Below are 144,179 nucleotides of genomic sequence, written 5' to 3' on the forward strand. Positions count from 1 at the left end.
GAACGAATGAAAAGTTTTATTAACAAGTCACATGACCTGTTATGCTTACGTTACGCGCTGCGCGCCGCGCCCCGGATCGCTTCCGGGAAGCTGCGCTTCGCGCACCGGAGCACTTCCGGATGCGCTAACGCGGCGCGTCATATGACGCATTACGCGACAACGCAGGTCCAGAATATAGTCAAAATGTCTCCACCAACCAGCGGTCGGAACACAACCCCTTTCAGCAGGCTAAATAGTTCTGTTAAATGACAACAGAAGGGACAGGCAACAAGAACCATCAGTCAAAGAGGGGAGGGCAAGTTCTTCTCTACCGGGTCACGTTGGGGCGCTACCGGAACTGATCGAATTGGTAGTCTACAGTGTTTCTGGATGTTTCAGACTGAAGCTGGCATCAGCATGAGATCACCACCATCTCGTAGCTCCGTCGTGGCCATTCCACGAGCAATCATGGCAGCCGCTCCCCACCAGAAGCCTGCAGAAGTCGGGGGCCCCCAAGACTTTTGTAGAATCTTCAAGGCTGAGGGGACACTTTCGAGAATGGAGCCCAACCCCTAGCAGACAAGCGTCCGAGTTCCAAGGTGTCGCAGGGCCATTTTAGTGGACCACGCCCAAATCTGAAGAGCCGGACGCCATTTTGAGAGTCCTGTGGCAGCCGCCTATCGCTGCATCGCAAGAGCGGGAGCAACTCAACTACATGGTGAGCGAGACGCTGTAGTCTCAAGAGCGGGCGGTAAACAGCTGAATAGCGGAAGAGGCACAGTGTAGCAAAAGCGGGCGGAATGGCAACTGAAACGGTAAAGGGGCGCCCCACTACAGCGTGTCTTTAGGTCAAACGGATTGTGGGACAAGGTCAAGAATGGAAGAGTCACCAAAAGGCAAAAAGTTCCGCTTGACCCCGGGAGCCGGCCACCTATGTCGGGGGCGATCTCAGGCCACACCAGGGCAACACGACTTGTGGAGGGGGCCGGAGCCAAGCGCCCCCTCCGAGTCCGCGCCATCACACCGTCCCTCGTCGGGGGCCTCCGTCAAGCGGTTCAGGGAGGCACCGCATCACATTGTTTTCAAATGCAGTCACGTCCTCAAACAGCCCCCACTTGCATTGAGAATAGTGAAGCTGTAGCAGGTGCAAATAAGCTTCAGACAGTCTAACAAGTACTCCTCAAAACTTTGAACTATCAGAGTGCATGAGTTTCATGCTCGATCGATTGAGCTAGCCGGATCGGGCAACAAAAAGTATAAAACAGTTATGTAAATAGTTATTTAATAAAATGTTTTACCCTGTTACTTTGCTGGTGTGTTGTATATATTTGTAATATTTGCATAGAGTTTATCGTTATTTTGGGCGGGGTGGGTGGCGGAGCCGAGCTGTCTTGCAGCCATCATGGTGTGGAGCTCAGTTCATCTCACTAGTTTCGTATTTCTCATGAGGGGTTGTTCCTAATGTTTCTATTTTAGCGAGGTCAAAAAGAGATCCCATTAGTGGCCTACTGATTTTGCTCGATTCCTTTTGTTTTTTTACACGATTTTTCGCTATCTGCAAAGACTAAACAGAGTATTGCGACTCTGTGCTTGTTTTTAAATAGAGAATGAACCAAAGAGAACCAATTCTAAAACAGTAAATGCTTGGATAACAATCAATCAAATGGAGAGAGAAGCAGGCACGACGGATTACAACGGGGGCAAAGGCCTGCGTTAACTACCCTTCACTATCTGCAAAGAGAGAGTACTCCTAATAGAAATGAGGGGGGGGGCAGCATTCAAAGCAGATCAGTGTGCATAAACACGAAAATGTTTTTACTTACCACGTACTTGACATTCAACAGCTTATGATATTTGCTATTAAAAAACCATTGAAATTCACTGAAAAAACCATAGGTTAGAGACCATATATAGTTAGGAATTAGCATTTACAAAACCTTGAAAATTCACTGAAAAAAACATGGGTTATAGACCATATATAGTTAGGAATTAGCATTTAGAAAACCTTATTTTACTCACACAAAACCATTGAAATTCCATATATAGTTAGTTGCACTAACTATATATGGCGCACCCGCAATCCACTGCTGATGATGTCACATATTACATCATTCATGACATGGTCAGTGACATCACTGATGACATCACTGATGACATCTCAAATGACATCACTGATGACATCACTGATGACATCTCTGACATCACTGATGACATCACTGATGACATCAATGGTCACATTACTGATGATATCATTCATGTGACAATACAATGCATCTCCTCACACTTTAATATAACCTCTGTTACACCCAGTGTTAAATACAGAATATAATTTTTTAAACCATTGACACACCAATACTAGTTACTACATACACACTCACTGATTCCTATGTCTACACACACATTCACTCATTCACCCATACAATCATTCATACATACAATCACTCATCTTTACAACACTATCATATGCACTCATACACCTATACAGACACTCACACTCTGCCACTCATCCATGGAGTTACTCACACACCTAGTCAGTCCTGTAAAGAATCAATCACACTTCCATTTTCTAATCTATACAGTTAAACATAGAGTACCTTACATTTTCAAACATATACTAACACATACTTACTCTCTTATACAATCATTGATACAAGTACACATTGATCTGTACAGAGTCACACATCTCCCAGCCAGCCACACACACACTCAGTCTCCCATACAAATACTTGGACAATCAATCAATAACCCATATAGTTACTCATATAGCTACTGATCAACACGTGCAGCAGTTTACAGAACAACAGACGTAATGATGCACAAATTAAGACAGTTTAGTCACTAACCCATGCACTCAGTGAGACACATTTAATCACTCACTCATACAGTCAGTCACGCACCTACTAAATCCTTCATCCAGACACTTATACATCTACTCATTCTTCAATATGTAAAACATATTTAAACTTTAAAGAAACACACAGTCACTGGATGATGTCATCAGTGATGTCATCAGTGATGTCATTTGAGATGTCATCAGTGATGTCATCAGTGATGTCACTGACCATGTCATGAATGATGTAATATGTGACATCATCAGCAGTGGATTGCGGGTGCGCGATATATAGTTAGTGCAACTAACTATATATGGAATTTCAATGGTTTTGTGTGAGTAAAATAAGGTTTTTTAAATGCTAATTCCTAACTATATATGGTCTATAACCCATGGTTTTTTCAGTGAATATATATATATATATATATATATATATGTATATATATATATATATATATATATATATATATATATATATATATATATATATATATATATATATATATATATATATATATATATATATATATGCAAGCATTTTCTTCTCCTGGAGGGAAAAGAGAGGGGTGAGTCGCACATCCAACACTTTGCTCGTGGCAATGTAAAGTACGCTTGGGCAGCTCTTCATATATATATGATGAATTGTTTACTGTTTTTGCACTTGCACTTTAGGATCGCTTAGGCTTAAGTGATTCAGGGTTTTCCCCCATGCTGCTAGTGTGATAATCTGTTTTTTGAGCAATAATTTTTTGCACAGCACTTCTTGCACTTGTTAGGCACATGGCACTTTGTTTTTATCCAGACTACCAGTGTGAGTATATGGCATCTTAGCTTCTTACATGGTTTTATAGAGCAGGTATTTCTTAAAAATCAATTCGTTTTTAATACAACAAATTTTCATATCTTTTAGCAGGTAGGGTTCAGTGTTGTCTTTAAGACATTTTCCCAGACAATATTGCATTTGCACTTTAGTATGGAATGTTTCTGCTGCTGTCTTCTGAACTGTAGTATACCTGCCTGCTGGTAATTTTGACCCAATTGTGATGATTTAAAACATCTTAGAATATTGCTTACATAATTTATGAATATCTGCTGTCTTGCCCTTTATACACTGTTTTTTTTAAATTTTGATCAAACCAGTTAATGAATGCTGCTGAAGATGCAGTATAGGTGCTTCACTTTCCGGCACTTGCTGAGATTTACCTTTCAGCAGCAATTACGAACTGGTTCGGGTCCTTCTAATTTAGGACTCTAAAGCGATAATAGCTGCACTATGTAGATATCGAGTTTCACTGCTGCTAAATGCACAATGAACTTTATTCTTTCTCAACAGTATATATTTAGTTACTGCATTCCATGTTTCCATGACCATCATAAGTGCCTGAGTCTGTTGTTTATGTTTATTGTAACACGGTTAGCCTATTTTTATAGCTGATTGTGCACTTACTTCACTTTAAATACGTCAGTAAAATGGAGGCCCATCATGTGATCAAGCTCCCAGGAGGAGCAAAACGCGTCATGGAAGACACTGGTCTAAGCTGATCTTTTGCTGAATAAATTGCACTGCTTCACCCACTAATCCTGTGTGGGAGTCCGTGATTTCTTCTTCAGGAGTTGGGAGGTCCGTGCTTGTGTTTTCCGCCTTCGATAATTGGGCGGACAGGACGTCTTCAGTAACATTATAAATATATATATATATATGTATAAAAATAATATATATATGTATATATATATATATATATATATATATATATATATATATATATTCACTGAAAAAACCATAGGTTAGAGACCATATATAGTTAGCTGGACATTTTATTGACATAAAACCAATGAAATTCCATATATAGTTAGTTGCACTAACTATATATCGCGCACCCGCAATCCACTGCTGATGATGTCACATATTACATCATTCATGACATGGTCAGTGACATCACTGATGACATCACTGATGACATCTCAAATGACATCACTGATGACATCACTGATGACATCTCAAATGACATCACTGATGACATCATCTAGTGTCTGTGTGTTTTTGTAAAGTTTAAATATGTTTTACATATTGAAGAATGAGTGGATGTATGGAAGACTGAGTGTGTGTGTGGCTGGCTGGGAGGTGTGTGACTCTGTGCATATCAATGTGTACTTGTATCAGTGATTGTATAAGAGAGTAAGTATGTGTTAGTATATGTGTGAAAAGTATGGTGTTCAGTGTTTAACTGTATAGATGAGGAAATCGAAGTGTGATTGATTCTTCACAGGACTGACTAGGTGTATGAGTGCATATGATAGTGTTGTAATAATGAGTGACTGTATGTATGAGTGATTGTATGGGTGAATGAGTGAATGTGTGTGTAGACGTAGGAATCAGTGAGTGCGTATGTAGTAACTGGTATTGGTGTGTCATGATGTCATCAGTGATGTCATTTGAGATGTCATCAGTGATGTCATTTGAGATGTCATCAGTGATGTCATCAGTGATGTCACTGAAGTATGGTGTTCTGTGTTTAACTGTATAGATGAGGAAATGGAAGTGTGATTGATTCTTTACAGGACTGACTAGGTGTGTGAGTAACTCCATGGATGAGTGGCAGTGTGTGAGTGTCTGCATAGGTGTATGAGTGCATATGATAGTGTTGTAATAATGAGTGACTGTATGTATGAGTGATTGTATGGGTGAATGAGTGAATGTGTGTGTAGACGTAGGAATCAGTGAGTGCGTATGTAGTAACTGGTATTGGTGTGTCATGATGTCATCAGTGATGTCATTTGAGATGTCATTTGAGATGTCATCAGTGATGTCATCAGTGATGTCACTGACCATGTCATGAATGATGTAATATGTGACATCATCAGCAGTGGATTGCGGGTGCGCGATATATAGTTAGTGCAACTAACTATATATGGAATTTCATTGGTTTTATGTCAATAAAATGTCCAGCTAACTATATATGGGCTCTAACCTATGGTTTTTTCAGTGAATTTTCAAGGTTTTGTAAATGCAAATTCCTAACTATATATGGTCTATAACCTATGGTTTTTTCAGTGAATTTCATTGTTTTTTTAAAAGCTAATATCTATAGCTGTAAAATATATTCTTTATTACATGACGTATCACGTAGCCACGTGAGACGCCTCATGACGCGTCGCATAACCGTGACGTATCGGCTCTGTAGCGCAAACAAAACCCGTAACGTAAGCGTGCCGGAGCACGCTTACAGATATATATTTTTTTTTAACCTTAATTAGACAAAATCCACACGTGCACATATCTTGAGGCCTTGCAAAGGCACATCAAACAAACAGTCCCTACAATTTTGCCAAGTTTGCTGGAAATCTATTCCCTTAATTTTTTTTTTACTGTTTCTCTTGGTTTTCCCCTTGTTACGCTTACCGGGACGCTACCCGGTACGCGAACCGGACGCTCCAAAAACACAAGATGGCGGACTCCCGTTACGCTGCCGATTAGCTGCCCGGTTCGCGTACCGGGAAGCGCCTCTACCGCGAAAAATCGCGGGGGACTTTAATATCCCCCTCATCAATCCTAGGGGGTCAGGAGGGGTTTACCTTGCCCCCTTTCCTTCATTTCCCCTTCTTTTTTCACCACATCTTGTTCCTCGAACCTACGCTGCCGGTTAGCTGCCCGGTTAGCTGCCCGGTGAGCTGCCCGGTGAGCTGCCCGGTTCGCGTACCGGGACGCGCCTCTACGGCGTAAAATTGCAAAAAAAAAAAAATTTTATTTTTTGCCCCGCGGGGCACTTTAATATCCCCCTCATCAATCCTAGGGGGTCAGGAGTGGTCTACCTTGCCCCCTTTCCTTCATTTCCCCCTTCGTTTTTCACCACATCTTGTCTCTCGATCGTACCGAGAGACAAGATGGCGGCCGCTCCGGACTGTTTAGAATGTTGACAGACACCGGAGAGCCAATCAGCTTCGCTTCGCGAAGTTCCGTTACGCGTCAGGTACGCGAACCGGGGCGCTAACCGGAGCGCTGTCACAGATATATATATTTTTTTAAACGTTAATTTCTCAAAATCCACTGGAGCACATATATTGAGACATAGCAAAGGCACGTCGGGCAAACCATATCTACAATTTTGCCAAGTTTCATGTAAATCTATTCAGCCGTTCGAGCTAAAAGTGAGTCCAACCGCCCTATGGAAAAATGAATGGGAAAAACGCGTTTTGGGACCCCCCTTTTTTCTCGGCCCCCCCTTGACGAAACCCCCCCACATTTTCAGGGGCTGCTCAGAAACAGAATGTGCCATTTTCCTGAAAATTTCAGCCAATTCCGTCCACAAACGCCAAAGTTATTAGACATAGAATTTTCAGAAATCCCATAGAGAAAAAATCCTAACTATATATACCCACTGGCTATCGCCAGTAGGTAATATACATATATAAACATATATAATCTGCATATCTATATAAATATAAATGCATGCATACATATACATATATGCATACATATGCATGTTATTTACATGAAAGTTTTAAAAACACTAATAAAAGCAAAGCTAAAAAGCCACCTCATTACAAACAGAATGGCTTTAACTTAAACGAGGGCGAGATCTATTGCATTTTCAATGCTTGTTTACTTTGGTTCTATCAAGAAGGCATTCAGATGTGTCACACATTTGCCATAAATTCTGAATGTTAGCACTCTAGTTGCTCATTAGATCACTGTAGTAAAGCTCACCAGGGAAGTCTGCTGCTAATCATGGTTTGCAGCCATTTTCCCGCATTTTTTATCCCGCAGACTTTCAGTCCGCATACCATTATCCCGCAAGGTCATTGACCTCGCATACCATTATCCCGCATTTTTTCAAAACGCATGTGCATTTATCGCGCATGCCTTTACAAAGAATTAAGTTTTAAAGGCATGTATGGTAAATGTATTTGCGTTGTGAAAACCACGATGACGAGAGAGGTAAGTGGGTTTGTGTTAATTTTTTCGTGGGTTAGTGATTGTGTAGTGTAGTGTAGTGTTGTGTAGTGTAGTGTTGTGTTAGTGTAGTGTAGAGTTGTGGTGGTTGTTTAGTGTAGGGTCATGCTGGGGGTAGTGTTTTAGGGTTTAGGGTTGTGTTGTAGTGTTTGCGTAGTGTAGGGTCATGCTGGGGGTAGTGTTTTAGGGTTTAGGGTAGTGTTGTAGTGTTTGCGTAGTGTAGGGTCATGCTGGGGGTAGTGTTTTAGGGTTTAGGGTTGTGTTGTAGTGTTTGCGTAGTGTAGGGTCATGCTGGGGCTAGTGTTTTAGGGTTTAGGATAGTGTTGTAGTGTTTGCGTAGTGTAGGGTCATGCTGGGCGTAGTGTTTTAGGGTTTAGGATAGTGTTGTAGTGTTTGCGTAGTGTAGGGTCATGCTGGGGGTAGTGTTTTAGGGTTTTGGGTAGTGTTGTAGTGTTTGCGTAGTGTAGGGTCATGTGGGGGGTAGTGTTTTAGGGTTTTGGGTAGTGTTGTAGTGTTTGCGTAGTGTAGGGTCATGCTGGGGGTAGTGTTTTAGGGTTTTGGGTAGTGTTGTAGTGTTTGCGTAGTGTAGGGTCATGCTGGGGTGTAGTGTTTTAGGGTTTGGGGTAGTGTTGTAGTGTTTGCGTAGTGTAGGGTCATGCTGGGGTGTAGTGTTTTAGGGTTTTGGGTAGTGTTGTAGTGTTTGCGTAGTGTAGGGTCATGCTGGGGGTAGTGTTTTAGGGTTTTGGGTAGTGTTGTAGTGTTTGCGTAGTGTAGGGTCATGCTGGGGGTAGTGTTTTAGGGTTTAGGGTAGTGTTGTAGTGTTTGCATAGTGTAGGGTCATGCTGGGGGTAGTGTTTTAGGGTTTAGGGTAGTGTTGTAGTGTTTGCGTAGTGTAGGGTCATGCTGGGGGTAGTGTTTTAGGGTTTAGGGTAGTGTTGTAGTGTTTGCGTAGTGTAGGGTCATGCTGGGGGTAGTGGTTTAGGGTAGTGTTGTAGTGTTTGCGTAGTGTAGGGTCATGCTGGGGTGTAGTGTTTTAGGGTTTTGAGTAGTGTTGTAGTGTTTGCGTAGTGTAGGGTGATGCTGGGGGTAGTGTTTTAGGGTTTAGGGTAGTGTTGTAGTGTTTGCGTAGTGTAGGGTCATGCTGGGGTGTAGTGTTTTAGGGTTTTGGGTAGTGTTGTAGTGTTTGCGTAGTGTAGGGTCATGCTGGGGGTAGTGTTTTAGGGTTTAGGGTAGTGTTGTAGTGTTTGCGTAGTGTAGGGTCATGCTGGGGGTAGTGTTTTAGGGTTTAGGGTTGTGTTGTAGTGTTTGTGTAGTGTAGGGTCATGCTGGGGGTAGTGTTTTAGGGTTTAGGGTAGTGTTGTAGTGTTTGCGTAGTGTAGGGTCATGCTGGGGTGTAGTGTTTTAGGGTTTTGGGTAGTGTTGTAGTGTTTGCGTAGTGTAGGGTCATGCTGGGGGTAGTGTTTTAGGGTTTAGGGTAGTGTTGTACTGTTTGTGTAGTGTAGGGTCATGCTGGGGGTAGTGTTTTAGGGTTTAGGGTAGTTTAGTTGTTTAGTGTATGCTAAAGGCATATTAGTTCTAAAAGTTTTCGTTATTTTAATTTGCGGCCTAATAGAACATGCGGGAATATTTTTTTGCGGACTGATGGTATGCGGGATTTCGTCATATATTCGCTAATCATACTTTCTATGGCAAAATGAACCCCCTCATTTTGTTCCTTTTTAAATTAAATGTTTTAAGAGTTACCACTTTATTCCAATCAAGATGGCTTCAGGTGTGCCATACCTTTGTAATAAGTAGGACTGTTAGCACTCTAGTTGTTCTTTAGAACACTCTGGGACATTCTGTCATTGGGCTATAGTTGGGCTACATCTGGCTGATATTTGGGCTACATTTGTTTTTTTTGTCTCTGGTGGCCATCTTTGGGCTACATTGGGCTAACTTGGGCTACATTGGGCTACATTGGGCTACATTTGGGCTCCAACATATATATAGCCCAATGTAGCCCAATATATATTTTTCAAAGTTAATTTTCGTAAAAACCACTGGAGCCTATATCTTGAGACATAGCAAAGGCACATCGGGCTACCAGTCCCTACAATTTTGCCAAGTTTGGTGTAAATCCATTCAGCCGTTCAGGCTAAAAGTGAGGCCAACCGCCCTATGGAAAATTGCATGGGAAAAACATGTTTTGGTACCCCCCTTTTTTCTCGGCCCCCCCTTGACGAAACCCCCCCAAATTTTCAGGGGCTGCTCAGAAACAAAATGTTCCATTTTCCTGAAACTTTCAGCCAATTCTGTCCTCAAACGCCAAAGTTATTCGACATAGAAGTTTCAAAAATCCCATAGGAAAAAAATCCTAACTATATATACCTACTGGCTATCGCCAGTAGGTAATATATATATATATATATATATATAATTATTTGTGTTTCTTACTTAAACAACTTCACACACTATACTATTACAAACCTAGCAGCCAGCCCACACCTAAAATATAACTAAAAGTATAACCAAGTTTATATAATTGCTTATCAATTAACAATTATTTATTAATTATTACTTCATTAATGTCCCACCCCATTCCCATACAAACCTAGCAACTATAACTAAAATAAATCAGTATTACATAAAGGTCAACCAAATAATTAATAATAAATACATAATTGTGGTTAATTATTAATTACTTAACATCCTACTCTAAATACCTACAAACCCAACTACCGATACCTAAGTTATAACTAAAAGATAAAGTTAGTTCACAATTTAATTAATTAATAATCAAATAAATAATTAATACTAAATATATAATACATTTTTTATTTATTGTTCCTCTAAATTACCTCCCATCCTATACCCCTAAAAATCCAGCAGGTCGCACTTAAAATATATCTAATAATTATACTTACTACACAATTAATATTCTATTAAATAATTATTAATACATTAATTGTTTAATTATTACTTAATTAACTTCTTACCCTTTACCCCTACAAACCCAGCAGCCTGCACCTAAAATATAAAAAAGAAAATTATTGCACAACTTTCATCCTTAATAATCAACTCAATTATTAATAATAGATTAATAATATATTGTTAATTAATCATTATTAATGAACTTCCCTCTGTATACCCCTGCAAAGCTGGCACCCCGCTTCAACACTACTAATTACTATTAGCAATTTAATAGATAAAAAAAAGATAACATATGTAATATTACAAACAATATTTGAAAATATTATTAGTGATTATGCAAACAATAATAACACGTAAAACTAATATACAAATTAAAACACATTAAAATAATAAAAAAGACTGATATCCTTACAACTATATTGTTGAAAATGATGTTAACAACAATAATATTCTTAACAATGATATTACGTACCGGAAAATAATTATATTCTTTACCACACTATTTCTGCATCATGATATTTTTGATCACAATATGTTTTTCCTGATATTTCTATTTCCCGCTATTTATAACTCGATATTTTGTCTAAATACCCCCTGGATTCTGCTGGTGGCTTTTGTTGGAGTGAGTCGTGACCCCCAAGTGCTGGTCCTGAGTTTCGGGAACACTGGTCTGGTGTTGGAATGTATCCCTCCTATCCAAACCTCACAGCTGGGACTTTGAAACTTTTTTCCAAAATTTTCCGCCAAAGAATAGGCAGGAGACTGGGACACCATCGTGCTGAAGGTGTCATGGTCAAATTGCCAGTCATCTTCACCTTTCTAGTCTGCCCAGTTGAAAGAGATCTGACCTCCAGAAAAGTTTCTAAATGGGAATGTAGAGGGCTTCACTGAAACTGAAATGAAGCTGAAGCAGATCGACGTCGAGACTTTCCTGGGCATGGACACGGGGGTTCATCCACTTAGAGCTTTCCCAGCTTCATTGACAATCGCACCAGGAACCCGGACTTCAGCTACCCATCATTGTTGAAACCCGGCTCAGCTTGCCCTGCTAAAAACTCATTGACAACCACCTTTTCTACAGGAAAGTTTGTAAGTCTGAAAGTAGCTCTTTGACTGGGACCGACCTGGGCCTCGCATTCAAACTGCGCTCCATCGCAGTTGGCTTTAAACCATAACCTTATCTAGAGGTAGTGTCATATGTTCTCACTCATTGCCCAAATTCATCAGCTTTTTTATGATGGAAATCAGGCTTAGTATTGCAGTAATCAAATGTTATATTAATACATTCTCAAGATCTGTGGTAATAGCAGAGATGTGCAGTAATCCCTGGACCACACACTCACTCCATGACTACATCTACGCACCAAATGAGCAAGTAAATATTTGGAGCTGCAGATATTGGCAACAGTGATAACTTTTGGATAATACATAAAGAGACTTTAGGGATATTCTCTGGAACGTGCGATAATCATCACCAAAATCAGTAAACCCAATGTTTTATATCGCCGTCTATTGCGGGAAAATAACTCTGTGTTAACGTCCTATTTACAATACGGCGGTATGATGCAATAGTTTCCAGATAACACGTCAAATGTCCATGATAAAGTCACCAAGATGGCGTTAAAATCTGAACCCCAACGTGAAAAAAGTTGCAATGGGCCGAACCGAAATAAAGAAATCAGCGATAATCTTCGCCAGGCCTACAATTCACACATGTCAGGCCGGAAGATAAATATAAAAGTAGAAAAAAAACACAAACAAAACCAAAACAACTGAGAAGCACAATGGAGGTAGCAGGAGCAAGTACAGAGGACAACCAGAACACCACAAACTCTACGGAGGACCGGCCTGGGACCTCAGGGTCAAGGAAGGGCAAGGAGAAGAAGAAGAGGAAGACACGTTTCAGTCCACATGAAAACAGGATCCTGATAACGAAGGTGACACTGCCACTATCTAAATGCCATTGGTAAACTTGTCAGCACTAAATGTTGCACTTACACTTGTCAGAGTGATGTGCTAATGCAGAGGAATGGCATGCACACAGGGAATGTATCTTGGAATGAATGTATTTGCACATGCTGTGCCTGTGGTCATTTTGTCCTGTCCCATGATTGCTAAGGACAGTCCCAATGTGACATGCTCATGTGAAGCAACTTTTAATGGTAGTGTCCCTTCTGGCTATTCCTACTGCTCCTGCTGCATTGGGGTGTGGTCCACCTGCCTCAGCCTCATCATCCGGTGCATCTGGCACATGGATCAATGGAGGATTGGTGCGTACACATATGTTGTGCAGCACACAACATGCAATGATCATCTTGCACACTATTTGCGGGCTGTAAAGGAGTCTTCCACCTGTTATGTCCAGGCAGGGGTGTCATCATCCACGGGCAGAGTGCACATCCTTGATCAGCGGTGACAGGGGAGAGAGATGTGTCAATAGGTGGTTCTGCATTCTGTGTTGGCAGGCTTATCAGTATATTGGTGTGTGATGTTTGGGACTTTGTGATTCATGTTTGACATGTCTTGCATGTGGCAAATGAGCGGCATCCATGTATATTACGTTGCCTCCCAGCTGCTCCTCACTCCCGCCGAGCCTATTTACTTGTGAGAGCTGCGCGGTTGCATCAATTGCACTCCTAAGACACACCATTGTCATGACTGTCTGCGCATGTCCACAAGCCTGACAACAGCACTGTGATATTGGCCATTGAAGGTGGTCGGCCACGTGTGTGTAGGCCTATGGTCAGGATATGGTGGACCCAGAGACACATGCAGTAGTTGCTTTGGTGTCCATCCCGGAAGTAAACCACGCCCTGAGCTCCGGCCTATTCATTTCCACTCCTACGCTGGCCCAGCCCACTCGGTTTACGCGTACAGGTCGGACGACATAGCTACATATCCAAGGTACCCCACTGCCTGAGGTAACATGGTTGCCTCCACTGTCTATGACACCACTTACACCAGCAGTATATCTCCACATGGACATGTCTGTGCTCTACATACTTGAGTCTGTCCAGCACATCAACACCTCACTTGGCATTGTGTTCATTCTGATTCATGGGCCACTTGCCTCGTTCGCACATACTTGGTTCCCACCTCTCACCACATCCTGCTATTGTGTGTCAGAGGTGCCGTGATGTGGATGGTTGGCTCCTGTTACCACAGTTCCTTGAGTTGTCGTGTCTGGTAGGTGGGCATGTTGTTTGGCATGTTGTATGGGATGTTGTAACGTGTATTCCCCCCATTGTGAGTTGCATGGTTGTGGAGTTGAGGCGTGTGGTGTGTTCATTTGGTACTTACCAACAAGCAGTGCATTTCCCTAGGTGCCATCCTCGAAGCGCTGGTTGATGATGGACTGATGATGCCTGGGTACTTTAGCGACGACGTTGGTGAAGAGTTCCTGGTGGTCCACTATTGCCTGCACATTGATGGAATTCGTGTGCTTTCTGTTGAGGTAATTGTGTGCAGTGTCGGCAGGGGGCACAAGTAGGACATGTGTGCAGTCAATTGCCCCAACATGTGCAGGAAGCCAGCTATGGCGTAGAAGCCTTGCTTGGTCTCCAGCTGTTCCTGCCCAGTGTGGGGAAAGTGAAGGTGCTGGGGTACCAAGCTGATGATGGCATCCAAGACAGTTGTGATGAACTATGAGAGGCCTGGCTGTGAGACTCCTCCGACTCTGGCGGTTGTTAGTTGTAAGGTACCAGAGGCCAACAGGTGCAGCACAGCCAGCAGCTTTGTCTGCGGTGGGATGTTGGTTGTCAACTGTGTTGGTACCATCAGCCTGTGGGCAATGTGGGTCAGGATGCAGAGGATGGTTGTCCTTTTGAGCCTGTTGTGGGCAATGACTTCCTCTGGTGTGTTTTCGGAAGGACCGCTGTCTTATTTTGTGCTGCCTCGGTGGTAGTCCGGGGGAGGGGTTGCAGGGGGGGCTGAAGGGGGGGCCTGGGTGTGGTGGCGGTGGGTGTTGTGGGCCTCTTGGGTGTCCGAGCTGCATGATCAGTAGCCTCATGGGCTGGGCTCCCTTCCATACTGCAGGTTGTCTTCCTGCTTAACACTAGTAAAAGGCAGGTGTTAAATCCCTGCTGCTAACGCGCCTCATCGCCTGTTTTTGGACTGCTTCGTCGGTCTGGCTGCTCGTTGAGAATATCGCAAAGTGGTGTTTTTGTGTGTTTTGCACGGGGACGCCTAATCTGCATATCATTAGCGTTTGTTTCGCTCTCATCCGTCGCTATGTTTTATGCGGAAACTATTTAGTTATTTTATTTTATTTTTTCAACTTGTAGGGCGCAACAGCTACCCAAAAAGGGTTTCCCGGCGCCTAGACACAGCTAGTAGAAAGACAGGAGAAGGAAAGGTGGCTATTGAGAATTATTGATCAAATAGCCAGGTCTTGACATGCGTTCTAAACCTGGCGTAATTTTCCTCCTTTCGGATAAAGGGAGGGAGTGTGTTCCAGAGGGAAGGTCCCAGGTGTGCAAAAGATCTGCCACCTACTCTTGCCAGTTTGAATCTTGGCACACAAAAGTTGGCTGCTGATTGGGACCGAAGATTACGCTTAGGAGTGTAAGGGTGGGCTAGAGCTAGGAGGTATTTAGGTGCCGTGCCTGCTTTGATTCTGAACATATAGTTCAGTGCTTTAAAGCGTATTCTGTTTTCAACCCTGAGCCAATGGAGTTCCCGGCGATGACTTGAGACTCCGATGTTTTTTGGAATATTGCATAATAGGCGGACTGCTGCGTTCTGGACCAATTGTAGTCGGCCGACTACTGCTTTGTTAGCGCCCAGGTACAGTACGTTGCCGTAGTCAAGCCGAGATGTTATAAGGGCATTGACTACGGTCTTTTGTGTGGCAAGAGGCAGCATCCAGAGGATTTTTCTCAACCATTTGACTATGGTGAGGCATAGACCAGTAACTTTACTGGCCTGTTGATTCATGGACAAGGAGTTGTCCAGAATAAAACCCAGATTTCGAACATGGGTCACCGGGGTAGGAAAGGCGCCCATCTGATCAGGCCAATGTAGAGGATTCCACAGTTCTCGATGCTTTCCCAGGACCAAGATCTCTGTCTTGTCCCCGTTGAGTTTTAACTGGTTTCTCGTCATCCAATTTAGGATGTTTTGGAGTCCTGCTTTGAGTAGAGAGGGGGAGTTAGGACAGGATTCGGATAGGGAAAAGATGATTTGGGAGTCGTCGGCGTAAGTCACAAGGGTGAGACCAGATTTTTCAGCAAGGTCAGCCAGGGGTCTGAGATATAAATTAAAAAATAACGGACTCAGAATAGATCCCTGAAGCACTCCGTGGGGTGCTCGCAGGGTGTCCGAAGAGGCTCTTGAAGAAGTAATTTGGAATGTTCGTTCCGTCAGGAAAGAACGGATCCATTCAAGGGCCTTTCCGCGTACACCATTTTTATGCAATTCCTTGATGAGAATTTCATGAGAAATGGTGTCGAAGGCCGCGCTCAGATCTAACAGCACGAGCGCGACCGTCTGACCTTGATCAAGAAGCTTTCGAATATGTTCAGTAACTCCAAGCAGGGTGGTTTCTGTAGAGAAGCCTGCCCTAAAACCTGACTGAGAGGGGTGTAGAAGTGAACTTTCTTCTGCAAAATTTGATAGAGCTGAATGCACATGTCTCTCCATACATTTGGAGAAGGCAGGAAGCAGGGATATTGGTCTGTAGTTGGCAAGGATATCTGGATTTGCTGTAGGCTTTTTTAAAAGAGGCGTAACCATGGCATGTTTCCATAGGGCTGGGACAGTGGCAAGGACAAAAGAGGAATTCAAAAGATTTACAATGATTTCCAAGGCACTGTCATCAAGTTGCTTAATGATTTTGACTGGAATAGGGTCCCTAGGAGAGCCGGATTTAATGGTCTTAAGAATCAATTTCAGTTGATCTACTGAAAAGGCAGGCCAGGATTCCAACGTATTGGCACAGGAGGGAGTTATTTCTGAGTCAGAGTAAGAGGATGGTTCTTTGTTTTTGGCATTAATATCAAGGATAATTTTATCCATTTTTTGGGTGAAGAAGCATGCTAAAGCCTGGCATTGTTGAGTGTTTAGTGGGGGTGCTTCAGCTGTAGTGTGAGCGCCAGCCAGTTCTTTTACTTTATTAAAAAGGGTTTTTGGCATATTAGTGGCTTCCGTGATGGTTTTTTAAACAAACGTGGCTCGTGCTTTAGCGCAGGCCGTGTGATAAAGGTTCCTAGCTTCATGATAGTTTTTTTTAGCGTCAGGGGCGTAGTTTTTTCGCCATTTGCGTTCAAGCGCTTTGCATTTGGATTTCTCAATTTTTAGGCTATCATTGAACCATGGGGCCGGGTGGCGATGTCTGCTCCCTTTAATGCGGGAAGAGGGCAAGCATTTGTTAGCGGCATCGCTGAGCCATTTTTGAGCAGCAACCGCTAAGCTGTCCATGTTTTGGCTTTTACTCGGAGGGTTGTTTTTAAGGGCTGAGTTTAGCATTGCTAAGTCCACTAATTTCCAATTTTTCCTCGATGTCTTAGGAAGGACGAGATGTACATTGGGGGTGGATGGGAACGTAATGCTGAATTTTATTAAGTGATGGTCCGACCAACATATTGGCGTGGTTGCAATACATTTTAACTCTTTAATGTTGGAGATTAAAGGGTCCAGGAGGTGGCCGGCTGTGTGAGTGGGTTCAGAATTAATCAGGGACAAATTTAGCGCTTTCAAGTCGTCAAGTAAATGTGAACAGGAGGGAATGGAGGGGTCTTCAAGGTGCAAATTTAAGTCGCCCAACAAAGAAAAATTACTTAAAGTAATAAAGTGTGGGGTGATAAAATTAGCTAAATTAGATGCCCAATGAGAAAAATTACCGGGGGGGCGATAAATCAGAAGGCCTGACATAGTGAAATTCGGGTTCAAGAAGATTTTAAAAAGGCCTGCTTCACAGTCTGGGATAGCTACTGGTTCCAGGGTGCATTTTAGATCTCTGTTAAAAATAATTGCGATACCTCCACCAAGCTGTTTGTTCCTGTCTATCCTGGCAATGGCATAGTTGTCAGGGAGGGCGGCAGCAACGTCCGGTCCGGCACTGTCGTGTAGCCATGTTTCGGTTAAAAAGAGGACGCTGGGGTTATTGTCAACTAGAAGGTTAAAAATGTCGTATTTATGTTTCGGCAATGAACAACAATTGGTGCTATAAAACACATATTTTATAGGCTCTTTATTATGCAGTATTTTACATTTCCTGTGTCTCCTGTGAGTGTCAGCGTGGGGTTGGCCTATTGTAATGGTTAGTTTACAGTTGGCGCAAGAGCGTACTCCCGTTTTGTGAAGGTCAAGAGTTGTGCACCTAGGATTCACGGTGGGACGTAGCGCTTTCAATTCCGACGATGACTTTACCAACCTGATTTGTACGGGGGAAACTGGCGCCTCTGCCCTATATCCCGTCCTGGCACGGACGGGCACAGACGGGCTAGTCTTTCGCGTGTCTTCGGCGTGCCGATGGTGTGCCCGCTGCGCTCATCCGCTGCGCTTCCGGGGAGTGGACATTGTAATAAGGAGGAGGAGGGGGCGTGGCTACTTGGGAGGGGCGTGGCCCAGAGTCACGTGGGTGGTGCCGTTTGCCGGGAAAATAGATCTTCCCCAAACAGCGCTCGAATATTACAAAGAATATCACACAGTTCAAGTTCTTAAAATCAACATTTAAACAGTGCAGAGTGCAAGTACAGGTAAAAAGAAGAGGAGCAACACCCTCGGCTTCCGCCTCAAGGGTAGCTAGCTGATCAACACCGGCTGCTGCTCAGCGCGGTGATTTTAAGCCTCCGGGAGGGGGCGTGGCTACTTGGGAGGGGCGTGGCCCAGAGTCACGTGGGTGGTGCCGTTCGCCGGGAAAATAGATCTTCCCCAAACAGCGCTCGAATATTACAAAAAATATCACACAGTTCAAGTTCTTAAAATCAACATTTAAACAGTGCAGAGTGCAAGTACAGGTAAAAAGAAGAGGAGCAACACCCTCGGCTTCCGCCTCAAGGGTATCTAGCTGATCAACACCGGCTGCTGCTCAGCGCGGTGATTTTAAGCCTCCGGGAGGGGGCGTGGCTACTTGGGAGGGGCGTGGCCCAGAGACTATTGCTGGATAACTGGCAATATCGGCAGTTTGCACCAGCTTGAGAATGGGATGATAATTCTCTTGCCACTTTTGCTGCACTGCAATGCGGATAAATCAGCGATAAGTCCTTGAGAATATGCCCCTTTGATGTAGCAAATAAATTGGCGGTAACAAGGTGATTCTGACCAGGCAGTGTTAGTAATTGTGGAACTGTGGATACCAAACACCATAGCACTCAGTAACATCTGTATGTTTGTGCACTAAAACTGGCGATAAGTACCAGTATAAAACATGGCCAAGCACACTATTTGCTTGTATGCCCTTCTTTTTACTGGTGAATGAGTCGAAATAATCTTGTAAGGAGACAGTGTGCATATTATAGGAGCTTGTACTTTGACCAAGTTAAGTACTACAATGGTTCCGAGAAAGTATTCCTCTGATTAAACTCAACAATTGTGAAAAATAGATGAATATATGTATCAGTGAATGATTCAAGATGATTAAGATGCGCATTCCATACCTCTCTTCAATTTGCTGAACATTCTTAAAGCAGTGGTTCCAGTTAAATGACTGTAGGTAATTGTTCTTCCATTTTTTTACATATTGGAGACTGGTTTCTAAAACATCCATTAAAATGATTTCCTTGCAGTGGTCACATTCTGGGTGAAGCAAATGAAGATTAACGACAGCACCATAGACGACCAGAATATTCCCTTTCAGAGACCCTGTTGGAAAAATAAGAAACATTTTCAAGACTTTTATTTAGTGTTCATTGTATAGCTTTACAATCATGTCTCATATCTTTAAAAAAGCACATTAATATCTGGGTGAAGAGAGCTTAAGCCTTTTCTATCATACAAGGCGTAGCTGAGCTCCCATATTTTCCATGTCAATGCATAAGTAACTCCCCTAATCCAGGATATTTCTTTGGATATTTGTACTTGTATTGTTGTAGTCTTGATTTTATGAAGTGGTGAACATGACTACACATGGCAGCAGCATTCAAAGAGAAACCTCTGCTGTAGAGTTATACATACATGAAATGGGAAAATCTGAGAGCTTTTGGCATATATAATACAGATCTCCAGGTGCAGGACAGCGAGAGAATGTCATATAGATTATGAATCATGTAGCAATTTACTAAGCCCCAATTGTGCTGATTTTTCTCATATTTTCAGATACTATCAAATAGATCTGTTATGGTACAAGGTCCAGCTGACTTAATAGTTTGTAATTATTGCTGGGTTTAAGTAAGACCATGGGGCATATTAGCAAGAACCTAGTTAAAATTATTCCAATAGAAGCCCAGGTTAGTTGTCCTGCACATCTAACCTGGGCTTCTACTGAAATTCTATAACGCATATTAGCAATCCCATTATCGCTGTTTTAGCGGCCATTTCCTGCTGCTAAAACAGCGATAACTTTAACGAGGTTCTCGCTAATATACCCCTGTGTTCCTTTCTCCTGTTTACATATTATCCATATACATGCCAAGGTTTAGTTGTTACTAAATGTGATGCCTGTACTCATGTTGCAAGGGCCCCTGCTTCTCCCTTTATTATTGATTTAAGTGGTAAATCTCTCGCCAAAATCTTTGTTCAAAAGGAAAATTGTGCTCGTTTAGACATTGGCGCAATTGGCCCCATACCTTCAGAGTCGGGAAGTGCCTATGTATGTAGCTGTGTGGCAGTTCCTTTGTAAAAGTTAGTTTCCAGTCCTGCTTGGAGGATATTTTTACTTAAACTGCTGTTGCTAGTACAATGTGAGCAAAGTTTGTGTAAAAACACAAATGTCAGACACACCACTGTGTCATGGCAGCCTGACAGTTCCTTCCTTCAAACACATTAGACAATGCACATAGAAGTTAAATAATTTCTATTGAATCAAATGTGGCAATAAACATATTTTTAAAATCTTGAAGCTACCAAAAACATAAGGAAGGAAGGAAAAGGGCAAAGGAGAAAGGAGAAAGGATGCTAGGAGAATACACGTGCCAATATAAACATTAAATATTGATTAAGTAGACTGTTTGTTGGGACATTGTCGTTACACCACAGTTATCAAATGAGTTGGATATACAAGGAGAAGCAATGTAAGACTTGACTTAACTGCCTAATTCTTATTACATTATATGGACCTTGACTATCGTAAATACGTTTTATTTCGATAAGGATAGCATTGGTACCTTAACATAGACGTCATATTATTTGTTCATTATTTGTGTAGTCACTTTGAAAACTTCTGAGCATTGTTGATTTTGTGTTCGTTGTCCCATGTGTTTCCCACTTTTTATGTTTTTGGTTGCTTCAAGATTTAATAAATATCTGTATTACACCATTCAATTTCCGTTGCCATAGAAAATATTTAACTTCTATGTGCATTGTCTAATGTATCTGTAGGAAGGAACCGCTTGTTCCTCTAGAAATAACTGTACACAGGGTCCCTTACACACCTTTGGGTTCCCTTGTCTATGAAAACACATGGCAGTGTAACAGGCCAGTCACATTTATTTTGTTTTAAAACACAATCTGTCAAAGCGAGGTTAGCGTTGGCAAAACATATAAAGCCTTGTAATCAAGGAAGAGAGAGAGGAACTAGTATGGCTAGTTTGTTTCCCCAAGGTATCATGTATAAACAAAGAGAACTAGCTACAGGGGTGATGTTTGCGTTCTATGTGTCTACATGGAAAACCATTTGGTTTTTATGAAGGCCCTCACCCACCAACCTAGTTGGTGGCATGCTTCATCATCAGGCCCCACCCGAGGCACCGAGTGTGCCTCAGGTGTGCTGTGACACCAGATTACTGCGGAGCAGGTTTTGTAACGTGAGTGTGCTGTGCTGACGCCTTGTGTGAGGTTTTAAAATACTGTCCTTGGGGTCCCAAGAAGATTCTTTATTAGTGGGCCCCAGGCAGTAATTAAAACAAAGGCTTTGGACGTGTAGGGGTGGACTTATGGTCTCCCACGTCCAGTGTGGTCGACTAGTTTCAGCCAGGCCTTCTTTCTAAACTGACTTTCATCAGGACCTTTTATATGTGGGGGTGTTACAGGGATAAATATTTGTGTCAATGCCCTGTATGTGTAGCACGCGCTAAGGTGCTTTTATATGTGAGAGGTGTTTCCTCTCCAAGTCCAGAGGACAAACTCCCAGGAGCTTCGCCGGAGGGTCAGGACTAAATGCACTTTGGCAGGGTCTCCAGACCCTTTGGTACACCTGTTGTCCGGCCGCGAGTTCCGATTGAGTTAGTTCTCTTTGTTTATTCAAAACATATAAAGTTTTTTTCTCAGCACTTGGGTAACAGTGGAATAGCTACTAGAGAAAATGGAACTTGAGAAGATGGATTTATCCTATATCAGGCAGTATCTGTAGACTCAAAGGGGAAGGGCCAGCCAAGAAATGCAAACCTGGGGCCTCATTTATGAGGCTTTGAGTCAGTTTTGCGCTTCCGATGCATCACTTTTTGTGACACATCAGCAGCGTAAAACATGCCTCCTGTTGCGCACTATTTACAAAGTGACGCATCCAAGCAGATACGTCACTTTGTAAACGCCTGGGCTACATTATACCTGCATCAGGTATAATGTATGCAGGGGGCGTAACCCCGCAAAAAGCCTCATAGAAGTGACGCAGTGAAATCTATGACATTTCACTGCGTCACTTCTAGGACGCCGTTGCGTCAAAATCTTGTGCTTGCCTCACAGCAGACGTAAGACTGACGTGGGCCCTTTCAGAAGTGCTTGCCCAATGTGAAAGGACGCATTGCTGGAGTTGCGTCACTTTCGTGATACACTCCAGCAATGCGTCACTTTTGCGCTCACAGATACGTCAGAAATACTGACATATCTGTAACTCCTTGCGACATGATGCGTCATACATTAAATATGACGGATCAGGTATGTCGCAAGGAGTGCGCACTGAGAAGTGACGCATCGCTGCTTTCAAGCAGCGATGCAGGATGTATGACGGTACAACGCGTACCGTCACAACGCGTGCTGTTACAACGCGTCCCTTACAACGCAAGTCGTTACCACAACTTGCGTTGGGGGCGCGGATGTCGAATAGTATAATTTACTATTCTAACACCAGTCCCCGTGGACACTAGGGAAGGTGTTGGAATAGTAAATTTACTATTTTTAATCTTCTAGCGCCCTCCAGCGCAAGTCGTGGTAATGACTTGCGTTGTTACGGACGCGTCGTAACAGCACCGCGGGGAAACATCCGCGTTGTAACGGATGTTTCCCGCGATGCGTCATTTCTCATAAATGAGGCCCCTGGTTTGGACAGAGAATGTTATATATGAAGACTTGACAAGAAATAGGTAACGCATTGAATATGAGTTGCTCCCCCATTATGTTGTATACCTCAAGGTATATTGTTCATTATACCGGTAGAACCCAGAGAGTCCGCCGCCCCCCGTTCAGATCCAAGGCCACCGAAGTCATCTGCGGCATACCACAAGGATCATCACTCAGCCCCACCCTCTTCAACGTCTACATGAGCCCCCTCGCAGACATCGCACGCCAACACAACCTCAACATCATCTCCTACGCCGACGACACCCAGCTGATCCTCTCCCTCACCAACGACCAAGCCACCGCCAGAACCAACCTACATGAAGGGATGAAAGACGTAGCCGAGTGGATGATGAACAGCCGCCTGAAACTGAACTCAGACAAGACGGAAGTTCCCATCCTTGGATCATCACCCTCTGCCAGGGACGACTCCTCGTGGCCCCCTGCCCTGGGCAGCGCACCCAAACCAACGGACCATGCACGCAACCTGGGCTTCATTCTGGACTCCTCCCTCTCAATGACCAGACAAGTCAATGCCGTCTCATCATCATGTTTCAACATCCTACGCATGCTCCGAAAGATCTTCCGATGGATCCCCACCGAAACCAGGAAGACGGTCACACAGGCACTCGTCACCAGCCGACTGGACTACGGAAACACCCTCTACACCGGAACCACAGCCAAACTTCAGAAAAGACTCCAATGCATCCAGAACGCCTCCGCACGACTCATCCTGGACATCCCCCGACACTGCCACATCTCCGGACACCTGAGAGACCTGCACTGGCTCCCCGTCAGCAAGAGAATCACGTTTGACTCCTCACCCACGCACACAAGGTCCTCCACGACCTGGGCCCCAGGTACCTCAAAAACCGCCTGACCTTCTACACTCCCACTCGCCAGCTACAATCGACCAGCCACGCACTCGCCGCCGTTCCACGCATTCGAAGAGCCACCATGGGAGGCAGATCCTTCTCCTACCTGGCAGCCAAGACTTGGAACTCCCTCCCCATCCACCTCCCGTCTGACCCAAGACCACCTCTCCTTCAGGAAGCAACTCAAGACCTGGCTGTTCGAGCAGTAGCGGACCCCCCTCCCCCAAGCGCCTTGAGACCCTCCGGTGAGTAGCGCGCTATACAAATATCTTGATTGATTGATTGATTATAGAAAACTGTCTTCCTGCTTAAAAACCCAGAACAGGATTTATCATAGAGCTCACGGCAGGTAGCACAAGTGCAACACAACACTAAAGTCAAACTCACCAAGCATCACAAGATCACCTTGCGTGGCCCTGCAGGGCTTGGTAAATGTGGAGAATCGTAAGATAATGACTTGTGTTATTCTGTGCCAGTGAGGAGTTACATGGGTGGAATGTTGAGTTCCCACGTATCCACTCATGGATTTTCCCCTGCATTCCCAGATTTACTTTAAGTAGTAGACCTGGGAAAGCATTGAAATGCTACATTTTCCTGGATCAGGCTTAACAAGGAAAAATATGTTTATTTCTCCTATTTCTTTCCTCTTGCTACATGTGCTGCATTCCGCAGTACACATAGAAGGAAGAACAAGCTTCAAAGGATTGTTTTTGGGCATGAAGGTGTCCCTTCCTGCACAAAAACAATCCTGCCTACTACGCAGGCACCCTTGCACCATGGCAAAGGGAGCTCGCATTGGCGCAAGGCAGCACATTGTGCCTCAGAGGAAGGAGTGGGCAGGTATGTGCCATATAATGTTAACCATGGCACATTGCTACCCTTTCAAGGAGGCACAGCGAAGCAAGGTGTCCTGCTTAGTTTCTTGAAGCCAGATAAATCTGGACCCTATTTTATTTGTTGTGGATTTGGTAAATCCATTACCTACATTCACAGTTTTAGGATTGATGAACAATCAACTGTTCAATACATTAGTTGTGAAATCAGCAATTCTAGCCATTGTAGTTTGACACACATATTATAAAATAACAATCAATAGAACATTAGAAAATGCCTGCATGTGGGGAATTGGGTTTTTGGTTTACTGAGGTGTGAGCCCTTACATGGTGAATCACAAAAAGTCACTAAATAAGCCTGTGCTAAAAACAGGGCAGGTTGGCACAAAAAACAGTCAGACTTAACTTAGAGGCAACGTGTGAAGTATTTATGCAGCAATCAAACAGTAGTAAAGTTAAAACACAACGCAAGAAAAATACCAACCTAATTTAGGAAAATAGAGTATATTTTAATAAATTATTTGACACCAAAACGACCAACCCAATCAGTAGAACAAGAGTCATGAATTTTTATGAAATCTAGCACCTAAAAGATCAAAGTGCAAACTGGAGACATATATTTGCTCGAGATAAGGTCAAAGTTGAAAATGAAGGCCCACCTTAATGGAGCGCGGTTCGAATACAAAAAGTGGATGGATTGGGCCCGTTCAGCGCTTACCTTCAGACTTGGAATGTTTTTGAAAGAAAAATGTCTGATAAGGTAAAGTTTCAACAGGGTAAGGCTGTAAGAGTGTCCAACAGGGGAGAGTCATCGTCGGATGGCCTTGGAGTGAAGCAGCAGTGAAGATGTTTACATTTGAACTTCTCTGATATGGAAGTTGGAAATCTCCAGCTGGATGAAGCAGAGGGCTGAAGCCATGAGGTTGGATACCCTGTTGGTGAAGGATTGCTGAAACGGATTTGCTGCTGCATTGAAGAACCTAGTGGGAGAAGCTGCAAAAGGTATCCGACCGGTGATGCACCTCAGATGGATAGGTGATCAGGTTTGTCCCAATCTCTTCCTGTTTCTCAGAGAACCTTTTTGCCAAATTTTAAGCATTCAGCTTTGAAAAATTGCCATTTGGGCACCTTTAGCATCCCAACCAAGTTTTAAGGAATGGATAGAGACCTCTTTAGGATGAACAATCACTCAAGCAGGGTCCAGGTGCAGGTTCGTGATTATGGGAGCATGTCCCAGTGGACCTGAACAGGAGGCCTGGGTGCAGGGCTCACAGCAGAGCTGGACTCTGAGGGTTCAAGGCAGGCTCCAGGCAGCAGAACAGTCCTTTCAGGTACCGCAACAGTCTGGCAGAGTGCACAGTAGGACACAGCAGCAGTCAGTTATCTGAAAATCATTCCACAGGTACAGTAGTGAACTGAAGAGTGGTTATGAAAGTCCTATTTTTATACCCTGCTGTACTTCTTCTGGAAGGTGAGAGAACCATTGGAAACTGTCTTTGAAGTGCATAGAACTTCCTGATTCACCGGCCCTGGCTCCAACCTGGCTGCAGTGACAATAAAGGGTCATTAGGCCTATTTTGAGGTGGGAGAACCATTGGAAACTGTCTTTGAAGTGCATAGAACTTCCTGTCTCACCGGCCCTGGCTCCAGCCTGGCTGCAGTGACAATAAAGGGTCATTAGGCCTATTTTGAGGAGACAGGACATAGCTCATTCAGGACCAAGTGGGGCTGTGCTCAACTCTGCCTCCCTCATCTTGCCAGTTAATGGCCCATTGAGGTATTCCTAATCCCTCTATTGTGTGACGTCCTGAGAGAAATCAACTACACCCAGTCATGTTACCCAAGACATGATTCAGGCACAAAAGGGCTAAGGTCAGGATAATGGCAGCTTTCTGAAAATTGGGGGCCTCATTTACAAAAGTGGACGCATCGCTGCGTCAAGGCAGTAATGCTTCAGAAAGCGTGCGCTATGTTATGTCAGTTTAAAACGCCATGGAGGTGCAGTATTTACGATACAGCACACCATGACATAGCCCTTATGGTGCATCAAATAAAATGATGCATCCTTGGGCAGCATATCATAGGGCAAACTGACGCTGGGCAGCAAAATTGATGTAAGGCTGGTTTGCGACATGTAAAGTGACATTAATCACCTACACATCACTTTTGAGTGCGTCAAACGTCAGAAATATTTATTTTTAAATAAAGCATCGAGGGGAAATAAATTGCACACCTCACACTAGGCAGCCATGGAGCAGAGAGCAGCAGCCAGGGCAACAACCCCAACAACCCCAGCACCAGACAGACTCCCTGGGGAAGGGAAGGTGAAATTTCAGTGAGGAGAATTTCATTTTGATCACAAAAGTCACAAAGTATTAACCCCTGTTATTTGTCACCTCCAAATTGCCATTAGGGAAGAAAGATGCCATCTGGAAGTCCATAGTGGCCAAGATCAACAATGTTGGACCAGTGAAGGGGCGTGGCTAGCCAGCAATGATGGCAGACGCACTTTAAAGAGCTCCGCATTGTGGCCCAATGATGGACAAATTTTCCTGTGCAGACTGTAGGCACCGCACCGTTTCGGTTGCACCAGAGATCCCCTACAATGGGTAGAACTCGGCAGGAGCCGCCGGTTGGGGCAGGCCGCCACACTTGCTGAGATATGGCCGCTAGGCCAGTCGGGTCCATGGCATCGCGGTAAGACACAGATGAGACAGGGCCGCTATCTATGGACTGCTGCCTGCGGCCGCCCACCGCAGCTCGGATCGCGCCCCCCTGATCTAGGCAGGGGGATGCACTGATCCTGATCTTCCTCAACCCACCAAGTGGCTGCCGCAGCAGGAGCTGCTCCACGCCAGATATGAGTGGTGGGGCGCCTACCCTTTTGGGGGGCCGGCAGGCCACACCAGAACCTTGGATGCACCGGAGAGTCCTTTCAGCCAGTGGAGCCTGACAGGAACTGCAGGTTGGGGCAGGACGCCTCTCTGGATGAGCCACAGCCACCAGGCCCGCAACATCACGATGAGACACAGCCAGGACTAGGCCGCTCCTTGCCAACTGTCACCTGCGGCTGTGCGTCAAGATCGTGCCCCCTGATTGGACTGGTCGGCGAGGCTCCTACCTTCTCTTGGGGTCAACTTGCCACACCGGAACTTCAGAGGTGAGGTGGAGGTTGTCACTGGGGTGCTCTCTCCCTCGATGGGCGGAGATGACTGCAGAGACCTGCTGGACCCAGACAAGTGAATCCGTGGGAGGATCAGGTGGCACTTGGGGGGCCCTGTGTTCATACAGACCTGATCTCTGGAGAGGCCCCCCTGCTGTAGTGGGTGTGTGCATAACAGCTGATTGCGGCTTCATTTCCCCCCGGACCCATTCTGGTGGAGAGACGGCCTTTTGCCTGGGCTGCAGCAGTGAAAATCCCCCCCCCCCCCTCTGAAACTGAGTCCAACCTGTGGAGCAGGGCGTTAATCTGAGGCTTGATTGGGCTGGCTTGCCGGGCCTACAGTGAGGCCTATAACGATGCTGGTGCCCAAGGAGGAGCGGACCTGAAGGGTGTAGCGCTCCTGGCCCTGGCTTACGAGTCGGGACCCGACGGAGAGCTGTCTGTGTGCATCTGAGCTGGTGGACTGGGGCCTGACAAAACTGGGGTGAGGCGAAGCTGGGCGCTGGAGTGTGAGGATGTGAGCCGACTCCGTTGCGTACAGAAAAGCACCCTGCCGAGAGAGTGCTCCTCGGACCGAACAATGCATGCTCATATGGGGCCCCATTCTGTAGAAGGTTGAACTGTGAATGGTTGTGGGCTATATTTGTGAACTGTGAGCAGAGGGCCTGTGACCTGGTCATCTCTGCGTCATTGGAGGGCTCCCATACACGAGCTGGGTGGCGTACCTAGCAGAGGCCACTATAAATCCCAACACGCATGACGCCCCCCAGAATGGTCTACTAACAAATGTGGGGCTTGCAGTGGAGATTTACTGATGAGTTAGGCCCATCAAAGTGACCGGTGCCTGTCGGGTGATATACTTATAGAAGAGACCGACCACACTGCAAGCATCATACACCCCCAGAGCCTTCAAACCTACGCAGTGTGTGGGGTACATGGAGAGGCCCTGCACGGGCACACACGAGGAAGCCAGCGATTCCTTTGCCATACGGCCACTTGTCACCTGAAGCACAGCGTGGGCAGAAACTGGACAGGCACGGGGGTCACAAACCCTCAGCCAGCACCAGACCTCACGCAGCCAGTCCAGTCTGATGCAGCGAGCGGCCCGCAACAGTCCACACTGGAAACCAAATAGAATCGGTGCCCAAATGGTGGTGAGCATCAGTGAGACCCTCGTACAAACCAGAGTGTCCGTAGAAAGCCGCATTGACAAGGTCACGTCTGAATTTACCCTCCTGCAAGCAGACCACAAGACACTGGCAACAACAGTAGGAGAATTGGCGGCAGAAACTGCTGAGATTGCTTTGACCACGAAGGCGCTGGCCGTTGATGTGCAGGAACTCAATGCGCGTCTGCGTTCATTGGAGCACATAGTGGATGATGCGGAAGGCCACTCCTGCCGCAACAATGTCCTTGTCGGGGGACCGGCATAGGATGCAGAGGGCCGAGATGCGGGTGCTTGTGTGGAATCCTGGATGAAATACTTACTGCCTGCAGAGTTGCTCTCCCCTTTTTTTGCAGTGGAGCGGGCGCACAGAGTTCTATCGGGCCACCCGCCACCTGGGGCAAGGCCTCGCCCATTCCTATTCCTAATGTTGAAATTCAAACACAGAGGCGCAAACCAGGCGCGTGGAATCCATTCAAATGGATAATTCCCAGGTCCTCTTCCTCAGGACTACACCGCAGGTGTGCAGAAGAGGCGCAGTACTTTCCTCCCTATTAAAAGACGGTTGCGCAAACTTGACATAAAATACTCCCTCATATTTCCAGCTCACCTCCGAGTGGTTGAGGGTGGGTCCACTCACTTCTTCAATGACGCTGCAGATGCGTGGGGCTGGTTTGAGTCCATGGGCCATTATACCTCACCCAGTAAGAGAGGGGCAGCAAGAGAGGCGAACGTGAGGAGGCACAGAAACCATCGCAGAAGACGCAGGTCATGGACGGCAGATTCGCCAAGACAACTGACAGCGGCTCCCGATCGACAAAGGTGTTCCAGGAGAGACAAGGTGTCCTCAGAGCAGTGAAGACTCGCAGTTGCTTCATGTGGTGACACTGCGGACAATTTAATGTAAAGAAATGTTGTATGTGTTGCCAAATCAGTATACACCTGCGGCGACTGAGGGCACCCAGTAACGCAGGTCAGACACCTCACAAGACACCCCACTAACAATAGGCGTGGGGCGCGCTGACTACTGGACGCCCGGTGTACCGCATAAGTTTAACACACCATGTGCATTCACTTGAGTCAAACGGGCCCACAGCGAAGAGGTACTCCTTACTACCTATAAGCCAACAAGCCATTTTCCCCAACATGTTTGAACCGGCGTGCGTAACCAACAGTTGCCGTGTGGCATTTTTTTGTGTTTGGGCAGGTACCTGTTGTCTCTCTGCTCTACCCAAGTTCTGTCCTACACAACTCCCTCTCAAGCCAACTCCGCAAAGCATCGTTCATACGTACTTTCATCCTTTATGCTTCTACACACGGTCTCTGCCCACACTAGGCGCAGCTGTCTCTCCCCAGGGATGTTGGGTTGGGCGAGTGCAGTACTACACTCCTCTCTTGCAGTGTGCCACACACCAACGTAACCACCTAGAATGTCTGGGGCTGCATTCACCGTCATGCAGAGACAACATCTACGCGTACCTTAAATGCCACAAAACTCACATAGTGCTCTTAAAGAGACGCACGTATCACAGCCTGAGATCCACAGACTACAGCAGTGATGGAAAGGTCAGATGCTGGCTACAGGCTATTCCTCATACACCAGGGAGCTCTAATCTGGATCAGGCCACGGACACTCTTTACACCAGCAGAGACCGAGATTGATACCTATGGCAGATATGTCTTGACTAGGGGAAAACTGAACAGGAAGTGCATAGTGTTAGGCACCATTTATGCCCCGAACACGAGTGCTTCTGGACCACACTATCTGACATTCTATTGCACTGGTGCTATGTACCATGGCTGCTTGGCAGCAATTTTAATATGGTTCTATACACCACTATTGACAGGTCATTCCCTACATTGATTACCACTAGTACAGCGTGTAAAGCGCGAGCACTGGGCGAGTGGCTGCACCGCTGGGGGCGGTCTGATGTCTGGAGGGCACTTAACCCACAGTCGCGCCTTTACTCCTTCTACTCAAACCCGCATGGTCTGCATGTCCATATTAACTGCTTTGTTGCGTCCAAACAGGTGCTGCCTCAGGGCACAGCAGCAGATTACATGGGTAGAATGCATTCAGATCACAGCCCCCACACGCTACAGTTGCGGGGTGATTAGGAGGGACCCACGACCCGTCTTTGGAGACTGTATCCCCTGGCGCTCGAGCACCCCCCTTTCAGCAGGCAGTAAATGAGGCAATAGGCACATATTTTGACAATAACACTGGCTCCGTCAGATTCACGGATATAGTATTGGATGTGAGTAAGGCTACGATCAGAGGGCGTTGCCTGAGTTTAAGCCGGTCCGTTAGAAAACAGCTTGATGATGATATAAGTTGCATTGAGCACGCCCTCAGTAAACTAGAGGCTGAATTGGCCAGCGGCAGAGATACGCAGCTGGCGCTAGACTCACAAAGACATAGGCATATGGAGGTACTGGAGAGGTTGTGATGCCTGAATTACTTCTCACATGCAGCATGCACACATTCCGCAGCTGATAGGGCAGGCAGGCTGCTCGTGCTTATGATCTGAGAGGAGCGTGCACAGACACCTATAACGCACTTGCTGTCGGCCACAGGTCAAATACTCACCAAATAATTTGATGTGCACAAGGAATTTGTGTCTCATTACACTAAGGTATAAAAATAGGTGCGTCGCGCAACTGCTGAGGAGCTGTATTCCTTTCTCTCCCCACTCCCCCTGCCGCGAATCATCGCCGACCAGCGTAGGGAATTGAATGAACCGATCGCATTGCCGGAGGTGCAGGAAGCAATAAGATCGTTGGCTATGGGTAAGGCTCCCGGGTCAGTTGGCTTCCTGACCAAATATTACAAGGCATATCAGCAAGCGCTGGTGCCGCAGCTTCTCTCCATGTATAGTGGCGCTCTGGAGTCAGGGACCGGGAAATGCTGCGTGAGCCACTGCTGGTGACGCTGCCAAAGCCAAACAGGAATGCGGAGCTGCTAGGCTCATACCACCTGCTTGCACTCCTAAATACGGGCTATAAAATCTTGGCCAAGCTGATGGCGTGTAGGCTGGTTCCGCTAGTTCCAAAATTTGTCCACACAGACCAAAATGGGTTTGTGCCGACTCGAAGCACGTCCTTAAACCTCCGCCGGTTCTGCAGAGTGGCTCACTGTGCTAGGACGGGCTGGGATCGATCCGGGTGCCTGGTGTTAGACCTTAAAAAGGCATTTGATACCCTGAAATGGGGGTACCTGTTTGCCGTGCTCAGCAAATATGATCTAGGAGAATAGTTCCTTAGTCTTGTGCAGCTTCTCTACACCCAGCCAGTAGCCAGTAGCTAGAGTTGAAACTGGCCCATACATATCAGGAAAGATCCCAATTGAGCGGGGATGCCTACTCTCACCAATGCTATTTGTGCTGGCCATTAAGTGGCTGACTGAATCAGTGTGTGGGGGGCCTGACGAGGGGGGGTTCCCCTTAGGCGACAGCATGCATGGAGTCTCATTGTACACAACCTGCTTATTCATCTCAAAGATGTCAGATCATCCTGTACATCGATAGAGCAAATCCTTTTGGAATTTGCTAACATTTCAGGGCTTGGCGTGAACTGGGACAAATCATGCCTCTATCCGTTTTCGGAGACCACACCAAACCCCTATCTGTCCTTCCTTGACAAGCCAATCCATTGGCAGGAGTTGGCCTTCTGATATCTGGGAATACTTATCTATAGAGAGGCTACTGATCTCCTTGAAGGCAATTTGATACGAGCCATCACTGCAATACGTGCACAGAGGACTTTCTGGGGTACTTTCCCCCTGACGGTCATAGGGAGGGTAGCACTGCTCAAGATGGTGCTACTGCCGCGACTGCTGTACTACTTTGTAAATGTGCTTCTAGCTGCCACTGTTCAAAAGCTTAGAGCTGCACATCTAAAGATTCATCTTGGGTGAGTCGTGTAGCAGAGTGGCGCTAGTCAAAATGTACCCTTCATCAGCTAGCGAGAGCCTCTGCTACCTCACATGGAGCAGTATTATATCGCAGCACAGCTCCAGTGGGTGGTGAGATGGCTCGACGAGCGCCATCTGGAGGACTTAACGACTTGCGCACCAGGGATCACTCACACAAAGGTGATAGCGTTGTTCCTCCCAACAGAAGGGGCAGGCCGCCTCCCTAACTCCTAGTGGAGGTGGGCCACTACTGCTTCTGTCGCAGTCTGCGACTCATGCGCCAGGTGACCCCATATGTGACGTCTCTCCCCATTTTTGGCACGCCTAGGAGACACCGACCAGTTACTAGTGCGGAGCTCTCCCAGTGGGAGGAAGTGGGCAGCTCCTGCTGTATTAAACTCTAGCATAGGATACGGGGCTTCCACAAGGTCAGTTTCTGTTGCACGCAGTAGTGGTACACGTGCTGTGTGTGACATGGGGTGAGATTGCTCAGGAACCGGCCACACATCTGACTGTCCAATACGGAGTCCTAACGAATACACACTACAACGCAGCCAAAACTCTTCAAGCCCACTGGAATGCTGACTTGCAGCGCCCCAGCACTGACCGTAAATGGGAGGATATCCTTAAAGACCCTACCTGCATCCCTTGCAATGCCAGATTCCGGCTTATACAATACTACATAGTCCATAGGGCGTACTTGACCCCAGCCAAAATAAATAAATACTTCAATCGCACCGATACCAGTTGTCCTCGCTGTGGTGAGTTAGGGGGGATCTACTCCATGTGTTATGGTCCTGCACACCCATACAGGCATTTTGGGAAGCGGTCACCAGAAATTTGGCACAGTGCACAGTGCGCACGCTTAGCTGGTCGTGGGAGGTGAGTATCCTGGGGTTATCCAGTGTTTAATATTGACTTTAACAATAAAAAGTTATTTCCACCCAAATAAACCTTTTTAGCAGCATCAGGATAACGAAAGACTGGGAAAAAACATAAGTTACTAACTTGTACCATGCAGTTTGCAAGCAGCTCTTTGATGACAGTTTATAGGTCTCTTTGCTAGATTACAATTGTCCCTTATGAACTGCAGAGTAACAAACGAATTTCTGTGACAAAAGCAGTAACCCACTGACCTATGCACATAAAATACGCTTTCTTAAAATGTATGGTAATCGTTCCTTGCAGCAGGCATATTAACCCTCTGTGCTACATTGGATAAGTCAAAGCTGCCACCAGACTAAACTCTCATCTCTCTCCAGCAGATACATTAATCACTGGCATTGTCTTGACGCTTTTATTACTGCTTGAAAACTGCTAATCATACAAGGAACTTTTGCAGTGCTTTTAAAACTGCTGCCTGCGGACCCCCTGTGAATGTGTCACGGATCCCTGGGGGTCCGCAGACCACAGTTTGGGAAACACTACCTTATAGAATTGCTGTGCTCTGCATGACAAATGTGTTCTATCTCCACTGATGTATCATGTGGTTTATGTGACAATGTAGGCAGCAAATAGCTCACACGTCCTGAGTGTGAAGCCGCACATGAATGTATGCACTCTTTAGAAGTGACAGCTTTCATATGTTAGCATGACACAAGGCCTTTTTCTATGGTAATGGCCACTCATTATCTCTAAAGGTATCTGCAACCTACATTGTGTAGATATTATGTTCCAAGCGTTACTGAGTGCCATCTGGTGTACCCTTTATTACTGCACAAAACAGCAAGACTACTAGCTGTGCAGATCAGCACTGTTCAAGTTCAAGTGGAAATTGACATTCAACTTGGACAGGGAAATGTGGCATGCCTGGCCTGTCCCTCTGATGCAATGCAGTTTCACATAGCATTTCTGTATATGTGCAATTGATAGTTGTGAGGCATGCACCCATGTTGTTCAACAGGTCTGATGCCATGATTGTAAACTTTTGAAGCCCACTTCTAGTTGGCAAGATGTGGGTGAGTAGATGTCTACTGGGACTGTGACATGAACACAAAAACAAAGATTGGATTCATATGTTTATTTGCCGGTTGAACATTCATGATATGGTAACTATTGCTCCATCACTGAAATATGATTCAGCTGAAGAACTGATGCACAATGTGTGTGCATGCCAGTCACTGAGTTTTTGATGTCTCCAAAAGCCTCATCCTCCTCCTTTGGGTCCTGCTGTTGCTGGCACCCATACCATGGGACATTCGTCCACACACATATATTACCCAGAATGGCACAGAAAAGTATCATCTTGTACACCACATACAACAGTCTCCCCCTTGACATGTTGAGATATTGGAACCTGGCCTTGAGCAGACCGATGGTTTGCACAACTATATTGAGAGTCTTGCAGAGTGCCTGGTTGTAGTTTCTCTCTAGCTCAGTGTGGGAGTGTGCATATGGGACCATGACCCATGGCTGGAGACCATAATCTTGGTCAGCTGGAATTTAAAAAGATAGGGCAACTGTCAATGCTTTTGCTCTCTGCTACAGATACATTCTGGTCCATATGTGTTATGTGCAATTAAATAGTCATTCACATTTCTAACGGTATTTCACAAAATGTGTTACTCATAGAGTTGGTGAAAGGTGTACACATGTCTTCTACATTACTCTGTGTAATGCCAAATGCTGAGCAATGGCTGAGACATTTTGCACTTCTAAAGCCTGACTTAAATGTTGATCCTGTATCTTTTTGTTGTGGCTATTTGGAGATTGTCCTGCCCACTCTATGTAATGTGTTCCCACTACATGTGTGCAGTGAAATATTAGAAATCAGATAATTGCCTAGAAGGTCCTCCTTAGGTAGGTTGTGACATGACTAACATAGTTAACATGGACACAGGCATATCTCCATGGTAATCCACAGATGTCGTTGGTGGACTACATGACTTTGGCACAGGCCTTTCATGGTACACTGTTTTGCCCATGAGGTTTTTGGTCATACATGTGGTGCAATTCACACATATCATAGATTGTTATACGATTCATTGTCATCCATCCGCTATTGTATTTGACATAACAGTTGTCATTGTGCACTTTGCTTCACAAATATGTATTTCAATGTGGGCCAAGCTCATGTGTGACACACTGATGTTGTTGTGAGGAGCTGTGTGCCACATGAGTAGCCACTGTATATTTTTCATTCACATGTATGTGTAGGACTAGAACTTGTAGGGGTTTGTGTAGTTGCATGCCTTGCACTTATTCTCATAGCTGTTGGAGATCCATGTTGAGATTGGTGTCCTGAGTACACTGTGGTGCCTTGCCCAGGTTGCATATTATTCACAGTTGATGACTTTAGGTGTCTTGGCATGTGTGAGTCAGGGGTTTGATTGACACATGTGGCATGATGCATGGTGCATGTATGGGCCACACCCCTCATACTAATAGCCTGATCTGCTCTGACAAACACAGTGATGGGTATTATGTCATCCATTTCTGACTGTTAGTGGATCTGTTAGGTACTTGAGTTTTGCTTCACTACAAGTAGGACATTACAACATTGGACATTTTGGAAGTGTTCATTTATGATGCCGTGCCTGAAGATGTATGCGTCATGGCACATTCCTAAGGTATTTGGCCAGCACGTTGGTGAACATACGCTGATGGTCCAAGATGGCCTGGATATTGATGGAATATGTGTGCTTTGGGTTCCTGTAGAGATGGGATGTTGCTGCAGGGGGAACCATTTGCACATGGGTGCAGTCAATGGTACCAAACACATGTGGTAAAGCGGCAATGGCACAGGACCCTTGCTTGGTATCCAGCCGCAGTTGTTGTGCATTGGGGAAGAAAAGGTGCTGGGGTGATAGTCAGATGATGGCGTCCAGGACAGAGGATAGGAAAAAGATGGCTGGGAGATTCCAGCCACTCTGGCTGTCATAATTTGGATTGAGCCAGATGCCAGCATGTGGAGGACAGCCATGAACTTGACCGGCAGAGGGATGTTGGTGGACCTGGGAGTTGGTGGCAGGAGCATTGATGATATCTGCTGTAACAGGTGTGCAATGGACTCCCTCCTGAGCCAGTAGCTGGTAATAACCTTAACGCCCTGATAACAATTAGGGTAGTCCACTGCCAGTAAATGTGCTCCCTTCTCCTGCACTGCCTTTGTGGTTGTTAGAGGGTGGAGGGGTGGGGGAAGGTGGTCATCTACTAGCAACTCCCAGTTGCAAAATGAGCACCTCCATGGCATACTTGAGCTTGACACACTGTTCTGTCTGGCTTTTTTTCCACAGTCAATGCGTAATTTCCTACTTCTGGATTACCGACCCACAGGCATTTTGACACTTTTCAGCCTCAACGTGCCCTCTTGCTAATGATGTGTCATTTTCCCAAAAACCCTTAAATATGACAGAGTCAGTTTTATGCTAGTGTTAGCATGGCAATGCCTACCCTGCTTATTTTATTTTGGACATTGCACAGCCGGTTGTGACAAAGCTACATTCCTACGCAGGGCTACTATAAGCGACGAGCACACATGCATCAACCAGTAAACATGAGGTATAGCCTGCATCGCCACCCTGTCATCAATTTTACGCAATGGCCACGCAGCCCGCTTGTAAATGAGGCCCTATATTTTCAAAATTGTAATGAAAAATCTGATTTTACCATTAAAGAGGGTCTATCATTACAAATCTATAGATACCAAACATGGCATATCTACCTCTTGTCAATTGGGAATTACGGCTTATTAAAGGTAATAAAGAATCCCCAATTGTATCATATATCACAACATGAGGTTAGACCTCACAGTAGTGAAAAACTAATTTGAGAGTTTTCACTAACAGGACATGTAAAACTTCAAAGTACATGTCCAGTCTTTTAACTACACAGCACCCTGACGTATGAGCTACCTAGGGCCTACCTTAAGAGTGAATTATATGTAATAAAAGGGGAGTTTAAGGCACTGCATTCAGGCTGTAATGGAAACGCTTGGGACATATTGTGCTACTTAGGGTTGTGGCACAATAATTGTTGCAGGTCCACTGTTAGCATTTAATTTACACCCACTGGGCTTAGGGTATACCACTCTACAAGGGACTAACAAGTTAATTAAATATACCAATTAGTTATATGCCAATTAAACCATGTTTAGGGGAGTGAGCACAAGCACTTTAGCACTAGTTAGCAGTGTTAAAGTGCACAGTCTGAAGACCAACAGAAGCAAAAATCTAGCAAAACGTAGAGGCATTTAGGCAAAACGTTTGGGGGTGACCTTGCAGAGAAAGCCAAGTTCAACACTGCAGAAGGCAAAACTAAGGGGAAAGCACTTTTACAGTGCATTTAATTTTAGGATGTGGGTTTATGGGGGAATTGGGTGGGTAGAGTTCACGTAAAATATATTTAAATGTATCAAATAATTGATTAATGTATTAAATATGCATGTGGGTAATTAATATCTTTTTGATATATGTTTTGATTTATAAAATAGAATATGTTTTGCACTCTGTACTTTCATGTATTTTATGGATAGTTTTGTTTATTGGGGTTGACGGAGTATTGGTACTTTTAAAGTGTATATAACTTATTATTACTTGTTCAATATATTTATAAAAAAATCTTATGGCAATTTTGTGCATGTGGGTTTTTAGGAATGAATGCATAGTGTTTTATTTCGTTTAAAGTTCTTTACTGAGTTTGAGCACAGGAAACTCTTACAAAACAAAATGTAGGTACATCTAGATATGCACAGTCAAAATAAAAGATGAAAAGACAAAAATCCAAACCAGTGACAAGGTGGGCAAACAGCCTCGGTGGATGCAATACAGTAACTGCGGCCAGTAGTATCAGGAAGAATAAATGGATTACCAACGCTAGCAACAAGGCTGAGAGGTTTACAGGCAGTGCAAGTGGGAGTAAGCTTGGCAGGGCCTGTGAATGAAAAGGGCAGCGTTTTGGGGATGAAACGGGAAGGGGTGAATAGGAAGAGAATGTTACTCTGGGAGGTAGAAAGAGAGATACACCCCAGACAGGGATGCCCACAGCAAAAAGACAGCAGTGTGGGATGGAGAGGAGGCAGGAAAGAGGCGGCATGTTGGGGGCCAGGTGGCAGAGCAGGAGCAGGGGGCAGCCAGTAAGAGGGAGAGAGGGAGGGGATGGGAAGAGTGGGACCTATGCAAACCAGCAGGAAGACAAACTGAAGCAAACAGAAGAAACACTAATAAATTAACAACCAACAGGCCAGGGTTAGAGGGGCCGGGACACTGGACCCCTCCCCATAAAGGTATGGGTATGGCCACATATCAGGCATTCATGCAACGTCATATTCGCCACACTATCAAGCCAGTCCTCCTGGGTAGAAAAAGCCAGGGTGGACCACTGACAGAGGATGCATAACTTAGCAACAGTCAGGAAGGAGCCCACCCACCAAACCTTGTGGGAGGAAATGCTGACAGCCACATGTAACGTTTAGAATAACCAAGGTAGCCTGGAGGTGGGGGGCATGACAAAGTGTGTTCTGTAGGCCATGATCAACACCTGCCCAGAAGGGTGCAAGAGCCAGACAGGATTAAAGGAAGAAAGTCACAGTTTGGGGCCCAACATTGCCAGCAATCTGATATAGGTGTCAGCCGCACCCTGTAGACCCCAGCCAGTAACCATTGTCAGTCTTGCAAAATCTGGACATAGCAGAACTTCATCCCAACCTCCCACAACCCACGATTGTAGAACACAAGCACGAAGGACTAAAGTTCCAGAGAATAGTCAAGGAGAAATTGTTCATACCAGCGAATTTGGAGCATGCATTCCAAGGTTGCAGAGAACAGTTTAGACACAGGCTGCCTGTAAAATCCAGAGGCTATTTTTTTGTTCGAGCTCCAGAACACCATGTAGGCATGGAGAAATTAGGGGAGGGCCAGGATCCAGAAGGTAATTGCGACTGAAGGCAATGCTGGAGAAGCATATAGCACCTGAAATGAGAGCGGGGTATGCAGTGTTTGCAACAAGGCTCTCAAAAGACTGAAGGGTATACTCATTCAGAAGATGACAGATCTCCGAGATTCCAGCTCGGTACCACTTGGGCTAACACAACGGTAGGCAATCGATCTTGATGGTGCCATTGTGCCACAGGGGTGTCTCCGGCTGCAGACAGACATCTTTCTTCATGAGGGTATGAGTCAATCTCCAGTCCACCTGAATTACCAACAGATTGGGGTTACGAGGATCATGGGATGCCCATAGCACCATGTAAAGAACCAGAGGCCAGTGTTAGCAGCATGAAGGCTCTTCTCAATTTAGAGCCACAAAGGTACTTCGCAGTGTGGAAGGAAGTGATACGCCACCTGAGACACTGATGGGCCCCATATTAGGGTCAAAATTTGGGAAGCTGGAGTTCCCTGAAAGATGTAGCAGCAGAGAGCTCAGTCAGTGCAAGCTTCCAGGGCAGAGAGCCCCAGACATATTTGCGAACCAGGAAGTCAATCTGCTGGAGAGGGCCAGCCAGTATGTGAAACAGGAGATTGTCAAACAAGTAATTAAACTGTCGGGCCGTCACCATTTTGACTTTCTGTAATCTGCTCCACAAGGATAGGTAGAGGGTTGACCATTTAGCAAAGTCCTGTTTCATCGAGTCCAGTAGAAGAGGAAGATTATCCTGAACAATAGAGAGAAAGTCTCTGTATAAAGAGTCACGCTCATAGCAGAGTCCATGTGGCAGCCATGCTGTCGGCAGTCAGGCCAGCAGTCGCACCACTGCAGGTAAGAGCGGTGGGGGGATTTTGAGAGATGACCAAAAGGGGAAATTAAATAAATAATTAATTTTCCCTCATGGTCGTCTCTCGAAACCCCAGCCGGCCCCAACTCCCCACCGCTCTTACCTGCAGCAGCCTAGACTGCAGGCCAGAAAATATTCTGTGGTGTGGGGGGTCAAGGGCATGGCCTCTAACTTGGCCCAGTTGATCTAATAGCCAGAAAACTATGTAAAGGAGTCTACAAGATCCATATGGGCTGAAATCAATGCTCCCTAGATCAGTCTAAGTCAGGAGGATATCTTCTACATACAGCAGAAGTTTAAGCTCCCCTGCACCCATCTGGAGCCTTGAATCTTGAGCAGAGTACAAACCAGCCATAGGCAGGGGCTTCAGTTCCAGGAGGAAGAGGAGAGGGGACCTGGGTAGCACTGCCTGGTGCCATGGGTATTGACCGGATCCGAGAGAAGGATGTTACAGTTGATCAATGCTACAGGGGATTGGTAGTGGCAGTGGACCTTCTGGATAAACTTATGGCCAATACCAAAGCAAACCATGGCACGAAAAAGAAAGGGCCATTCAAACTGGTCAAAGGCCTTCTCCACGTCAAATGAGAGCAGCAAGTGCTCATCCTGAGCTGACTGGGAGTACCAAATGTCAAGTGTCAGGGTACACAAGTGGTTACGGGAAGAGCGGTGGACACAAAACCCACCTGGGTATCATGTATCAATAATCAGATCACCCGGCCCAGCCCAACAGCCATGACCATGGCCCGCAGTTTCAAAACACAGTTCAGTAGCAAAATGGGGCAGCAATAAGCACAGGGAAGATGGTAATTCCCCAGCTTGGGAATGATAGAGATGTGCGCCCTAATAAATTCCAGACGGAGGGAGCCCGTAGACATAGCCTCCTAGAACATGGCAGTAAGAATTAGGATGGTAAGGACACTCGTGGCTCTGCAGAATTCCAGGAGAAATCTGTCCTACCTGGGGGCCTTAGCTGTAGCCAGAAACTTGACAGCATGGACAACCTTCTCCTCCAATATGAAGGAGTTCAGAACCTCTCTGTCACTCTTAGGAAGGGTTGGGAGGCAGAGAGCCCACACGAATGCCTTCACTCAAATACTATCAGCCATAGTGTAAAGTGCAGTGCATAAGGTGGAGAACTCCTGCACAATATCAAGCAGCTGGGTCAGAAGAGATCCAGCGTCCAACTGGAGTACTGGAATCACCAAGTGAGCTTTCTGTTGTCTCAGTTGCATCACCAGGAGGTGTCCTACCTTCTCACCATACTCATACATGTTCTGCTATATGCAGGAAAGTGCCTTATTTGTGGCTAATGTGTATAAGCTGTTGAGTTCAAGCTTCTTCGTCCCCTGGGCTAAGGGGTAGGGCAGGCTTGGTATGCCTCAGGAAGAGTATGGATGTCTTTTTCCAGTATAGTCCTTTTAGCAACAGCTTTGGACCGTCCAGTGTCAGCCTCCCTCATCAACAGCAATTAAAGAGCTGGTGCGAGCGCGAAGCGAATGCGCGCAGTGGGCAAGCCGAAGGCGTGCCTATTGCAAGCCTGTCTACGCCCGTCCGCGCTTCTTCCTCACTTAGCGCCAGAACCCCTCCCACTTTTACATCAGGTCTCCCTTTTCTCCGTACATATTCACGATCAGAGCTGTTGGATCTGAATACGGTGGCAACGGGTTCAAATTGTTTGTCTCCCGTTATGCTCAAGACCCACCGCATCGGTAATAACCTGTTCCAACTGCAAAGTGACCCTACCTAAGGTACTATATCAGGCAGTAAGGAATAAGAGGAACTCTAGGGCGGGGGACATGATGTCCATGTATTCAAGGTCATTCTGTTAAATGCCAGATCACTGGTAAAACACAGCACTAGGTTAATGGAGGAAAAAGATATAAAAATGGCATTTATTACAGAAACCTGGACTGACGAAGCGTCAAGTCCTGACCTGGTGAAGGCAATTCCACCCGGTTTTGCCTGCTACACCTTAAAAAGCCCACATAAGAAAGGAGGAGAACTAGCAGTTATCTATCCTAGTGCTATAAAGGCAACTTTTTGCTCTAGCTCTAGTTTAGATTGTGAATTTTTGTCTTTCAATTTGAGCCTACCCCATCAGCACACGTTTAAAGGCATTTTGTTGTACAGACCACCTGGAAATAGAAATCCTTTTTTTAAGACAATTGGCAATCTGCTGGAAGAAGCCGTGGGTACAGATACCTACGCTATTATGGGGGACTTTCATTTTTATTTAAAGGCTCTAAATAATTCGGATACAGTGACCCTTATTGATGTGATGAAATGCTCTAATTTAGTACAATGTGTCACTGATCCTACCCATGTGGCCGGACATACCCTAGATGGTATTTTTACTAACCATCCTGGGCTTAATTTTACCGGGGTGTTGCCTCTGGTCTGGTCAGACCATGCGGCTGTCCAATTTGAACTGACACTTAAGAATCATTCCAACATTGGTGGATGTTCCAAGAAACAGATTGAATTCCGAGCCTGGAATAAAGTAAATGGGAAGGAATTGCAGGAACTTCTCATATCCACGGCAGGTCATACCTCACTAGGACCAGAGGAAGCAACCTCCACAAAGACACATTGGGTGGAAATTGCCTGTAGCAAACTAGCTCCAGTTAAAACTATTTTTTTGAAAAGATCACTCCCCTCCACCCCGTGGTTCATGGAAGAATTGAGAAACACAAACTTAAGTGTAAGCGTCTTGAGCGCAGTTGGCGGAAAGATTATAAAGATGCTGATAAAGAGATATACAAAAAGAGCCTCCAGAGTTATAAACAATATTTGTTTACTGTTAAATAAAAATATTTTGTAAGCAAAGGTGAACTGCCTAAAAATGAATCTAAAGAACTGTTCAGAACAATTTCCAGTCTGGTATTACCACCTCCAGCAATAGTTCATTCCAGTCAGGAACTTTGCGATGACATCGCAATTTTTTTTCTAAATAAAGTAGAGACTATTTTCTCAGCATTTGATGATCTCAATAAGGCTGGTAGGTCTAGAGCTAGGGAGGGTTTGAATTCATCCTCTACACCTCTTCCCATCCTAGTCAAGTTTACACCACTATCTGTGGAATCCACTTACAATTTCCTTCTGGAAGCCAAATCTGGCTCTGGGGATGACCCCTGTCCAGTGACAGGGGCCAAGATTGCCGCAGGGCCGATTTCATGTGCCCTTACAACAATTTTCAACATGATGATGGAAACAGGTCAATTTCCTAAACCCTGGAAGGTGGCTTCTGTTCTGCCCCTTCTAAAAAGTCGAATTTGGATCCCAAAGATCCAAATAGCGTCCGCCCAATATCGCAACTTCATCTGCCAACAAAGAGAGTTGAGAAGGCTCTTAATACCAGGCTTAGTGAGTTTCTCCTAGAGACTAATGCCTTGGATCCCACTCAATATGATTTTAGAAAGGGACACAGCACGGAATCAGCCCTCATTAAGGCAACTGAGGAGATCACGAAAGCGGTGGACCAGGGTGGCAGAGTGGCCTTGGTCCTACTGTACCTGTCCGCAGCCTTTGATACAGTCCATCATGATCTTCTGATGGACCGTTTAAGGGCCTGTGGGATCCAGAGCAAAGTGTGGAAACTTCTTCATTCATTTCTCTCTAACCGAGTTCAAGCTGTGTCTCTGGGCAATTACCACTCCAAACCTTATGTGCTGCCTTGCGGAGTCCCTCAGGGGTCCTCGCTTAGTCCAACTTTGTTCAATGTATTCGTCTCCTCACTTGCTCCACTCATTAGTGCTTTTGGGTTCAATCCCACCTCATATGCAGACGATACCCAATTTGTGGTGTCTCAACTACCGGCCAGGAGGTTGGGATGGAAAAACTTTTTCAGGATTGCACTGTAGCAGTAAGCAGCTGGATGGGGAACAACTGTCTAAAACTTAACTCTGGCAAAACAGAGGTCATTTATTCAGAAATGACCCTAACTTCTGGACCCCCAATTGGTGGCCTTCATTCATGGGCTCGCTTCCGTTACCTGCGAAGAAGGCAAAGAACCTGAGTGTAAATGTTGATGACAAACTTAACTTTGGAGACCAAATAAATGCAGTTTAATCTAAAACCACATATGTTCTTAAAACTATTTAAAACATTCTGCCTTTTCTTCCTTTGGGAAGTTGGCAGACGGTGGTTACTGCTTTGGTTCTATCAAATCTTGATTACTGTAACAGCTTGTACCTAAATATCCAGGAACGCTTAATGAAATGCTTCAAAATGCTGCAGCTAGGCTTCTTATTGGCATAACGAAGTTTGCCTCAGTTTCTAGAGGAATAAAAAAACTGCAATGGCTCTCAGTGAGAAACAGAGTTCGTTTGAAGGCGCTGTGTACGGTGTTCAAAGCCCTTCATGGAGCTGGACCGGACTATTTGAAGAAACAGTTCACATGGTATGTACCAAAAAGGTATCTTCATTCATCCCGAGCCCAGTTGATTACAGTGCCAGCCATAAAAAAAGCAACTTGGGGAGGCTGAAGTTTTATATTCGGGGCAGTTAAAGCTTGGAACAATCTCCCAGAATATTTCAGACATGGCACTGATTTAATATCATTCAGGAAAAGTCTGAAAACATGGCTTTTTGACAAATAGTAAGTAAAAGTTTATTGTTTCAGTTAATTAAAACCATAACAATACATTTTATAAAATCAAGTACTAGGATCAAGGCTCTTAATGTTTAACCGTATTCTCTTTCTTTTGATCTAAAAAACATTCTGAGTCTAGTGCAACAAAAAAAGAAGAAAAAGAAAGAATGTGAGCATTTTTGTGAACATAATGTACAAGTTAAAAGAAAAAAACGGTAGAGAAACTATTGTTAACTCATATCAAATGTGGTTCCAGGAGTTCTGGTATTATTCTTTGTTAAGTTCGAGAGGGCCTTTCTTAGATTCAAGTGAGCTTTCTTCCATGGAGGCCGCCGACATGTGTCTCTTGTTTGGGCAGGGTACCAGGTTTTAGTTCAACGCTTGAGCATGAACATGCAGGAACTTTGTTAATAGGCAGTTCAGGCGGGTGTCTGTTGGATTTAAGACTGCCATAGTCGCCGATCTGCACGTTCTGATGCCTCGTTCATTCATGGCCTTTTTTAGCAAGATGGCGCAAGCCTGGGCCAAGTTCGGACAAATGCAAACGAGAGGAATGAAGTCCTCCTTGCTGCAACCACATAGTCTACAAGTTTTGGGTCCGTCGTGCTCCCAAGTTGGCTGTTCCATAGTAGAGGGAAATTTTCCCAGATGTAGCGCCATTAGTTTTTGTTTTCTAGGGGCCGGAAATTTAATTGTTAGATATGGGGCTGCAGTGAGTGTTTTGTATTTGGATATAACCATCCAGGCATGTTTTCTTGTACTGAAAGTGGCCTTGTCAGATACGAGTGAATGTAATTTTGTTGACTTGTTTATGGCTTGCCTAAAAGCTGGATAAGGGAGGTTTATTTCCCAAAGGTTTCTTGTCCCGGTGTCAGTTAAGGCCTTCTCGAGAAACTGATTGTATGGGGACTTTGCGTCAGTCTTTATTTCGTCCCACAGGGCTTTATACAATTCTGAAGCAGATGTGTTCTGTTTTAGACTATACTAATACTTTATTGTTGCGTACTTCCTTCCCACTATTTCGTTTATTACCCCAAATTCTAATCTCGTCTGAGCTGGTGAAGCTGCCCGGTGAATTTGGAAAGTGGATTTGTACATAGCCATCTGTAATTTGTTCAGCAGGTCCGCGTCATCCCCATAAAGAGCTGCACTGCTGTAGGACAGCGTAGGAAGCACCTTGGCTTTCAATATTGCCAATAAAGGTTTGTATGTTGGCCCTGTAAGCTTTTTTGCAATAGACATGAAGGCAAATGAAAGTGCATTTGCTCTCTGGGCGATGTACATTTTTTGCTGCTGGTGGTTGTGCCGATTGTCAAGATAAAAGCTCAAGTACTTATAGGTGGACACAGCTTCTATGTTTTTTCCCTCTAATTGGACGCGTTGGCTTAATGTCCGTCGTCTGGTGATGAGCATTGTTTTGCTTTTTGTTGTATTTCTCTCCAAATTGTTATTACTTTTAAATTTCGCTAGCCCCTCCAGCGATCTTTGGAGGCCATTCTTGGTTAAGCTCATCAACACGACGTCGTCCGCGTATGATAAATGAGTTAGAGATAAGGAGCCAAGTTTTGGGGGGTGGGATAAGATGTTATTTAGGCTCGGAGCTAGGTCTGCCATAAAGAGATTGAAGAGAAGCGGGGCTAGAACACAGCCTTGCTTGAGGCCTTTGATGGTGTTGATTTTCCTTGAGAGCCGTGTTCCATTCCCCAATTTTACTTCCCTCCATGTGCTGGAGTAAAGAAGAAGAATTCCTCTCAATGTTTTTCTGGGATATTCCAGCTGCACAGTTTCCTCCATAGGATACTACGGTCTACGCTGTCGAAGGCCGCCTTTAAGTCAATAAAACAGAGATGGAGGGGCTGTTTCCTTCGTAGATATTTGTCGGCTAACACTGAGAGTGACAAGACGTTTGTCATTGTCCTGCACCCCTTCCTGAAGCCCGTTTGATTCAACGGGATTCTCTTTGTGGCGTCAGACCAGTTTGTCAGCTCTTCAAGGAGCAGGGATGCAAAGTATTTCGCCTCCACATATAGGAGAGGGATCAATCTGTAATTTGCTGGAGATGTTCTATCTCCTCCTTTGAAGATAGGTGAAATTATTGAGCCTTGCCAGCTTGATGGAATTAGATTTTCGTTTTCTACTTCATAGAATAGTTTTTTTAGGTTTCCACTCCAGTAGTCCGGATCGTCTTTGAAAAATATCAGAGGGATGCCATTCGGTCCTGGCACTCCACTGCCGCGAGACTTCCTTAAAATTCTTCTTATATTCTCATCGCGGAAACCAGTGCGTCTGGGCATCTCTGCTGTCTCGTTGTTCTCTGAAAATTGAGCCTCTTCTCTAAAGTACCTTGCTGTCCTTAGGTCCCCATCTGACAACTGTGTTGCACTACTTTCTTCATTTAGGGGTTCTGCTTTTGTACATGGCTTTTTTTTGTCGCCACTAATTATGGAACTCGCTTTGCTGTGTTTGACCCTTTTGTTATTGTTTTGTTGCTCTGCACGTGTATTGGGCACATCTTTTGTTGCGTCCGAGAATCTCTGTGTTAATAATGCCGCCCAGTCTGCTTCTTGGACATTTGATGTTATTGAGTTTAGAGGATGGTTTAGACCATTGATGATCTTCCGGAATGCATTTGAGTTGGTGCTCTTTGCAGTGCTGAGTAGTTTTACCTAGAAATCATCCTTCAGAGATCTTTTATGTTCCCGCATTTTCTTTTTATATACTCTTTTAAGATTTTGTCTTTGGGCCCAGTCTTTTGATGACATTGTTATCTTTTTTAGTGCTCTAGCATTTCTTCTAATTTCTATTTTGAGCTTTGCCAAGATTTTTGGTAGTGGAATTTAATAAGTTGAAGGCCGTGTATTTTTTTTGGAGTGGGCATAATTGTTGTTAGCATTTTGGTGAAATTCTCCCATTTTTGTATCTGATTGCCTTTAGTTGTCTCACTCCCCGTTTTTAGTCTCTGTACTTTTATCTGCAGCTCCTCAATATTAGCCGTTGTTCCATTTAATCGTTTCAGGTTGGTGGAGAAGGAACTCTCTCCAACTAGCTTGGTATTATGATGTTTGTTGGGTTTTAAATTGAAAAAGGTGCGCTGATACGAGTGATCACTTTTTGATGTGAATTCAATTGAAAATTGATAGACGAGGGGCAGTAGTGGCGGTGAGACTGCTGTATAGACGAGTCTAGAGGTGGGCGAAGTTCCTAGGTAAGTGTGCTGTGGCGGGTTGTCCCCTGGGGTTCTCCCATTAAGGAATCGTAGTCCAGGAAATTCCAAGGATGTTACTAGTTGTTGACCGATTGGATCGTAACGCTCTGTTTTCAGCTGATTTTGTGGTGTGACATTCCAGAATTCGTTGTCTGCTGCTAACTTCTCATCCTCCTCTGGTGTATAGATTAGGTTTGAGTTGAAGTCACCTGTTAGGATGATTTCCCAAGTGGGGTTGTTGTTTCGAATATCCCTGATCGTGGATACTAGATGATCCAGCTGGGCTTGTTTCTCTTTTACATTTGCAGGTACATAGGAATTCACTAATAGTACCGGAGTCGCTCTACCTGGTAGAGACAACTTTATTAATTGCGTATTTGGCCCGTGCAGGGCTATATCCTCTGATTTGATATTGATGTCCGTCGAGATATAGACTGATAGCCCCCCTTTTGGTCGACCATATTTGAAAATTTTCCTTGCTGGAATGTTAAAATGCATATACCCAACAAGTGGTAGTGCCTCTAATGCCCATGTTTCTTGAAGGTCAATGATGTCGCACGCTGCCCAGTTGTGGAAAGGCAGTCCATCTTCCAGCCATTTCCTTGCCACGGCTATGTTCCAAGATAGTAAATGGAAGGTTTCCCAGTTATTTTCCTTTGGTGGTTTTTGGGTTGGTCAGTTATCTTTCTGTTTGTTCAATGTGCCGGTTAGCCAGCGCCAGTAGTCAGCGTCGTCTTTAGTATTTGCTTGTTTGACTGGATTGGTCGGAGGATAGCTTGCCGGTGGTGGACTATTCCCCCTTGCATTCCGTAATACTGAAAAGGCCTGCTCAGTTATTTTTGGCGAATTTTCCTTGTTACCCTTCGTCGCCAATGGTTTCTCGAGCGGGCCTGGGTAACGTGGTTTTACCGGTCTGGAGAGCCTTATACCCCATGAATCGAACCTTTCCTTGGAGGATAGTATTAACTGTACAATCTCTTCTGTTCGCCATGTTGTCAATGTTTGTCCCAGTATGTTATTATATTCTTGCTTACGGAAATTGACTGAGAGTAGGTCTGCTGTAGTTAGGTGTTGGAGCCCTTGAATTTTGACAAAGAGTTTAAATATGTTGCCCCTATTGAGAATGTCATGCATCCCCTGAGTTTCGTATTCTGGAATGAAAAGCAGCTGTTTGAGGTATGGATCATCATTGTTGGACTGGTTCCCGGGGTCTTTTCTGGGTTCAGGTCTACTGTCCTTTCTGATTCCCCAATGAGGCCCGGTCGGGGTAGATGTTTGTGTTACATGCATCCCCATTGCCTGTCTATCATTTGGTTCTGCATGTTGGGACATCAGGGGCCTTATGTTCTGGGTACTCTCTTTCACCGGTCTCCCGTTCACATCCGAGTTTGTATGGGGGGGTCTGGTAAGCATCGCCTCTGTCCCTTCCTCCATGTTAACGTCCTCCTTTTTATTCATATTTACAATTCGGCCTCCTTGATTTAATAGGATCTTTATGTCAGAGATGGGGGTAAGCTCTTTTCTCCCCCTGCCTGGAGTTTTGGATGTGCAGTACTTTCAGTGGTTTTGGGTAAAACCTCTTTGTTGTTACTTACATTGTCAAACTGGCCTTGTTTGATGGCCCCAGTTGTCATGCTTTTGGTCCTACGTTGTTAAGGATTTAGTTCTTCTCTGCCTTGTGGGCAACATTTGATTCCTTCGGGCTGTTTTTCCAGAGTGCCATTGAGTTTTGGTCCAATTGGTATGGGTTTTTTGTTTGGCCCTGCATCTTTGCGTTGTAAGGTTGTCTCCGGATAGCTGGGTGTCTCTGCGAAACCACTAGTATGTGGCGGACTCCCGCTTGGTATGGGACTACTTTTTTCTACCGTGCCATTTGTCTGTGCGGAGTAGGCCATGCCCGACCTCAAATTTGCGTCTCTGTCGCTTATCTCGCCTATGGACTCTATGTCAATATGTGTAGAAGGGTTGCTTTTACCGTTTGCCATTTTGACCTACCTTCGTTTTTTGTTGAAAGCTGTTGTCTTGGTGGTTTAGGCACTTGGTCAGTATAATCATCAGATTGTGTTGTCATATTTAATGTTTGCTCTTTTCTTTTGACTGCAGTAAATATTGGGAACATTCTCATCCCTTCGTCCTTATTCCCTACTGTTTGTTTGTTCCTTGCTTTCCTTTCCCGTCTTTTTTTGACGTCTTGTTAATGTTGGATGTATGTTTGAAGCTGGTGTATTTGACGACGGTCTTCCTTCTTCCAAATTTTTCCCTTTGTGTGTTTCGGCTTCTGTATTCTTAAAGGTATAGTGGTGTATAGTGTTTTCGGCAGATTTAACTATAGAGAAAGGTAGGCCTACTTCTCTGAGAGCCAGTATTTGTTCTATGAGATTGGGAAGGAGACTCAGTTTGTCTATAATTGGGCTGCAAGAGCAGGGACTTTGTTCCAATGTGTACTTTGATTGAGCTGTTGTTATCAAGTTATTCAATTTGTCGAGTTTGGTGTCAATCCCCGCAATATAGTGAGCTATGGTGATCATTAGCTCAATTTGAATGTCCATTTTGTTGGATTGCCATTCAGTGCTTTTGCTGAAGACTGAAGGGTTTCTATTACTGAAAGAAGCAACCCTGGGTGAGGTGCACTGGCGCTATGTTCGAGCTTTTGATGAGAAACAAAATCAGCACATTCTTGATAAAGCGGGGTGTTATTGGGTATTGGGATTGCAGTTGTTCCTGCTCTAGTATTTTCCAATATTTTTTCTTGGCTTTGCAGTTCAGTCGGTTGTCGTTCTTTGTTTAAGATGTGCGTTTTTTTTTTCCCAGGGTTTTTTTCTTTGGGGTTAATTTTGCTTATGTCTTGTATCAATGCTTTATTTGCTATTGGGCTTAATGTAGAGCTTAATAGCTTTAACCATGAGGTTTCAGAGACGTTCTGATTGTTTAGTTCCATTTGACTTGTGTTCTGATCCCTGTGTATCTGGGCTTCGGTTCTCCGTGGGACTTTGTCAAATAATTTGTATGTTTGCGGCTTTTTAGGGGGGCTCTGTGATTTAGATTTTGAAAATTTTATGAAGGAGGTTAGTGCTGTAGTTGGTGTTGGGTTGGAGGCTAGTTTTTCTACCCTTGCCCATTCTTCCTTCGGCCTCTTGCTGACTTGGATGGCCTCAACTGTTGCCCCGGTTGCCTGTATTTTACTCTGACCCAAAGTAGAAATTTCTCCTGTGCTACGCATTTGTAACGAGTTGAAACTCTCGCCGATGTGCTTCATCAATTGGCTGGTTGCTGTTGCCGCCTCCTGATGCGGACTTTGGCTAGTAGAAATAGTTGGATTTGCCTTAGATGGGTGAGGAGTTGATGCTTTGGGCATAGGTCTTAGGCCTGTGTTGCAGACTGCCTTCTCAGGAGTTAGAGGCGCAGGGAGACCTAGTAAAACTTGTTTGGTCATAAGGAGAGTGGCTCCTGGGTTTTAAAAAAAAAAGAAAGCCTTGTTTATCCCTGATTTCTCTCTCCCTTCCTGCTTTTTGTTCTTAACCATTGTTGCTATTGGGGAGATTAGAGGAGTATCCAGGACTGTTCGTAGGCTTTTTTTTGTTGCCATGGATTTAGTTGCCATTGTCATTTTATTCTGTTTTGCGTTGCTCTGGTCGGCAAGTGAGGATATCTTTGCCTTTGTTTTTTTTTAGACTGCTTTGGTGTCCTCCTTACCCTGCCTGATCTCATCCTTTGAGGGCGGGGTAGCTGAGTTGTAATGAATTATTTGCCTCTTTGGGGGCTTTTCTTTTTTTTTATTTAATTTTTGTGCTTTCCTCCTTTCGGCCTTGTTCGCCGGTCTGTTAGCCCAACCGATGCAGCGTTCCCCTGCCACTCCCCTGTACCCCCCTTCTCCCCCCTGCCCCCCCCTGCTCTCCGAGGCGCCAGGGGTTGGCAGCTGGGCTGTCTCTGCTGGCCAGGGGGGGGAGGGCGCGGCTGGTCGGGGCGCTCGGAGGTATTAGCAGGTGTTGGCGGGAGCTGGGGAGTAATCTACAAACTCCCAGAGTACTCCAAGAATGGAAAAACAAAACCCGGAGCTGGAGGCTGGGAGCAGGGGGCGCTAAGCAGTAGTTCTCACCCGCTTGCGTAGCCCGTCTCTGCTGCTTCTATCACTGTTCTCTCACTGTTCTCTGTTCTCTCGGGTTCTTCTGCGCTCTCCCACCGCTCTCCCACCGCTAGGACTCTCAGGAAGACATCGAATGCCGTGGAGCTGTGACCGGCTGGCCAACGCGCCGCTCAGCTCTGCTCAGCTTGGCTCAGCTCGCTGCTCGCCGCTCACAGTCGCAGGAGAGACGCTGTCCGCCCCCCAGCAGTCCGAGGGCTGAGGACCGTATCAAGACGGCAACTGGAACGGCACGGCACCCCACCGCCGGCTGGGCTCCGCTACCAATCCCCCGGAGAGGAGAAGAACGTAGAATGTGGAGCAGATGTTAGGCGGGCATGCCGGCAGGCGTGGGGAAGAACGCTGCAACCGTGCGGCTCTGATGCTGCCTCTGCGGGTTCTGTGGCTCGCTGCTCCATCGAGTCGGGTCACCTTGATTGCAAATGGTGGTGAGTCAGCGTTGTATTCACCTCCCATGGTAGTCATACGTTGTTGAGGGTAGAAATAATTCAGACCCAAGACGTTGTCCTTTGAGTCAAATTATGTTTCCTCATTAGAGCACGGGTGCTGTGGCATCAAATTTCTGTAGCCGCTTCCGCGCTCGGAGTCGGTCTTTTTGACAAAATTGGTCTGACACTTCTGTCTCCCACTACTTTCGCGGTCTGTACAATGGAAAGGTAACTAGCGCTAGAACACCCTCGGGTAATTGTGACAAATAGGTCTGACACTTCTGTCTCTCACTACTTTCGCGGTCTGTACAATGGAAAGGTAACTAGCGCTAGAACACCCTCGGGTAAATGTGCGCTTTATAAGATGGCATAACATAACATAACATGCCCCGGAGGTACACCTTCCCTACTGCTCATGGGAGTTGAGCAGAATATGCCGTCAGAGCATTGAGCTTGAGGTATTCCCTAGGAAAAGCCTGAAGTCTTGATTTCTCCTCTGAAGATCTAAGCTGCAGTGTATTCAGGTGCATGGTGTGGGACGGTGGCCACGTCAGTTGAAGGCACACAGTAAGGACCATGGGAGCATGCTCCGAGACCCCACCAACATCTATGTGGCAAATGCTAGTCAGAGGTAGGGCCGCAGTGGACACTAGGAACCAGTGCAGTCACAACACCAAACCGTGGGCCAGAGAGAGGTAACTTAATTCCCTGTCCTTAGGGGGAAGGAGTCTCCACGCATCATGTAAGGAGTGGGCATCCATGAGTTTGCGGAGCAAAACCCTTTCATTATCCTGGCTCATGTTCGGTTTCCCCAACTTATCAAGAATTGGATCCAAGATCAAGTTCCAGTCACCACCAATAATGAGTTTGTGGAAGTGAAATTCTGTAAGGAGCCTATGGATATGAACAGCTAAGGGTGTTTCACCCCCATGGGAGCATAGATGGAGCCAACAATAAGGGTCCGGTCCCCAAGTTTAATTTTTGCAAAGATATAATGACTTTGGTCATCTGACCAGCATTTGAAAATGCACTCAAGAAACCTCTTGTGGAACAGAACTGCTAGCATGTTTTTCTTGAGGGGAGACAACCTGGAGCCATGCGCTGACAGGCCCTAGCCAGACCTCGCAGAGAACAGATCCATGGCCACGTATCCTTGCTTGCGCTTAGCCGACCCCCCACGGTGAGGTGCATTTCTTTCATGAGAACAAGTGTTTAGAGACTAAAGGTCCAGGTGTTTAGAGACTAAAAAGGTGAGGGTCTTTCTACGGTTGAGGAAATTGGTCATGCCACTCACATTAAGTGGCCAAGCAGGGAGTTTCGCCATATGATGAGGAGGCATAAAGAAACAAACAAAGCAAAGGTAACAATCACAAAAAACAAGAAAAAATCAACCTAGCTTTACTTTCGGTGGGGGTGATAAGTCACCACAGGGATCACCCCTCCATGAAGATGCAGTGAGAAGAGCCAACTGGACCAGGGGAAGGCGAATGACCGGAGGGAGTCAGTTGTCTGTGAGGTAACATCAAGGCTTAAGATGAGACTTGTCTCTGTCATGACAATGATCTAATTGGGCGTCTCTGCCCAAGTCCCGAGGTCTTGGAGGCTTCTTCATCTTCTGTGGTGCCAGTGATGGGAGAAAGGGAGAAGGGGAGGTAACCTTGGTGAAGTGCCATTGGGTTTCCATGCCCTCCAACCACGGTTCCAAGTGAGCAGGGTTCATGAATTTTTGCACTGTATCTTTGACCGTCACTAGCATGACAGATTGTTCCAAGAGGCCGAAGTCCAAGTTCTGGAGTGTCGACTGGATCGCTTGGAACTTTTTCCATAAGATGAGTGTCACATAAGAAAAGTGATCTGGTGGCCATCATTGGAGCACGGGCCATACTTGCAGGCCTCGAGAATGACATACGCGCTTGCTGATGGTAGAGGAAACAGGCAAGGATCAAGCACGGTCCCTGTAGAGAGGAGAGAACAGGAGACTGTCCGATGAGCCTTATTGAACTCCAGACAGAAAGTGATCGATAGACCTAATAGCTGCAGGAAGAGAGACTTCAGGAACTGGAGGACATCCTGCAACTCAAAAGACTCCGGGACCAAGAATGTGGACATTGTTCCTGTGACTGCGGTTTTTCAAGTCCTTCAGTTTTTTTCAGGTTAGTCCAGAGATCAGTGCTCCATCATCATCACTGCCATCTGTAGATCACAATCCTCCACCTTGTCTTCCATAGTATCCATGCAGTGCCGTAAATACACCAGATTGCCTTTTAGTAGTTTAGGTTCCTCATTTTTTTCAGTGATGGTGGCTTCAACCGTAGCAATCGAGGTCTGTTTAGCTCCCAGAGTACTCATGATGGATTCCAGGTTGATGTCCAATGTGGTCGGGGAAGATGAAGCCAGAGGAGGCTTGGTGGCCTCCACAAAATTCAGTTAACAGATCACATTTCCCGAAGCCATGGCGGCCCAAGGAAGAGAATCACCGATAAGGCCGGGTGGGGTCTGTCAAGGAGGGTCCAGGATTGATCACTGGGGTGGCAAGTGTGTAGGCTAAGCCCAAAAAGGGGGACCCGTAGAGCAATGTTATGGGCAATCAAAATCCGCGTACAGAGAGGCCAATGGAGAGAGAGGGGCCTTGAGGAAGCATCTTGCCATTATAAGGCACACAGGCAGCACCAGCACCTCCAAGGGTACACAAGCTGAGGCGCAGTGGATAATGGCACCTGGCAAAGGGCTCAACAGGAGTAAAAAGCCCCCCCAAAAAAGCAGCTGGTGTGGCTTGTCGAACAATATAATCTGCATGTAGGCCAGGTACAAAGACACCCAGGCAGTGGCTTGCCAGGTCCAACACTTCGGCAGCATCTGCACCACTAGTTCTCTATCTACCGCTTTGCCTCCATCGTTTTTTCAAGTCTAATGCTATGTTCATGTGTGTTATGTTTTTATTAATTTCTATGTTGCTGTTGTATTTATAAATGATCAATATTCACAAAATATCAAACAGCCTGAAATGTATCTAATCATTGTAAACTAAAAACATTGACTTAAAAATTAAATAAAAAATTAAATATTTTCTCTATTTATTTGGTGATTACTGTTTTCATGTGGGCCTTTTTTCATTATTGTTTAGGTTATTAACTCAGTTTGCGTATTGTAATTTGTGCATTCAGCTATAGACCTTTTTCAAATTAAATCAATGGAGACAGAGGAGCCTTGAGGAAGCAGCTTGCCATTATAAGGCACACAGGCAGCACCAGCATCTCCAAGGGTACACAAGCTGAGGTGCAGTGGATAATGCCACCTGGCAAAGGGCTCAACAGGAATCAAAAGCCCCCCAAAAACAGCAGCTGGAGGGGCTTGTCGAACAATATAATCTGCATGTAGGCCAGGTACAAAGACACCCAGGCAGTGGCTTGACAGGTCCAACACTTCGGCAGCATCAGCACCACTTCACAGGTAGCAGCCAAGGCCCCCCCAAAAAAACAATTCTGATTGCGACTTTCCAGGCCACTGCACTGGCAGCACCAGTGGGAGGGAAGGAGCTAGGTACAGCTAGGGATCAGGAGCTAGGGCCAAGGGGTCCAGAAGGAAGTGCCTTGTGGACTGCTGCAGGAGTGCGGCACCCTGAATTCGATCAGTGTCAAGAAACCTTCTTGGGAGCACCCCCCCCCCCCAGTGCCGGAGAAGGAAGTGGAAGGCCGGTGGGTGTAGCCAATGCGTAGCGCATTGCCGGTGAGAGTACCAGCAGAATCATCACCGCAGTGATGGTAGAAAGGCAGCTGAAAAACCCACCCAGATGGGTGTTTGCCTGTAAGGGACTGTTGGCAGAACCACCACCACCTGTGACAGTGTTGTACATTGGATTATCTCCTTGTAGCTGCTCAGCCTGTATGAATGTGATGTCAGTGTAGAATGTTGAATGTTGGATGACAGAGTGAATAGAATGATAGTGTGCCTGGTGTGTATGTGGAATGACAGTTGAAGAGAGTGGGCTGAGCAGTGACCATCCGGTTCCTGGTGGGGTTATCTTCATTATATCTTATAACTATATTACATGAATAAAGGAACATCAAGAAACCACATGACTATCCATCATTTCATATACGACAGACAGCAAGCCAGAAAAGGGATGGACGAAGAAGAGAGGCCCATCAGTGTGAAGAAGGTGGTGCAGCCAAGGCCCTGGAGGCCAGATGGTGCCACTTTGTGAGCGAGGCAGCCCCTGGTTGTCCTACGTAGTCGCTGGGAGGCAGGAGGACTGCCGCACACATCATGGCAAGGAACGCAGCCGGAAAGCCTTCAATGGCCTGGGGATGAAGACGTACGTAGCAGGAGGCTCAGGAGCTTCACAAAGGAGCATATTTGTATGTGCCATAGTTCCATTTACTGATAATAGGTCCATTATCATTAAATATACTATTTTTTCTAAATTATCTGTTTATTTTATTTATTATTGATTAAGATACAAATAATTCTGTGCAGTTCTGATAGTTTAAAGATATCTTTTCAAATATATTCAAAGTTTTTAGATAATTTGTTTCTTTTATGAAACTTTAATATTTATTGTTTTATTCTCATTTGCACTTAAACCTCCCATTGTATGCACTTTCACCAAAGTTTTTTAGACTGGCGTTATTAAAGTAAATCTGCCCTCTCACAAGAAACAAAATGTCCCCAATGTTTGGTAGATTGCAATTATTGTATTAAATATGAACACCTCTCCACAATGTGTGCATTTTCCGCAATGTATAGAAGATTGGAGTTAGAATAGTACATTTGACTCTCCCCCTCATTAAATGTGCATTCCCAGTACTTGTTGTGTTAGAGTAATACATTTAAACTCACAATATGCATGTTTCCCAATGTTTACACTTTGGTAGCTTCTGCACATGCCTCCGCCCTTAGCGTTCGGCCCCAGCGGTCCCCGGAAGTGAGGTGGGGCCGCATTGCACCGGGGTTGACGCTCTAGCCTTTTGCTCGCCCGCCCGTATTAAACGTCGTGATGAGGCGTGCGCGCAGCGTGCGCGCCGCTTGCGCGCCGAAGGAGCGCCAAAGGAGGGCCCGTCTGTGCCCGTCCGTGCTCTGGCCGGGCACAGGGCCATGACTCCCGGCCGTTTTCCTTCTAAATCTGTCCCTCCTGTAGTACTCCGGTATTCATCTGCAGATCTAAGGACTCTAAATGTCCCCTCTTGTAAGGCTGCGCATACCTGGGTGGTTATTGATAGTCGGTTCAGAGCTTGCCCTTGCTGTAACTATCAACTTAATAGTCCTGAACCCCCGCCTACCCAACCCGGCCATGAAATCAAGAGCATTCAGGCGGGCCTAATCAATGCTAGATCACTGGTGTGCCACACGGCTGAGGTCTTTGACCTACTAGCAGAAAATGATTTTGACCTGCTCTTTGTCACCGAGACCTGGATGACCAACTCCTGCGCGCCAGTAGTCGAGTTAGCTATCCCCCGTGGGTTCAGGATCTGCCGCGCAGATCGCCAACAGGGAAGAGGTGGAGGGGTTGCTGTGATCTATCGGGATCATTGGACCCTCACCTGCGAATACCTGGATGTGCTGATGGAGGCAGAACTTCTCCACTTTTGTTTGGAGCTCAGTCCGCATTTTACCTTAGGTGTCACGTTAGTGTACCGTCCCCCAGGTTATGTTGGAAACTTTATTGGAACCCTGGAGGAGGTTATCGTGCCACGAGCTTTACGGTTCTCCCGTTACCTACTGCTGGGCGATTTTAACATTCATGTGAATTCCGGGAATACCACTGTAGTTACTCGTCTCAGTGAGACTTTTAGTATGGCTCACCTCACTCAATGGGTGGATGCTCCTAGGCATGCGGGAGGTCACGTTCTTGAGTGGTTTGTACCAACTTCGACATCAGTTTGTCCCCCCCATGCCTATGTTGTGATCCGACCATTGTTTGATTAAGTTCGCTTGGCAGTTAGATAAGGATCTGAGTAAAATTCCTTCTCTGGTACATCGGCCACGAATTAATTTGGTGTCACTATCTGAGTCCCTTTCCGGCACCCGTCCGGACCCAATGACGGAAACGGAAGCGGCGGTCGACGCATTCAATCTTTGGATTGCGAATGGTTCCGCTGCCTCCACTAATGTGGGGGGTATCCGTCGGATGCGATCGAGACCCTCACAACCATGGTTCACGCATGCTCTGCGCGAACAGAAGTTGGTCTGTAAGAAATTAGAGCGAGTCTGGAGACAAGCCTATTTGCCAGCCGAAAAGAAGACTTTACGGGCAGCTCAAAAGGAATATTACGCTGCGATTAAGACAGCTAAAAGCAGATACTATTCGGACAGAATCGAGAAGGCGGATAACAACAGTAAAGAGATCTTCTCGATTGTCCAAAATTTTTTATCCCCATGTGCTGCCCAATCCCTGCTCCCCTCTTCCGCTCAATGGTGTGAAGAATTGTCTTGTTACTTTACGGACAAAATTGTAAAAATCCAACTGGACCTAGAAGCGGCTCAAAAGACCTTTGCGACTGCATTTGCCCTTTCATTATCGGATAGACGATGCCTAGAGGCTCAGTTTGTTGCTTTCCGGCCGGCCTCGGAATCTGACATACGGCAAATCCTGGCGGCTTTAAAGTCCGGATCTCCCTCGGACCCCTGCCCGGCCAGGGTTCTGGGAGGGATAGTGGATATCATTAATCAAGAGGTGACTCAGATCATCAACCTCTCCCTTTCTACTGCCTCGATTCCGAGAAGCTGGAAGGAGGCAAAACTGCTCCCTCTGTTAAAAAAGGCTGGTCTAGATCCATCAACGCCATCGAGCTATCGGCCTATCTCACTGCTGCCAGCTTTGGCGAAGGTGTGTGAGAAGGTGTCTTTCAAACAGCTGGATAGTTTCATCGAGTCCTCTTCGAGTCCTCTCACGCCCTACATCCTGCTCAGTCAGGGTTTAGAGCGGCCTACAGTACCGAGACGGCACTAGTCGAGGTCTCGGAGGCAGTTCGGGAGTGCTTGGACGGGGGCGGCAGAGCGGTCCTGATTCTACTGGACCTCTCTGCCGCCTTCGATACGGTGCCTCATGCCTTGCTTATTGCAAGACTGGGAGCCGTTGGTATTTCAGGGCTGGCCCTTGACTGGTTATCATCGTTTTTGAGCGATAGAACTCAGCAGGTTTGGATGCCCCCCTACTCTTCGGCCCCGAAGAGACTGACAACAGGAGTTCCGCAGGGGTCTACGTTAAGCCCTTTATTGTTTAACGTTTATATGACCCCCCTACTCTATCTGGCGGAACAGCTGGGAGCCAAAATAATGGCCTACGCTGACGACACACAGCTGCTTTTCACCTGGCCTAAGGGTGTGTCTGATCCATCAGCAGTCCAGCATTGTCTGTTGGAAGTTTTTCGGTGTCTTGCACAAGTCCAACTTAAGTGCAACGAAGACAAGTCTGAGGTTCTGTTTTTTGGCTCCTTCCCTGTCAACTTCAAGGACCAGATTTGGCCCCCAGACCTGCCCTGCCCTAGTGCGATGGGAGGCCCAGCTAAGAACCTGGGGGTATGGTTCGGTCAGGACCTGAAGTTTTCGGACCATATTAAAAAATTGACTGGCATCTGCTTCAGTACCCTGCGAGCCTAGAGAAGATTTTTCCCTCTCCTTCCCAGGGCAGCCAAGGAGACTGTCCTTCGAGCCCTGATTTTGTCTCGGCTCGATTATGCTAATGCTTTATTTAGCGGCTTGCCTGGGTACATGACTCATCGCCTTCAGGTGATACAAAATGCTGCAGTACGTCTGCTCTTCTCTCTTCCCAGGAGGTCAAGCGTGCGGAGCCATTTACGAAGTCTGCATTGGCTCCCAGTGCCACACCGAATTTTGTTTAAAATTCTTGTGTTGGCATTTAGAGCAGCTCATGGCCAGGGACCGACGTATTTGCAGAAACGGTTCTCATTTTACACTCCCAATCGTGCCCTACAATCGGCCAACCAATGCCAATTGGCCATTCCCAAATACAAATACGCCCGACTGGGTGGCCAATCTATTTCAGTTCAGGCAGCTTCTGCTTGGAATGCCCTCCCCCTATTCCTCAGAGCCTCTACGACCATTACTGTTTTTAAGAAAGAACTTAAGACTTATCTGTTTAACGCTCCACTCTAATAGACGTGCTCTTGATCTATCACTCTTGCTGTTTAATTACTCACCGCGCCAGGATACCCCGTGGTAATAGAGCGCGCTATAAAAGTTTTAAATAATAATAATAATAATAATCTGACCATCACTCCCCAATCTATACACTTTCCCCAGTGTTTTTCAAAGTGGAGTTAGAATAGTTAATCTGGCTACACCCACCCCAAAGTATGCACCCTCTTCAAGGTTTTTTCGGTTAGTCTGAATTTGTGAAAGATTTTAGTTAATTTGCTGTATTCTAATTGTTTTTATTTGTTTAATAATTTTTTTATTTAGGTTACTGAATGTATATTTATTGTGGATATTTTTTAGGTATTGTAAACGTTTAATTTAAAATGATATATACATATATATATATATATATATTACCTACTGGCGGTCGCCAATAGGTATATATAGTTAGGTTTTTTTCCTATGGGATTTTTCAAAATTCTATGTTGAATACCTTTGGCGTTGATGGACGGAATTGGCTGAAAGTTCCTGAAAATGGCACATTTACTCTCCGGTCCTTCCCTGAAAGTTTGGGGGGGATTCGTCAAGCGGGGGCCGAGATAAAAGGGGGGTCCCAAAACGTGTTTTCCCCATGCAATTTTCCATAGGGCGGTTGGACTCACTTTTAGCCCGAACGGCTGAATGGATTTCCACCAAACTTGGCAAAATTGTAGGGACTGGTACCCCGATGTGCCTTTGCTATGTCTCAAGATATATGCTCCAGTGGTTTTTACGAAAATTAACTTTGAAAAAATATATATTGGGCTACATTAGGCTATATATATGTTAGAGCCCAAATGTAGCCCAATATAGCCCAATGTAGCCCAATGTAGCCCAAAGATGGCCACCAGAGACTTAAAGTATACTGTGCAACTTTTTTATGTTACATAGTAATTTTGCTCATAGTTACTTCCTATCTCCCACTATATTATCTCCAATGTGTATTTAACATCTCTTTATCATCTCCTGCCTCCATGTTGTTTATGCTTTCCTGACAGACTATGGTATGAATTCCATATACCACAATAACTTCTGTAACAACATGCAAGATATCTACAAAGGAGACTGGTTTTAGTAGGGAAAATGAATGCTTGTAAATAGGATCTGTGCTCGGTTTATAAAATATTAATTAAAAAACGATTTTAGGGCAAATTAATGGCTTTCAGTAGTGAAAATTAATGCTTGTACATAGGACCTGTGTTCTGTTCCTAAAATGATAATTGAAAAACGATTTTAGTGCAAATCAATGGGTTTCAGTAGTGAAAATTGACAGATTCTTTAACATTCACATGACCCGACGCGCTTACGCTACTACGCTAACAGTCTTACTTATGACAAAAGTATGGCACACCTAAAGTCATCTTGATTGGAATAAAGTGGTAACACTTAATACATTTAATTTGAAAAGGAACAAAATGAGGGGTTTCATTTTGCCATAGAAATTTTATATATATATATATATTCACAGAAAAAACCATAGGTTTGAGACCATATATAGTTAGGTATTTGCATTTACAAAACCTTGAAAATTCAATGAAAAAACCATAGGTTTTAGACCATATATAGTTAGGTGAATATTTTAATCAAACAAAACCAATGAAATTCCATATATAGTTAGTTGCACTAACTATATATTTCGCGCACCCGCAATCCACTGCTGATGATGTCACATATTACATCATTCATGACATGGTCAGTGACATCACTGATGACATCACTGATGACATCTCAAATGACATCACTGATGACATCACTGATGACATCTCATTTGACATCATTGATCACATCACTGATGACATCATTCTTGTGCTAATACGATGAACCTCTTCAGACTCTAATATAACCTTAGATACACTCAGTGTATATAGACACTCACACACTGTCACTCATCCATGGAGTTACTCACACACCTAGTCAGTCATGCAAAGAAACAATCTCACCTCCATTTCCTCAACTATACAATTATACACACCTTACTTATTCAAACATATACTAACACATATTTACTCTCTTCTACAATCCCTGATACAAGTTCACAATGATCCATACAGCCACTCACACATTCACTGGCTCTCATGCACAGTTATTTATATATGCCAACTCTCACATGTACTGTGTTTTACATATGTACTTACTATGACATGTAGCATTCAGATATCCATTCACTCATCAATACACTCATGCACACAGTCAACCGCCCATGTAGCTGTTTTCACATGCACTCTTGAACTCATACACCTAGTGAATGAACTGCTCACACATCTATGCACAGAGTCACACACCTCCCAGCCACCCCCACACACACTCAATCTCCCATACAAATACTTGAGCAACCAACCAATAACACATATAGCCTCTCGTATAGCTAATGATCAACACATGCAGCAGTTTACACCACAACAGACATACTGATGCACACATTCAGACAGTTTAGTCACTAACCCATGCATTTAGTAAGACACATTTATTCACTCACTCATACAGTCAGTCACGCACCAACTAAATCCTTCATGCAGACACTTATACATCCACTCATTCTTCAATATGTAAAACATATTTAAACTTTACAGAAACACACAGTCACTGGATGATGTCCTCAGTGATGTCATCAGTGATGTCATTTGAGATGTCATCAGTGATGTCATCAGTGATGTCACTGACCATGTCATGAATGATGTAATATGTGACATCATCAGCAGTGGATTGAGGGTGCGCGAAATATATAGTTAGTGCAACTAACTATATATGGAATTTCATTGGTTTTGTATGATTAAAATATTCACCTAACTATATATGGTCTCAAACCTATGGTTTTTTCATTGAATTTTCAAGGTTTTGTAAATGCAAATACCTAACTATATATGGTCTCAAACCTATGGTTTTTCCTGTGAATTTCAATGGTTTTTTAATAGCAAATATCAATAGCTGTAAAATAGATACTTCATTAAAATGAATAATGTATTTTATATTTATTTAATACAATTTTTTTTATGTTTAATTTAATTTTTTTTTTTTTAATTTTTTGCCCTGGAGCGCTCCTGTTACGCGCACCGGGCAGTGCACCGGTAAGCGCAACTCTGTTCAGCGCCCCGGTGCGCGTTACGGTAAGCGCCCCGTCAGCACAATTGCCGCGAATGAAAACTACATCGTGACGCGCAGCGTAAGCGTGACGTATCGCGTAACCGCGTGATGCGTTCTTTCGGCGCGCTGAGTAAACGCACCCGGAAGCGCTCCGTGGCGCGACCCGGAGCGCGTAACGTAAGCGTGCCGGAGCGCGTAACGTAAGCGCGTCGGGACATGTGACCTGAAAATAACACTTTTCATTGGTTCTCAACTTTTTTTTCTCCAAATGATGAAAGCCCCCTCCTTTTTTCCTCCTTCTTTCTTTCTTCTTTGAGAGAGCAAGAGCTATCTGTGAGCAGAGAAATGGCTTCAGTAGTAGCTGCAGCTGGTGTACCCCCACCACCACCACCACCACCCAGAAAGGAAGGTCCACCACCCCAGATCCTTCCAGGAGTTGAAGAAGTGGAGGAAGAAGATGATGAGGAGGAACAGCGTAGCAGATTCTTGCCGGAAGAACCTAGGGAAAGGCATGTAAAAGTGCATTTTATATGGGAGTACTTCTCCATCCCTGCTGGGCAAAAAAAAGTGAATGCCCCACATGTCACATGTTTAATTTGTGACAAAGTCCTCTCCAGGGGCAACCCCAACAAAAAGTATTTCTTCGGGAATTATACAATGATCCGCCACATGGAGAGGTGGCATCCTAACAATTTGGCACAGGCTGAGGTACGGGACATGATTGAAAAGAACAGAGATCCTCAGGCCAGCACCTCCACAGGTGAAATTACGGTTGCAGCACCAGAAGGGCGCCAAATGGTGCCAAACATACAAAATAAATTTGGTGGATTAAAGATGGTCTGCATTTATTGTGGAAAGACCATCTGCTACGGGCAACTAAGTATTTCCCTTATTAATGATGCTGTAGACAACCACCACTGCAGCAAGAAAAGAAAGCAGTAGCTTTTTTTAATTTTTTTTTGCTCCTGTTGAGCCACTGTTAATTCACAGTTTTTTGTTTCTTCCCTAAAAAAATACACCCTCAGATAAACTAGGGGGTCATGATATGTCTACCGTGCCCCCTTTAGCCCATTCCCAACATTGTTTATCCTCCATCTTCTGTCTAAATTCGACCGAAACACAAGATGGCGGACTCCCGTTACGCTGCCGGTAAGCTTCCCGGTGCGCGCACCGGGAAGCACAACTCCCGCGAAAAAACGCAAACATATTTCTTTCTTTTTTTTTGCCCTGCGGGGCCTTTTAATAGCCCCCAAATCAAACCTAGGGGGTCCGGGGTTGATCTACCCTGCCCCCTTTTGGTCATTTCGCACTTTGTTTTTTCCACCTCTTGTGTCTCTATCCTACCGAGACACAAGATGGCGGCCGCTCCGAACTGTTTGGAATGTTGTCAGACACCGGAGAGCCAATCCGCTTCTCCTCGCGAAGTTCCGTAACGCGCTCCGGTGCGTGCACCGGAGCGCTGTCACAGATATATATATTTTTTTCAAAGTTAATTTTCGTAAAAACCACTGGAGCATATATCTTGAGACATAGCAAAGGCACATCGGGGTACCAGTCCCTACAATTTTGCCAAGTTTGGTGGAAATCCATTCAGCCGTTCGGGCTAAAAGTGAGTCCAACCGCCCTATGGAAAATTGCATGGGGAAAACACGTTTGGGACCCCCCTTTTATCTCGGCCCCCGCTTGACGAATCCCCCCCAAACTTTCAGGGTAGGACCGGAGAGTAAATGTGCCATTTTCAGGACTCACTTTTAGCCCGAACGGCTGAATGGATTTCCACCAAACTTGGCAAAATTGTAGGGACTGTTAGCCCGATGTGCCTTTGCTAGATCTCAAGATATGTGGTCCAGTGGATTTTGAGAAATTAAGGTTCAAAAAAATATATATATCTGTGACAGCGCTCCGGTGCGCGCACCGGAGCGCGTTACGGAACTTCGCGAGGAGAAGCGGATTGGCTCTCCGGTGTCTGACAACATTCCAAACAGTTCGGAGCGGCCGCCATCTTGTGTCTCGGTAGGATAGAGACACAAGAGGTGGAAAAAACAAAGTGCAAAATGACCAAAAGGGGGCAGGGTAGATCCCACCTGACCCCCTAGGTTTGATGTGGGGGCTATTAAAAGGCCCCGCGGGGCAAAAAAAAAGAAAAAAAAAATTTGCGTTTTTTCGCGGGAGTTGCGCTTCCCGGTACCGGCAGCGTAACGGGAGTCCGCCATCTTGTGTTTCGGTCGAATTTAGACAGAAGATGGAGGATAAACAATGTTGGGAATGGGCTAAAGGGGGCACGGTAGACATATCATGACCCCCTAGTTTATCTGAGGGTGTATCTTTTTTAGGGAAGAAACAAAAAACTGTGAATTAACAGTGGCTCAACAGGAGCAAAAAAATAAAAATAAAGCTACTGCTTTCTTTTCTTGCTGCAGTGGTGGTTGTCTACAGCATCATTAATAAGGGAAATACTTAGTTGCCCGTAGCAGATTGTCATGTAGCTCCTGAATATCCTTATATCGTGTTAAGTTAGCATAGGTACATTTGAGGTTTAAACGCCATTTTCCATTCTTGCAACTTCTGCACACGACACTTAATTGTTGACTTAGCTTTCAACCTAGTAGTTTGCCGTGGTTTATGTGAGAATAATATGTTATTGCTCTGATATCAGCTTTGCTTAATAAACTATGTCTGCACGAAGAGTGCTGAAGTTTCAGGAACAACACGATATGGAATTGTTATGAGGTCTGATCTCCACGCCTTCATAGTCATAACACAAGTGCAGCCTTTGCCAACTCTGGCTTCAGGCGGGATTGATATTGCTTTACATGAGACACATAGAACAGTCTTTTGATGCGATGCACATGCAGAGAGAGCTGGTGTATGCTGATGTGATTCCTTCATGCTAGGACACTAAGGTATGGGCCCGCCCTAAACCAACCCAAAGAGACCTTCTTAGCTAATAATATAATATATGTGTTAGAGTGGGTGAGATATAAGTGTTATTAATTCTTATTCATTACAGTATGTTAACATGCTGTCACCATTCGCTTTTTATGTCTTAGTAACTATGCTGGTAATTTTGCTACTGATAATAAGTATACTTGTATTATCTAAGATACTGCGCCTGAGAAGACGGCATTAGTAAATAAACATTTCAAATGCACATGTGTCTTCTTTACTCCATGTTCTGGTTTGTAATGATAATATAACGAAAGAGTGTTCATGAGTTCCACGTACCCTGAGGTACTGTAAGTTCATGTTCTGGTTTGTCTAAGCATTGGGAGTTTGATATGTCCAATGAGACACTGTAGCTAGCTCGGTAAGGGGTGAGTTGGGTACTAAGGTGAGTTTTGGGTCACCCTAATTCGCCGAGGTTCCACTCCTCTGTGCACAGTTCTGTGTGAGAACAGAAACCCTGCGACATGGCGCCCAACGGTTTCGGTGGTCTTATATCATGACACTCGAGTAGTATATCGTTCAATCCTTAACCCCTTCACCTCCGTTTCCGGAAAACGGGGTGTCGGTGAAACCTACCTATTTTATGGAAATAGGTCTTTTTCAAGCTTGATTCTTACTAAACGGTTTCTTTGAATTACTACCCAGTTGTGCTACAAAGTATTCTTTGTTTTTCTGTATTTCCGGTGATATCATGGCGGTGGCCATTGCGCAACATAGCCGCATTGCGGTGCGCAACCACTTGCAGACTTAACTAGTCCCATTGGAGGGCATGGCTGTGGTTTTTGTGGTGTGTGCAGATCCGGCGTACCCGTTTGAACTGTTTTACTCTTGGGTTACGTTTCCGGAGGTGGATGCGAATTCTCGAGTGTTCCTCCACTACACACCCTCCGCTGTACCGGCTGAATATACTCAGTACAGGGCACTGGAAATACCTATTAATCATTGGCAGCATCGCGTTTGGTTTGATGGCGCCCTCCCCCACTCTATGTCAGCTGCGAGGTTAGGCCCACTCTCCATTCCAGGTACCGATTGGCCTGCTTTGGGGGGCTTTACCCCGCACCCGAATCACGGCGCTTGTCCTCTAGCGGATGTTCGTAGACTACATGTGGTCGCGATTGCTGTGATTCGAGCGTTAGTACAATACATAGGTCGTCATCTCCCGGGAGGTCCACCCGGGGGTGCGGCCGTTCAAATGGAACGTGGCAGTTTAAAATTGAATCCTGTGATGGTCAATTCGGTTTTTGGTAAGCGTCCTGATGATAAGGATGACTTTCCCTTTTGGCTTGCCGAGAAATTTGACCAACTGGAAGCTGTGTTCCCAAATTCTACTCCTGCTGATAAACATAGGATGTTAACGATTACTTTACCTAAGGATTTAACACCCGAATTAGTCGACTGTGAGAGCTGGGGAAAAACTTTTGCGGCAGTTTTTACGAGGTGCTTCGGCACCCCGTCGATGACGCAGCTGCCCGAGATTGTCAAACGTGTTCAGGATGATCACGGACCGGAGGCCGCTGTTGAATTGGGTATGCGCCTGTGTGGTTCGTTTGAGATCGTTAGCGATCTCATACTCTCCAATGTTAAAGGAGATGCAGTGAATTTTCAGGTGTCTAATGCTTTGGCACTAATACCCGATGCCGAGAAACCCCGCCAGTTGGCGAAGATTGTAATGGCCGCTTATAAAACTATCGGTCGCACAAGTAAAGGTTTGAAGTATTTCGCGGTCAAGGAGAAGAAACAAACACAAGTACAGTCTGCTGCGGCAGATGTACAACCAAAGTCCAAGAAACAAAATTGGCCTCAGAAACAGAAACAGGGGAAGCAACAGCAGCAGACTCAGGTTTCTTATCCTGCTCCGCAAGTTTCAGTTCCTGCGCTGACTGAGAAAGTTTATGATTTGCGTGACCGCGCGATGATTAAATCACCTGATCGATTTCAGGGTTCTGATCAACGCTCTCCTCGTTCCTTTCAGGACTTATCGGCCCCGAAGACCGGTGGAGGAGGAGGCGGACGGGGACGTGGTGGTCAACAAGGACGTGGCCAGCCCCGCCAGACAGACGGCGCGGCGAAGCAGGAGGATTCTGCGCAAAAGCGACCACAGTTTGCAAAGAAAAAGGTCGCGGCCTTAACAGCGCATAGATATGCCACAGATAGTGAGAACGCGGCTTCAGAATCTGACGTGGGCTCTGACCTTGCTGGACAGCGCGGCGGAGATTACCATAGTGAGAGAGGCGCTGCGTCCACTACTGAGGGTGACAGCGACTGATGTCTACGTTGTAATCGAAACAGCCGATACTAGACTTGCTCCCCCTGAAAGACTTTATGAAATTGTCCTGTTAATTGAAGGTGACATACAGCGTACCGTCAGAGGGGTATTTTGGGAGAATCTTTCTTCTACATATGATATTTTGCTTTCGGAGGATGAATGGCCCCCACCTTTTGTGCTCGCGGCGCCGCGAGGGGAGGAGGTAATCCTCCCCAGTTTCGCGAACACTGTCTCGAAAGAGCATGCGCAGCATTTTGCAGAAGAGTGGGCTCGGGCTCTCGCACCGGCTCTGTACCGTAACCAATGTGGCTGGGATAAATTGTCGCCTTGCCACGAAATCCCGTTGCGGTCTGAGCCGCAGCCTCAACCTCAATATCCCATACGGCGTGAAGCAAAAGCTTCCGTCGCTGAAATCCTTGTGCAATTGGAATATCAGGGAGTTATTGAAACGTGTGTGTCGCCGATGAATAATCCCCTTTTTACTGTGACCAAACCTGACGGATCATATCGTTTGGTATTGGATTACCGGCATTTAAACTCGCATTGCCGTAACTGTGCAGTACAGAATACTCACGGCTCTGCCCTAGTGGATAGTCTAGTGCGTAAGCGTTTCAAAACAACGCTTGACATATCCAATGGTTTCTATGCCCATAGATTTGATAGCCTTAGCTCCCAATGGACAAGTTTTACGAGCGCTGGTGTGCAAAAACGCTTCCGGCGACTCCCAATGGGCTACAAGAATAGTCCTGGTGTTTTCACCTCCAGGATTGTTACTCTATTGGAGAATATCGACCCGGATGCATGTTCGTATGTTGATGACATTTATCTCACGGACGACGAAATTTGGATGCATCTGTGTCGAGTGAGTTCGATTATTTGTAACTTTGCTGATATGGGTTACAAGTTTAATTTTGCAAAATCGCACATTGCAGAACACACAGTGTTGTTCCTCGGCTATGAGCTGAACAACGAAGGTAGAGGTTTGGCTCCTCACTTCTTGGAGAAATGCGCTCAATTGCGCGCTCCTACAACACTGAAAAAATTACAGTCTTTACTGGGCTTTTTGAATTTCAGAAGGACATACATTCCGGAATATGCCCAACGTATCAAGCCGTTGTATGCTTTGATACAACCAACTTCCTCAAAATCATGCTGGCTGCCTGAGCATTCAGCCATTTTGCAATCCTTGCAGGCTGATCTGCTCGCATCTAAATATTTACTGACTCGTGATAACCACACCAACCTGGTCATAAGAATAATTCCTGGGACGGTGGGTTTCACGTACCTCACTTTTAATGAAGGAGACACAGTACCTATTGCTTACAAGTCACACTTGTACACTTCGGCTGAATTGCGGTTTCCCACTGTGGAAAAGGTTTTAACTGCTGTACAGATGGCGATTCTTAAGGAACGAGCACTGTCGCAGGGGAAACGCATGTTAGTGGTAACACCCTGTCCTCATTTGGAGGCAGTCACAAAAGCCAGTGTACCAAATTCGAAAGCTTTGCACCCTCGGTGGATTCAGTGGGCTGCGTCATTGACATCCACGGTTGTCACGTTTATTTTTGACGCCTCTTTACGGTTGCAAGAGTACTTGCAGTATGAATTCGTTCATCCTGCTCCTCTGGCTATGCGACCGTTGGAGGACTTCCATTGCATCATTTACACTGATGGGTCGGCGCAGGTTGCGCATGGCTCTAAACATGCCTACGTTTCCGCATGCGCCATTGTGGTCGGTGCTATGTTGAATGATGAGTTCATTTCCAGGGAAGTGCACACGTTGCCCCTGGGCGATTGCACCGCACAATTAGCGGAGCTTCGTGCTCTCTTACTAGCGTTGGAGTACGCGGATCCAAGTGTTACTACTCTGATTGTAAGTGATTCTTACTACTGTGTCCAGTCTTACAATGAAAACTTGTTCTTTTGGATTCAAAATGATTTTCATGATTCCAAGGGTAGCACAATAAAACATAAAATGATCTGGGTTCGAGTGGCAGAGCTTAAGGCTATGTTGCCCCTCGTTTATGTAATTCATACTCTCGGTCATCAGCGCGTAGGAGTTCACGCTGTTGGCAACTCGCTTGCTGATGAAGCAGCGAAATCAGCAGTATCTACATACTTAGTTGCAGCGGTTACTAGGTCAAAAAACAAGATTGATAGCGACATCTTGGCAGCAGTTGCTGCCTCTGAGAAGGGAAGTAAGCATCCTGCGAGATTCCCTTCGAAGTACAAATACCACTTAAGTCCCGAAACGGTTCCTTTTGTGACAATTCCTGATGTTGGGGAACGGCTGATTCCCAACTCGGATCGCAGAGCAGACTTGATTACAGCGGCACATGAAGGTGTGGCGTCTGCGCATGCGGGCGTCTCGGCCACTGTAACTCAATTACAACAACGTTTCTGGTGGCGGGGACTGTACAAACAGACGCGTGATTATGTCCTTCTTTGTGACATATGCCAGCAGATTAAACCTTCGACTGCTACGCGTCCGCCACAGACTCAGTTGTATATTTCTAATAAACCGCTAAATTGTGTTTATTTAGATCACTGCGGTCCTTTTTCATCTGATACTGCGTATAAGTACATCTTAGTAGCAGTTGACTCGTGCACACGCTTTGTGTGGGTATGGCCACATCGCAGCGCTGATTCACGGACTGTCATTAGAGATTTGCGTGTCTTTATAGGGATTTTTGCCTGTGGTACCTTCCATTCGGATCAGGGTCCGGCTTTCGCCTCTAAGGCGTATAAGGATGCCATGACTTCGATGGGGGTCCAAGTCAAGTTTTCGTCTCCCTACAGACCTGAGGGTAACAGTGTAGTTGAGCGAATGAACCGTGATTTAAAGCAATCTTTGACAGCCCGAGTTATAGGCACTGGCAGAAACTGGCTTGCTCACCTATATGGCGTGCAGCGTGCTCTTAATAATCTCCCTAGAAGGTCTCTGGGTGGGCGGACCCCATACGAAATGCTCTTTGGCATCAAGATGTACGTCCCTGACCTTGACGGTCTAGACTGTGTGGTTCGCGCCACTTCCTTTGACGCAGATGAACATTGCAATGTTTTACAGAATCTACAAAAGACCAGAGATAGTCTTGCAAAGGAACATTTGCCCTCCACATCGGATGATGCGTTGCAGATCCCGGTAGTTGGCTGGCTACCCCAAGTTGGAGAACTGGTTCGAGAGAAGATCGATAACAAGAAAGAATTTGGTCCTTCCTATCGAGCTCCGGTTCCAGTCCTTTGAGTGAAGGGCACACGTACAGTCACTTTACCACCACTTCCTGGTCGTAAGGAAAACAGGTTTATTTCTATTGACAATGTCAAGATACACAGAGTGGCCGATTCTTCTTAGCATGACACCGGCGGTTTCCTGTCCTTCCATTGTGAGAAATTCAGTTATGCCCACTGCTTCTAATATTGAACCTGAGGTGGCCATCGAATTACTTGCTCTTTCCTGTCCTTTATTAAATAATTTACCCGGAACTAACATTGATGAGATAGACTATGCCTACCCCACTGATCTGTCCATACCTGACCTGCAAGCACGTTTAGCCACGGAATCCAGATTTTCTTTTGACTCTGTTTCCCTTGCCTCGAAGAAACCCTCTCGAATTGCGCTTTATGCTAGTCTGTTTAAAAAACATTTTTTGATTCCCCCTTGGGCATACATTTGGCTGGTCCTTTTTTCAATTTACCTTTTTATGTCAATTGGTTTTGTGTTTTATTTTTTTCGAATCATGAATGGACACTATGTCGAGGAAAGAACATGCATTACTCATCTAAATGGAAGTTTGGCCCCGCTTTCCTCGTCACATTCGAGACACAGATTTAAAAGAGACTTGACTATGGTTAACATCACAGCATGGCCTGTCCTTGATGGAATCGTGTGGGATGCAGTTCGCTTTCAGATCCATGGCCCAACGGAAGTCGTTAATGTTCCTAATGTACTTAGAGTAAATATGGGGGATGTGGTGAAACAGAACATTCGTTCTGATGACTGGGATGTTAATGCTGTAGAAAGTTTGTTTTCTGATTTACAATACTATGCTGCCTTTGATGCTGAGGATTTATATTTAGAATCTGCTAATTATGGTGAATTATTCTGCTACCAGCATTATGGCAATCACTTCTTATACAAAACATCATCCCGAAGGGATACTGTTAATTTTACTCAGTGGGAACATTGCCCGGCACCTAAACAAGGGAGCTCAGAAACGTTTCTGAAAAAGTATACTTATTTCACTGACTTTAACCCGTCCAATCCCGAGTCCTTTTATTTTAAATTTCATAACACACCAATGTCCAAGGTGAGACTTACCGATACTAAATTGTTGTATTCGAAGACCTTCCTTGATCAATTAGTTACTGGAGGCTATGAGCTATGGAAGGAAACAATAGACCTTAAATCAGTTTGGGGTTCAAGGGCCTGGCAGGTACAAGGCACTGAGGCTTTGCACCGTGCATGTCTCATCCCGAATCATATGTTGTTTCTGAATGATACAATTTCCCAGACCACATGCTTTGGATAGGCTACTTCTAAAAAGTTAAACACTCCTTCTTTCCCGGAGTTGGAGGAATATGATGGTTGGAGTAATTTCACTCAGTTGTCCATTAGGGAATTACAAGCTCTGCTTCTTAATTCCACCTTTAACATTTCCAGTATGAATCCTAAGGGTTGGCTGCTTTGGCACCGTAGTGCTGATTCTTGCCAGAATAGATTTTTGAATTTAACTGACGGTTTTAAAGCTGTTAGAACTGATCCCCGGTTTAACTTGGGTCATACTGTCACCTCTTATTCTGTAGGCAAGTTGTGTCAAAATTGGCTGAAACATTCAACCTTACCTGCGGTTAAGATTCACCTATCTAAACTCAATGCAGACGTGGATTTGAATGACTTCATTAAAGGCCCGGCTAGTGGCAGGTCGAAAAGGTGGTTATATGGGGTTTACAATGAAATTTGGAAACTATCACAGATTGAGGCTGCTACACGCCTTAGGGCTATTGATCAGGCGAATCTTGAGAAAGTGCTTGCAGTTGTTGACAATAGCATTAACGTGCTTTCTTCTAGAATTTACACATTGGATATATTGTGTCGTCAGTTGTCGATATTGTGCATGATGAAGTGTCAGTATTATACCATGGTCAAAATCAATTACGATCAATCATGCAGTTTGCATGGACCCTTCAAACTCTTAAAATGGGTAAAGTTCCCTGGGGGTACATGAACGTTTCTTCTTTATTTGCACCGTTTAATTTGACTGACAAACAACGCTTACTTTCAATGCTTGATGCTTCCTTTTCTATGTTACATATTGAAAGGTTAGAATCCTTACCTTTTTCCGTGGCTGAAGCCACTGCTGCAACGTGGCTTATCCACGGTTTAATAACGCTGCCTTTTGCTTTATATAAGTTTTCAAATTGTATGAAATATGTACCCATAGGTCGCTATGAACCTTTAGGTAGCGGTTTCCTTCATGAAGTCTGGTCACTCCCATACACATACAGATGTTTTAAGGATGACCAGGAAGTTTATCTGAAAGGGGAGGAGTGCACTGAGACGCCAGATCACTCTTTAATGTGTAGACACATACAGTTACACGGTTCATGCAACAAGGACCGACCAAATATGGCTTGCGTTTTACAAGGCACGCCACTTCCTGCTATCATCCCCACGTTTAAGTTATTAGAGAATGGTAGTTATTTAATGCTCAATAATGAAGACTGTTGTGGGTTAATTAAAGGTATAGCTTTCATAGTAACAGTAAGTGAGCGGGTTATTTGCTGCAGAAATGTGCTTTATCCTCCCACACATGAACATAGGGAGTCTTCCATCTGGCCACAGATACCAACCTTGGGAGCAGAATTCAGCGGCATGGCAAGAATAAGGGCTCTTTTGTCCCAGAAAGAGGTGGCCTTGAGCTCGGCCCGTGAAACTTTCGTGCTTCACATTGCAAACACCCGTACAGAGGTTCAGGCTCTTTTGAATACTGATTTGCCTTTGCATTTCGGAGCGATGGTTCGTACTATCTTTAACGCATCCTCCACAAAAGGCCTAGCGCATTTTTTCAAAGTTGTTAGCAGTGGTCTCGTGACTTCCTTTGAAAAGATTTTTGGAGTCATCCCTGCTTTCTTCCATTCTATTTTTTCATCCTTGTATGGAGGATTCCCATTTTTACTTGCATTAGCGGCTGGCGCTCTAGTGGTTTTCTGTCTTTTTAAATATGGATATCCTTCCTGTGCAAGACCCCGCGCAACAGCTACTGACGCAGTTTCGCAACCGCATGCTTGAATATTATGGCACACTGCCGTTGGCGACATTGAGCGCGGCATATGGATTATCTTTTCGATTCTCCTATTTCACCTGTGTCCAGCCTGTATTTCACTGCCTGACCTGTGATTTCCATTGGGCCATTGATTTGTGTCTCTGCGGACCGGTTTCTCCTGACGTCGATTTTAATCAGCTGATGAGTCCTATCATTGCTCACGAGTTGGTTTGTTCTGACGAGAGGATTATGGCCTTAGCAGTGGCGCATGGACTAATTGGTCCCTGGGATATATTGTTGGCAGCACAGAATTTCTTGGAACTAAGTTTTCTTGAAAACCCACCGAGCTGTCCTCTGATGGTTATAGAGGATCCGGTGCTGGGAGAACACGTATGCTCTTTTCATCTTTTAAATTGGATGGCTGAACTGTTTTCGGATGAGGACAGTGATTTCCTATTGGAGGCTGTTGCTACTTACTTTGCATATACAGTTTTGTCATAGACACTGCCTCGGATTGACATGCTGATCAATAGCATTTCATTGACTTTATTGACTTATTTGTCAAATTTTTTATTATTTCCTTGCCTATTGGCTTGAGCCACGTTATATTTTTGGGCTATTTTTTAGCATTAATTTTTAATGTTTAGTTTCGGATCATGCTCGTTTACTGTTGAGTTCTGCTCTCATGAGATGGCACTTCTGTTATCATATTTAGTCCGTTCTCGGATCAAGGGGGGTGTCATGTAGCTCCTGAATATCCTTATATCGTGTTAAGTTAGCATAGATACATTTGAGGTTTAAACGCCATTTTCCATTCTTGCAACTTCTGCACACGACACTTAATTGTTGACTTAGCTTTCAACCTAGTAGTTTGCCGTGGTTTATGTGAGAATAATATGTTATTGCTCTGATATCAGCTTTGCTTAATAAACTATGTCTGCACGAAGAGTGCTGAAGTTTCAGGAACAACACGATATGGAATTGTTATGAGGTCTGATCTCCACGCCTTCATAGTCATAACACAAGTGCAGCCTTTGCCAACTCTGGCTTCAGGCGGGATTGATATTGCTTTACATGAGACACATAGAACAGTCTTTTGATGCGATGCACATGCAGAGAGAGCTGGTGTATGCTGTTGTGATTCCTTCATGCTAGGACACTAAGGTATGGGCCCGCCCTAAACCAACCCAAAGAGACCTTCTTAGCTAATAATATAATATATGTGTTAGAGTGGGTGAGATATAAGTGTTGTTAATTCTTATTCATTACAGTATGTTAACATGCTGTCACCATTCGCTTTTTATGTCTTAGTAACTATGCTGGTAATTTTGCTACTGATAATAAGTATACTTGTATTATCTAAGATACTGCGCCTGAGAAGACGGCATTAGTAAATAAACATTTCAAATGCACATATGTCTTCTTTACTCCATGTTCTGGTTTGTAATGATAATATAACGAAAGAGTGTTCATGAGTTCCACGTACCCTGAGGTACTGTAAGTTCATGTTCTGGTTTGTCTAAGCATTGGGAGTTTGATATGTCCAATGAGACACTGTAGCTAGCTCGGTAAGGGGTGAGTTGGGTACTAAGGTGAGTTTTGGGTCACCCTAATTCGCCGAGGTTCCACTCCTCTGTGCACAGTTCTGTGTGAGAACAGAAACCCTTCCACAATAAATGCAGACCATCTTTAATCCACCAAATTTATTTTGTATGTTTGGCACCATTTGGCGCCCTTCTGGTGCTGCAACCGTAATTTCACCTGTGGAGGTGCTGGCCTGAGGATCTCTGTTCTTTTGAATCATGTCCCGTACCTCAGCCTGTGCCAAATTGTTAGGATGCCACCTCTCCATGTGGCGGATCATTGTATAATTCCCGAAGAAATACTTTTTGTTGGGGTTGCCCCTGGAGAGGACTTTGTCACAAATTAAACAGGTGACATGTGGGGCATTCACTTTGTTTTGCCCAGCAGGGATGGAGAAGTACTCCCATATAAAATGCACTTTTACATGCCTTTCCCTAGGTTCTTCCGGCAAGAATCTCCTACGCTGTTCCTCCTCATCATCTTCTTCCTCCACTTCTTCAACTCCTGGAAGGATCTGGGGTGGTGGACCTTCCTTTCTGGGGGGTGGAGGTGGTGGTGGGGGTACACCAGCTGCAGCTACTACTGAAGCCATTTCTCTGCTCACAAATAGCTCTTGCTCTATCAAAGAAGAAAGTAAGAATGAGGAAAAAAGGAGGGGGCTTTCATCATTTGGAGAAAAAAAAAGTTGAGAACCAATGAAAAGTGTTATTTTCAGGTCACATGTCCCGACGCGCTTACGTTACGCGCTCCGGCACGCTTACGTTACGCGCTCCGGGTCGCGCCACGGAGCGCTTCCGGGTGCGTTTACTCAGTGCGCCGAAGGAACGCATCACGCGGTTACGCGATACGTCAAGCTTACGCAGCGCATCACGATGTTGTTTTCGTTCGCGGCAATTGCGCTGACGGGGCGCTTACCGTAACGCGCACCGGGGCGCTGAACAGAGTTGCGCTTACCGGTGCACTGCCCGGTGCGCGTAACAGGAGCGCTCCGGGGCAAAAAATTAAAAAAAAATAAAAATAAATTAAACATAAAAAAATGTGTATTAAATAAATATAAAATACATTATTCATTTTAATGAAGTATCTATTTTACAGCTATTGATATTTGCTATTAAAAAACCATTGAAATTCACAGAAAAAACCATAGGTTTGAGACCATATATAGTTAGGTATTTGCATTTACAAAACCTTGAAAATTCAATGAAAAAACCATAGGTTTGAGACCATATATAGTTAGGTGAATATTTTAATCATACAAAACCAATGAAATTCCATATATAGTTAGTTGCACTAACTATATATTTCGCGCACCCGCAATCCACTGCTGATGATGTCACATATTACATCATTCATGACATGGTCAGTGACATCACTGATGACATCACTGATGACATCTCAAATGACATCACTGATGACATCACTGATGACACCATCCAGTGACTGTGTGTTTCTGTAAAGTTTAAATATGTTTTACATATTGAAGAATGAGTGGATGTATAAGTGTCTGGATGAAGGATTTAGTAGGTGCGTGACTGACTGTATGAGTGAGTGAATAAATGTGTCTTACTAAATGCATGAGTTAGTGACTAAACTGTCTGAATGTGTGCATCAGTATGTCTGTTGTGGTGTAAACTGCTGCATGTGTTGATCATTAGCTATACGAGAGGCTATATGTGTTATTGATTGGTTGCTCAAGTATTTGTATGGGAGATTGAGTGTGTGTGGGGGTGGCTGGGAGGTGTGTGACTCTGTGCATAGATGTGTGAGCAGTTGATTCACTAGGTGTATGAGTTCAAGAGTGCATGTGGAAACAGCTACATGGGCGGTTGACTGTGTGCATGAGTGTATTGATGAGTGAATGGATATCTGAATGCTACATGTCATAGTAAGTACATATGTAAAACACAGTACATGTGAGAGTTGGCATATATAAATAACTGTGCATGAGAGCCAGTGAATGTGTGAGTGGCTGTATGGATCATTGTGAACTTGTATCAGGGATTGTAGAAGAGAGTAAATATGTGTTAGTATATGTTTGAATAAGTAAGGTGTGTATAATTGTATAGTTGAGGAAATGGAGGTGAGATTGTTTCTTTGCATGACTGACTAGGTGTGTGAGTAACTCCATGGATGAGTGACAGTGTGTGAGTGTCTGTATACACTGAGTGTATCTAAGGTTATATTAGAGTCTGAAGAGGTTCATCGTATTAGCACAAGAATGATGTCATCAGTGATGTGATCAATGATGTCAAATGAGATGTCATCAGTGATGTCATCAGTGATGTCATTTGAGATGTCATCAGTGATGTCATCAGTGATGTAAATGTAAATGTGGAATACTTGTAAAGCGCACTGTTACTCTACCCGAGTGTCCTGGCGCTGTAGACCGCTGGGGAACCCGTCCTGGTTTTCCCTGTGAGATGGTCCCTTTCTGGGTATCTCCAGGGTGAAACCAGGCATCCCCGGCGTCTGTGGGGGGGCCGTTGTAGAGATGAGGCAAGCTTAATGCCCAGAGTTACAGAGTGTGTTCCATGGTTAGAGTAGGCACTGAGGCGAGAATTATCGAGTCCGTTGACCCTGGTCCAAGACCCTGCCGCGTCGGGAATTGAACCCTGGTCCCGGGCTGTCCTCTGCTTACAGGTCTGCCGCCTCTAACCAGTGAGCCACACCTCTCCAAGTGTCACTGACCATGTCATGAATGATGTAATATGTGACATCATCAGCAGTGGATTGCGGGTGCACGAAATATATAGTCAGTGCAACTAACTATATATGGAATTTCATTGGTTTTGTATGATTAAAATATTCACCTAACTATATATGGTCTCAAACCTATGGTTTTTCATTGAATTTTCAAGGTTTTGTAAATGCAAATACCTAACTATATATGGTCTCAAACCTATGGTTTTTTCTGGGAATATATATATATACATATATATATATCCACACAAACAGGAAAGCACATTTGAGAAAGGCCTCTGGAAGCTTCAATAAAAAGTTCATTTATTTTGCATTCGAAAACTTGCCAGCAATCCAAATTAAAATACAAATGTTCACCCCCAGCATTGTAGGCTGCAATTCAGGACTGGAGCCTGCAGAGAGTTCGCACTTGAAAACTGTAAAGCAGGGCAGCCCAAGCACGGAATACAGTGCATCTACCCACTGGGGGTGAACATTTGTATTTTAATATGAGTGACTGAGCATCGCATCCACTTGGATAAAATGAACTACAAACACCATGAGGCATTTGGAGTGCCACGCCCACATGGGCAGGTGTTATTAATTTGGAAGCTGAACGCGACGCCTTCACTACAATCCCTGCCACTGATGAAAGGAATGTATTTCCTGAAACGCGTCTGGCAAACATTTTACACGGAGAAGCCTGTTACCTTTGTTTGGATTGCTGGCAAGTTTTCGAATGCAAAATAAATGAACTTTTTATTCAAGCTTCCAGAGGCCTTTCTCAAATGTGCTTACCTGTTTGTGTGGATTTATGGGGCTTGGCATGCCTAACGAGGAAGGCTCACTGTTCTCATGCAGGTCTGTTCAAGCTGGCTTCACGAGCTTGAAATTATCGGAAGGAAGCATTGTAGGCTGCAATTCAGGACTGGAGCCTGCAGAGAGTTCGCACTTGAAAACTGTAAAGCAGGGCAGCCCAAGCACGGAATACAGTGCATCTACCCACTGGGGGTGAACATTTGTATTTTAATATGAGTGACTGAGCATCGCATCCACTTGGATAAAATGAACTACAAACACCATGAGGCATTTGGAGTGCCACGCCCACATGGGCAGGTGTTATTAATTTGGAAGCTGAACGCGACGCCTTCACTACAATCCCTGCCACTGATGAAAGGAATGTATTTCCTGAAACGCGTCTGGCAAACATTTTACACGGAGAAGCCTGTTACCTTTGTTTGGATTGCTGGCAAGTTTTCGAATGCAAAATAAATGAACTTTTTATTGAAGCTTCCAGAGGCCTTTCTCAAATGTGCTTTCCTGTTTGTGTGGATTTATGGGGCTTGGCATGCCTAACGAGGAAGGCTCACTGTTCTCATGCAGGTCTGTTCAAGCTGGCTTCACGAGCTTGAAATTATCGGAAGGAAGCATTGTAGGCTGCAATTCAGGACTGGAGCCTGCAGAGAGTTCGCACTTGAAAACTGTAAAGCAGGGCAGCCCAAGCACGGAATACAGTGCATCTACCCACTGGGGGTGAACATTTGTATTTTAATATGAGTGACTGAGCATCGCATCCACTTGGATAAAATGAACTACAAACACCATGAGGCATTTGGAGTGCCACGCCCACATGGGCAGGTGTTATTAATTTGGAAGCTGAACGCGACGCCTTCACTACAATCCCTGCCACTGATGAAAGGAATGTATTTCCTGAAACGCGTCTGGCAAACATTTTACACGGAGAAGCCTGTTACCTTTGTTTGGATTGCTGGCAAGTTTTCGAATGCAAAATAAATGAACTTTTTATTGAAGCTTCCAGAGGCCTTTCTCAAATGTGCTTTCCTGTTTGTGTGGATTTATGGGGCTTGGCATGCCTAACGAGGAAGGCTCACTGTTCTCATGCAGGTCTGTTCAAGCTGGCTTCACGAGCTTGAAATTATCGGAAGGAAGCATTGTAGGCTGCAATTCAGGACTGGAGCCTGCAGAGAGTTCGCACTTGAAAACTGTAAAGCAGGGCAGCCCAAGCACGGAATACAGTGCATCTACCCACTGGGGGTGAACATTTGTATTTTAATATGAGTGACTGAGCATCGCATCCACTTGGATAAAATGAACTACAAACACCATGAGGCATTTGGAGTGCCACGCCCACATGGGCAGGTGTTATTAATTTGGAAGCTGAACGCGACGCCTTCACTACAATCCCTGCCACTGATGAAAGGAATGTATTTCCTGAAACGCGTCTGGCAAACATTTTACACGGAGAAGCCTGTTACCTTTGTTTGGATTGCTGGCAAGTTTTCGAATGCAAAATAAATGAACTTTTTATTGAAGCTTCCAGAGGCCTTTCTCAAATGTGCTTTCCTGTTTGTGTGGATTTATGGGGCTTGGCATGCCTAACGAGGAAGGCTCACTGTTCTCATGCAGGTCTGTTCAAGCTGGCTTCACGAGCTTGAAATTATCGGAAGGAAGCATTGTAGGCTGCAATTCAGGACTGGAGCCTGCAGAGAGTTCGCACTTGAAAACTGTAAAGCAGGGCAGCCCAAGCACGGAATACAGTGCATCTACCCACTGGGGGTGAACATTTGTATTTTAATATGAGTGACTGAGCATCGCATCCACTTGGATAAAATGAACTACAAACACCATGAGGCATTTGGAGTGCCACGCCCACATGGGCAGGTGTTATTAATTTGGAAGCTGAACGCGACGCCTTCACTACAATCCCTGCCACTGATGAAAGGAATGTATTTCCTGAAACGCGTCTGGCAAACATTTTACACGGAGAAGCCTGTTACCTTTGTTTGGATTGCTGGCAAGTTTTCGAATGCAAAATAAATGAACTTTTTATTGAAGCTTCCAGAGGCCTTTCTCAAATGTGCTTTCCTGTTTGTGTGGATTTATGGGGCTTGGCATGCCTAACGAGGAGGCTCACTGTTCTCATGCAGGTCTGTTCAAGCTGGCTTCACGAGCTTGAAATTATCGGAAGGAAGCATTGTAGGCTGCAATTCAGGACTGGAGCCTGCAGAGAGTTCGCACTTGAAAACTGTAAAGCAGGGCAGCCCAAGCACGGAATACAGTGCATCTACCCACTGGGGGTGAACATTTGTATTTTAATATGAGTGACTGAGCATCGCATCCACTTGGATAAAATGAACTACAAACACCATGAGGCATTTGGAGTGCCACGCCCACATGGGCAGGTGTTATTAATTTGGAAGCTGAACGCGACGCCTTCACTACAATCCCTGCCACTGATGAAAGGAATGTATTTCCTGAAACGCGTCTGGCAAACATTTTACACGGAGAAGCCTGTTACCTTTGTTTGGATTGCTGGCAAGTTTTCGAATGCAAAATAAATGAACTTTTTATTGAAACTTCCAGTTGCCTTTCTCAAATGTGCTTTCCTGTTTGTGTGGATTTATGGGGCTTGGCATGCCTAACGAGGAAGGCTCACTGTTCTCATGCAGGTCTGTTCAAGCTGGCTTCACGAGCTTGAAATTATCGGAAGGAAGCATTGTAGGCTGCAATTCAGGACTGGAGCCTGCAGAGAGTTCGCACTTGAAAACTGTAAAGCAGGGCAGCCCAAGCACGGAATACAGTGCATCTACCCACTGGGGGTGAACATTTGTATTTTAATATGAGTGACTGAGCATCGTATCCACTTGGATAAAATGAACTACAAACACCATGAGGCATTTGGAGTGCCACGCCCACATGGGCAGGTGTTATTAATTTGGAAGCTGAACGCGACGCCTTCACTACAATCCCTGCCACTGATGAAAGGAATGTATTTCCTGAAACGCGTCTGGCAAACATTTTACACGGAGAAGCCTGTTACCTTTGTTTGGATTGCTGGCAAGTTTTCGAATGCAAAATAAATGAACTTTTTATTGAAGCTTCCAGAGGCCTTTCTCAAATGTGCTTTCCTGTTTGTGTGGATATATATATATATATATATATATATATATATATATATATATATATATATATATATATATATATATATTCACTGAAAAAACCATAGGTTATAGACCATATATAGTTAGGAATTAGCATTTACAAAACCTTGAAAATTCACTGAAAAAACCATAGGTTATAGACCATATATAGTTAGGAATTAGCATTTAGAAAACCTCATTTCACTCACACAAAACCATTGAAATTCCATATATAGTTAGTTGCACTAACTATATATCGCGCACCCGCAATCCACTGCTGATGATGTCACATATTACATCATTCATGACATGGTCAGTGACATCACGGTGCGCGATATATAGTTAGTGCAACTAACTATATATGGAATTTCAATGGTTTTGTGTGAGTGAAATAAGGTTTTCTAAATGCTAATTCCTAACTATATATGGTCTATAACCTATGGTTTTTTCAGTGAATTTTCAAGGTTTTGTAAATGCTAATTCCTAACTATATATGGTCTATAACCTATGGTTTTTTCAGTGAATTTCATTGGTTTTTTAACAGCTAATATCTGTAGCTGTAAAATGTATTCTTCTTTAAATCCAAAAATATATTTTATATGTTTATTAATAATTTTTTTTTTTTATATATTTTTTTCTTCGTTCCCGCTTCGCGAATCGGGAAACTTCCCGTTAGCTGACCTTGATGCCGCAAAATAGACCGCGAGCCGGTAAACGTTTCTTTACCGCAACTGCCGCGTTAGAAAACAACATCGTGACGCCTCCCGTCCACATGACGTTTCGCGTTGTTGCTTGATACGTCATATGACGTGCTACGTTAGCGAACTGGTACGCGAAGCGTGGCGCAAAGCGCAGGTTTCTGGAAGCAAACCGGGAGGCCCTGCAAAGCGCGTAACGTAAACACAGCAGGTAATGTGACTTGGTAATAACACTTTTCATTGGTTCATTTCACTTTTGGTTTCCTAATGATGTAAGACTAGGTCATATAATCTAAAATGAACACTTTTCATTGGTTGAGAACTATTGTTTTTCCCAAATGATGAAAATCCCTCCTTCTTTCCTCACTCTGACTTTCATCATTGTGAGAGAAAGACCCTTTGTTACCAGTGAGCAATGGCTTCTTTAGTAGCTTCAGCTGGTGCTTCCCCACCACCTCCACCACATCCAAGGAAGAGTGGACCACCTGCTGAAGTTATAATTCAGCAAGAAGAGGAAGAAGAGGAACAGGACGACGAGCACGAAGAGAGACACTTTTTGCCTGAGGAGCCCAGGACGTCTCACCGGAAAGAAAACTTCACTTGGCAATTTTTTAAAATTCCCAAAGGTCAGAAAAAAGTAAATGCAAGATACGTAACTTGCCTTATATGTCAAGATAGACTGTCCAGAGGGACCGAGAAAAAATACAGTTTCGGAAACTAACGACCTAGATAATCTCCCTATTATGGCCAGAAGATCTGTTGTACCGGAAGTAACGGGACCAGAGGGCAGGGAGATGGTGCCAAATATACAAACGAGATTTCGTGAAGTAAAACAAGTCTGCGTACATTGCAGTGGATTCATTTGCTACGGAGAAAGAAGCATCACTCTGATCAACAGAGCTATTGACAATCATGCTCATGTTTGTCCGAAACGCCCCAAACAATAAATTCTTTTTTTTTTTTTGTTGCTCCTGTTGAGCCCTTTACAATGAATCGTTTTCGTTGCCCCCTCCGAAAAAAAACCCAAAAAAATATAAAACTGTTCAGAAAAATTCAAAAAAAGTAAAAAAATGTTCAGAAAAATAATAAAAAAAATATAAAACAACAAAAACAATAAAAAAAAAGTTCTTTTCAGAACTACCTCCCCGGTATTAAAAAATTGGTACAATATTTGGAACTGTGCCAACCTCTATTTCTCTTAGTTCGCTTCCCAGTTCGCTCGCCGGTACGCGAACCGGAAGCGAACCAAAAAAACAGTAAGTATAAGGGAAGGAAACAGACAGTTATGTTAAAAGAAAGACAGCTATAGGGGAGTAAACTAGAGATACTATTACCCGTAATCCACTGCTGATGATGTCACATATTACATCATTCATGACATGCTCAGTATGTATGGAAAGGGGCAGATTTATATTAACTAGCACATCCCCAGAGATGCACCAGTTAACGTGCACCGCTGCTCTGCCACCCACGGTCTGCCGCATTTACAATCAGATAGGACAAAGCTGCATCAAAACCCTGCGCCTGCTTGAAGCAGGCATAGATCTTGACGCAGGTAGGCTGAAAGCTAAAGCAACAACTAAGTGTTGTGTGCAGAAGTTGCAAAAAAGGAAAAATGGCATTTAAACCAGTAATGAGCCCATGCTAACTTAACACAGTGTAAAGATATCCAGGATCTACATCAGTTTGGGGTTCACGAACCTGGCAGATACAAGGCACTGAGGCTTTGCACCGTGCATATCTCATCCCAAATCATATGTTGTTTGTGAATGAAACAATTTCCCAGACCAAATGCTTTGGATTGGCTACTTCTAAAAAATTAAACACCCCTACTATTCCGGAGTTAGAGGAATATGATGGTTGGAGTAATTTTACTCGGTTGTCCATTAAAAATTTACAGGCCCTACTCCATAATTCTTCCTTTAACATTTCCAGTATAAATCCAAAAGGTTGGCTGCTTTGGCAACGTGCCTTATCCACGGTTTAATAACGCTGCCTTTTGCTTTATATAAGTTTTCAAATTGTATGAAATATATACCAATAGGTCGTTATGCACCTTTAGGTAGTGGTTTTCTTCATGAGGTCTGGTCGCTTCCATACACATACAGATGTTTCAAAGATGATCAAGAAGTTTATCTGAATGGAGAGGAATGCACTGAGACGCCAGATCATTCACTAATGTGTAGGCACATACAGTTACACGGTTCATGCAACAAACACCGACCAAATATGGCTTGCGTGTTGCAAGGCACGCCAGTTCCTGCTATCATCCCCACATTCAAGTTGTTGGAAAATGGTAGTTATTTGATGCTCAATAATGAAGATTGTTCTGGGTTAATTAAAAGTATTCCTTTTATCGTAACAGTAAGTGAACGGGTTATTTGCTGCAGAAATGTTCTATTTCCTCCCACACATGAACATAGGGAGTTTTCAATCTGGCCACAAATACCAACCTTGGGAGCAGATTTCAACGGCATGGCAAGAATAAGAGCTCTTTTGTCTCAGAGAGAGGTGGCCTTGAGTTCGGCCCGTGAAACTTTCGTGCTTCACATAGCGAACACCCGTACAGAGGTGCAGACCCTTTTAAATACAGATTTGCCTTTCCATTTCAGCAAGATGGTTCGGACTATCTTTAACGCGTCCTCCACAAAGGGCCTGGCGCACTTTTTTAAAGTTGTTACCAGTGGTCTCGTGACTTCATTTGAGAAAATCTTTGGAGTCATCCCTGCTTTCTTTCATTCTATTTTTTCCACTGTCCTTGGTGGATTCCCATTTTTACTTGCATTACCAGCGGACGCTCTTGTGCTTTTTTACATTTTTAAATATGGATGTCCCTCCTGTGCAAGCTCCCGCCCTGCAGCTGCTGACGCTGTTCCGCAATCGCATGCTTGAATATTATGGCACAATGCCGTTGGCGATATTAAGCACGGCATATGGATTATCTTTTCGATTCTCCTACTTCACCTGTGTCCAGCCTGTATTTCACTGCCTGACCTGTGATTTCGATTGGGCCATTGATTTGTGTCTCTGCGGACCGGTTTCTCCTGACGTCGACTTTAATCAGCTGATGACTCCTATCATTACTCACGAGTTGGTTTGTCCTGGCGAAAGGATTATGGCTGTGGCATTGAAGCATGGACTAATTGGTCCCTGGAATTTACTGGCGGTAACACAGTCTTTCTTGGAACAGAGCTTTCTTGAAAACCCACCGAGCTGTCCTCTGATGGTGATAGAGGATCCGGTGCTGGGAGAGCACGTATGTTCTTTTCCGCTTTTAAATTGGATGGCTGAACTCTTTTCGGATGAAGACGGTGACTTCCTATTGGAGGCTGTTGCAGCTTATTTTGCATACACAGTTATGTCATAGACCTTTTTCATGTTTGATATGCTGAGTACTAGCATTTCATTGACAATTCATTGACTTATTTGTCAAGTTTTTATTATTTAGCTTGCCTATTGGCTTAAGCCTCGATAAAGTAATTGGCTGTTTTATTTTTCTTTAGCATTAAATTTTCCTAGTTTTTAATGTTTTACCTTGCGGACCGTCCACATATAAAGTTGCAATCTGCTCTCATGAGATGCCACTTCTATTATCTTATTCAGTTCGTTTCCGGATCATGGGGAGGTGTCATCTAGATCCTGGATATCTTTACACCGTGTTAAGTTAGCATGGGCTCATTACCGGTTTAAACGCCATTTTTCCTTTTTTGCAACTTCTGCACACGACACTTAGTTGTTGCTTTAGCTTTCAACCTAGTAGTTCATCGTGGTTTACATGAGAATAATATGTTATTGCTCTACTATCTGCTTTGCTTGTTAAACTATATCTGTACAGCGACTGCTGAAGTTTCAAGAACAACACGATACAGAATTGTTATGAGGTCTGATCTCCACGACATAAGGCGGGTTTTATATTGCTTTGCCGAACACACATACACAACACTTGATGCGGTTCACATGAAGAGAGAGCTGGTGTATACTGATGTGATTCCTTCAAATCTAAGACACTAAAGTATGGGCACGCCCTAAACCAACACAAAGAGACCTTCTTAGCAAATAATATAATATGTGTATTAGGGAGGGTCAGATATAAGCAGCCGCGGGCCGTGGAGGGAGTTACGGTGGGGCAGGGAGGCGGGGAGGGGGAGGGGCAGGGTGGAGCCCTCTCCACCCTGCCCCTCCCCCTCCCCGCCTCCCTGCCCCACCGTAACTCCCTCCACGGCCCGCGGCTGCTTATAAGTGTTGCTAACTCTTATTCATTTACAGCATGTTAACATACTGTCACCATTCGCTTTTTATGTACTAGTAACTATGCTGGTAATTTTGCTACTGATAATATGTGTACTTGTATTATCTAAGATACTACGCCTGAGAAGACGGCATTAATAAATAAACATTTCAAATACACATGTGTTCTTCTTAACTCCATGTTCTGGTTTCTAAGAAATATATAACGACCGACTCTTCATGAGTTCCACGTATCCTGAGGTACTATAAGTTCATATTCTGGATTGTCTAAACATTGAGAGTTTGTTATATCCAATGTGACACTGTACCTAGCTTGCTAAGGGGTTTTTGATTACTAAGGTGAGTTTTGGGGCACCCTAATTCGCCGAGGTTCCAATCCTCTGTCCACAGTTCTGTGTGAGAACAGAAACCCTGCGACAGGGGCACCCCTGAGCCTTGCTGGAGCTTCATCACACTTGCGATACAACTCCAGCAATGCGCCACCTTTACGGCACAGATACGTCACGCATCTGTGCTGTTTTTGCCCCATGATGCGCCGCATTGTAAATGCAGCACACCATAGGTGACGGAACAGCGGCACAGAATGACTAACACATCCCTGGTGATGCGCCAGTCATCATAAATCTATCCCTATGCTTCTTATCTTGTTAGAGATGAACCGCCATATGTATCATCAAAGTTTTTTGCATTTCCTAAATAGCGAACTTTAAGGAATAAATAGCGATTCTTTACCATTCCTAGTTTGCGATGAGCTATTTGCTAATTACAAATTACCCATTCATTTCCATGCAGCAGGAGGCCCATAGGAATGAAGGTGCAATTTGCGATTAGCAATTACCTCATCGCAAATTACGAATTTTTCCGAGGGTGCAGGGGTGTCTCAAGAACACCCTGCTGCACCCCTGAAAAAGAAATTTGGGGGCATATGGCGCACATAAATTTTGAAAACATTCCTTTACCTCAAAAACGATTTTCAACTCATAATTTGAAAACACTGCACATGGGGAAATGACTTAAAATGTCCTTAAGACACATAAAAGCGTTTTTTGATTGCCTTTGCAGCATGTTTCAGTCACCTTTAACATGCCTATGTAACGCAAACATTCAAAATCTAAATTTGCCATGCACAGGTGGGAGCATATTTACAAGCAATTTGCTCCACAGACAAACTTCTTACATTGAAATGGGAAAAATAACATCAGAGACTCTCAATTACCTTATAAAGAAGCAGACACCATTATGTCCTTGTCATCAATATTAAAACCATTGCTTTTTCTCAAAAACGATTTACAAGTCATAATTTGAAAACACTCCACAGCTCCTATGCACATAAAAACCCTGTCAGTACTAATACTTCACATTTTCTCCAATTACAATTTCTCAAAGAAACAAAATCTATTTGTAAAACACTTGAGACAAAGCAACATTTGAAAAACACAACTTTCTTCATAATTTTCTCCTTAAAGCACACTATTTTCTATCTAAATTAAAGAAATCTTTTCTCACCTTAGCAAATACTTTGAGTTTCAAAACAGTCTCAGAAACACACCAATTTGTCTTCAGCAGAGCAAAAGGTATGCACTCCAGAGTCTGCAGCTATCAAAAGCACAGAAATGCTGTAATTCTTCACACATATCTCTCATGTCACCCAATCAAAACTCTTCCCTCACTTTTTTTCAAATCAAAACCCTTCCCCCCTCTGCCCCCTCTCTGCTTTTTCTGCATAGCAACCACCTCTTGCAAGACCTCTGGTGTTTCCAAGTTCACACAACAATGTTGCAATTGAACTCTGAACTCTCAGTGCACCTGCATATCCAATGCAATCTTTCATTTAATGATTTTTTCTTCGCCACTCAAAATACATCTTTCAACGAACTCATCCATGCACCCTAACTTTCTGTTTTCAGCAATCAAAATCCACCAATCACTCTTACTGCTTCATTAACACAGAAACTCCTCAGTTTTTTTCATTTTACACTCTCATTTTTTCAACTGCCATTTCATTGCCACACTTCATCTGACTGCAGGAGAACCTTCTCTCGCCATGTTTTCTGTCTGGATTGTTGGACATAGTTACATCTATTGGGCTCAGAGGTACGCTGAAAACAGGAATTTACCTAACCTCAATTTACAAGATGTAGAAATTAAGTGGTTTGGCCACAGAGGATTAAAATGTCACCAATTGATACCATTGGTGAAAACCTTTATGCATTTGCCAAAACCTGACCTGTTAATTGTGCACTGTGGAGGTAATGATTTGGGCACTTTGACTGGGGTAGGTCTGGAAATGCTTTTAAAGGACACCTTTGAGCAATTGATGGCACTTTTTCCTCAGACTGCCTTGGTATATTCAAATATATGCCAAAGACAAAAATGGAGGTGGTCGAACCAATTTTGTCCACAAATTGAGAAATCGAGGAAGCATGTAAACAAATCTGTTTCAGCTTACATGAGAGACCATGGAATGGGCTCCCTGTACAACAATAACTTGCGTTACTACATGCAAGATATCTACAGAGGAGATGGAGTTCACTTCTCAGATGAGGGCAACAGAATTTTCACTCTGAATTTAAGACTGTGCATTGGTACCTACTTATAAGTACCTAAATGTACCATAAACCCAAAAGCTCTTCTCAGAGCTACCCTACATCTATTCACTCACAATTATTATTTTACTCTAACTTTTTTCACTAATTTTCAAGAAAGTACGCTCCCCAGAACGCTTCCCGGTTCGCGAACCGGGCGCACTCCACGCAAAAAAACTAAAAAAACGATATATTTTTTTTTTGCCCTGCGAGACCCTTTTAAAGCCTGCACATCAAACCTAGGGGGTCAGGGAGGATCTACTATGCCCCCTTATGGTCATTTGCCCCTTCGCTTTGGCCTCCTCTTGTCTCTCGATCCTACCGAGAGACAAGATGGCGGCCGCTACGGACTGTTTGGAATGTTTACAGACGCCGAAGAACCAATCAGCTTCGCAAAGCTCCGTAACGCGAAAAGTACGCGAAGCGGAGCGCTGTTACAGATATATATATTTTTTTGAACGTTAATTTCTCAAAATCCACTGGAGCACATATATTGAGACCTAGCAAAGCCACATCGGGCTACCAGTCCCTACAATTTTGCCAAGTTTCGTGCAAATCCATCCAGCCGTTCGATTATTATTATTATTTATTTTTTTTGCCCCGCGGGGCCCTTTTAAAACCTCCACATCAAACCTAGGGGGTCAGCGAGAATCTACTATGCCCCCTTATGGTAATTTGCCCCTTCGCTTTGGCCTCCTCTTGTCTCTCGATCCTACCGAGAGACAAGATGGCGGCCGCTACGGACTGTTTGGAATGTTTACAGACGCCGGAGAACCAATCAGCTTCGCTTCACAAAGCTCCGTTGCGCGAAAAGTACGCGAACTGGAGCGCTGCCCGGTCCGCTGTTACAGATATATATCTTTTTTTGAACGTTAATTTCTCAAAATCCACTGAAGCACATATATTGAGACCTACAAAAGGCACATCGGGCTACCAGTCCCTACAATTTTGCCAAGTTTCGTGCAAATCCATTCAGCCCTTCGAGCTAAAAGTGAGGCCAACCGCCCTATGGAAAACTCAATGTTAAAAACACGTTTTGGGACCCCCCTTTTTTCTCGGCCCCCCCTTGACGAACCCCCCCCAAATTTTCAAGGGCTGTTCAGAAACAAAATGTGCCATTTTCCTGAAAATTTCAGCCAATTCCGTCCACAAACGCCAAAGTTATTAGACATAGAATTTTCAAAAATCCCATAGGGAAAAAATCCTAACTATATATACCTACTGGCGACCGCCAGTAGGTAATATATATATTTAATATATTTTTTATGTTATTATGTATTTTGATTTTTTCGGCTTTAAAAATATTCATTTTGTTATAGATCTTTTTAAAAAGTGAGATCAAAATATGGAAAAAGAGACATCAAAAAATGAAATAAAAATATCACATTCTCTGTTTTGGGACTCAAAGGCTGATCATAGCTTTGCCTTTTAGTAACTTTCAGTTAAAATTACTATTCAGTGCCATGAGGCAAAATATTTTGTCAGTTGAAGCGATGTCAGATTTGGGACCTTTAAGCTCAAACCAAATCTAACTCATGCTAGGAATTGGTTTCAGCTTTATAAGTTGTTGAACTCACTTCTTAACCCCTTGGGTGTGTCGGTCACGCAGGAGCCGTCTGACGCAAAAGTGCTCTTGCATTGGATGGCCCCCACGAATCTGATGACATGACGCAGGAAATCCCTCTGGTGTGGGCACAAGAGGGATTTCCTTTCCCCCCCCCGAACAGCCTGGGAAACTGGGGAAGGGCTTCCCCAGCTCCTGTGGCTGCTCAGTTTCTTTCACTGAAATGACGATTGGTGAAAGCGAAACTGAAATGAGCTTGTTTCAGTTCCACTGCTTTGGTGCTCAGGGGGCTACCTCAGCACCCTGTGCACTGAGGCAAATGAGAGAGATATCATTGGAAAGGGGACAATCTCACTAGTGGATCCCTGCTTGGGGATCGCCTCAGGAGGGCGAACCCCAAGCAGGGATCCACCACTAGATACCAGAGAGGGGTAAACGGCCCCTTGGGCAAAGGTCTTTGCTCCCCCCAAATACATTTGGGCAAATTCAGTCTTTCTGCCCCCCCCCCCTCCAAGGGGGACAGAAAGCCCACTAGATACTGGGGATTTTTCGTTTTATTATTTAGGGGTGGGGGCTGCCTTAAAAGGGCATGCAAAAGTCCCCACCCCAAAACAACCTCCACAGACTTTCTACCCCCCCAGTGGTCAAAGGTGGGGTATTATCACTGATCTTCCCCAGGGGAAGGAAAGCCCTCTAGACACCAAGAATTTTTAATTTTTTTCATAAAAGAGTGGTGGGGACTGCCCACAAAAGGCAAGACCATTACTCCACCCAAATATATTGGCCCCCGATCTTCCCCAAGGGTCAGAAAGCACAATAGGCACAAGTTGTTTTATGTCTATAGGTGGGACTTCCCAAAATATGCATGGCAATGCCCCACACCCCAAATTCACAAGTCTTTCTCCTCCGGGATGCAGATTGGGCAATAGCCCCCGATCTGCCCCTCAGGGTAGCAGGCACACTAGGAACAAGGATTTTTTAATGTAGATAGAGATGGAGGCTGCCCAAAAGAGGATTATCAATGCCCCCATCCCCTCAAAAAAATTATACAGTCTTTCTGTGGGGAGAATGAGTTTTCTTTTTAGCCACGTTTGAGGTTTGCAGGGGATTCTGGTTAGGAAAATGTTGGGAGATCCATGCAAGCCACACCTCCCTGGACTCCCCTGGATGTTTAGTTATCAGAAGTGTCTTAATTTAGTAGGTTTACCTAGATGGCCGCTGAGCCCGGGAACAAAAACGCAGGTGACTCCCTAGATCGATATTGTTAAAGTTTCCACAGTAAGTTTTTGGCCATTACCTGTCATGGGCACAACGCCTACCCACACAAGTGAGGTACCATTTTTATCAGGAGACAAGGGGGAGTGCTGGATGGTAGGACATTTGTGGCAGTCTGGTGATCCTACAGCTTTCCCACAAAGAAAAGTGAGGAAAACGTGATTCTTTTTGCAACATTTGAGGTTTGCAGGGGATTCTGGGTAGGGAAATGTTGGGAGATCCATGTAAGCCACACCTCCCTGGACTCCCCTGGGTGTCTACTTTTCAGAAATGTTAGTGTTTTGTCGGTTTCCCTAGATGGCCACTGAGCCCACAGTATGTTTTAGTCCGTTTCCTCTCATGGGCCCTAGGCCTACCCACACAAGCGAGGTACCATTTTTATCGGGAGACCAGGGGGAACACTGAATGGTAGGAAATTTGTGGCAGTATGGTGATCCTACAACTCTCCCACACAGAACTTATTTTTGTTAACTGAATGGTTTGCAGGTGATTCTCAGGAGGAAAATGTTGGGAGATCAATGCAAGCTACACCTCCCTGGACTCCCCTAGGTGCCTACTTTTCAGAAATGTTTGGGTTTGGTAGGATTCTCCACAGTAAGTTTTGGGGTGTTTCCTGTTGCTTCATTAGTCCTACCCACACAAGTGAGGTACCGTTTTTATCAGAACACTTGGAGAAATGCTGGGTGGCAGGAAGTTCGTGGCTCCCCACAGATTCCAGCACTTTCAATTACAGAAAAGTGAGGAAAATTTGTTTTTTTTGCAAAGTTTGAGGGTTGCCAGGCATTGTGGGTAACAGAACCTGTTGAGAGCGACACTAGTTAACCCATCCTGGATTCCCTTGGGTGTCAAGTTTTCAAAAACTTATGGGTTTGCTAGGTTTCCCTAGGTGCCGACTGAGCGAGGGTCCAAAATCCACAGCTAGGCACATTGCGAAAATGTGTCAGTTTTCACTAGAAAAATGTGATGTGCCCATGTTGCGTTTTGGGTTGGTTCCTGTCACAGACACTAGGTCTACCCACACAAGTGAGGTACCATTTTTATCAGGAGACTTGGTGTATGCTGGGTCAGTGCAAATTCCACAAATTTCCATCATAGAAATCTGAGGGAAATGTTTTTTTTTTACAATGGCTGAGGTTTGCAAGGGATTCCCCATTAAAAGTGCAGTAGGGCTGCTTCCTGCACAGTGAAACATGGAGTGGCTGCTTCAAAGCCGCTCCATGTTTCACTTAAATGCCCTGCTCCCAGGGCAGCGTGAGTTTACGGCTGCTCTGGGCACAGAGCATTCTATGTCATGGGGGACACTTTCCCTATTTGCGCCTTGCGTACCTGTTTTATGGTGCACTGGTCGCAAACATGAAAAGTACGGCCTATACATAATAGGTCCCTTGGTATGGATATCTGATTAAATAATTTAAACCCACAGGTCCTAATTGCTGGAATGCCGGGCACATCTTTCTTATCATAAATAAATCTGAGAAGGGAGCCTTCCTGTAGCAAGGACTCAAAGATGTCACAAAGACAGCATTTCAAATCGTTTGGCAAAATTATGTTGATGTAAATGTTGATTCAAATAAAAGACGTGTTAGCAGAGCTCTTTTTTTTACATCTTCCCAACTAATTCAAAGGAACAAAAACTATTTTCTTCTAGATTAGTGTGTTCTGCTCTTCTAGGAAAATAACGTGAGCCCCCTTTTAGCCCACAGTTAGTTTTTTGAAGCAGGTTTCCTCAGCAGTCAGTATTCTAAAAAAAAAATAAACTGGTTGAAGAATTTGTGAAGAGTATGTCAGGAAATCTCCTCTTCCAAACCAGGAGCACAGTCCAGGGAACAGAGATTCAGGTCTGAGTTTATAAGAAAGTCCTCTGATTTCCTATAGTAAATATAGAAATAATTTAAACATAAGGCAGAGAGACTTATTTTTCTGGGTGACAAGGAGGTTTTCAGTACCAGTTGGCCAAGGAACAGTATTTAATTGTTTAACATTTTGGGTGACCCCAGATAAATTTAGAATGCTTTTCCACTCACCTTTACTACAATGTAATGTGTTTCAGGGCCTAGTAACACCAAACTGTTCTCACAGGACTTTGTGAGTGGAAATTCAGCATGTGTGAGGACTGTCTGGAACTATGAATCTCCTACTGTGCTAGGATCTCACTAGATCAGTAATGTCTTCTTCAAAGTTATTCAAGCACCATCTGGCAACACTCTTGTGGAAAATCATATTACATATGGAGACTCTTGATCTGCCATTGACCTTCTCTTGAAATAGATGAAGTGTGTTCTTCTATTTTCACTCAAAGAAATAACCAAGCAATACGAACCAGATTAAGTCACCTTAGGATACCTGGCCATGTTGTATGTTTTCTTTATGGATTGAGTGGCAGATATGTTCCAAGTAAACCACCAGTAGGTGTGAACTGAAATTAGTTTGTACAAGGAGAGGGTGTACCCTAAAGTCTAGGGCAGCCAACTTTGAAACAGTGGAAGCAGGCTCCAGTCTGGCGGGAGGCCCACCATCCTGTCAGTCTGGGCAAATCACTGAATCTCCATGTGCCTAATAATTAATGCATCCATCTGTAATGTAACTGGTACTCATGTAAAGCGCTCTGACTCCTTCGTGTTGAGTTAGCGCTATATAAAACTGCAAAAAAATAAGATCTCAGCCCAAATATGAATTTAATTTGCCTTTCAAAGTTTTTATTTGAAGCACAAAAGCTACATCTCAAGAATGACACTAAAACAGGTCCACTAAATATGAGTAGAGATGTGATTTCTTCAGTTTAAATTGCATTTCCTACATAGTTTTACTACTGGCTGCATTTACCAAACCAGAGATCCAAAGCAAAGATTTTCTGTTCTCAGCGTAGCATACAAATCGATTGGCAAGGCTAGGTTTTGAGGATGATATATCCATAAATGACTTCAGAGCAGAAGAGTCTGTGCATTTGGCATCCATTCGAGTGAATTGTGATGTAATTGGTGCTGATATCTCTAAAGATGCATCAAACTGCTTTACAATCATATATCCTGAAATGCACTTCTAATGACCCCACGCATGAAATGAGAGGTGACGAACAGAGGGGTTTCCAAATCTTTATCCCATTCCACTCTAGCACGTAAGGGTTTGGGGGTTGCGGTGTTTCTCACTTGTTTATACAGCAGGGATATGACTTGCCTAGGGGCCTCTGCTTGTAATATTGTGTGTAGTGGTACGAATGTGTCTGGTGCCATCGGGAACGTCGGGGTTATGGCTTTCATGCTTTGCCTGAGTCGGGTGTACATGAATATATCCATAGTTGTGGGTTGCTGGTCCTCCAAAAAATTGCTCCTTGTTGCGGAACTGTCCCCCGTGTACAGATATCCCCAAGTGCTATATTGCAGTTTGTTCAGCATTCTGCGGCATACTCCCTCATACGTAACTTGTAACAACGGGGTTCGTATCAGCGACATCCTAGGGGAATGCATCAGTGGCATTTCCAACCTGCGCGCCATCCACCGCCATGCGGCAACGGTACAATCTACAGTGGACGGGTCTCGCCCTCGTTCTTTCACCTGCGTGAATAAGTGTCCCTTTGGGGGTGTCAGGCCATATAGCCATCCTCCACTGCCAAGTGTGGCATGAAAGGAAGCGGGTGGATCCAATAAACGACGAAGTGTGCTTGTGCACAGTAATAATGTTGCTCAAAATTGGGGACATTGTACCCTCCCTGGTGGTATGGCAACATTAGTGTGGACAGATTTAACCGTGGTTGTTCTCCCCCCCCATATGAGTCGTATAAGCTGCGTATTGAGTGTATTAAAGAAAAATGTGCCCGGGTGATAAGGTATGTTAGTAAATAATTATAGGAGTTTCGGTAGTATTGTCATTTTAATAAGGGATATTCTTCCCGCCATCGAGAGGGGTAATCTTATCCATTTGGATACGTAATCCATTACCTTGTCAATAGCTGTACCATAATTAGTGCACATTAGTTCGTCTTTGTCTCTAGTGATCTGTATTCCTAGATATTTAAAGTGCCCCTTCTCCCAAATTAGGGGATAGTCTAGCTGGTGTTGAGTGGTCTTATTCGTCAGTGGGAATATTGCGGATTTAGTCCAATTCACTTCTACTCCGGAGATGGCCCCAGTGCTCGCAGTACTGGGTTGAGATTTTCCTGGGTTTTTTATATGTACAATGCCATATCGTCCGCATATAGGGAGATTAGCAGTTGCCCAGAAGGGTACACTAGTGCTCTGTCGTTATGGTGCGGCCTCAGTTTCGCAGCCAAGGGTTCAATTGCCAAAGCAAATAAAATTGAAGACAGCGGGCATCCTTGTCTCGTGACTCTAGAGATACTGAAGTAGATTGGGCCCCATTTACTAGCACGGTGGCTCGTGCTTGTCTATACAGTAGTTGCACCCAATTTAGGAAGGTGTACGGCATTCCCATATAACTCAGGCTTCCTATCAAAGAATCCCACTCCCCTGAATCGAACGCTTTGGTGGCGTCAAGGAAGACTGCCACCGCCGAGCAATTAGGGTCTATGTCTTGTAATATGGCGAGTAGAGTTCTAAGATTGAGGGACGTGGCTCGTTTGGTATGAATCCCACCTAGTCAGGCAGCCCCAGCTGCTCCAGCAGGAGGTTGAGACGGGTAGCCAGCACCTTTGCTAGAATTTTGGTTTCGCAGTTTAGCAGCGAAAGGGGGCGGTATGAGTCACAGTAGATCAGGGACTTCCCAGGCTTTAGTAGTGAAATTATCTGGGCTTCCAGCAAGTTTGCCGGCAGGCTCCTCTCCTCCAGTGCCTCATAGAACACTGGCTTCAGAATGGGGGCAATGGTCGACATATACGTTTTGTAAAATTCCACCGGTAACCCATCCGACCCTGGCGCTCGCCCTGGTTTCATGTGCATTATTGCGTCCGTGATCTCATTCACCTCCAGGTCCAGATTTATGAATTTTTGCTGGGTATCCCCCAGCCACGCCAGAGCTGTGTCCTCAAAGTATTGCTGCAAATCCAGGGGGGCCTTCTTTGGGAGGTATAGATCTTTTTATAATTGGCTACAAACGTTTGCAATTACTCTGGGGAGTTTTCTGTGTATCTGGCCCTGCTCATCCTGTATTTTGGCTATGTAAATAGCAATTTTGGGGGGCGTACTGCATTCGCAAAGGCCTTCCCTGGGCGATCTCCCTCTCCGTAGATCCATGCCATATGTGGCTTCCCCCAGAATCTACATTCCCAGCCCGCCGTGTCCTCATATTCTGTCATTTTAGTAAGTAATTTGGCCCTCGTAGCACCGACATCAGTATCAGATAAGAGGTCCCATTCAAGGGCTTTTATCTCACCCTCTAATTTGCGTAAGTCTCTGCGCAGGTCTTTAAGGATACCCCCTCCTTTAGAGATACACCAGCCCCGTACCATGACCTTGAATGCTTCCCACACTGTTGTTAAGCTCCATACCAAATGCACATTTCGCGTGAAAAAGTCTTGGATTTCCGGCTCTATTTCCGCTTTAAACACTGAGTCTTGTAGGAGCAAGGGATTGAGCTGCCAGTTAATATAGGGGCATTGATTTACCGGGGCCTGCAGGGTTGCTATGACAGGCGAGTGGTCGGAGTAAGTGCGGGCAAGGTGGGACACTCTCACCAACCAGTGTGCCATACCTACTGATACTATCAGGTAATCTAACCTGGCCCATAACACGTGTCCTGCACAGTGGTGTGTCCCCTCCTGCTGCGCATGGTGTTTATACCTCCATGTGTCTAACAGATAGCTAGTGTCTATTATATCTTTTAGTGTTCGTTTCATATTGGTATAGTGCATGGGAGAGGCCCGGGACCTGTCTTTCTGCGGATCCACCACCGTGTTGAAGTCCCCTCCCCATATGACATAAGTAGTGCCAATCGTTTGAATTTTACTCCATACTAGGAGCAAGGTGTGTGTGTCATCAGTGTTAGGCCCATAATAATTAGTAAAGGTAACATCATGAGAGATCAGCCTCCCCCAGATCAGACAGTATCTGCCTTTAACATCGGTTTCCTAGCCTCCCATTACAAACTGCACTCCCCGTCTAATAAGAATGGCTATGCCTGTAGAGTAGCCAGAGTATGATGCAAAGCCTCGGCGGGATGCCCATTTCATTGTGAACTGGGGTGTATTTCTCGGGTCTAGGTGTGTTTCCTGCAGTAGGGCCACCTTGACGTTATGCCTGTCTAGATACCCCAGCACCTGTCTCTTTTTCCGTGGATTATTCAATCCTTGTACGTTCCAAGATAAAACATTAAGCTCATGCACGTCGCTTTTGGTGACTGCCATTCCCTCTGATCTTGCTGATGACTGGGTACATATATGCCGTGTCCATTACTCAACTGCGCAATAATCAACATTCTCCTATAAGTTCCCCCTCCCCCCACCCACTCCGGCATCCCCAACCTCCCCCAACCACATTCAAAGTCAGTCAATTACCAACCCTCACCAGAGGAAAAAATTGGGGGTTTGCCCTAGTGTGAGAGTCACTAGGGGTCCATACCATGCCCAATCTCCCTCTCTGTTTCACCCACCTTCTGCGCCACTTAATTAAGCAGGCAGCTTCAGTGGGACGGAGGTGAGTGTCCGGGCAGGACTAATTATATAACCATTATCAAATGTAATACATCACCAACTTGGAGAAGTTCACAGGCAGTAATACAGCCATGGCAGTCTTTTGCACATTAGCCAGAATCAGTTCCTTCATACAGGATTTGATATGGGTGAGTGGGATCTGTATCTCCTACGCATTTCCGCCTCCTTGGATGCTTCTCGTCGAGTCCGTCGGAGATAGTCTTCCGCTTGTTGGGGATTAGTGAAGAAGTGTTGTTTTCCAAGGTGGATTATTCTTAATTTCACAGGATACATCATTGCGTATGGTATGTCCTGTGTTCGGTTTTTTTTTTTTTCTTCACTACAGCGAATTTGCGTTTAGCCTCCTGTACAGCCTCTGTAAAATCAGGGAAAAAATGCCAGGGTAGTGTTCTCGTACCGCACTTGTTTCTTTTCGCGGCCTAGACGTAGAACTGTGTCTCTATCGCTGTAGTTCAGGAAGCATACTATTACAGGACGCAGCAGTGCTCCTGGTGGCGGGCGGGCGTGCTGCTAGCGAACTGTGAGCCCGTTCCACCGTCATGTGTGCTAAGAAGGATTGTCTGCCAAACAGTTCAATAACTAGGTTCTCCATAAAGTCTTCCATTCGGCCCGTGTTGGTCGATTCAGCAAGTCCCAGAACTCGGACATTATTCCTTCTGGAGCGGGACTCCAAATCCTCGTTCTTGTCCGTGATTACTTTAAGCAGTTTGTCCATTTGTAGTACATGTTCTCTATTTGCTGCTGGCTCATCTTCCAACTCCTACACCCTGGTTTCAGCCTCTTTGATCCGCTGGTCATGCTGGTCCAGTTTATTTACCACGGAATCCATCCTGGCATTCATGGTATCTATTTTCGCGTCAATTGACGTTAGGCTCTGTTTTATACCGAGCAGTAACGTTTTCCAGTCGTCTTCCTGGTGGTCCGCTGAGTCCGAGTCCATCTGCTCCATTGAATTTGGCTGTGGCGCCCAGCGTGAGTCAAGCGACAACTTTGCTTGTTTGGCATCGGTTCATCCCATGGTAGCTGACCGTCGTTGACTTAGGGTAGAGTGTGGGTTTGTTCGGCCTTAGCTCTCTGACTCGTAACTTCTCCCCTCTTATTGCCTCCAAAGCCTAGCTTGTGACGTCGTATGGTTGCTGAGTGATTCACACTGGGTGCAGTATTAAGATCTGCATATCATGTGCCCTGGAGCTCTATAAGTCGTGTCTCTGATATCAGGCCACGCAACAGCCGGTTATCTCAGGTATCAATCTGTACAGTCGTGCCAAGTTCACCCATGTACATGAATGTAGTTCTGGCCTCCTTCTGATTGATCAAGTGCTTATTTCCTGCTGAGTTGTGTTCTTTATTGCAAAGGTCCAGGCGCCGCAGTATGTGTGGGGCCTATATACTTATTACTACACCTGCGTTGCTCTCCTCCAACACTTGTGACTTGGCTAGTCCACATTCATTTACACTCCGACAGGGTAGTACTACTCTCCCAAAATGGCAGTCGGTCAGCGTGATTTCTGCAGCTTTCATCGTGCTTGTGTCTGTATCCTTCTCCCACAATCCCGTCCAGGGGCCATATGCGCAATTCGCTGTATCTGGGCACTGGTCTCTACTGCGGGAGTATTCTCTAGCTGGGGCCTGGCTCAGTAGCGTTCTCTCTCCATGCGTCAGCTTTGCGCAGTGGCTACGATGGCGGACACACTTCTCCGTTATAGCTTCAGCCCAGGGATGATCGGGAGGCTTCCCACGTGGATCTACAGGCTCCTCGGGCTACTCTCAGTCATGCTAATGCGCTCTCACAGTCAGCAAAAGATTCCCCTCTCTGGCGCTGCTTCTCCCATCCCGGCCCCATGTGCAGGTAGCAATATCTCTCGGCCCGCGCCTCCCAGACCCGCTCCTTCTCTTACCACGAGTTGGGTGTCTGGGCAATGTCACAGAGACTGCAGCTCTTCATCGTCTATACAGCGTTTCTCGCTGAGCGATCTGGCTCCGCGTCGGCAGTGGCTCGGGTCGCTATCTCACAGCTTCACCGTCTCTCAGTTGGCCCAGTCATCCCTGGCAGTGGTAGAAGTGGGCGGGGACGGAAGGGCACGGCGTGCCCCTACTTCTAAAAATTATTCCAGTCCGTTCCCCTACTTCTTACTCTCAAAAAAGCATCCCGGGACGGCAAGAATAGTCCTCCTTAAAAACTATCACTTTTTTTTCATTCGATTCCAGGGGCTGCTCGCACTTCTCTGTGAACTCCAGAGGCTGCAGCAGCCCCTCCCTGCGCTCTCACAGACGGAGGACAGGCCCATTGTCATTCCGATTGAGGCCGATTAGCCCCTTTCGAATGACAATGCGCCAGCAGTGCTCACTTAAACTTGGCTATTCAGTAAAGTGTTTGGCTCTGACACATAATGTCTAGCGCCATCATACCTTCAAGGGAAAGTGCACTCTATAAATTTAATCTTGTATCTTTATTGGTGGTTGGCCTGAAGTTTGCAAATTAACTGTTTTTAATGGAAAACATTTGCAATATTTTATGCTGGAGTTAAATATACCTTTTCTCCATTTTCTTGTGTGTTTTTTTGTGAATTTTTGTAATGATTTATGTATTTTTTCATTGTCATGTTGTTTTAACCTTTGGGGCCTGGTCTGCACTGCACTAGGCCATGAGTGTATTTTTTTATATAGTTTCATATTATCACTAATCATTTAGTGGGTTGTGGAAAGATTAAATTCAAAATGTATGTTCTTTTTTCTCTAAATGTACCTGTTGGTGGCTAGGTTTGGGGTTGCTCTCAGAGTTCTGGCCCATGTAGCCAGGCATCTTCTTCTGTTCTCAGCTAACTTCTTCTTCCCCATTTGCTTGTGTACCATTTTTTTTTGTGAGTTTGTTTATGTGTGACATTGTTGATACTGTGTTTGAGGTATTCTTAAACCTAATTTAGTTTCCGTTTTTGGCTTTGCTGATTTAATGGTGGTGGGTAAAGGGCAGGTGCATGTATGTGGGCCCAGTCAGATTCAGATTCAGAAGATCTTTATTCTGTTATTTGCAGAAAACAACCATAAAAGCACAGTTTAATAAACATCATAAAAACTAAATAATTAAAAACCACATTGTCCCCAGGTATAAAACACAATTAATCTGTTAAAAGATATATACAACAGTATCAGGCGTTAACCATCCATGCTGACTCTAAATTTTAAGGCTAATTTAAAAAAACTAATTACAGATAAGGTGCATTCATTATTTAGCAGCTGTAGGTAACAAAGGGCGGGTTTAACCTGGATAAGGTTCAATCTTTTGAGAAGAGGCTTGAGGTAAACCCTCCGGGGAATATCATAAAAAGGGCAAAAAAATAAAAAGTGCACCAAATCCTGTGGAGACACGCAGTCGCAGCCGCAGGAAGGTAGCACTTGGCCTTGGAGGCTGCCTCTTGGAACAGCTAGCAGCAAATGAAAGAGGTCCAGCCGAAACCTAATTAACAAGAAACGGTCATAGCTCGACATTGGCCGAGTCAAGTAAGGTTCCATGCTTAGTGTGGTCTGTAGGACAACATAATTTCTGTTACTGCTTTTCTTTAGTTCCACCTCCTCCCGCTGAAAAAGCTGCAAAAGAGAAAAGGTGTTTTTCACGGACCCTACGTCAGTTACAGTGATGGCGTCGCGGTTTGAGAAGAGTTCAGGACGCCCCAGTGCAGAGAAACATTTTTTCAAGTATTTTAGCCACGGGATTTTTAACATATTATCCCATGTCAGTGCTTCTCTCAGGAGCTGGTGGTTTAGCGGGAGGTCCTTAATTAGCCAGCACTTCAGCCAGAATGTTAAAGGCCGAAGTGCAATGATGTCACCTAAATGAGGAGAACCCAGCTCCTCGTGCACTATGAAATTTGCAGTTCCTCTCGGGACCCCCAGGAGCTGTTTCATGAAATTGTTTTCTACTACCACCAAGTCCTTAACAGTTGTGTGCCCCCATAACTCACTTCCATAACAGCCTATTGCCACACTCTTGGCCTGATATACTTTTAAAAGAGCAGCAATTGGCCGTTTCCCCATTTTCCTTGCAAAATTAAAAATTGCCGCATTTGCCCGTGTTATCTCCCCTTTTTTCTTCTGTACAGCGGGGCCCCATTTCAGTTGGTTATCGAACAGGACCCCCAGGTATGAAAAAGTTTTTGTTGTGGGAATCTTCTCCCCATTGACATAGAATGGTAACTCCTTGTTATGTGCTGCACCTACGTTCATAACACATGATTTTGAGTTATTAATGGAGAGATCCCGGGATTTCATGAAGGTAAAAAAGGTGTCAAGCAGCAATTGAAGCCCTTTTGCGGTCCTTGCCAGCAAAACGGCATCGTCCGCGTAAAGTAAGACGGGTAGCCCTTTGCGTCCGACATAGGGATAGTCAGCACATGTTTTTAAAACAGTGTTTTCCAAGTTATTAATATATAAATTAAAAAGAAACGGGGCCAGGATGCAGCCCTGTCATACACCCCGGTGTACTCTGAATCCCCTGGTCACCTTCAGGTCCTGGGTGTATCGCACATTAGCTCGGGTGTCCTGGTGTAAATCCGCCAAGAAATTGACAAGGGTCTGTTCCACCCCCATATTTCTCATAGCCTCCCATAGTTTGGCCCTGTTGACACAGTCGAAGGCTGACGAGAGGTCCATAAAAGCCATGTGGACTGCGCCCTGACGTGCCAACGTGTATTTCCCCCAAACCATGTATAAGTTGAGGCACTGAGAGATGGTAGAATGGCCTGGTCTAAAGCCATACTGGATTGGGGAGATTATGTTATTTTCGTCAGCCCAGGTTGTTAACCTGTTCAGGATTACACCACCTACTACTTTTACGACTGAGTCGATTAAGGATATTGGCCTGTAGCAGGATGTGCTGTTACGGTCCCCTTTTTTGAAAACGGGGACTATTGTGGACAACCCCCAAGACTTTGGGTAAATAAATAATATCCTTGCCATTCTTTTCCCGCAATGCTACATGAAGCTTTTCAGAGGTGGGGAGGCAGGGAGCCGCAACTGTGTTCTTTGTTGTGTATACCCCATGCAGTGATAGCTATTTTTGTTTATCCAGTGTGTATGTTTACCATAGGCCACCATTTTGTTTCTGAGCACTATGGGGCAGATTTATGAGTTCTGGCGCATCTCTGCAAATCAGCAGGGATGCGCCAGAACTGATGCGTCACGCAATTTCCTCCTTGCGGCACCACAGATGCGCCACATTTACAATGCGGTGCACCATGGTGCAAGGAAGGGCAGATGCGTAACGCATCTTGTGGTGTACGGGCGGCGCATTGCTGGAGTAGCGCCGCAAGTGCGACGCAACTCCTGCAATGTACAGAGGCCACCACATACATAACGTGGTGTGTCACTCCTTACGCCTGCTTCAAGCAGGCGTAAGGATTTGACCCAGCAGCGTCGTAAAACTGACTCAGTGAAATCTTGTAGATTTCACTGTGTCAGTTTTACGGGGATTTCCTACGAGGGAACGCCCACCCTGCGACAGAACGCCCACATGAAACCTGGCGCAGGTTTCATGTGGCGCAGGGCTTTACAACGTGACGCATCTGCCTAGATGCGTCACGTTGTAAATAGGTCGCAGGGATGCGCCACGTTTCCGCGCCGTTGCGTGACGCAACGGCGGCGTAAACGTGACGCAAGTCCGACATAAATCTGCCCCTATGTCTTCATATGTGCTAGCAATGCAGCAGTGGTGTGAGAAGTTGGCCTGGTATATGATGTCCACTAATTAAAGTGGTACAAAAGGGGGTGGTGATGGACAGAGCATCTGAACCAATCAAACACTCACACCCAGTCAACAGATCTGGGTATAATCCATCGCCGTTCTTTAGCACACTCTGCCACCCCAGTTCAGACATGGCCATATGCAAATCAGTCTGACCCTGTGCCTCATGGGAACAGTCCAGCCCGAACTGCCAAGCCATGCCTTCCCTGGACCGGAAACAAGTTTCCTCAGACCAGTTTCTGGCATTCCAGCCGTCTTCAATGGGAGAATACATGACTACTTCCACTCTTGTTTAGCAAGGTATGTTTTTCCCACAATTACTTGGCACCTTTGCGAGTTTAAAGTCCCCTTTCAAACTCCCCCAAGAAGATCCAGTAGCGAAGCGAACATCTGCTTCTGTTAGTCACTACAAGACTTGTGTACCTGAAAATTGTGGTGGTAGAGCTACAGGACCCCCTTTTGCCCTCTGTGGCTGTCCAGGAAAGCATAATTTCTGCTACAGCAGGAATGAGTGGCAGCAGGTTGTAATTCCTGTTCACTCTTTGACTCCGGGCAGAGACCTCTTGACAATGGTTGGCATCTTTTGGCACCTGTTACACAATCACAAAAGCATGAGGTTCTGGGGCACTTTGATAAGAAGAAAGCCTACTTGTACTACACAAAAACATTGAATTATCCTGGAGTGGCGGGATTATAGAAAATTAAAGGGGAATCATCCCTGATATACCTTTCAGTAGATACTGTGCAGAGCAGTGACGGGACAGAAGAGGCAACAGGAAAGGAGAAGTAATAGGACAGGAGAAGTGACGGGCAGGAGAAGTGACGGGCAGGAGAAGTGACGGCCAGGAGAAGTAACGGGCAGGAGAGGTGACGGGAAAGGAGAGGTGACGGGAAAGGAGAGGTGACGGGAAAGGAGAGGTGACGGGAAAGGAGAAGTGAAGGGGCAGGAGCGGTGATTAGGCATGGGCAGGAGCGGTAACCGGGCAGGAGCAGTGAACGGATAGGGGCAGTGAATGGATAAGAGAAGTGAACGGGGCAGGAGAAGTGATGGGACAGGAGAAGTGATGGGGCTGGAGCGGTGATCGGGCAGGAGTGCTGACCGGGCAGGAGCAGTAAACGGGCAGGAGCAGTGAACTGGCAGGAGCGGTGACGGGGCAGGAAAAGTGACGGGTCAGGAAATGTGATGAGGCAGGAAAAGTGACAGGCCAGGAGCAGTTATGGGGCAGGAGAGGCAACAGGAAAGGAGAGGTGACTGGGCAGGAGAAGTGACGGGCAGGAGAAGTGATGGAGCAGGAGAAGTGACGGCACATGAGCAGGAGCGGTAAACGGCTGGGAGCGGTGAAAGGACAGGAACGGTGAAAGGACAGGAGCGGTAAACAGGGCAGGAGCAGTGACGGGGCAGGAGAAGTGATGGGGCAGGAGAGGGGACGGGGAAGGAGAGGCAACAGGGCAGGAGAGGTGACCGGGCACAAGAAGTGATGGGCAGGTGACATGACAGGCAGGTGATATGATGGGCAAGAGAGGTGATGGGCAGGAGAGGTGACAGGGCAGGAGAAGTAATGGGGCAGGAGCGGTGATTAGGCATGAGCAGGAGTGGTAACCGGGCAGGAACGGTGAATCGGACAGGAGCAGTGAATGGGGCAGGAGCAGTGAATGGGGCAGGAGCAGTGAATGGGGCAGTGTTAGAACTGGCTATTTCTGGTAGGCTAAGGCTGACACCAAAGCCAGGCAGAAACCACCATTTTAGTCAGGGCAAGGAAGTCACACGCCAAGATAACCCCTGCTCACCCCCTTGGTAGCTTGGCACGAGCAGTAAGGCTAAACTCGGAGGCAATGTGTTAAGCATTTGCACCAGCACACAACAGCAACAACATCCTAGGCACACCACAAAAGGGACTCCACACAAGGTTATATTAAAATAACTTTTGTATTGTAAACACACATCAGATAAAAATCACACATGTACATTGTGCCAACTGGCATGGGCAACATTCATAAGGGATTATTTACACAGGACAGGGCCACATGGGCGCCTGTCAGAATCAGCACTTTTAGAAATAGAAATAGTACTTATAGAACTTAGAATAAGTATAGCACAAAATAACAGTTGTAAATCACATCCAGTAACTACTGGGGACAGGTAAGTACCACCTACGCAACCCTAAACACCTTTGGAGAATGTCACACAGGGGACCAGGACCTCACTAGGACCACCTGTACTAAAAAGAACAACCACCTAAGTATCACACAGCTTTAGGGGTCTAAGAAAGAACACATTACCCATGATGCATAAATATATATTCCGAGGAGTAGTAAAGGGAAACACATGATGCATAAACCTACACATTCAGCGGTGTTAAGAATAAAGCACATGATGCAATAAAAATACATTCAGAGGTACCAGAACAATGCAGTAGCGCAAAAGTCACATGATGTCTAAAAACATTCAGAGGTGCAGGAATAACACATGATGTAAGAAATCACATTCAGAGGTGCAATAACCATACAATTGCGCAAAACCTACATAAGCCACCACCTGTGGCAGTCCCTAGGCCAACTGGCCTTGTTGGGGCTAAGACGCCCTGAGTCTCAATGTCAGGGGCCTAAACGGTGCAGGTGCCCACTACTTGCTGGGCACCTGGGAACACTCACAAGGGCCTAAACGCTGCAGCTGGCACTAAGTGCTGCGCAGCTGTGACTGGCCGGGCACCTCTGTGCCATCTCTGTCCCTCTCAGGGACTCACTCTCCATCTTGCGCCTAAACGGTGCAGCTGCCCACTAATTGCTGGGCAGCTGGAGACAAACTGTGACAGGGTCCTCACTGACCCTAAAACAGGACTGCGCCAAATCGTTGGAGCCACACAGGCTCTGAAGTCACATATGCGCAGGCTGTAGCCACATTCGAGCCACACAGGCTCTAAAATCACTGGTGTTCCCCAAGAGCCTCACTGGGCTCTAAACATCATGGGCCTCGAGCCTCGCTGGGCTCGTGAATCAAAAATGGCCCCCTAGAGCCTCCGTAGCTCTAAACACAAAATAGCCCCTGGAGCCTCGGGGCTCCAAACAGAAAGCAGCCTTTGCGGAGCCTCTCAGGCCCTGTCCACCGTTGGAGCGGCCCGCTGCCATCTAGGGCCGCTCTGACCTTCCCTCTCAGCCTCCAGCCCTCCCGCACTCACCGGCTGCATAGACTCCTCCGGTGGCGGTCCTGGGCAGCGGGGCTCACAGTGGCGGCGCCTTCTCCTCAGCGCGGGGCTTCCCGGGACTCCGGGAGCCCCGCCCGGCCGTTGGCAGCCTCGCCCACCATTACAGCTTCACTCGGGCCCCCTCCTGGGACCCGGGGCTTTTGGACATCACGCGGGGCTCTCCTCTCGACATGGGAGCCCCGCGGAAGCTCGCGCCACCTTCCTCCTCTCTTCCACGGGCATCCCTCGACCAGCCAATCCCGTCGCGGCACCGATGACGAGCCTCCACTCTTCAGCCAATCACGGCACGACAATGGCAATGACGCTGCGCCGCACGGGCCTATCCCGTCGCGGCGTTGGTGAGGGGGCTCGGCTCTCTCAGCCAATGAGAGCGCGGCGGGTCCGATTTTCGCCGCTGCAGCCTCTGTTTACAAACGGCAACTTTTAGGGATATTCCTGGCCCCGGGCAGCGGCGGTAAACAACACGGGGCAATGCCTGGTGGGCACCGGCTTCCATTAAATATGAAAATAAAAGCGCTACTAAGCGTTTGGGCAAGATAAAGCGCTCCATAGCGCTAAAGGGGCAAGAACACGCGCCCTCAAGCCCAGGATCAAAAATAAAGCGCTATCAGCGCTAAGAATCAGTCTACAGCGCCCCCAGCGCTATAAGGACATCCAAAGTCCAGTAAAGTCTTCCAGGAGATGCAGCAAAGTCCTTAGCAGTCCTGGCAGAGTAAAGATGGAGTAACACAGCTCCCAGCAGGGAAAGTCCATCAGGAGTCCAGGCTGGGCAGGGCTCACGGATTCCCCTGAGCCCCAGCAGCAGCAAGCCCCTGGCAGATTCAAGTTAGAAACAAGAACATTTTGGAAGGGGACACAGCCCCTTCTTATACACAGAAAAGTCTTTGAAGTCTTTGTGTAGGCAGTGTGAGAACCAGCTAGACTGGTTTAGAGGGAAGTCCCTTCAGTATCAGGGACAGAGGTGACAGTCTCCCAGCGGGGGGGGTGGGGCCAGCATTGTGGCAGGCAGGCACAGCCCTTCACTATCAGGTGCTAATCTCCTCCCACTTCCCTGGCAGCAGATGCTGCCTTTCATCCACGGGCTGACTCAGACATCCTCCTGGGGCTCTGCAGCCCCTGTCACACTCAAACCAGACAGTCAATCCACAAGCAGGCCCAGGCACTTCTGGGCCAGGCTCACCAGCCAATCACGTGCCAGCAGCCTCACTACACAAATATGCCCACTTCTAAAAGTGGCACTTCTAGACTAGACACAACCATGCCACATACACCATTATGCAGCATTCATTCTCCCGAGTTCGCACATATCAAACTCGACCCTGCACTCCCCACACATCAGGAACTACCATGGGCATACATATTCCCTATTCATTCCTATGGGAGGGCAGGTCACTCACCACACATACACAGAGAGCTCACGCACTTTACACTGTACCACAGTGAAAAAGTGCGCAGAGGCCTAAAACCATCAACACTAGGTTCCAGAAACAGGCTAGGAAAAAGCTAAAAAAAGTCTACGGGTGAACCTGCCAAAAGGGCCAGGTCCAACAGGCAGGAACAGTGAACGGGGCAGGAACAGTGAACGGGGCAGGGGCAGGGAACGGGGCAGGAGCAGTGAACGGGGCAGGAGCAGTGAACGGGGCAGGCGCAGTGAACGGGGCAGGAGCAGTGAACGGGGCAGGAGCAGTGAACGGGGCAGAAGTGACGGTGCAGGAAAATTGACGGGACAGGAGAATTGACGGGACAGGAGAAGTGACGGGACAGGAGAAGTGACGGGACAGGAGAAGTGACGGGACAGGAGAAGTGACGGGCAGGAGAAGTGATGGGCAGGAAGGTGACGGGCAGGAGAAGTGACAGGCAGGAGAAGTGACCGGGCAGGAGAAGTGACCGGCAGGTGACCTGATGGACACGTGACATGACAGGGCAGGAGAGGTGACCGGGCAGGAGAAGTGACCAAGCAGGAGAAGTGACTGGGCAGGAGAAGTGACTGGGCAGGAGAAGTGACTGGGCAGGAGAAGTGACGGGACAGGAGAAGTGACGGGCAGGAGAAGTGACGGGACAGGAGAAGTGACGGGCAGGAGAAGTGACAGGCAGGAGAAGTGACCGGGCAGGAAAAGTGACCGGCAGGTGACCTGATGGACAAGTGACATGACAGGGCAGGAGAGGTGACCAGGCAGGAGAAGTGACCGGGCAGGAGAAGTGACCGGGCAGGAGAAGTGACTCGGCAGGAGAAGTGACTGGGCAGGAGAAGTGACTGGGCAGGAAAAGTGACTGGGCGGGAGAAGTGACCGGGCAGGAGAAGTGACTGGGCAGGAGAGGGGATGTGGCAGGAGAGGTGACGGGGCAGGAGAAGTGGCGAAGCAGATAAGTGATGGGGCAGGGGCGATCATTAGGCATGAGCAAGAGCGGTAACCAGGTAGGAGCGGTGAACGTACAGGAGCAGTGAACGGGGCAGGAGCAGTGAACAGGGCAGTAGAAGTGACGGGCAGGAGAAGTGAAGCGCCAGGAGAAGTGACGGGGCAGGAGAAGTGAAGCGCCAGGAGAAGTGACGGGGCAGGAGAAGGGAGGGGGACGGGAAATTGACGAAGCAGGAGTGTTGATCGAGCAGGAGTACTGACTGGACAGGAGCAGTGAAAGGGCAGGAGCAGGCATTTCCCAGGACGACTGGAAGGGTAGGGGGCTAGTTTAGTTTGGGGGACCGGTTTTGTACAAGTGCAGGAGTTTTAAAAACACTGCAAAGTTCTTCGTATATTCAGCAGGTTTCGGTCAACAATTCATACATGTGCCAAGATAACTTTGGTATTCAATGTACCTGCTGGAGAGAGATGGGAGCATGTTTTGTCTAGTGGCTGTTTTACTCATCTAAAGTAGCACAGAGGGGTAATATGCCTGCTGCAAAGAACATGTACCATGCATATCAAAGAGCAATATTTTATGTGCATAGTTCAGTGGGTACTGCTTTGTGTTCACTTCCCAAATGAAAGGACACTTGAATACATATGGCCTGGCAGTTCGGGCTGGACTGTTCACATTGGGTGCAAGATCAAGACTGATTTGCATATGGCTGGGTCCAAACTTGAATGGCATGGTGGGCAAAAAACAATGGATTTAAGCCCAGAACTCTGAACTGGGGTGAATGTATGACATTTTTCTGCATTCTGTCCATCAATTGTTCTTTTTACATTTGTCACCCCGAGTGGGACAGGTATGCTCAGACGTGAGTTCTGTGCTCTCCATGCCACTGGAATCAAGCTATCCTGGCTGATGAGGGCTGAAAGCCCGAAACCGGTCCTAGGATGCTTGTTTACAGTCCAGGGAGGACCTGGCCTGGCAGTTTGGGCTGGACTGTTCCCATTGGGTGCAGGATCAAGACTGATTTGCATATGGCTGGGTCCAAACTGGAATGGCATGGTGTGCAAAAAACGATGGGGTTAGGCCCAGATCTTTTTACTGGGGTGAATGTATGACATTGTTCTGAATTCTGTCCACTAGTTATTCTTTTTGCTTTTGTCACCTAGAGTGGGACGGGTATGCCCAGACGTGGGTCCCGTGCTCTCCATGCCACTGGAATCAAGCTATCCTGGCTGATGAGGGATAAGCCCGAAACCGGTCCCAGGATGCTTTTTTCCAGTCCAGGGAGGACCTGGCCAGGCAGTTCGGGCTTGACTGTTCCAATTGGGCGTAGGATCAAGACTGATTTGCATATGGCTGGGGCCAGACTGGAATGGCGAGCAAAGAAACGAAGGATTTAGGCCCAGATCTCTGTACTGGGATGAATGTATGACATTGTTCTGCATTCTGTCCACTAGTTATTCTTATTGCTATATTATGATTGAGCTGCTACTTGGCTGACATGAATGTGAAGGAGCCTTTGTGGGTTTCCGTGAGTCTAGATTCTCCTGAAGAGTCCGTTTCTCTTCTGAGCCCTGCTTAACACATGTGTACAGGAGGAGCCCTGTATTCATGACCTCAATGTTTGAGATAAAAAATAATCATGGATTTCTGAACAATGAGACTAAAAGCATTAAGGAAACATGTTGTTCCTGCTTATATTTCGCACGCTTTACATAAACCAGTATTCCCTACGAGTGTTTGCTTTTTCCTGAATTAAACCTCAAATAAACATGTTTATCCATTGTTTGAATTAAATAACGTTATAAGCTGTAACTGGTCAGTGAAATGCTAAACGTACTAAAAATTGGCATGTTTTGCTATTTCTAGCCACACCTCTGACTCCGCCCACTGATTCAATCTTTGGTTATTCCCGCCCCCTGATTCTGCACCCACAGTTCCCCTACTTTTTTTTCCCACTTCGACCACTGATCCCTGGTCTTTCCTGTCGCCCCCAGCCGTCGCGTAGTTCCAGCCCGCCTCCATCGTCACACACCCAGGAGATTACCGGTCTCTTTCTCCAGTGCAGTTCGGTCCCTTGGTCGGGAAATAATATCACGGTAGGCAGTGTTCTTTCCGCTATCCGTTAGAACTCTTGTGGGGCTTGATGTTCAATGCAGGATCAGGATAAAGTTCTGGCAGGAGCCTTACTGGTGCGCGGCTATCTTGGTCATGCGCCACCTACCACCCCAAATATATCCATAAGTCTTTAGCTCGTTGAGTGAGCCTTGGTTTTAATATGATCCCCACAAATAAAATGTGTGATTTATTTTTCTAATTAGAGGTGGCCTAAAATGTCTAAACCCGTTTGCCTTTCTGGGAGTATTACCTTGAGGGAAGTTATTTGAAACAATGTAATCCTACAAATGAGTAACACTTGTTTTTATAAATATCTAATTGGTTGCATTCAATTGGATCATTTAAACTCTCTTCTCACTCTAAAAAACTATGGGCATTAAAATTACAACTCACATAATGTTTCTTAATTTCTTGAGGACATTAAATTGACTTTTTCTAGCAATGTTTTAGATACCTGAATTTAGTGCACTACAGCATGGCTCCGAGTAAGCACCACAGTTGGCTTGAAAGATTTTCCCATTCTAATAATGTACAGGTTTTTGCCATGTACTTAGTTCACTAAAGGACACTGCCTGCTATGGTGATATAGTGCATGTTGTCTTTCTGAAAAAATGGTCATACTCTTTTTAAACTTTGGCATAGCATATTTATTTTTGTTTTTCTTTAAGTAGGTGTTCACAGTGCTTTGAAAGCTGGCCAGAATACAAACAGGTGACTCCCCCGTCCAATACCATAAAATGTACTTGATGGAGGAGTCACCTGTTTTGTTTTGCTTCACAATCTCCCTCCAATGTTTGACATTGTTTACCAATAGGTATTTTTCTCCACTAATCTATGCGCGTAGATTTGGGTGGTCACTTTTCACATCAAATCTTGGTTTAAATTGAATCTTCACAATTGCACCCAGCTTGCTTAAACTGAACCATGTATTACCCCTATGACATGGGGTGACAAATGTCTCGATCTTTGCTTCCATGGTATTTGACATCTTCATGATGTTCACACACTTGTTTACTTTGACTGCCATAGGGTCTTTCTTGTACATAATGCTGTTTTATACCTGGCACTCGTTACATGGGTAATTAAACAATCTCTGCTCCTGCTGTTCTTTCAAAGAGTGCCGCAAGACATAGAGCTCAACACATCGTTTGAAGAGAAGAGTTGTCCTGTTGAATGGAATTCCTCTGTGAGGAAAGCCTGCCAGCATTGGACCACTCCTTTATTAAGAGGAGCAAAAGAAGTAGAAAAAGACTTTGAGTAGGAGACGAGAGAAGCAGTGAGATGCTTTCACTAGTGCTGGTAGAACAACAATTAGGAAGCTGCTCGGCCCTAAAAAACAGAGTTATGAGCTATCAGATGACATGGTTGACCGTTTAGTTGTGGTCAACACCCAGGTTCCCATTTAGGGAAAGTGATGCAGAGGTCATGCAAACAACTATTATGGAAACACAATTCAGTTGTACAAACTCTGCTAAGCAGACCAGTTTCAATGACATCTTTTCCACAAACGTTCATGAGGCAGTAAAACCAGAAACATCCACGTTCTTTGGAAAAAGCCTCTGTTTCCCACAAAATGCACAACTTGACTATAAAGGAATTGACTCAACTTGACACAAAAACACCAGATTCCATCCAAAGCTAAGGAAATATCTGAGGTTACAGAGAGAGTCAAAAAAAGTGCATGTCAATACTTTAGATCCATGTTTAAAGGCTCTATTGCATGAGAATAACTCTGGGAGGCACTTTGAAATAAGGTACTTGCATGGTTTAAAGACAAATTCATCCTGGGTTTAAGTGGCACCAGGACCTGAAGAAATGACACCATGTCCACAATGCAAGATAGCCCAACAGTGACCTTATTATCATTGGCTGCTGGTCAGGTATTCTACCCCAATTTCCGTGGCACTCCTGAGAAATGGTCAGAATGACTTCCACACTGACATGAGTCCCATTTCAAACCACATCAACATTTCCAAAAGGCACACAGTCAGCCCCAACAACAGCGAAGATAAAGTCCTACTTCAGTGCTCATTTTCCTGCTTATCCATTATATTTAACACACACAACCTTATCATTTGCATTATTAATGAATATTTGTTCTACAGGCTTTAGCCATAACAAGGGCTTTTTCTCCAACCTCCTATCTAGGAAAATTATTTTTACGTGGATAGATTCTGAATTTGAATCCCTACATATTACCTCCCTCAAACCCTTGTTTCCATACGTTAGTATCAAATTCCAATGTGATTTGGATGCTGTTGGATTGTATGCTTGTTTTTTTTTAAATATTTTTAACCCAATGGTTAATGTAATGCTTATTGTGAATATTATGTTATATTATTTTGATAGTGTTACAAAAAAAGTTCAAACAGTGGTAAATCTGAATGTTAATCATTATCATTGAACCACTGGGTAAAATAATAGTGTATGCGTGTGTCTCTGCCAAATGGAACACTAATGACACCCGGGTTTAATTGGTGAGGTAATCTTAAATCAATATTCATCAGGACTATGCAAGTGCTTTAGAAAAACAGATGCCCCTTTGTAGGAAATGTCCATCTTTGCGTGATGTCCCCTCAATTTTTGCCCCTTCTGGTTTGCTGTTTTTAGGACTCTGTGCACTTTCCCCATGATAGCCTGTAGAAGTGTCTATCCGCCCCCTATTAACATTGTTAGATTGGCTAATTCCTAAATGACATATTTATTCTGCCTAAGAGTCCCTAGTGAATTCTGTAGAATATGCACAAAGCTCGGGATGTTAAAGGCCACCTATGAACTGCAGTACTTATTGTGCCATCCATGGAGTTTACCTACAAAATATGACTTCATGTATACCATTGCAGACCGACTGCTGGAGTTTAAATCCTGCAGGGCGACTTGTTAAAATAACTCTTTTTGAAGGGCAGCAACCTCCCTTGCAAATATTAGTAACTCACCTCTATGTAAACCTTGTAATCAATAAAGTAGGAAGTATAGTTTTCAAAAGTGTTGAAAATTAGTGTTGCCATGTCCCTACAGTGACAAGGCCCCAAAAGCTATGTTCACTGAGGCAGGCCTGGATGGCCTATACAGAAAACCAGACTACATATAAAAATATTAGTACTTACATCTAGCGCCAACCTTAAAAGGCCCTTCTCAGAATACTTTATGGACCTGCAGAAGATCCCTCAGGTGCCTTGGGCAAAGAAGTGGACTCCAAGGGTCAGTTGACTGATATTGCATGTGGCTACTAGGACACAATAAGTTGCAAGAGACCCTGGCGTGCATAGCTGACCACTTTCAACTGGACCTTGACTGAACCTTCCTGGTGGTCTCTGCTCAACGTAATCTTTGCCGCAATGTGCTGACTTGAGGTCCTGGAAGCCATAGAAGTGAGAGAGAGGAGCTGCTTCAGAAACTCTGAAAAGTTTGGACTTAAAACACTAAGGGGTATATTTACAATATTTTGGTGTGGGGCAGCGTGACAAGCCTTCAAGCTGTGCTGCCTTACGTCAAAGGAAAAAGACAGGAGCGCACTGTATCTACAAGATATGGCGCATTCCTGGCCCTTCTGCTAGTGCTGGTTCACAAACTGCAGCCGAGTACCAATGCAGACACTCTTCCATTGTGGTGCAAGTGTGACTCTGTTCTTGGCATGATTATTTTTGTGCAGGAAAAAACAACTTCCTGCACAAACATAAACAAAGGAGGTGTTTTCCTTGCTCTAAGGGTTGCAGAAACACACATGTAAAGAGGAAAAAATGAAGCTAAATGTAAACATTTCTCCTACGTCTGCTTTGGGAAGAGGTTAGTATTGACGCTGCCTCTGCTCTACGCAATTTTGTAAATCTGGGGCAGTGTCAAAAACCATGGGTGTTGCATAGAAACACCCAAAGCAATACCCATGGAACACCCCTTTCACGGAGTGTAAGGCATTGCCTTACTCCATATTTACAAGCTCATGAAAAGCCATGCAAGGTGGCTCTGCATGGCCTTGTAAATATCGTCCAAGGCACTGCTCTTCCAGAGCATAACAAAAGTGATGCTCCAGCAGCATAAAAGTACTGCACTGTAAATATGTTCCTGAGTCATAAGGCAAAAGTTTTGACGGAATTTGGTTGGTGTATCGGAACTGTACTCCATCGCAGTGAGCCTCAGATCCCACCTAGGTTCAGGTCTACTGCAATCATATAGTATAATTGCTACTTAAAACTTTTTAGAGTTATTCTAACGTAACATTTTAAAAACTCTTAACTCCAGTTCACCTTTGTAGATTTTTGTTATTTGGGTGTCATTTTGTTTATTCCTTTTTACTCTTTTTTCTGATTTGGTGTGAGACTTTTATTATTTGGTGTTTTTACTGTATTACTGTTTTGGTATTGCATAAATTCTTTACACATTTCTCTAAAATAAATCGGTTTGCTCTGTGCCATAGTGAGCGGGGAGATGATCTCAGTTTAATTTATTGGGTGCATCCTGATAATTTATGTCCCGGTTACGGAATTTGTAACACAGACCCCAGACTTAGGGGTCGATTAGGATGGCGGACGGACCTGCGTCCGTCCGCCACCCCAGAGTAGGAGGGACCGTCCACAGGGGCAGCGGCGGTCCCTCCTGTGCAATTAGGATGTGACCGCCACCCTGGCGGTCACATCCTGTATTTTTAACATTGCGGCGGGTGCTGCTTCAAGCAGCACCCGCCGCAAGGTTAAAAATGAAAGCAGTGCATTTGCATGCACAAAGCGGCAGGCACCTCGAGGTGCCTGCCGCTTCGTGCACGCAAATGCAGGGGGTACCATAGGTACCCCCCATGTGCACCCCCTACCCCCCCTTCACCCCTGGGGGCCCGCAACGGGCCCCCAAACAAAAGTCCGTATGCCTTTTCACGGCGGAAATGCCGCCGTGGAAAGGCATAGAAATGCTGACATCCTAATATGCCTGGCGGTGTCTGATAGACACCGCCACACATGTTAGAGCTTTTCCGCCGCGGTCGGAAAGCGACCGCGGCGGAAAAGCTGCGGACGGTCTTCCTGACCCCCCATCCATCCTAATCTGGCGGGGGGTCTGGGAAGGCTCCGCAGCGGTTTTTACGCATCCTCCGGGCTGGGCGAAATTTGCGAATTCGCGTTCCGCGAATTCGCACGAAAACGAATTCGCAATCTGCAAAATCCGCGAATTCGAGCGAATTTTTGTTTTTTTGCGTGTTCGCGGGTTTTTTGCGTGTTCGCGGGGCTTTTTGCTTGTTCACGGGCCGCTTGCATGGCGAAGTTACCCATGCAGTCGTGTATGGGTACAGCACCCTCTGGTTCACCACTGCCACCCTCTGGTTCATCACTGCCACCCTCTGGTTCACCACTGCCACCCTCCGGTTCACCCCTGCCACCCTCTGGTTCACCACTGCCACCCTCTGGTTCACCACTGCCACCCTCTGGTTCAGCACTGCCACTCTCTGGTTCACCCCTGCCACCCTCTGGTTCAGCACTGTCACCCTCTTGTTCACCACTGCCACCCTCTGGTTCACGACTGCCACTCTCTGGTTCATCACAGCACCTCTGGTTCACCAGTGCCACCCTCTGGTTAACCACTGTCACCCTCTGGTTCAGCACTGCCACCCTCTGGTTCACCACTGCCACCCTCTGATTCACCCCTGCCATACTCTGGTTCACCACAGCCACCCTCCGGTTCATCACAGCACCCTCTGGTTCACTACTGCCACCCTCTGGTTCAGCACTGTCACCCTCTGGTTCACCACTGCCACCCTCTGGTTCACGACTGCCACCCTCTGGTTTATCACAGCACCTCTGGTTCACCACTGCCACCCTCTGGTTAACCACTGTCACCCTCTGGTTCAGCACTGCCACCCTCTGGTTCACCACTGTCACCCTCTGGTTCAGCACTGCCACCCTCTGGTTCACCACTGCCATTCTCTGTTTCACCACTTCCACCCTCTGGTTCACCCATGCCACCCTCTGGTTCCCCACTGCCACCCTCTGGTTCACCCCTGCCCCCCTCTGGTTCAGCACTGTCACCCTCTGGTTCAGCACTGTCACCCTCTGATTCACCCCTGCCACCCTCTGTTTCACCCCTGCCACCCTCTGGTTCAGCACTGCCACCCTCTGGTTCAGCATTGTCACCCTCTGGTTTACCCCTGCCACCCTCTGGTTCATCACTGTCACCCTCTGGTTCACCACTGCCACCCTCTACGAGACCTTTTGTGACGCAGTGGCAGCACAAAAGATGCGCCATGGTGCTGGGTATTAACAATGTGATGCATCTCTCTGTAAAGCCCCGCGCCATCAGGAGGTGTTCCGACTCACCCTCCTAAAAGTGGCTGAGTGAAATCTACAAGATTTCACTCAGTCACTTTTAGGCCAATGCTGCGTCAAAACCCTTCGCCTGCTTGAAGCAGGCGCAAGACTTGGTGCAGCATTGGGGAGATAGGGCACCCCCAGAGCATTGCTGGAGCTGCGTCGCAAGCGCGACGCAGCTCCAGCAATGCGCTGCTTTTACGGCACAGATGCGTGACGCATCTGTGCCGTTTTTGCCACATGGTGCGCCGCATTGTAAATGCGGCGCACCATGGGTGGCGAAGCTGCGGCGCACAATAACTGGCGCATCCCTGGGGATGCGCCAGTTATTGTAAATCTACCCCTATACATTTAACCAACGAGGGAGCACTTACTGATTAGACAGTAGAAAGTACTCCAGTTGAGTAGAGGTATTGCACAAAAAGGTGGCATTTTCGTGGACAAACATGCAGGGCGGGATTCATTCTGCCCCCTGTTAGACTCGTTTTTTTGTGCCCTTCTGCTCTCTGTTATTCCCCTCTTTTTGTACCCTTCTGCCCTCTGTTAGACTCGTTTTTTGTTCCCTTCTGCCCTCTGTTAGACTAGTTTTTGTGCCTTCTGCCCCGTTAGACTCGTTTTTTGTGCCCTTCTGCCCTCTGTTAGACTCGTTTTTCCCTTGTTTTTCTGCCCTTCTGTCCTCTGTTAGACTGGTTTTTTGTGCCCTTCTGCCCTCTGTTAGACTCGTTTTTCCCTTGTTTTTCTGCCCTACTGCCCTTTGTTAGACTGCTGTTTGTGCCTTTCTGCCCTCTGCAGCACCACATCATCACTCAGCGCTACCCCAGCATCACTCAGCTCCACCACATTATCACTCAGCACCACCACATTAGCACTCAGCACCACCACAGCACCACTCAGCACCACCACAGCATCACCCAGCACCACCACAGCATCACTCAGCACCATCACAGCACCACTCAGCACCACCACAGCATCACTCAGCACCACCACATCATCACTCAGCACCACCACAGCATCCCTCAGCACCACCACAGCATCACTCAGCACTGCCACAGCACCACTCAGCACCACCACAGCATCACTCCGCACCACCACAGCACCACTCAGCACCACCACAGCACCACTCAGCGCCACCACAGCACCACTCAGCGCCACCACAGCATCACTCAGCGCCACCATATTATCACTCAGCACCACCACAGCACCACCCAGCACCACCAGAGCATCACTCAGCACCACCACAGCATCACTCAGCACCACCACATTATCACTCAGCACCACCACAGCACCACCACTACCTGATCGAAGGTCAATTTCCTCTTTTGCTAGGGCAACAAGAAGTAAAATCTCAGTGGAAATTCCTTCGGAGCTGGAAGCAGGTCAAAGCTGATGAGTTAATTACTGCCCTTTCACATACCACACTTCCCTTGTCATTAAATGACGATGTGAATATTGTAAGCACCGCCTTGCAGGCCTCCCTCAAAGAAGCGATTGAGGCTGTTGCTCCTGCTCGTAAAATCAGAATGAGAGACAAGGGCAAAGCCGCAGGATGGTTTAACAAAGATCTCAGGTTGCAAAAGCAGGTTTTACGCCAACGTGAAAGAGCCTGGCGGAAGTCCCGCGCATCCACGGAACATGAAGCTTATACATCGCAGCTTGCACTTTATAAAAAAGCCATTCATTTGAGGAAAGCCGAATTCTGTGAAACAGCGATACTAACGGCAACTAACCCCCAGAAAGAGGTTTTTAAAGTCCTGAAGGATCTACGCACTATCAAAGAGCCAAAACCTTTTTTTGACTCCAAAGATTGTCAGGACTTTCAAGACTTCTTCATGAATAAAATTCAGAACTTGGTCTTAGAAATCAATCAGATTCCAATCCCCCCGTGTTTTATAGAACCCCTCCTACCCCCCACCAGACTCACCATGCAAAAGCTATCAGTTCTACCAGCTCTAACAAAGGAGGGCCTAGCGACTATACTGAACCGGGTGAAATCAGGTTCCCCCGCCGACCCCTGTCCACCTCAGATTTTTAAGCTGGGTTGGCCTGTATTGGAGGACAAGGTCCTTACGCTGCTAAATCACTCTATAAAGCAGGGACTGGTGCCCTCTAACTTTAAAGAGGCAAGGGTGGTTCCGCTACTTAAGAAAGATGGTGCGGATCCAAAAAACCTAAAGAACTTCAGGCCTATTTCCCAGCTTCCCTTTCTTGCGAAGATCCTGGAGAAGCATGTTCCACATACTCTCACCCACTTCCTGGAAAGTAACCATCTCCTTGAGCCTAACCAGGCGGGTTTCAGAGCTCACCACAGCACGGAATTAGTGATGCTATCCGTGCTGGATGACCTGAGACTCAAGGCGGATAAAAAGAAACCTAGTGCCCTGATCCTTTTGGACTTGTCCGCGGCATTTGATACCGTCAATCATTGCCAACTTCTAACGCGGATACAGGACCTGGGGATTCGGGGCACAGCCCTCGCCTGGTTGACATCCTTCCTTGAAGACAGGTCGCAACGAGTGCAGCTCGCTGATTTTGTTTCCAAATCAGCAAAACTGACCTGCGGCGTGCCCCAGGGTTCGGCCCTGTCACCTTTACTTTTTAACATATATCTGCAGCCACTGATCGCATCACTGAACAGGATGGACTGTAGAGTCTACAATTACGCAGATGATACACAAATCCTGATTCAGATTGACGACAATGCTCAGGCTCATTTGAGAATGCGGAACACTCTCACATTCATAACTAGCTGGATGTCGAACAACTTTTTTAAAATAAACCCAGAAAAAACGGAAGTCCTGGCAATCACTACAGCTGCCAATCCTTGGTGCGACCAGTTCTGGCCGGCTGAATTGGGGCCACTTCCAGCCCCAGTGCCAGCAGTCAAAAGTCTTGGCATCAAAATTGATGCCCCACTTTCTATGACTCAGCAGGTATCATCAGTGGTTGGCATCTGTGTGAGTCTGATCCACCAGCTGAGGAAACTCTCCTCATTTTTATCCTCTACCACTTTGAGGCTGGCGGTCTCCGCCTTAGTTCTGGCACGACTGGACTATGGTAATTCCCTTTACTATGGCCTCCCAAACTACCTTCTGGCCCGTCTACAGGTCGTGATGAATGATGCGGCGAGGCTTATTTTTAAAAAACCCAGGCACACTCGTGCTACGACCCTTCTTCGCAGCTTACCTTGGTTACCCATTGCCCAAAGAATTACATTTAAAAGTCTCTGCATCGCACACAAAGCGGTTTACGGCTCAGCCCCCAACTACATTAAAGATCGGCTCCCTAGGTATCTACCTACTAGGTCTCTCCGGTCGGCGGAGGCATGTAATCTTCTCTGCCCTCGGTACAATCTTACATCTAAGGGCGGCCGAGCCTTTTCTAGGACTGTCCCTCTGGCATGGAACCTTCTTCCGGTTGAACTCAGGAAGGAAGCAAACCTATTATTCTTCAGGAAAAAGCTGAAGACAGTGCTTTTTGTGGAGGCGTGGGGACCTCTGTGATCTGCTTTTTCACCTACTGATGTTGTGTATCCGCTGATAGCGCTTAGATACCCCAGGGTGATATATCGCTTTACAAGCGTATAATAACATAACATAACATCACTCAGCACCACCACAGCATCACTCAACACCACCACAGCACCACTCAGCACCACCCCAGCATCACTCAGCACCATCCCAGTATCACTCAGCACCACCACAGCACCATTCAGCATCACCACAGCACCACTCAGCACCACCACAGCACCACTCAGCACCACCCCAGCATCAATCTGCGCAACCATTCAACAACAACTGGTTCAAATATGTCCTCTCAATGTTTCAAACTTTATTACAAATGTCACAAAAAGACGTTAATATTTCACTTCTGTTCTTGGATTATCGTCACAATAAAATACACTGAACATAATCTTCACAAAAGTTATTTACAAAAGTTTAAGCTATTGCCATTATAAATTAAAATCACTTTTATTTAAGTATTAATTATTTAAAAATTAAAAGCCATTGTAATTTGTAATATCAATACAGCTAAGTCACGTAAATACAAAACATGCGAGCCCTATTGCATTGCAAATGCTTGTTTGTACTTTGTCATCTACGAGATCTTTGCAATGTTTCAAAAAAGAGAAAGAGAGAGAGAGAGGGAGCGAGAGAGAGAGTGAAAGAAAGAAAGAAAGAAAGAACGAAAGAAAGAAAGACAAAAGAAAGAAAAAAGAGAGAGAAAGAAAGAAAGAGGGAGACAGACAGAGAAAGAGCAAGAAAGTGAAAGTGAAAGGGAGAGTGGGAAAGAGAGGGAGAGAAAGAGAAAGAGAGAGTAAGAGAGAGAGGGGAGAGAAAGAAAGAAACAGGGAGAGAGAGAATGAGAGAGAAAGAAAGAGAGAGACAGCGAAAGAGCAAGAAAGTGAAAGAGAGAGAGAAAGAGAGAGAGAGACATGGAAAGAGAGAGAGAAAGAGAGAAAGACACACAGAGAGCTCTTTGTTAAGCCTACTCTGGGGAAGGCATTAGTTTTGTCACTGTCCCAGATCCACAATATGTTGTAAAACTGGGGCAGTGTCAAAAGCCATGGGTGTTGCATGGGAACACCCACGGTAACGCAAAATGTCACAAAAATGAGGCTCTGGCCCGTAAAAGTGCAGCTGGGGCATTGCAAATATTCCCCAACTTATTTCTCCTCATTGCACCTCCATAACGCCTCCCGGGGGAGCATAGGCTTTTGACACATGCCTAGGTTTACAAATCCTTGTAAATCTGGGAATGTGTCAAAATCCATGAGTCTTACATTGGAAAACCTGCGGCAACACCCATGGAAGGACCTTTTGAAGCAGAGTGGGGCAAGGCTGCAACTTGCGCTGCATTGCCTTACTCCATATCTACAAGGCCATGTAAAGCCAAGCAAATTGACATTGCAAGGCCTTGTAGATATGGGACAGCACACTGCAGCACTGAAGTCTCAAAAGTGACGCTTTGGCAGCAAAAGGAGATGCAAGGGGCTTGTAAATATGCCCCCCAGTTTTCACACACATGTGAAAAATGCTTACAATTTCAATTGCTTTTCAAATTTTTTTAATGAAATAGAGGAAGTTTAAGACAGGATGATTTTGCATAAAATTATTTTCACTACACAGAATCAATTTAAGTGAAAAGATAACAAACGGCAGGAACTTATATACCAGAAGCGAAGAAGTTGGAAATCTATCTCATTGGCTGTGCCACTGAATCACTTGCAAATTCAGATTCAGGTCTAAAGTACCCTGCCAAACACTTCTTTGCATCAAAGTATTTCTCGTAGAAATTGGTCCATGTTAAACTGGACTCCATGTTCTGACCTTAAAAATGTTGATAAGTAGTGCCTGTGTTGAAATAGTTTCTGCAGTTTTAAAGAACACCATATATGCTTTTTGTGATCCATAGTTACGCCTTTCATGAGTCATGTTTGGGTTGTGATCTATTTGTTTTCTTTACCGTCAGGCGGGCTCTACTGCTGTATCTCATTATGTTTTTGTGTTCTTGCTTGTTGGCCATACACGGCTATGACATTTATATTATGCAGTGTATTACTACTCTCATTTTATTGCAGTAAAAAAGATACTTGAAAAAGAAAGTATCTATGGTATGATTCCTTGGTCTCCACATTTTAGACCAAGTGGCATATTTACAATATTTTGGCATTGGACAGTGCTGCAAGCCTTCTAGCTGCACTGTCCTACATCAGAAGAAAAGGGCAGGAATGTGAAGTATCTACAAGATATGGCGCATTTCTGTCCTTTCCGCTGGCGCAGGTGCACAAACTGTAGCCAAGCGTCAAGACAGGACCACTGGTACCATTTTGCAAGGGTGGCTGCATTGTTGGAATAATTGTTCTTTTGCAGGAAGGGACACCTGCAAATCAGTCTTGACCCTGCTCGACTTGCGAACAGTCCAGCCCGAACTACCAAGCCAGGTCCTCCCAGGACTGGAAACAAGCATCCTGGGACCGGTTTTGGGGTATCACCTGAGCCAAGCTTCCTCGAATCCAGTGGGACAGTGAACACAGGACCCACATCTAGGCATACCCTTCCCACTTAGGGTGAGTATACCAGCACAAAAAGATTATGGATGAAATCAAGATATCAAACATTCACACCCAGTCAAAAATCTGGGTTAAATCCATTGGTTTTTTTGCTCACCATACCACCCCAGTTTGCACCTAGCAATATGCAAATCAGTCGTGACTCTGCTCCCCATGTGAACAGTCCAGACCGAACTGACAAGCCAGGTCCTCCCGGGACCGGAAACAAGCATTCTGATACTGGTTTCGGGTTATTACTCCTCATCAACCAGGCTAGCTTGAATCTAGTGGCACAGTGAGCACAGGACCCTTGTCTCTGTATACCCTTCCCACAGAGCAGGACTACAGCAAAACAAAAAGGTGATGGGCGGAATGCTGAACATATCAAACATTAAGCCCCAGTCACAGATCTGGTCTAAAGCTATTGTTTTTTTGCTCACCATGCCAACCCCAGTTAGGACCCGGCCATATGGATAGAAGTCTTGACTGTGCTCCCCATGGAACAGTCCAGCCCGAACGTGCAGGCCAGGTCCTCCTGGGACAGGTTTTGGGGTATCACTCCTCATCAGCCAGGATAGCTTGCATCCAGTGGCACTGTGAGCACTGTACCCTAGTCTGGGTATATCCTTTCCACTTAGGACAACTACAGCAACACAAAAAGATGATGGACAGAATGCTGAACATATCAAAAATTAAACCCCAGTCACAGATCTGAGTTAAATCCATTGTTTGTTTGCTCACAGTGCAACCCCTGTTTGGACTCAGTCTTATGCTAATCAGTCTTGACTGTGGTCTGAATGGAACAGTCTAACCAGATCTGCCAAGCCAGGTTATCTCTGGACCAGAAGCAAGCTTCCTTAGACTGGTTTCAGGGTATCACCTCTCAACAGCCAGGCTAGCTAGAATCCAGTGGCACATTGAGCGCGGAACCCTGGTCTGGGCATACCCCTCCCACTTAGAGAGCGACTATCGCAGCACAAAAACATGATGGAGGGAATGCTGAACATATGAAATAGAGACCCCCAATAACAGATTTTGGTTAAATCCATTGTTTTTTTGCTCACTATGCCACCCCAGTTTGGATCCAGCCATATGCAAATCATTCTTGACCATGCTATTCATGAGAACAGTCCAGGCTGAGCTGCCAAGCCAGTTCATCCCAGGACCAGAAACAAGCATCCTGAGACCAGTTTCAGCATATCACCCTTCATCAGCCCCAATAAGCCAGTCAGATTTTGACAGTAAAAAAATAAAATGGCCATTAGAGTGTCTCAAATACTGAAACAAAATGTTGGTGTGTGGTGTCAACAATGTGGTGTGTACCCAGTGCAGAAATATTTAATGTTGATTAAATTCATTCATGATTCAGAGATTACAGTGTTCTCATGATGTCAAGTAACTGTCAAGGAGTCATAACATAAGGGACCAGCATCAGAGGAATGGGATAGATAGAACTAATTGTCCATCTCACTCCAAGGATAACATCATTCCAGCCAGTTCGATGAGTGGCGAGAGGAAATATTCTATTCTGTTCTCCCCGCAACAGGGTATTTTTCCTCATGTGATGGTGGGCTTCCGGTATGGTCCGGCACATGTCATCAGGGGAATGATTCAGATGGAGGTAATGATTGCCTATTTTCGTGGCTATTTTTTGCAGCAGATATATCTGCGGTGTACCATGATCCTCCTCTTGAGCAGTCAAGTGGTCATTCCTATGTATCTTTTGTCACAGGGGCAGGTGATCTTTTAAATGCAGTTTTTAGAGTTTCAATTTGTATGGGCCTTTCGCACCCAGACACTGGTACTGTCAAGTTTGACTTCTTTTGTAGGTTCTATGAAGGTGCACACCCCACAGGAGCCACAAGGGAAATGGTAGTGAGACAAAATATCGAAATTAAAATATCGATATACAATAATATCGATGTTTTAATTTCGATGGTATAGAATATCGATGTCCAAAATATCGACAGACAAAATATCGTTTTTTTAAGGTATGTATGTTACTAATATCGAAATTTACTAATATCGAAATTTTGTTTAGTGTTATGTATTTTATTATATGTTTGTTAAATATGTTTTGTAATGTGTGTTTGAAAATTAGTAATTTTGTTTACATTTTGGGTTTTAGTATCAGAGCGGGTTGTGGGTTTATAGGGGAATAGGGTGGGAAGTAATTTAATAATAATTAATGAATTAATATATTTTTGTAAATATTTTTAATTAATAATTAATTGGTAATTAATTAATATTAATTAGTTAATGAATTAATATATTTGTGTAAATATTTTTTAATTAATAATTAATTGGTAATTAATTAATATTAATTAGTTAATTACATTAATTAGAGTTAATGTTTTAATATATAATGTTTTGTTAATGTTAATTAATTAATTGGTAATTAAATAATATTAATTAGTAAATTAAATTAATTAGAGTTAATGTGCTATTATATTTACTATTTTGTTATTGTTAATTAATAATTAATTGGTAATTAAATAATATTAATTATTTAAATAAATTAATTAGAGTTAATGTGCTAATATATTTAATGTTTTGTTATTGTTAATTAATAATTAATTGGTAATTAATAATTATTAAGTGATTACGTGATGTGATTTATTTATGTGTAGTGGGTTGTGTGTTTATATGGGGATAGGGTGTGATATAATTAAATGTAATTAATTAAAGAGATTGTATTTATTTATGGTTATTTATTGTTAATTAATTAGTAATTAATATGTGTTAATTAATTCATTTATAATTACATCAATTTAGTAATATTAATTGTTATTAATTGATTAATTGAAATTCATATTAATTGTGTTTTTTGTATGTGTAGTGTGTTGTGTGTTAAAGGGGGAGTAGTGTGGGAAGTAATTTTTACCCCCATGCTATCCAACGCTTTCCCTACTGTTGCACCCTCTGGGGTGGGAATAGTAATTTAAACCCCTACGCTATCCAACACTTTCCCTACTGTTGCACACTCTGGAGTGGGAATAGTAATTTAAACCCCTACACTATCCAACGCTTTCCCTACTGTTGCACTCTCTGGAGTGGGAATAGTAATTTAAACCTCTACGCTATCCAACGCTTATAATAATTTAAACCCCTACGCTATCCAACGCTTTCCCTACTGTTGCACTCTCTGGAGTGTGAATAGTAATTTTTACTCCTACGCTATCCAACGCTTTCCCTACTGTTGCACCCTTTGGAGTGGGAATAGTAATTTTTACCCCTACGCTATCCAATGCTTTCCCTACTGTTGCACCCTTTGGAGTGGGAATAGTAATTTTTACCCCTACGTTATCCAAGGCTTTCCCTACTGTTGCACCCTCTGGAGTGGGAATAGTAATTTTTACCCCAACGCTATCCAACGCTTTTCCTACTGTTGCACCCTCTGGAGTGGGAATAGTAAATGTTACCCCTATGCTATCCAACGCTTTCCCTACTGTTGCACCCTCTGGAGTGGGAATAGTAATTTTTACCCCTACGCGATCCAACGCTTTCCCTACTGTTGCACCCTCTGGAGTGGAAATAGTAATTTTTACCCCTACGCAATCCAACGCTTTCCCTACTGTTGCACTCTCTGGAGTGGGAATAGTAATTTTTACCCCTATGCTATCCAACGCTTTCCCTACTGTTGCACCCTCTGAAGTGGGAATAGTAATTTTCACCCCTACGCTATCCAACGATTTTCCTACTGTTGCAATATGTGGAGTACGTATATATATTAATTTATATGTAGAGTTTTTAATTTATTTTAAATGTATATGTATTAGTTATAATTTTTTAAATATGTTTTAATGTTTTTATTTAATATTTGTAAAATTATGTGTATTTTTAAATTATTTTTACATTATTATTAACACATTTAAAAAAACGATATTTTTAATTTCGATATTTTTGTACTACGATATTAATTTTTCGACATTTTTGTACTTACCTTTATGAAGATATAACTCCGATATTTTTGATTTCGATATTTTTGTGTCGATATTTTTGTATGTAGATATTCTGTCGGTCGATATTATGTCATAGATCCAAGGGAAATGACCCATACTGGAAACTTACCGACAAAAGAGCAAACATACCCTGTTCTGAAGAGAACATAATTTGATATTTTGTCTCGCCACTCATTGAACTGGCTTGAATGATGACATATCTTGGAGTGTGATGGACAATTAATTCTATCCATCCTATTCCGCTGATTTTATGACTACTTGACAGTTACTTGACATCATGAGATCACTGTAACCTCCGACTCGCCACATCTCGTACACACCACATTGTTGACACTGTAAACCTACACGTTGGATCAGTATTTGAGACACTCTGCTGGCCTTTTTACTGTCAGCATCAGAAGGAAACACCCCTCAAGAATTCCCCTATAAAAATTGTTATTATAAATTTGGCACCCATTGGTTTGTTTGCCAGGTCTTATGCCCCGAGACCCATGACACATCCATCATAATCAGCCTTATTGAGGCCTATCTAATATAGCCACTTGGGCCCCTTGCCGTCGCACCATCATATAGGAGAGATGACTTTCTTAAATCTTTTCCTGGCCTTATGCCATGTATCCACATTGACTCATTGGCCACACTTCGTCTTTAAGACTTTTGCCTTCTCTACCAGCCTTTCCAAGATGGTGGCTGTTTCTCTTGTTTTTATTTCAAAAGCACAAATTTCTACCAACTCTTATCATTATATTTACGGTTTTCACACAAAATATTTGTTGGCCCACATGACCTCATTTTGCGGCGCTCATCCAGGCCTGATATTTCCCTACGATGTGCTGTTTTAACATGGAGACACACCTATTTCAGTTGGCGTGCCTTTCCAAACATGACATTGACCAAGTGACCACTCAGGCCCTTTGTGGTGTCTTATTAGGTATGAGAATGCCCCGTACGTGATGTTCACATGACTGTCCAATATGGCCTTGGCCACGAGGTGTCCACCAGAAAACCGGGCACTTTAGCTTGCACTGTGAGTTAACCACACTCACTGGTGGCTTGTTTTCAATCACGCACGACTTACCTCTTTCTCTTCTCCTATGTGGTGGCGGAGACAGGGGTAGGTTACAGAGCATCCAGTGGCTTCCAACCTGTAAGTCTTCACCAAACTGTCCACAATTTGGATCCCTAAACTACTTTCAGGACTATGAGAGATGCCTGAATATCCAATTGCTTTTACCTTCTTAGTTCTAGCACACTAATTAGCACCACCTCTGCCCTTGATAGAGCGCGTAGGTCACCCGGCTATTATTTTGCAAATATGCACACTTGGGCCCATGAATAACATTTTTATCACACTTACTTAATCGGGTAACCTACACTCAACTAACAGCAATTAATTGAATCCTAACGGTTTCCTATACCTTTGACTTACCAATCCTTGTCACGAATACCTATGACCACAATGGATCAGGGAGCTAGCTGAAAAGATAAGCAGTCAATAATACAATAACATTTATAACATTTGTACTCATGTAATAACCACAGACTCAGGGAGTTTGAAAACCTTTATCTAATCTTCTTCAAATGTAGTAAGCAGAAGGTTTACAGCAAGCAAACTATCGATGACCAGAATCATGAAATGCGTATAACCATGTAAAAGATAGATTATGCCAACCATTTGGAATTCTAAAGGGAAGGTAAGAACAAGGAGCATACTGAAATAGACTATATAGAAATCAGACTTGAAATAGTTTGTCTAAAGGACGGGGAAAAATAAGGAACATACTAGAATGTCACAGTTTATCGTTTCCTAAGGGATGGGGAAAAATGGAATATGAAACTAGAATGACGGAACTGAGTTTACCATGTAGCTACAGGACGGGTAAGAAAATTGGAACACGCTAATAATTTCAAACTTACTTCAGTTTCCAGTAAAAGGGAGGGTAAAGAAAAAGGAACATCTACTTATGCAAGGGAAACGATTTAATACCCAGCTATAGGATGGGGAAAAATGGAACAAGCTAATAATGCAAAGTTTACGATTTTCAGGTATGAAAAAGGAAAGGGAAAAAGGAACATATGCAATTATAACTTCAGCAAGATTTAGGGAAAGGTAAGGAAAAAGGACGCAATTAGGTTACCCTCACAGATTTATATTTACCTAAAATGGTGCAGAGACCAACCCTGGCCACTAGTCAGTAAGGACAGAAGAAACTCCAAGGAAAGTGATTGCCAGTAGGCCAGCAGGTGCAGTATGGAAAACCAGGACAGGAAAACCAGATTTTGGATCGGAACCGGACCACCAAAGTCGAGACCAGCACCCACAGTTCAGTTGCAACGCCTGCGCTACACCCTCTCTGCAGCTATCAGTCAGAACCCCGATTGGGTTATCGAATTCCCAAGCAAAGTGCTTCGCCCGCACTTAAGGTTCCCAAAACCCCGATTGGGTCTGTGGAAATTTCGGACAGAGTGCTCCGCAGCACCTCTATTCCCGATCAGCTATTGAGTGCGTGGGGTCAGTGACAGGTCAGCTATTCGGACAAGTCGGACAATTTCTCTAGCTAACCTAGCCTAGTTATACTGTTTTTCGGGTCAGTGTACCACCCCGTAAATGTTGCAAGTGTAAAGATCCCCAATTTTGATTGGACAAAGGAGGAGGACAGGTCATCACACCACCTAGGATTTGAGCTTTCTCGAGCCCCTTATTAGAATTTTTATACACGCCCATCGAATTTCGGATTCTCATGACATATGCGTCACACAAAACAATGGTGACTTTAACATTGTATACAATGTTGTAACTTCAGCACAGTACAGTCTTTTTGGCTAGGTGAGAGTTCGTCTTCCCATGCACATCTTTGCTGGAATACCCATCTGGCAAGGATTCAAAGGTCACTGCCGAAGAGACTCCGGGATCTCGCGCAGACTCAGTTTCACGCAAGATGGAGAGCAGCAAGGGATAACAGGCCATATTCCGTATTGTACCATGAAATAGAAAAGAAACAGTTTTAGAAATCAGAATAAGTGAATATACTGTATACCATGAATCTCTACACTACTCCCATTACCTTATACTAAACTATAGCATTAGGAATCAGGCAGAACAAACAGCTTGGCAGAAGCAGCAATGCAAGCTTCAGGCATGTGAGAACACAAAGCAACCATTTTAGTTCGACTGCGCAAGAGCAAAGAGTTTCCCACCAAGACTGCGAGTACGTCACGTCACATGGGTATGACCAACGCATGCGCAGAAGAAATTCCTGTGTAGCAGCAGCCATTTTAAGTAGCAAGCGTATTAGGATTAGGGAACACATAAGCAAGCGTCTCTCGGACACCCAAAATGTCAGAATAAGGGGTAAATTAATAAGACACAGGTTGATTAGTTAAATTAAAGTTAATCGAGGTTCCTGTATACAAGCAAGTCACTTAACGTGCGAATCCTTGCTCCATCATCCTCACCCGAGGATGCAAGTCTACCTCCCACAATTGGGTTAGTTGAAGTGGCTATGCAGTGTGTCTAACCTGCTGGGGGAGTGTCCAGGAGTGTGTCTCCTGTTTGTTTGTTTCTTGTTCATTATATTATTTCCATATGCCTTGCAATTTAGGCACCTTCACTACTAAGAGCTGATTTGGTGTGGCACTCATTGATTATGTATGTGTGACACTGATTGGGCAGAGTGCATACAGATATGCCCTACACCTAGAATGTGTAACCTTTTCTATTTTCTCTTTTCAGGTCAGCTTTTACTATAACTGTACTAAAGTACAATATTCACTTAGGATTACTTTTGACATACTGCTGTGATTGGGTAATTTTACCAATATATGACAACTAACCCAACTACTGTGTAGATTAGTGTTGTAGATTTGATGTATAACTCCACAGACTGGATGTTGCAGGAACAGCTTTATTGCAGCACAGAACAGGTAAGCCCAATCCTCCCCTGGCCAGAGCTCCAACTGCCAACAGGGCAACGGAGAATTCCAGAACAAAGAACATTACAGAGATCTAGAGTGTTAGCTCAGTAGATGAGCTAAGCACTGTACAACATATCTTCCCCCCTTAACAAGGAAAGAAGCAACATCATACAAAAGATCAAACACAATCAATGTACATAATCATTCAAGTAAGTAGGTGGACGACGAGAACGAGTACACCTCAAACTAGCTTCTGATGAGGAAGAAGAAGAAGTAGTGGGAATAGTTGTAGTAGAGGCAGTTTCAACTGAATAATTATCTTGTGCACTCAAGGAAGTGGAAGCATCACCACTACCCACCTCCCCCCGTACAATTGGTTGAGAAGCGAAAGAGGCGCTACCATCAGAAGTTAACAAGTACCCATTGCATCCCTCAGTACTACCAGGTATTACGCCATCAAAACAGTCATTCTTTCTTTGGTATAGTGCAACTCTCCTATAATTCCAACTTTCCCCATTGGCCAAGACAACAAAATGTGGAAAAACCCTTTTGACTCTAAAGGGACCTCTAAACTTGCTAAGACCCTTGGCACATCTCCCTGGCTTTACCTTGACCAGATCGCCTACAGATATAGGTAAAGAAGCACTGCCCTGGGATAAGGACACCTCACTTGCAGAGCCCCTTAACCATGCAGGAGTCAATCTTGACACTGGCGTACGACCTCGCATTAGCTCAAAAGGGGATTTTTCTCCATACTTATGGGGCGTTGACCGGTAGGCCCAAACAAGTTCTTGTACCCGTTCATGGGAAAAACAACCACCTTCAACAAACATTTGAATCACCCCTTTTACAAGACGGTTTACTCTCTCGCAAAGGCCATTTCCTTGCGGATTGTACAAACTCGTCCTCTGATGTTTGATGCCACATTCACGTACAAACTGAGTCATTTTTGAAGAAGTCAGTTGTGTGCCATTATCCGTAATAAGAACAGAAGGGTATCCTTCATTCAAAAACACTCCTTTAAGGAAGCTAATGGTAGTATCAGTGTTTATCTCTCTCACAAACTGTACACAAAGCCACTTCGAATAACAGTCTATTACAACAATAGCGTAACGTTGATTTAATGGCAATTCACTCATGGGACCTATAAAGTCCAAACACACACTGTGCCATGGTATATTTTCAAAACTAATTTTCTGTGTAGACTGAGACCCCAACACTTTCAGACGTTTCTCCCCTTCCTTGCAGAAATTACACCTTAAAACACAATCTACTGCATCACAATCGACAGAGGGCCACCAAAAATGTTCCTTAACTCGACGTTGCGTGAGACTTTGGCCCAAATGTCCCTCATGGGCTAAGTTTAGGATCCTACACCTTAAAGAACTAGGTGGAATATAACGGTCACCTCTCATCAAAACATGCTCCCCTTCTAAGGAGAGTTCGTCTAAGACTTTTAAAAACGGTCTGACTTGAGGTTCTACAGTACTCTCTCTTCTTGCTCCTTTTGACACAAGATTTATGACAGCTTTTAAAACCTGATCATCTTCCATACCTTTTGACCATTCACTACAAGAAAAAGAACCACCACCTACACTCATAACATCATCCATTACAGCAACTGCTACATCATCCAATACATCTTCAACTGAATCTTCACCACTAGAAGATCGCACAGGAAGTCGTGACAGGCAATCCGCTTGGATGTTTTTCCATCCATGAACAAACTCAATTTCACATTGGTAATCTTGTAGGCGAGAGGCTAACCTTGCTAAACGTGGAGACCCCTTTCCAGCACCTCCCGGAGCCAACACGTTTAAGAGAGGTTTATGATCCGTGCGAAGGATAAATTTGTAACCCCACAGATAGGTCCTAAAATAACTCGTGCCCCAAGCAGCAGCAAGAGCCTCACGTTCTATAACCGAGTAATTCGACTCTGAGACAGATAATGGCCTAGAGGCAAACGCTATGGTCTTTTCCACTCCACCATGTTTTTGTAAAAGAACTGCACCAAGACCTACAATACTAGCATCTACCATCAAAATAGAGGACCGAGCAGTGTCAAACGGTGTAAGGACATTGGCAGACTTTAGCTCTTTTTTTATCATATCGAAGCAAGACTCGTGCTCAACAGTCCAATTGAACTTAACACCCTTCTTCAACAAACTCCTCAAAGGAGCAGTCTTTGAGGAAAAATCCTTCACAAATTTCGAGTAAAACTCGATCAGACCCATGAATGATCGAAGTTGATCTTTATCAACTGGAGAAGGAGCTTGTTCAATGGCCTCTAACAAATTCTTTTTTGGTTTAATCCCCTCTTCGGATAGGCAAAAACCCAAGTACTCTATTTCTTTCAAAAGGAATGCACACTTCTCTTTTCTCAATGTCAGACCAGCAACATCCACTCTTTGTAACACATTCCACAAAATCTCATTGTGTTCTTCTAGTGAATTTCCATATATCAAGATATCATCCTGAAAGTAAAGGACTTTATTTAACCCTTTAAACACTTCAGAAACAAGTCTCTGGAATACACTAGCGGCAGAGACAAGTCCGAAGGGCAATCTCGTGAATTGGAATGTCCCCTCACTAGTGATGAATGCGGTAAGATGTTTGGAGCTGTCATCTAAGCAAATTTGATGATAAGCATGCTTTAGATCCAGTTTACTAAAGAACTTGGCCCCTTTAAGTGTCGAAACTAGCTCATTAATGTTTGGTAGGGGAAATACATCCGCAACCACACATCTATTGAGTGAGCGTAAGTCCACACAGAACCTAATTTTATTGTCCGGTTTCTGGGAAATCACTACAGGGGAAACCCAGGGAGATGCTTCAATTGGTTCGATAATACCACCTTGAAGCATTTCTTCTAAAGTGGACTTAACTTCTTTACGTAGGGCAAAAGGGACTTTCCTCACTTTATGTTGGACAGGACAACTACCCTCCTTGAGTATTATGCGATGAGAATATCCTATAAGTTCCCCCAATTGGTCTCTGAACACATTTTTAAATTCGTCTAGTATCTCACCAATAGAAGACTTATCAACTATAGACACAGGATCATCAGACCTGGGATCTACTACAATGTGTAGGTCAAATTGGTGGTGACGACCTAATATGGCCGGTCCTACAGTCGATATGTAAACCTTTCCAGGCACCGATCTATTCTTGAATTCAATTTTTGACTCGAAATATCCCAATAGATCAATTTTCTCGCCTTGATATCCAGACGGAAAAATATCACACTCTTTCAATGCTCTCTCGCCCCACACACTCTTCATTAAGGATAGTGGGATGATGGTCCACTTTGAACCTGTGTCCACCATGAGGTTCACTACCCTCTCATCAATTTTGAACTCAGCTTTAAAAGGATTCTCTCTTCGATCTTTGCATGAACATACAGTGTCAGACAAAATTAATATCTTGTTCTTTTCACGTCTCACATCAGTACAGTCATTAATTACAGTCACCCGTGAACCGTTTGAACTGTTTTTGTTTTTACACATCTTTGCAAAGTGTCCCGTTTTCCCACAACGTAGACACTCTTTATTATTTGCAAAGCAAAACTTAGCATCTGAAGAATGTGAAAAACTCCCACACCTCGAACACACTTTCTGACTATTCCTACTACCTGAGGTTTGTTGAATATTCTTCTTCTGAAGAATATAGCCCTTTTTTCTTACTATAGCAATCGCCATAGCTTCATCATCACTATTGTCACTAGTCATACTCTTATTGGAAACTTCTGCCACTTTAGTTTCCAAGCCACTCTTCTGCAACTCTCTCATACATTTCTCACTCTCTTCTACTACTTTAGCCAATTCTATCGCAACTTTCAATGTTGGATTTTTTGCCGCCCATAATCGTTCTTGGACTTTTCTGTTATTGGCTTGAACAATCAGTTGGTCTCTTATAAGTTCATCCGCCATTTGGCCGAAGTTGCATTTCACTGATAGTTCGCGTAGACGCGCAACAAACTCATCAATGCTCTCTTCCGCTAACTGTTTGTTCTTGTAGAATTTGTATCTCTGTAAGACAAGGTTTTCTTCCTTACCGAATCTGGTTTCAAGTCTTTCTACCGCCTCCTTAAATTCATCTAAATCTGCTTGTGACCCAGAAGGTAATACTTGTGGTAAGTATTTAAACAGACGTTGTCCTTCTTTACCTAATGTCGTCATCAAGAGAGCTTTCTTGCGCTTAGGTGAGAAATCCTCCCCGTCTAAAGCTTGGATATAGTTGTTAAACATTATTATCCAGTCTTCCCACATTATGGGTGGATTCCCTGGTTCGCACAAGAATTGTGGTGGTAGTGCTACATTAATTGCTTGAGCCATTGAATTGAAACGTAAGGTACTATTGTGTAGTAGCAAGAAACAGTTGTTATACAAGCACGTTATAATTTTTCTTTTCACAGAGAACAGAAACAGTCTGTATATATTTATCTTTTCACTCAATTTAAACGCTTACTCCACTTTATTATTCTGAAGATCCGCCAAATAATGACGTTCCAGGTAGTCCGCAGTGATAATCCGCTGCACCACGGTGTTTCCGACAGTCTGATGTGAAGATCTCCGCGAAGCGCGTTGCTTAGCAACCACTGACAACAGGCAGAAAAATTATTCAAAATGGCCGATTTACGTCAGTTACGTCTGACGTCTGTTGTCACACGCGCATGAACGTGTGCGTCTCTGGCATGCGCATGAGGACAATGCGTACAGTGTCAGAGAAACGCAGTTGTGCGTTTCAGTGTGCGCTTTAGCATACGCTCCAGTAGTGCGCGTAAGAGATGCGCAACTCACCCAGTCACGTCGTGCGCTTCAGCGTGCGCTCCAGCAGTGCGTGTGCGCGACTCACCACATCTCGTCACGAAAGACGTTGGAGGGTGTGACGTCACCTTCGTCGGCACATAGAGGAAACCTCGTATTCTCCCAAAATTCACGATCGGTTCCACTGCAATTAACGCCAATACGCTGAAGGCTCCTCTCGGTCTGCTTACCACGCGGGTTCGTGAGGAATCGGTGCTGCCGTTCTGTAATTCCTTAATTAGCTGCAATCTTCAACAGGAAGCTATGGCCAGATGTCTTTTAAGTCCAAGTCGCCAAATGTTGTGCTTTATTGCAGCACAGAACAGGTAAGCCCAATCCTCCCCTGGCCAGAGCTCCAACTGCCAACAGGGCAACGGAGAATTCCAGAACAAAGAACATTACAGAGATCTAGAGTGTTAGCTCAGTAGATGAGCTAAGCACTGTACAACAATTAGGTATCCCGGTCCAGTGCAATTGACATTGATCAACAGTGACTTCCATTGCAAGAAACATGTCAACCTTCCTGTACGCATTTTGTTTAGATGGAACAGACCATTATTTCTGTTTTCAGTTATAACTGTATTTTTTTGAACTAGGAAAGAAGACCCATTATAAAAATTCCTAGGGTACCATGGTACACCTACACTTCACATACAGCAAAAAAATAAACAAAAGACCAGTGACAAAGAGCTCCCTTGAGGGGACCATTGTAGATTGCAGGCCCAGCCCAAATAGGAGAACGCCCTATGTTGAAGAATGACACCAGGCGTGGGCTGTTCAGGTAAGAGCAACAGATGACAGGATAGGTAAAAAATAAATAAATAAATACAACATTACCTTAGGCACATTGAATCGGCGATGACCAGAGCCAAGGTAAGTGCCTTTATTTATTTTCCTTCTTTTATTTTGCCTAATCTGTCAACTTCCCTCCAACCCTGCCCCACCACACTACTCTTACCTGAACCGACCGCACCTGCATAACACCTATCTTGGTGTGTGAGGGCTCTTGTTTCTGAGTAATCAGATCCTCTGATTTGACTCCGTAGTTCCACACCGACCCTACTAACTTTCTCCACAAGGAACTGCATACTCCTTCTTTGTAACTTTAGGCTTGTTTGGAGCTCATATGCGGTACCTATTAGTACTCCTAGTCCCTCTTCTTGTATACTGATTCCTGAACTTGTTATGTCATAAATAAACTCTTAATCTGATTTTGAGTTTGGCTGGCAGGGTACAACATCACAAAAATGGGAAGTACCCTGTCTGGCAATCCCTTGGTCCATGAGCCATATTTAGAGTTGGGTGGACCACCAGTTTTCTGTCGGTGTTATCTCGTTGGCTCTTGCAATGAAAAGCTTTCTTTAAAGGTCTGACAGAATTCTGGATGTTAGACCAAGGACATCACACCAGCCCCCCCCCCCCCATTTAGGGTGGTTTCCATCCTTCAAACATTTGGTGCCTTCATAGGAACCGTCAATGGTGGTTCCTCTGAAGGTATAGTAGCCAAGGCTGGGTTGGCAGTGATCTCTAAATCTGGTGGATGGTAATCATCAGGATGGCATATGTCATACAAAAAACACAAAAAAGCCTAAAATAATGTAATCTGTAGAATACAAAGATAACATTTGTATTTAAAGAATAAATAAGCACGCAAAGGGCTTATAAATATGTGAGTATAGTTGCTGCTGCCTCAAGACGTGATCAGTGAGCAACAGCGGATACTTGATCCTTGTCAACAGACAGTCATGATCTGAGATTTACTCTGTAAACCCCACAACTCATGCCAAACAATTATACATACTGCAAACAGTATGAAGACTCATTGTACAAACTTCAATTGCACATCAAAGCACAACTTTAAAATATGATTAGCAAAACTGTTCATATCCAACAAATTCATGAATTTGTATTGAAATTCAAAGGGCCAGCGCATCTTAAGGACCACCGTTTCATACTTTGAAAAGTTGGGACATGATGAAACAGAGGAGCTATCACTAGTTCGCAGAAACCTTCACAGTAGCTCAACTCAATATTAGAGCATGAGAATAAAATTACAATTCTGAATACTTTTTAAATGAGAGGAAATAAAAATGAAGTTAACTTAATGATTAAGTTAAAGTCTTCGTTTTCATTTTCTCCCTTTTCAACATGCCACATTTAAAAACAGCAGGCACTTTGCTCCTAGTAGCTGGTAAACACAGTGGAATGTTTGTATTGAAAAATATAGTCGTTTTCTTTTAAATGGGAGAAATTTAAAGTGAAGAAAAATGTTTTTCTCTACATAAAGTTAAGTCAATTAAATCCTAATGTTTTATGGATCTTGTTTCCTCACTTTAAATTCCTCATAGTTAAACAAATGACAGTATTTTCCTGTTAGAAATATGGCATCATGGTGGGAATCTACCACCCTCTTGGGACAATGCTAATATTGTGGTCTTCAAAAAGAAAGATAAACCTGCGAGGCTCCCGGGTTCGCATAGACCCATATCCATACTAATATAATAAAGAGAGAGCCCAAACCTTTGAGGCGGGTAATCTCAGGAACCACAGCACCAATCGCAACACCCAATACAGCGTTGGAAAGGGCAGTTGCAGCAGAAGGACATAGGCTATGCAGACGCCCACCATATACATTTAAAAGGTAAAAGAACCGTGCCAGCAATGAAGTCCCTTGTGGGCGTGTCTGCTTTGTTCTGAGGGCGTGTGCTCGGGGCGTGACAAACGCTGGGGGCGTGTGGTACATTCCGCCCTTCATGCCATGTCTCATATCGTGTGCTAATCCCACCCTGCTCCCTTTAAATACCCCTGAAACCCATAATCATAACCCACCCTTACTCCTTAAAATACCCCAACACCCTTAAACACTAACCCATCTTAACCCTATAAATATACCCTGTGCCCCAAAACCCAAACCTATCCCTAAACCCTAAAAATACCCCTGTACCCCGAAACCCAAACATAGCCCTGAACCCTAAAAATACCCCTGTACCCCAAAACCCAATCCTAGCCCTGAACCCTAAAAATACCACTGTACCCCAAAACCCAAACCTACCCTTGAACCCTAAAATACCCCTGTACCCCAAAACTCAAACCTAGCCCTGAACCCTTAAAATACCCCTGTACCAAAAAACCCAAACCTACCCCTGAACCCTAAAAATACCCCTGTACCCCAAAACCCAAACCTAGCCCTGAACCCTAAAAATAACCACGTACCCCAAAACCCAAACCTACCCCTGAACCCTAAAAATGCCCCTGTACCCCAAAACCCAAACCTAGCCCAGAACCCTAAAAATACCCCTGTACCCCAAAACCCAAACCTAGCCTTGAACCCTTAAAATACCCCTGTACCCCAAAACCCAAACCTACCCCTGAACTCTAAAAATACAGCTATCCCCAAAACCCAAACCTAGCCCTGAACCCTAAAAATACCCCTGTACCCCAAAACCCATACCTATCCCTAAACCCCAAAACTACCCCTGTACCCATAACCCAAAACTATATCTGAACCCTTAAAATACCCAAACACCCCATTACAGATACCTCAATACCTCAAAACATATACCCCTATACCAATACTTACCTCATCGAAACATTAAAAAAAAACATGCTTTTACCATTCATGCATTTACAACGAATTTCGTTGTAAATGTATGCGTGGTAAAAGCATATAAAATGTAATGCCATGCGTTATAATGGCATTGCGGAGTCATGGTACTTTCGTAATGAAGTTATGCGGAGTGATGGTATGCGGAAAGAAAGTTGCGGAATAATGGGTGTTTACCCTCCCCCGGTAAGTACATTGGTGGCACGGCGGGCCACATCTCCAGCAACATACTCATATTTTTTCATCACCCATTTGAAAAATGCATAGGTCTCTCTCATTGATGGAAGCACCGACATACACTTTAAACACACCTCCCGCCACAAGTTCTAGAATTGCGAACTTTAGAGCTGGGGAGCTACGTTCGAATCTCTGCATCAGCTCAAAATCCTATGATTCCAGGCAAATCACTTTGTCTCGCCGTGCCTACCACAACTGAATGTGTTCTTCTGTAATGTAAATTGTGCTCATGCCATGTTGTCGAGTTCGCGCTATATAATATTGCAAGGAAAAATAAAGTAGGGAAACAAGAGTTCACACACTACTGAACGTGCACTCTTAAGTGCATCAGCAGTGCACTGTGAATCGGAGAGTTTCACTGGCCTGTCACAGATAAGAAATGCTATCAAAACGAAATCCTACAAAACAATATACTACTGGCCGGCAGCAATTCATACCCGGACAATGTCGGGACTGAGTGCTAGTCTTTAATAAATGCAGATGGTAAGCTGTATTCAAGAATTCTCGCATCTAGAATGACCCAAGTTTTTTCCCTGCTAGTTTCCAGGTATCAACATGGTTTCATACCAGTTCGGAGCATGGTAAATCATTTACATAGGATTATCGCAATGATAGGTTATGACAGTGTACAGCAAAGGCATATTGGCATAATTTCATTAGACGCTGAAAAAGCGTTTCATCGCGTATCATGGTCATTCCTCTGGGCCGTTATGCTAAAGATGGGGTTTGGACCCCGTTATATAACATCAATACAAACTATGTATAAAAGACCACGGGCTAAAATATGCACCATCGGCAGAAAGTCATCCTTTGTATATATCACTAGGGGAAGAAGGCAGGGGTGTTCGTGCTCGCCCCTACTTTTCGCTAAATATATTGATTCGCTGGTATTATTGCTGGAAACAAATAATAAAATACAGTCAATTACATTTGGGCAACATCAAGTACGTGTCCTTGCTTATGCTGATGATAT

Source organism: Lissotriton helveticus, chromosome 3_1, assembly GCF_964261635.1.
Source record: "Lissotriton helveticus chromosome 3_1, aLisHel1.1, whole genome shotgun sequence".
Taxonomy (NCBI): Eukaryota; Metazoa; Chordata; class Amphibia; order Caudata; family Salamandridae; genus Lissotriton; species Lissotriton helveticus.